The sequence below is a fragment of the Erpetoichthys calabaricus genome, chromosome 7, assembly GCF_900747795.2.
Source record: "Erpetoichthys calabaricus chromosome 7, fErpCal1.3, whole genome shotgun sequence".
Taxonomy (NCBI): Eukaryota; Metazoa; Chordata; class Cladistia; order Polypteriformes; family Polypteridae; genus Erpetoichthys; species Erpetoichthys calabaricus.
The window spans coordinates 174,825,424-174,969,602 of record NC_041400.2 but is presented as its reverse complement, the minus strand read 5'-3'; the positions used below and the strand labels follow the sequence as shown (position 1 = coordinate 174,969,602).

Below are 144,179 nucleotides of genomic sequence, written 5' to 3'. Positions count from 1 at the left end.
TTTCTCTATATATGAATAAATCTATGCAAAATGTAGCTTAATTTTTCTCTATATGTCATTTTAATTTTCTATTTAAATAGGTTAACATATTCAGGCATGTTGGAGGGCGGCAAGTTGAAGCACTGCCCCACTCCAAGCAGCACGAACTTGAGCTACGCCACTGCTTGTTCATACTGGGAAGTGGCAACTAGCAAACAGCACAGTTAACCCAACAACTAACACACAGCAATGTTATCTCAACCCCTCTCACAGCACAGCTCCCCCAGTTTCACTCCAGCTCTACCTTCAGCGCTACACACAGCAATGCCCATAACTTCCTTCCCTCCAGACCCTTTCCTTCTCTGAGCTTTATAGCTGTTACTGTTCCTTAGTGTTCAACAGCTTTGGCCACAAAACCACTGGAAGTTTCTCCTCGCCCACTCAGTCTGCTCATTTCTCAGACACCTTGCTCCTCCTGCTCTCCCATCTCCTCTCGAGGGCATGTTCTCTCTTCCCGATTTCTACTTGCCCGCACTAGTCTGCCTTCAAACCCCAGAGCTAATTAGCAATCACCCTGCCGTCAATGCAGCCAGCACATCGAGTTAGGCACTAATCAGCTCATTTATCTTGTTCAGTTGAGTGCCTTTCACTTTATCCATGGCACAAAGTACCACACAGAAGAGAGGATAACAGAAAACCTCTGGCTTAAAAGAACAAAGGCAAAACAATGTTCCTCAGATTCAAAGGATATATCATGTCATCAAAAAAAAAAGGAAGAGAAACAAGAAAAAGGCAAAAATAACTCAAAAAGGGTTTGCCTAAAAGGAAACCCAAGGCAAACACAGATAATCTGTAATTCAATTGATATAAATCTTAAAACAGAACCAAATCACAAAAAAACAAATCCAAAGATTTGGTCAAGAGCACCAAATTCCTTGGTGTGCACCTGGCAGCTGACCTTACTTAGTCAGTGAACACCACCTCCATAGCCAAGAAGGTGCAGCAGCAGCATCTCCACTTCCTTTGGTGGCTGAAGAAGGCAAGACTGCCTCCCCTCATTCTCACAAAATTCTGCAGGGGCACCATAGCTGTATCACTGTCTGGTTTGGGATCTGCAGTGTCCCTGGCCGTATGTTCCCACAATGGATAATTCACAATGCAGATTGTTGGGTCCTGTCTGCCCTCCATTGAAGACATCTTTGCAAAGCGGTTTATCTGAAAAGCTTACAGCATTGTGAAAGACCACTTCTACCCATCCCATAGTCTCTTTGTTCCATTTGGCAGAAGGTACTGTAGCATCCAAACCAGTTCTGCTACGTACTACAACAGCCTCGTCCCTTTGTCTGTGTGGACTCTGAACTCTGTGCTGCCCCCCAAAGCCCCCTACGCCCTAGTGGGGGATTTATACACAGTACATTTCTTACACTTGGCACTATGATAAATCGCCGTGAACATCTGGAAACCAAAGCCCTGACATGACTAGGCTAGAGTCACTAGACCAGGTCTAGTGCAATAGTGACCATCTGTGCAATTTTTCGACAAAACAATTTGACAATAAGAGTGGTCAGTTTGATGAGCGACAGCGAGAGGACGCGGCAAAAACAGGCGGCTCTCTCCAAGGAGGAAAAGGCTGCCACTTGAGAAAGGGATTGGGTGTGTATTATTATACCAGACCAAATGGACAACCCATCCATCCATTTTCCAACCCGCTGAATCCGAACACAGGGTCACGGGGGTCTGCTGGAGCCAATCCCAGCCAACACAGGGCACAAGGCAGGAACCAATCCTGGGCAGGGTGCCAACCCACCGCAGACAACCCATGTATATAATGAAAAAAAATATGAGGTCTAAGTTGATTACTTTGATTTCAACCCATCTTACACTAGTAAATGATTTGACAAAATGCTGTTAAAAATAATCAATGAACATAAACCTTAATAAAAAGGATAAGTGTCTGTGTTTCTGTCCAGTTGCTATGTTTCTGTTATTCCAAAAGATGGGGCATCACAAGCATTTTTAGTAACAAAATGCATTGCATTTTTCATTCCAACAGATGGCAGCTCACAAACATTAACACTGCTTTTACAAATCTCATTCCAAATGACATATAACAGAGACAGATGCATTGCATGGTGTGCTACTAAAGTTAACGCTGAGGTCTACATCAATTGCTTATATTTCAACCCATCTTAGATGGGAAGACAATGCATTGCATTTTTCATTTCAACAGATGGTGCATCACAAACATTAACACTGCTTTTACAAATCCCATGCCAAATGGCAAATAACAGAGACATGTGCTTTGTATGGTGTACTGCAAACGTGAATGTTGAGGTCTGTGATGATTGCTTAGATTTCATAATCTAACAGGGAAAAAATGAACAATGGCAAAACTTAGAAATGATGACTTTATCTGTTCCAGTGCATTCAGATATATACCAATAAAACTTTCTTAATCTGTCAATAGGAAGGAATTGTAGCTTTGTTCATTTGGAGTACAAAGAGACAGTGGATGTACAGTAGAAATGAATTCTTCGGAGATCTGAAGCAGAGGGCTTGCAATGAACATATTATTAAACTATGGAAGAAATCAGAAATAAATGAGGCTTGATCAGCTCGGTTAGCCATGGAAAGGAAATCCTGCACTGAACATTTCCTGTTTGCTTTGCTCTGTGCACCAGTTTCTGTTAATTTCAGCTGAATAAGCAGAAATCCTGTGGTTCAACACTCACTCAGAGTATGGAAACACTTGAAGACTAAGGTGCTGCAGTTAGTTGCAGCCAAACAAGTCCAACATACTGTATATTTCCACCATCCCTCAAGTAACATATGGAATACTAATTGTACTGGGATCTTTAGGGATTTAAATACTGAAAATATATTTGCTTTGTATGAACAGCAGTGTCTCAAACTTAAACTTTTGTCTAAACATTTTTTTACTACACGTGATGCTAGAGACTTTGTTAAAATAAATATAACTTTCTTAACTTCCCTAAGTATCCAGCTCATGAAAATACTCATTGTGGGAAGTTTATGTACAACCAACAGTACCATACGTGTCTGTGTGTGAAGGAGAGATGTGACGGGTGGGGAAGGCTATGACAACATAAATTTGGTAACAACAACTAAAGCAGATGACATTTTACATGACTTTTAGTTGCAAGGTATGTCACTACACTTTCTGACTACACTTGCCATGTCAATTTAAAAAACTGAAAATAGTGGGGTAATACAATATAATCTATATATATAAAAATGGAATGGGTGGGTCGTCGGGTGGGCCTTTTTTTCATTCCGTCGTTTTTTCGACGTTTTGAAAATGTAGAATGATTATTTGATTTTTTTGTTTTTATTTGATCGTGTCTATGTAGCCGCCGTCGTAATAAAGTATCACTAAAATCGTCATTTATCGTAATTTATTTTTGACGTATAACGTCGCCGTCGTCGAGGTCAGTGATACCAGTGCAAAAAATCTGCTTACGGTTGAAAGACACGCCCTACTCACTGGACAGTTAAAAACACCAATCAAACTAACGATGACATCAAGTATTACCCAATCAAAAGTAGGAAAGGAGGCATCTTCATAAAATGCGTGTGGGATGATTTGCATGAGACGCTGCTTTAAAAAAAAAATGATAAAAAAAATACGGGATAAATCCCGTCCAGTATTGATTCAAAACGGGACGCGCAATTTCATTCTCAAACGCGGCACGATTCCGTATTTTAAAGGACGGGTGGCAACCCTACAGTGCCAGGTAACCACCCATACAATCACATTGTGATTCAGACTAGGAATGCAATGAATGTAATTACCCCGATCTACATACAAGGCGAAAGTCTTGCAACATTCAAAGATGATGGTTTGGGATAAGTACACCATACAACATAAAAGAGCTTATGAAGCCTTGAACCGAAAAAAGCAAGATCTCAGAGATCGTAAAAAAATAAATAGGAGGTAATGTCGTTTTACTCGCTGTAGATTTTAGTCAAACATTACCAGTTATTTCACGAGGGAGACCAGCACATCAACTCAACGCGTGTTTAAAATCCATGCTTCTCCCACGGTCGGTTATATGTCGCGTGTTCTCGGGTAGGTGCACCAAAAAATGTATACATTTAAGCATGTAATGGGCAAACAAAAAATGAGGTATACCCGAAGGCACAGCAGTAGTACTTAATGTAACTTTACTTCTTAAATGTTAATGTTTTACTGTTTAATAATTTATACGCTTCTTATATGTTGTTCAAATTCTTTTATCAAAATACCACTGACAGCGCAATGCACGATAACATCGAGTGAATACACCATACGCATCCGCCCACGGCTGCCCTGCTGTGCGCAGATAGGACTTGATTGTACAATAAAATAAAATAAAGATAAAAAGACTAAAACAATCATCACCCATAAAGCGGATAGCAGACGTGACGTACTATATGTGTACCACATTTCAAGTGTATAGGTGCAACGGTTTGCGAGCTACAGGTCATTTAAAATCCTGGACAGACACACAAATTGCCACGGTAGCAAATTACAGAAGAAGATTTTACTGTTTAATAATTTATATTTATATGAAATGTGCTTCTTATATATTACTTCATATTCTCATATGATAATGATGTTAATGTTTATATTGATTTCTGTGTTATTAAAACTGCATGTATGTGTGTATATGTATATATATATATATATATATATATATACTAGCAAAATACCCGCGCTTCACAGCGGAGAAGTAGTGTGTTAAAGAGGTTATGAAAAAAAAAAGGAAACATTTTAAAAATAACGTAACATGATTGTCAATGAAAGCCCGTTTCACTCAGTAAGTCTTATGTGTGTGTTTATGTATGTGTGTGTATATATATGTACATGTGTATATGTAGATATGTATATATATGTATATGTATATAAATGTTTATGTGTGTGTGTATATTATATATATAATATATATATATATATATATATATATATATAAAAGACAGCAACAGTTATAACAATGACAACACAATTACATTGACAATCATGTTACGTTATTTTTAAAATGTTTCCTTTTTTTTTCATAACCTCTTTAACACACTACTTCTCCACTGCGAAGCGCGGGTATTTTGCTATATATATATACGAGCTGTATATACCCGGCGTTGCCCGGGGCAGAAGTAACCTAATCGGTCAAACACTTACATATATACCAAAGTAAACCTAATCGGTCAAACAGTTACATATATAAAAAAAGCGAACCTAATCGGATAAACAGCTTCATATATACAGAAGCGAACCTAATCGGACAAACAGCTAATCTATATACATAAGCAAACCTAATTGGTCAAACAGTTACATAAATACAAAAGCAAACCTAATCGATGAAACAGCTTCATATATACAGAAGCGAACCTAATTGGTCAAACAGTTATGCATGTGCAGAATAATTTTACAAAGATTATGCGTGTTAACAATCATTAAAAAGAAAAGATTGAGGAACTCTTCTTCTATATGTAATGAAGCTGGATGAAGCTGACTTGACGAAGACGTAGGTGGCATAGATTGGTTTTTCTAAAACAGAAGAAAAAAATGAGTATCTATTATTATTTTAAATTAGAATGAAAATGAGAACCTTGATTAGAGATAGATTATCCGTATTAAAATATGTGCATGAATAAACTTTTGCTAACTCTCTAGCAAAAGTTTATTCATACAAATTGGCATGGGATGGCTTTGTGAAAAAGTAAAAATTAGATAAAAATAAATTGAGAATGCGTACTTCGATTTGACTGAGATTATCTGTAATGATGAAAAAAAAGTTTAGTATGTTTTTTTTTCCATACGGGAAGGATGTAAAACCTTACATAGGCACCCTTCGGCCCGTACTGAAGGGTACTGTCAGATTCTTACTGACTAAAAAACACCCTTTTTATTCCACAGCTACCCCAAAAACCACTATTAGGCATTACTTTGGGGTGGCAGTAGTTTAGTTATGAAACAGCTGGGTCCTGAAAAAAATCTGTCTTATTAGTGGCTTCATCACATATAGAAGAACAGTTCCTCAATCTTTTCTTTTTAATGATTGTTAACACGCATAATGTTTGTAAAATCATTCTGCACATGCATAACTGTTTGACCAATTAGGTTCGCTTCTGTATATATGAAGCTGTTTGACCGATTAGGTTTACTTTGGTATATATGTAAGTGTTTGACCGATTAGGTTACTTCTGCCCCGGGCAACGCCGGGTATATACAGCTCGTATAATATAACATCATATAATATAATCTATATATCTCTCTATATATAAAATCCAACGTCTGTATGTCTGTCTGCTTTTCACGACAGAACTACTTAATGGATTTAGATCAGGTTTTTTTCTAGAATTTGCTTGAACATTCCGGTTGATTTTGCGACCTCTCTCATTGCATTAAGTATCATAGTTCGCTTGCGGTTCCGACTTATTTGCGTGAATCCGAGACAGAGGCTGTGGGCCGAAGGGAGGAGGGTGGTGCCCTCCTCAATCACACACCAGCCTCGGGCCGTATCTTACATCCGCTTAACTAGCACAAGACAACTGTCTATCAAGATGTTCTTCAGCCGCGCACCCAGACACCCACTGCCTACTCCTAGTACTCCTTCAGCGGAAGAAGACAACGACACACCTGCTGAAGATACTGCACCACCTTGTCACGCTTGGGTCACAGATTTGCACAGAGACACGGGAGGTTGTAGAAAAAAAAGAACTTTATTCAAAGCACTGCAAACAAACATTTGTCTCTTTTCAAAAGTTTAAATGCGCTCCATGACAAGTCAGAGATGACAGTTCCGCCAGGAGCAGAGAATGTCTGAGAGAGAGAGAGAGAGAAACAAAATAACCAATTCCAAAGCTGAGAGGTGCTGCACAATACTTTTAAGTAAGCGGAGTACCGCGTGAGAGGTTTATCGCGCGTTATAGAGCAAGTAAGAAGGGTAAGGAGCAATGTGAAGGTAGACTGTCAGCTGTTTCAGGGGTTTTCCCAGGGGCGTCTGTGTCCTCTGAGGGTGCGATCAGCGCTCCAGCTTACAACCTGAAGACTCTCCTACTGAGCTCGTGCCTTCATAGGTTAGTGGTTGTGTGTAAGAACTGTGTGTGTGTGTAATTAAATGTATAGTACAATAATAATAATATGATATTTGTAACGTCTAACTGCGGTGGGTTGGCACCCTGCCCGGGATTGGTTCCTGCCTTGTGCCCTGTGTTGGCTGGGATTGGCTCCAGCAGACCCCTGTGACGCTGTGTTCGGATTCAGCGGGTTGGAAAATGGATAGATGGATGTAACGTCTAATATGTCTTATTTTCTCTTATTTTGTCTAATATATTGGGTAATACGAGTGTAATGGTGACTAAAGGGTGTTATTTCATGTCTAGAGGGCTCTAATAATGTTAAAAAACGTATTTAGAAGGTCGTAAACAGGTTTTCTATACTCTAACTGCGAAAATATATTCGATTTATAAATAAAGAATCCTACTTAGCGAAAATTCATTTATCACGGTAGAGTGATAAACGAGGGTTCACTGTAATATAATATAATATAATATAATATAATATAATATAATATAATATAATATAATAGCTAACAGGCGGCACGGTGGCGCAGTGGTAGCACTACTGCCTCGCAGTAAGGAGACCCGGGTTTGCTTCCCGGGTCCTCCCTGCGTGGAGTTTGCATGTTCTCCCCGTGTCTGCGTGGGTTTCCTCCGGGCACTCCGGTTTCCTCCCACAGTCCAAAGACATGCAGGTTAGGTGGATTGGCGATTCTAAATTGGCCCTAGTGTGTGCTTGATGTGTGGGTGTGTTTGTGTGTGTCCCGCGGTGGGTTGGCACCCTGTCCAGGATTGGTTCCTGCCTTGTGCCCTGTGTTGGCTGGGATTGGCTCCAGCAGACCCCCGTGACCCTGTGTTTGGATTCAGCTGGGTTGGAAAATGGATGGATGGATAATAGCTAAGAAGAAAGCAAAGATGAAACTGTACCAATCAGCAAGAAGGAAGATAGAGAAATGTACAGGCAGACAAACAAGGAGGCAAAGAGGACAGTGGCAAAAATCAAGTCAGAAACTTATGAGCAGGTGTATGAAAAACTAGAGACACAAGAGGGAGAGAGAAGGATTTTTAGAATAGCGAAGGCTAGAAGCATTTTAGTCAGATAAAACTGATGTAATATGAGCAAGGTGTGGTCTTAAATGAGCATGACAGGATCAAGAACAGATGGAAGAGGCACATTGAAAAACTGTTGAATGAAGAAAATCCAAGGGTAGTATTTGAGGATGGAGTCTCCAACGAAAGGCTGGTACCAAGAATGAGGAAGGAGGAAATAAAGGATGCACTGAAAAGAATGAAAAATGGAAAGGCAACAGGATTAGATGAAATACTGGCAGAGGTGTGGAGGAGTTTAGGAGAAGATGGAGTAGATGTGTTGTGGGACCTAATGCAGATGGTCTATGAACAGGAGAGAATACCAGAGGAGTACAGGAACAGTGTGATTGTATCCATTTATAAGGAGGAGGAGGATATTTAGAATATATTATAGAGGGATAAAGTAAAAATTGTCACATGCAATGACAATTTGGGAAAGACTTATAGCGAGAAGGCTTAGGGAAGAAATCAGTCTGATTCTATACCAGGGAAAGGAACAACCATTGCATTGAGAAAGCCGATAGAGAAACATCGAGAAAAACAGAAAGGTTTGCATATGGTGTTTATTGATTTGGAGAAGGCTTATGATAGAGTGCCATGTCAAGAGGTCTGGTGGTGCATGAGAAATAAAGGTGCACCAGAGAAGTATGTGAGGGTTGTCCAGGATATGTATGAGGGAGTGAGGACTCGGGATAAAAGCAGTGTTGGGGTAACAGACAAGATCCCAGTTACAGGAGGTCTGCACCAGGGATCTTTTTAAGTGTGTACCTCTTCATTTTGATTATGGATGTGTTGAGTCAGGAGATGAAAGACCAATCCCCGTGGTGAAGGCTTTTTCCTGGTGATATTGTGTTCGGTAGCTCCTGAAAAGAGAAACTGGAGAGAAGGTTTGAAGAATGGAGAAGGACTTTGGAAAATAAAGGGTTGAAGATAAACAGGAAGAAGACAAAATATTTGAGGTTTAATGACAATCAGGATTTGGAGGTCAGCCTGCAGAGAGAGCTACTGAAAAGAGTGCTTAAATTTAAATATCTAGGATCAGTGGTAGTGCAAGATGGAAAACTACATGCAGAGATGACCCACAGAGTACAGTGTGGGTGGAACCATTGGAAGAACGTATCAGAACTATTGTGTGATTGAAGTATTAAGATGAAGGCTAAAGGTCAGGTTTTTAAGACAGTGGTAAGATTAGCAATGATGAATGGAGCTGAGACCTGGGCAGGAAAGGAAGAACATGAAAAGTAGTTGGGTGTGTCAGAAAGGAGAATGTTGAGATGGATGTCTGGAGTTACAAAAACGGATAGAATAAGAAATGAGACAAGCAGAGGTACTACAAAAGTGGAAGAGATATGTAAGAAAGAACAGGTAAGTAGGTTGAAGTGGTATAGACGTGATGAGGAGAGAACAATGAGTATGTGAGCAAAAGAGTGATGGGAATGGAAGTACTGGGGAAGAGAAAGTGAGGGAGTCCTAAGCGGTGGTGGATGGATAAAGAAGATATAAAGGAAAAGGGCTTGACTGCTGAGGAGGTGTGGGACCAAGCTGTTTTTAGAAGGCTGATCAAGCACATCAACCCCACATAGAAGAGGGAAAAATTAATAATAAGAAGAAAATAACTATCTATGTCAAATTAACAACAGTATTCCAACCTTCCAGTACAGTCATGCTCGTCCCCTTTTTGTGACAGCCAATAACGTGCCGCCTGACAGAGGTTTGACTTTTTTTTTGCGGTGGTTCATTTTGTTAGGAACTAAAGAGTTCCTAGGCATAAGAGTCCCAAATTAAATACTCAAAATACTGACTAAAGGGGGAAAACTATCAAATCCTGGTTAGTCACAAGGAAAAGCTGCTTCGCGGGTTTCTGCAGACAATGTGTCTTTTTACTTCTGGTACATGCTTCCTCAGTTGGTTTGCCCAGTTGATTTCATACAAGGGACGCTATTGGCGGATGACTGAGGAGCTGCATAACCAGAGCACACAGTTAAGTTCCTGTGTGCTGATTGGCTCAGCGACGGAGTGCTGCATTAACCAGGAACTCTCATCTCACTCGTTCAGCATTAACGTGCTTCTGCTACTGCTTCAGGTGCCGTGTCCAAGCGCCAATAGAAGATGCAAATGATTGCAGAAAAGGTAAAAGTTTTGGATATGTTGAAGGAAGGGAACAGCTACACCGCTGCAGGACACCATTACGGCATCAATGAGTCCACGATTCTTTTTATTTAAAAAGGAGGAAAAGCATATAAGATCTACGGCGGCAGTGTCCTTTAACCAGGGCGCAAAACGAGTTGCAAGTGGACGTGATAAGGCAGTAGTCTGGATGGAATCTGCTTTAGGGATTTGGATTGAAGAGTGCTGGAAGAAAAACAACGGCGGTACTACACAGTTGCCTGAAGAGGCTCCTTTAGAAGAGCTGTAATGCTGTCCTTTGTTGTGCAGTAAAATTAAACTCATCGTTATTGGACAAGTCGTCGTGTCATTGTTCGTGAGTAACTATAAATAATTATCTACGTACAGTACTTATTACATGTACATAGTTTAGTGTTACTGTACACACATTTTACTGTATACAATTTTTCTTGCATTGTACGTATTTATTGCTGGTGGCCTGTCTGTCGTAATGGCTGTAACATATGTGATATCGGAGACGCTCGATATCTTTAAAATAATATTTAGGTTTTGCTGTATATAAACTGTGTTTACATACATAATTGCAACGAATCTTACCTAATATCTAAGAGAATACAAAGGGTTTATGCTGTATAATTGTGCGGGAAATGTTTATAATAGTGTGGGAGAGTTTATAAGGGCTTAAAATATATAAAAAGAAACATATGAACATATGGTTTCTACTTCGCGGATTTTCACCTTTCGCGGGGGGTTCTGGAACGCAACCCCCGCAATGGAGGAGGGATTACTGTACAAAGAAACTCACCAGAACCACAATTCAATGAACCACAGGGAACTGTGGGTTTTTCTCAACCATTATAGGGCTGAAGTCAGACTCTTGTACTGATGGGCAAGTGGCTCTGCCTCTTGGGGGACCACCCACAAAATATATGGTACGTAAAAAAAGATGCATGAAACTAAAAGAACAACAATAATAACATTAAAAAATAAACATAAGAAACATAAAAGAGACATTTGAATCCCATCCTGCCTGAAACATAACATCCTGTTCATCTTATCTAGCGATCGTCTACAAATACTACTCATAAGAAAAACAAAATGGTGTTGTGGAAGAACACTACTTATTTTCAACATTATGCACCAAAACAGATGTGCTGACCGTGAGATTTCTTGACCTCTAAAATTCTTAAAATAAGGTCTAAATAATTTTTAGGGGTTTATAAAAATCAGAAACAAGACCCTGCTTATGACATTTATTGGTTAGTTGTTTTCAATTGTAGAAATAGGAGGATACAGCCCAGAGTAGAATCAGTACTACGGGGTGCTGCACCATTAGGACTGTAGTCACCAGAGAGGAATATAAAAGACTCCTATTTTCCAAAGAGATTTCACTGTAGCATTAATCTTCTTAAATAAACCATACTTTTCACAGGTCAAGGAGAATTTATAAAAACTCAAAAGCAAAAACACTGACCTTGACACAAACCAGTTTGAATAATGGTGTTGTGTAGTTTTATTACCTTCTGTTCATTTGTATTTAGCAAATTTTACAGAATTCAGTGTAACAAGAGTTTTATCCAAAGTCTGAAGGTCTTTTTTGTTATTTTTAATTTCCTATTGTTTTTCTTCTAGACTTGCCCAGCTCATAATATATTTTTTCTCATCTACAAGCTCCTTTTTAAAATGGTAAATTTCTTCACTTGCTCTTCTAGTGACAGAAATACATTCATTTATTTGACTGACACTTTTATGCAAGGTGACGTACAACATTTCAGGTAGAATTGGTTACTTTTCTGTTGTTGTTTTTCCAATTGGAGCCCAGGCAGGAGAAGTGACTTGCTTGTGGTCACAGTGTCAGTAGCAGGATTTGAACCCACAACCGCAGGGTCTGAAGGCCAAATCCTTAAGCACTTCACCACACATCTCAAAAATGTAATACTATTCCATTTCTAGTAGTAATAATTTCAATATACTTATCCAAAACCTTAAACATCTGTAGGGTGGTCCTGTTCATATTACAGGAAATGAGCATTTCAGATGATTCAGATGCGGAATCTGAGCTCCATAACTTGTAAATAGGCTAAGAAAAATCCAGGCTTGGCTGTTATCTCACAGGAGGTCCTTGGTAAAAATAAAGAACCACATCCTGCAGAAAACAAACAAAAAACTGCAACCATTGAATCTCTAAAGAGAAAAGCAAACAAAAAAGTTATTAAGTAATGAGCTTATTATATGCAAACGTGATATCTGTAGGTGATAGAGTGTTGATCTTTTTGCTTAGATAAACTGTACAGCGGCAGCACGGTGGCGCAGTGGGTAACGCTACTGCCTCGCAGTTAGGAGACCCGGGTTCCTAACGTGGAATTTGCATGTTCTCCCCGTGTCTGCGTGGGTTTCCTCCGGGTACTCCGGTTTCCTCCCACAGTCCAAAGACATGCAGACTAGGTGCATTGGCAATTCTAAATTGTCCCTAGTCTGTGCTTGGTGTGTGTGTGTGGGTGTGTGTATGTGCCCTGCGGTGGGCTGGCATCCTGCCTGGGGTTTGTTTCCTGCCTTGTGCCCTGTGTTGGCTGGGATTGGCTCCAGCAGACCCCCGTGACCCTGTTGTTAGGATATAGCGGGTTGGATAATGGATGGATAAACTGTACAGACATGTGAAGCAGTAGCTGGTTTGAAAAGGAGTGAGAATAATGGAAAATTATAACTTGGTAGCGCAATGTCATTTGTTAATATAAAGAAATGAAAAGGTTTTGGTCCAATGGTTTCTTAATTTGTAGGTGTGGCTGCAAAATATTATGGCCGATATACAGTACTATGAACTGTTAAACAAGTACTCTGGTACTCCAGTTGATGTATGTTGTGGAGACCCGCCCCGGCACAGACAGGCAGACACCGATGGTTCAAAACACCACACACGTTTATTATACATATTTGCTGTTTACAATGCCCCGCAGACAACCCAGTGCCCCTGCACCACACACCCTCAAGTCCAGACCTCTCACAGTGCCTCTCTTGCCTTCCTTCACCGCCTCCACTCCTCTCCTCCGAGCTCTGTCCTCTTCCACCTGACTCCAGCTCACGAATGGAGGGAGGCTGCCCCTTTTCAGTCCACCCGGACATGCTCCAGGTGGCTCCTGATGAGCTTCCGGCAGAACTTCCTGGTGTGGCAGAAGTGCTGCCCTTGCACCCGGAAGCACTCCGGGCATACACGGGTCCTGGAGTGGCAGCACTACCTGGTGTGGTGGAAGTGCTGACATCCAGGGCTTCCTAGGCATGTGGGCGCCCCCTGGCAGTGACCACAGGCCCCTATAGGGTTGAGCTTTCATGCTCTGTTCCCATGGTCTCCATACCAACCAGTCTCTCTTCCGGTGCTTTCAGGCTTCCCGGCTGGGTACAGCCCCCAGCCGCCCGCCACAATGTGTTGTACCCATATTGTGATGCAAAGTGAAAGCAAACTGCCTAGCAGTAGGGCTCTAATTACAGTCGGATAAGTTTGTTTTTTCCCTATAACCTGTGTTGTTTTATTTTGAGGCTGGTTGAAAAAAGAATAAATACAAAAGACGTGTTGTGGAAACAACAAGATCATATTTCCCAGCCTTGCCCAACAGTAATATTTCCTCATTCACCAAGTGTCATTATTTTTCACTGAGAAGAATGAAGTACTACAAGTCTTTGAAAAATAATCTCGACTCCTCTGTTTTGAACATTTTAGACCTATTTGTAACCTGCCATTCTTAAGTAAAATCCTCAAAAAGGCAGTCATTATGCAGCTAATTGACCACCTCAATAAACCTGTTATTCTTGATAAGTTTCAGTCGGGTTTCAGAACAAATCACAGTACAGAAACTGCACTCGTTAAAGTAGTAAATGACTTTTGGGTAAATGCAGACAGAGGCTGTTTATCTGTTCTCATCCTCTTAGATCTGAGTGCCGAATTTGATACCATTCATCACAATATTCTTAGAAATTGCCTTAGTCAATGGGTGGGCCTCTCTGGCAGTGTCTTAAATTGGTTTGAATCCTACCTGGCAGGAAGAACATTTTTTATTAGTTGTGGTAATTATACTTCAAAGACACATGATATTCTATATGGTGTTTCACAAGGCTCTATCCTGGGTCCTCTGCTCTTTTCAATTTACATGCTTCCATTAGGTCAGATTATCTCGGGGCATAACGTGAGCTACCACAGCTATGCTGATGACACACAACTGTATTTATCAATAGCGCCTGATGACATTGACTCTCTTGATTCATTGACACAATGTCTTATTTGTGTTTCTGAATGGATGAGTAGTAATTTTCTCAAACTAAATAAGGAGAAAACTGAAATTTTAGTGATTGGCAAAAGTGGATATAATGAGGGTATTAGAAATAAACTTGATGCATTAGGATTAAAAGTCAAAACGGAGGTAAAGATTTTAGGGATAACTATTGACTCTTACATGAATTTTAAATCACATATTAATCAGATTACTAGGACAGCATTTTTTCACTTAAGAAATATAGCAAAAGTTAAACCTCTTATAATATTCCAAGATGCTGAGAAATTAGTTCACACTTTTTTTTTTTAGTCAACTAGATTACTATGACTACCCAAAAAAGACATCAATCGATTGCAACTAGTGCAGAATACAGCTGCTAGAATCTTAACTAGGAAAAGAAAATCCAAGCACATCTCTCCATTTCTGATGTCACTACATTGGTTACCTGTGTCATTTAGAATTTACTTTAAAATACTGCTTATTGTTTACAAAGCCTTAAATCATCTCGCTCCATCCTATATCTTGGAATGTCTTTCATCTTACATTACAAATTGTAACCTTAAATCTTCAAATGAGGGTCTGCTTATAATTCCAAGAGCTAAACTTAAAAGGACTGGGGCCTCATGTATAAACGGTGCGTACACACAAAAATGTTGCGTACTCCCGTTTCCACACTCAAATCGCGATATATAAAACCTAAACTTGCCGTAAGCCACACGCATTTTCAGGCCAGCTAAATGCTTGGCGTACACAAGTTCTCTGCTCAGTTTTGCAAACTGGCAGCACCCAGCATCAAAGCAGTGCTTTTGTTCAAGTGTGGTTTCCTTTTTAGATCCACATCCCTGATGCGGCTTAATAAATACACTGAAATTAACCGCATATTGTTTATTAGTTTAAGGCATCTGATTGTAATTAACACTCAATAATATAATGGTCCATGGAATAGCCAAACTATTCCAAATACCATAGCTGCTTTAGCGTTGTTCATCTCAATGCACCACTCAGAGTATTTATCCCAGAGTATCTGAGTGTGGAGTGACAGCTCTACAGCAGCTGATCGGAAAGAGTATTATCGGTATACATCATCAAGCACACGCTGCCTCAGCCATACGCACTGTCTATTGAACTGCTTTCATACAGCAAACACTTCAGAGCCTTTCCTGTAGGGACATCGCGGTTCAGAAACAGTTTCATATCAAGAACTCTAAACTCACTCAATCAGTCCATCAAGTGCTCCTTGTAGAACTGTTTGTACCTATTAGTACAATTGCCTCACTGTAAACTTGCGATACAGTTATAATATTGCACAACCTGAGCCACTTTATAAAGTGTGTATTTACATATGATGACAATATCATTTTTAAGATGAAATGCAGCAAAATATGTTTATTACCTTATACAGATAAAATGTTAACATCATTTAAATAATCAATATTGTTAATAATTAAACATGTGAGGACACGGTGTAGCAGCGCTAGCTAGTTCAGGGATTGTTCCTGTCTCACGCTGTATTCTGGCTGGTGCTGGCGTGCCACTGGAAGGATAGATGGATGGAATAATTAAACATGTACTATGAAGATATTTCAATATTCCTTAAAAGTTTTGAAGAATCTGCGTTCTAAGCTTACAGATGGCTTAACATCTATTACAGAGCTGATTGTGTGGCAATTGGTTACTTGGAGAAAGGAAAGAAAGGACAGGAATAGGAGGTTAAGTACGTTTGAAAGAGACAGTACTGCTGCAGTAAATTATTTCATCCAAAGTCACACACGGCACAGCAAGCATCTTGCGGGAGGCAGGAACAATTTCTGGACTGGGTGCCAGCTTGTTACTATCACTGCGCCACCATGTTTCCATGTTTAATAACATGCTTTAACTCCTATCATCATGAAAATGATATCAAGTATGATGTCAAATGATGTTCTGTCGGAGGAAGAGAAAGCCCATTTAAGAAGCATGTAGTGATTCACACACATAGAGCACATAGAAGAACACATACAAAACAAAGCATTTAACGTGCTACTTTAGTTACGATGGTATTTGAGAAACTAGTAAATTAAATGATTTTTACGATGAAGTTTATGATGTTCTATTTTAATGACCAAATAAAGTACATTTCGAGAAATTTCGAGATTAAAGTTGACATTTCTAGCTTTTTTCTCACTGTGTCCCTATTTTTTTCTTTCTTTTCTCTGTACCCTAATAAGCTTTCATATGACACTCAGATGGTGGGCTACGTCTCGCCTTTTCACAGCGACTTTGATATCTGACAACTTCTTTTTTATTTCGGGCACTGTGCGACTTTGTGAATTTGAACTTTCGAGTTTCTCTGATACTCTATGTTACTCGATCAACTTCCTTTTGTTGTTTATACCACTGTTTAAACCAACAAATAGTTAGTTTTTCCTTGTCTCCACTTGGTATTCACTGAAATTCTTCTATTTTCCCCCGTGCTTTTGCCATTGCATTTTCACAGAATGCTGAGTTTAAGGGCTATTTATATTGATTTGCATATTCAAAGAGGCGTAATTCTGGGAGGAGTTTGGGAGTGGCAGCAGGCGCATGCACGTGCATTACTTTTCATGCTGACCGGGATTTATGGAGTGGAAGAATGTGGAAGTTGGCGTTCACACAGATTTATGTATCTGGATATTTTTGTGAGTACACACATTTCTGCTTTTGTCTGTATGCCATGTTATAGTGTGAGTTCTACACAAGGCGTTATGCATGAGGCCCATGGTGAGGCAGCGTTCTGCTGTTATGCACCTAAAATCTAGAATAGCTTACTGATAGAAATTTGCCAGGCTGATATGGTGGAGCACTTTAAAAAACTGCTCTTAACTCATTATTTTAACATGGCTTTCTCATATCTTAATTTTAGTTTAATCCTGAAATTCTGTATATGCATTTAATTATCATTATCATTCATGGTGGCTCCAAAATCCGTACTAACCCCTATTTTCTCTTCTGTTCTTTTTCTGTTTTTCTGTGGTGGAGATCTGCGCCACCACCACCCGATCAAAGCACCATGCAGTCCCCACATTTATGGATTAAAGGCCAGAGGTCTACATGACCATCATCATCAAGTTCTTCCATGTGAAGCCTGAAAACCATGAGGACTGATTGAGATCATTTATGTTAGGTAGAATGCCTAGAGGGTCTGGGTGGTCTTGTGGCCTCAGAGCCCCTGCAGATTTTTTTTTTTTTTTTTTGTATTTTCTGTCCTCTCAGGCCATCGGACCTTACTCTTATTCTATGTTAATTATTATTACCTAATTTTATTTTTTTAATTTTGTCTTTTTTCTCTTTCTTCATCCTGTAAAGCAATTTGAGCTATATCATTTGTATGAAAATGTGCTATATAAATAAATATTGTTGTTGTTGTTGGAGGCCTCTTGCCTGTGTCTTATTACGAAAAGTAGGAAACCTAAATATTGACAAAGCCCTTTTTTAATGGATAATAGACATTAGACCTTCTGCCTTTCTATAGCAGTCTACCTTGGAATCTCCTTGAGCATTGTGTTGACTGGAGCTCAGCCATTGTCTTTTGAGCTGTAGAATACCCAGTCCAGGATCTCAAACTTACTTAGCCTGTAAGAGTCCCATCATTACTAATGAACTCTAAAATAATCCAGGCCCACCACCTAACAGATATGGAAAGGCATTGCTGGTGCAGTACTGAGAAGGTGGTGGAGGTGTTCAGACTACACTCACTGAGACAGGCTAACCAGCTGCTGCAAATATGTATGCCACCCTTCCAGCTGAATCCAAATTTCTTAATGGGAATTTCTTTGCTAGCAGAGATTCACCTGAGACCGTGCTACTGGGTGGTTTGGGACCTGAGGATACTGAGGTCAAGTATGCAAGCCATCTACAGCATAGAACAGCTTCTTTAGACAGTGTTGTGGGGAAAGAGCTCTACAGTCTATATGTGCTGGCATGTCATCGGGAACTACTGAGCACAACACCAGAGACACCCTGGCGGAGCAAACTTGAGGGGGATGCAAAACTTATGTAGACCACCATTGAACAAAAGAACTGGCAATTTGCAATGGCATGTGTTGCATGACATCATTACTGTTAATTCCTATGTCTCACTGCTTGATCCTTCAGTCACGTACTAATGTCCTATCTGTAGCGAGAGAGAGACCATTTTCCACTGTTTTCTTTTCTTTTCTTTTCTAGATTTCTGCCTCTTTTATGTTCTTATCTCAGTTTTTAGTGTTCTTACTTTGCCTTTTAATGATTGTGTATTTATTTATGGTGTTAATGGAAATAAGAATAATCAAAATGAATGTTAGATTGGTAATTTCCTTTTTGGACAGGCTAAGCTGGCCATTTATAAATCCAGACCAGAGCAAGTGAAGTCAAATAAACGACATGACATGATAAGAATATTTCATGGACTTGTAAAAGCCAGGGTGTATTTGGAACTTAAATTCTACAGAATGATTACAAATGTGAATTCTTTTGAGGAAACATGGTGTGTTCATGAAGCAATTTGTAAACTTGAAGATAATGAGTTGATTTTTATTTGACATATGAATTAAGTATTGTTTTCTTTTTGTAGTGAGTTGGGGTTTTCTTTGTTTGCTTTACTTTCGGTATTTTACTGTAAATAATTAGTTGAGAATTAATTAAAAAGTTCAATTAAAATTTTTTTTAAATCTTTCTTTCTTTCTTTCTTTCTTTCTTTCTTTCTTTCTTTCTTTCTTTCTTTCTTTCTTTCTTTTCTCCTTTACTCCTCCCTAGGTGAGTATTATCCTTCTCCTTTCCCATTTCTGATTCACCTGGGAGAGGTGAAATGGCTTCTTTTAAGTAGGACCCAGGAGTACTTCCAATGTGACAGCATTACAACCAGGAAGCACTTCCTGGTCAGGTGGCTCCTCCTTAATTCAGGGAAGTTATTTCCCAGCAGTTCCCCCTAGTGGGACCCAGGTAACCCAGCAGGGCTGCTCATCAAGCCTCCAGCTCTCATGTTGTGCTCTGGGTGTACAAATGGGTGCTCCACCCCATGTATCAAGGGAATGTATGGCCTCGGGAGGTAGTTTCTCTCTGACGATGCATTATTAAGGCCTCTTGGTTGGGAAACGTACCTGCAACCAAGCTGGCTAGGAAGTCTGTCCATCCATGTCCCTCTATTATAAAGGCATCCAAGCGAGGTAAGAAATGTCAATGTCAATGTCAATTTATTTATATAGCACATTTAACACAACATAGGAATGCTGTGACCAAAGTGCTTTACAATAAAAGAAGAAAAAAACATAAAATTAACATAAAAAACATAAATAGAAATAAAATAAATGAACATAAATAAATAATAAATAGAAGTAAGATTACATAATCACAATGAGGAAACCATCAGTATTACTGAAGTTCACGGAAAGCAAGTGAATAGAAATGAGTCTTTAATCTTGTTTTGAACAGTTCAATTGTAGACGACTCCTTTATGAAATGAGGTAAAGAGTTCCACAGGCGAGGAGCAGCAGCTGCAAAAGCCCTGTCCCCCTTAGTTTTACACTTGGTACGAGGGACAACAAGAGACAACTGACCAGAAGATCTAAGCACTCTAGATGGCTGGAGTAAAGCATACAATTCAGATAAATAGGCAGGAGCAAGCCCACGTAAAGATTTAAAAACTAGCAACAAGATTTTAAAATCTATTCGAAAACTGACAAGCAGCCAGTGTAAAGAAGCTAATATTGGAGAAACAGAATCAGACTTTCTTGCCCCAACCAGAAAGCAAGCGGCAGCATTCTGGACCAACTGTAACCTGTGTATCAGGGATTTTCTAGGGAGTTGCAGTAATCAAGGCTAGAAAAGATAATAGCTTTCTCAAGATCCCTAGAAGATAAAAAAGGTTGATCTTACCTAAAAGACAAAGCTGAAAAAAGCAACTCTTGACTACAGAATTAATCTGTTTCTCAAAAGAGAGGTTACTGTCAAAGATAACACCAAGACATGCAGACTTGAGGTTTGCAAAAGACAGAGAAAGAGCCGAGAAGTCCAAGACCAATTTGGGCTTTAGCTGATGGACCCACTATAAGAACCTCCGTTTTTTTTTGATTCAGATCAAGAAAATTATTAGCCATCCAGGATCTTAGTTCAAAAAGACAGTTATGCAGTTGATTCATTGCAGAGTTGCAGATGGGAATATAAACCTGTGTATCATCAGCATAGCAGTGAAAAGAAATGTTAAATTTCATAAAAATACCTCCAATAGGGTGACGGTATATAGAGAATAAAATAGGACCCAAAATGGATCCCTGAGGAACACCACATTTAAGAGGAGAAATCATCAGTCCAGCCAAGCTGTGTCGTCCTTGACAGTCGTAAAACCTTTACCTTGTATCAGGTACTTCAGGTGGGTAACATACATGCAATGACATTCTCAGAAATATGTGTTCAACCAGCCATTGCTAATTGCAAGTCTTTATTGACGCTGACCCCTCCTTTAAGACAACATTTCACCTTTGTGTGATTTGAGAAAAGCTGACCTCTGACTGTTTTGCATGGTGAGCTATGTTTTTATTTTAGGACGAGTCAGTGATTAAAAATAGAACAAATACAGTAAAAGACAAAATGAGTGGGTTCAGCAGGAGTACATTTGTAAAGTATTGCTTTTAGAAGCTGAAATGCTAAATTGTTTTTTCATTGTACAGTTGAATTTTACAAACCTGGAAGAAAAGGATAACCAAATTTACTTTATGGTATACAGTTGACATATACAGTGCTTTGCAAATGAAATCAGACATTTGAAAGTGTTCATATTTTGCTAAATTAAAGACAATTTTAAGCTGGTGCTTGAACTCTTGAACACTGCATTGTACTAGACAGTTTGCAGGAAGGGAAGGCGCAGTTCAGAAGGTTTTGTCGGCTCCTCTGACTATGTCTTTGGTGTGTTCATTTTCACAACGTGGCTGTGTCACTGTTTCTTGCATCAGCACAATCAATGCTGGGCTAATTTGTTACAAATTCCTCCCCATCTAATATCAAACAATGGCCTCTCCTCATTGCATTTGTTTTTCCATTCTGATGGGCCGCATGATAACACAGTGGTTAGCACTGCTGCCTTCCACATTGTGGGTTCCACTTTCACACCCGGTTGCTGTCTATTTAGAGTGGGCACACTCTTCCTGTGTCTGTGTTTGTTTTCTTTTTAATTTATTTTGGTTTTCTTACAGAATTTCCAAAGACATGCAGGTAACTGATGATTCTAAATTGATCCTAAATGAGGGTGAGGTGGACATGTGTATGACGAGGCTCGGCCATGTTTTGGGGTTGCTTTGCTGAGTCTGCCATGGGATGCCTTGAGTCTGTGTAGGGAACAATGAAATCTCAAGACCATCAAGACATTCTGGAGCAAAACATACTGCCCAGTGTCAGAAAGCTCCATCTCGGTCACAGGTCATGGATCCTCCAAAAGGAAAATGACCCAAAACACACAGCTAAAAGCATCCAAGAATGGCTGAGAACAAAACATTAGACTATTCCGAAGTGGCCTCCTATGAGCCGTGATTTGAATCTTATCGAACATCTATGGAAAGAACTGAAACATGCAGTCTGGAGAAGACCCCCTTCAAACCTGACACAGCTGGAGTAGTTTGTTCAGGACAAGTGGGCTGAATAATCTGTTGATACTAGAGGAATTTTCATTGAGAACTACAGGAATCACTAATTTGCAGTGACTGTCCCTAAAGGTTATGCAGCAAAATGTTATTTTTTTCCATGTCATTTTCATTTGTGTCATTATATGAAATATTCTGTAGAATCAAAACTCTGAATCAGAGTCTGATTTTTATTAAAGATAGAATAAACAAGGATGGGCGCCAATTACTTTTGTCAGATTCTCAAATAATTTCAGAGACAAATGTGGGTACTTCTTTTTTTCATGGAGGAGTGCCAGCAAATTTGTCCCCATCTATAACATGCCAATTGTCCTAATACTTCATAAGCAGAATTAAAGATGACATTGTGTTCTTTCCTCAGGCCATCACTCTCATGAACACTTAAGTCAATCTCACAGCATCAGGGACAATACTAGGTAAAACCGTAGTCCAATTCCTTGTATGTGTACCTATACTTGGCCAATAAAGCTGATTCTGATTTTCTGTTCCAAGCATCTTCTAATTTTAAATCTAAATTACTTGCACATACAAACCACCTACACCTGAACACCAGCAAAACCAAAGAGCTGGTGGTGGATTTTAGGAGGCCCAGACCCCTCATAGACCCCGTGATCATCAAAGGTGACTGTGTGCAGATGGTGCAGACCTATAAATATCTGGGAGTGCAGCTGGATGATAAATTAGACTGGACTGCCAATACTGATGCGCTGTGCAAGAAAGGACAGAGCCGGTTATACTTCCTTAGAAGGCTGGCGTCCTTCAACATCAGCAATAAGATGCTGCAGATGTTCTATCAGACAGTTGTGGCGAGCGCCCTCTTCTACGCAGTGGTGTGCTGGGGAGGCAACATTAAGAGGAAAGACGCCTCACGTCTGGACAAACTGGTGAGGAAGGCAAGCTCTATTGTTGGCATGGAGCTGGACAGTTTAACATCTGTGGCAGAGCGAAGGGCGCTCAGCAGGCTCCTATCAATTATGGAGAATCCACTGCATCCACTTAATAGTATCATCTCCAGACAGAAGAGCAGCTTCAGCGACAGACTGCTGTCACTGTCCTGCTCCACTGACAGATTGAGGAGATCGTTCCTCCCCCAAACTATGCGACTCTTTAATTCCATCCGGGGGGTAAACGTTAACATTTAACATTATACATAGTTATTGTCTGTTTTTCACCTGCATTATTATCATTCTTTAATTTAATATTATTTATTGTATCAGTATGCTGCTGCTGAAGAATGTGAATTTCCCATTGGGATTAATAAAGTATCTATCTATCTATCTATCTATCTATCTATCTATCTATCTATCTATCTATCTATCTATCTATCTATCTAGAGCCACAAAAAGAAGCCTATCATTGAGTTGGTTCCCTGCATCAGGATTAAGCATGTTTGGAAAAGGTTATGGTATTGTATATTTGTAATATTTGTAACAGTTCAATAACCAGTTAGAATAACTTCCAAGTTCTGAATATATTTCAGACTTTATTGAAACAACAGGTGCTACTCATAGTATTCCTGTAATCTTGGGTCGACCCAAGCACCTTGCTACACCCCAACCAACAGGACCCTTGCTGCCTGGTCTGCCTGTTTAATAATCCAGCACTTCCCCCCTTAAACTGAGTTACCATCTGAGTAATGCTGAATTGGACAAAGAAGAAAACAATAACAAAAACAACAATAACAATAATCATAATTTATCAACCCCGTGACCCTGTGTTCGGATTCAGCGGGTTGGAAAATGGATGGATGGATGGATGGATAATTTATCAACTTTCTGTGCTCTATTAAGTGCCTTTGCTTTGCTAACACACTATAGATATAAAATAATTCTATTCATTTTCAGAAGTAGTCTTTCAAATAAGTGTTTTCCTCAGTCGAACAGGATATCTTTCAACTGCTGAAACTGTCTCTGCCCTATCTGTGTTCTTCAACTGTGGGCCATTGGGCCCTTCTAAAGGTTCTGGCATTGCAGAGGGATTAATGACTGACCAGTGTTCTGCTTGTTCTGTCCTCCAACTGTCATCTACCAAAGGGACCAAGAGATCATCTTGCTTCGCTGCCCGCTGAGCACATTCACTGGTGAGAGCAGGGATTTATATGGTCTTGCTGTCATTTAGCCATATGGCCATTTTCTGACTCCACTCTCCAAGAAATAGGACCAGTATGCTCAAATATTAAAGGTTTAACGGCCCATTTGTAGACTGTGCACTACGTTAAACCGACACTTAATAAAATCTATCTATCTATCTATCTATCTATCTATCTATCTATCTATCTATCTATCTATCTATCTATCTATCTATCTATCTATTTCATTATATAGTGCCTTTATTTTATAATGCCTATCTATCTATCTATCTATCTATCTATCTATCTATCTATCTATCTATCTATCTATCTATCTATCTATCTATCTATCTAATTCGTCCAAGAAGTCGTGGAGAGCGGACAGCTCCAGGGACCTCTGCAGCAATCTCTTAACCGCCACTCGGTAATCGTTTGCTTGTGTCTGAAACAGAGGGCGTCACATGGCCAACTCTTAGAAAGAAGAAGGAAATCTAGCAGAGCTGAGGTTTAGAGTGGTCGTTTACGGCAGACAGTTGCTTGTGGGTTGTTTGGAAAACTTCAAACGGGATATTATTTTTTTCGAGGCGTGGAAGCATTTTATTTCTTCATGCAAAAAGACACCAGTACTTCAGATGTATTTTTGCCGTCTCTAATGAGTGGTGAGCTTGGTACGGTGTTCCAAGCTTGGAAGAGCGGATGACTAGGGTGCTTCTGAATAGTTGAGATGTTTAGCCCAGAAGGAGGACGCATCTAAATGCGATTGCTTTTGGAGGACAGAGCTGTGCATTGAGTCAGCAAGCTTGGAAAAAAAATACATACACATTTATAAATCTCGCGCGGATTTAATTATCGCGCACAAACGAAAATACACAAGAAGAACCTCGCGTTAGGATGGAGTCGTTTCACACGGGTAAGTACTGCAATTTAACTTTCAGTTTCTGTTATTTATAAATGTGAAGATTTATTGCCGAACCCGGTAGTTATGGCATGTGCTTTTGGATGCGTTTGACTGTGGAGTGCACCGAAAGTAGAAACAAGCTTGCCTAGGGCCTAAATAAGGACAGGGTTGCGTCTGTGCTGTGGGAATTGCTGAGTTTAGACAAACTGCCATTTACAATACGACTACAATCTGGGCACATATTTCTAGTGGAAGGCAGGTTTTTTTCTCAGTTTTCTGATTCAAAATAAAATGAATGTGTTTCATTTTAAAAAGAGGCATACGATTATAATGTAATGTACATATTCAGATGTGCTCTGTGCCCTACCATGGATATATTCACGTGAAATACAAACAAGAGGTGATCAAATTAGTCTTCGAGAGAGACACGGTGGCCACAGGCTTTTGTTTTCTGCCACTGGTGGCACTTGTGTTTCGCATGATCATACTCCTCATTGGCCTGGATATAAATTTTAAAAGGAAACGTCGGGGAATGTTCAGTTCCCACACTGTTTTTAGATTTCACAAAACGATATTTGGTCTCGCAGTTTTCAGATCTCGGGGCCAATTTGGTGAGTTGTGTGCAATTTAACATTAACAGTCCTGATCATTCACCCTGGGGTCTCCCGATCCCTAAGAGTCAGATGCGATTCTTATGGGTGGTGGGAATGTGGCGTCCTTGGTTATTCTCTTTGGGATCAGCATAACAGGTTTTGTTGTTAAGCAGCAGAAAGTTTATAATAACATCGATGCTGTCTTGCAAACAACCGATCCTGGCATGTTGGGAGATTTAAACAACAAAAAAGTTACAATAAAGTAGGAATTATTATGTTGGATATATCGGACTTTATTTGTCCCCCGGGGAAATTGTGCTGTTTACAAAAGCTGAGCAGATAAACAGATAAGTAAATATTATTACTACAGCCCGAGTATCAAATATACACGTAATGAATAAAAGGGGAAAAACATTAATAAAAAGAGAGAAAATCTAATTTGATTAAAGATAAAAAGCGCAGTCAAGGTTATAGTAGAGGCATTATAAAAGCATATTGCTGGTGGTCTAAATGTATGGATGTATATTTTGGACAAAATTAATTAAATAATTACGCAAATAAATATAAATACCATGAGATGTGCCTGTAAGTAAACAACAACTTAAAATGTGAGTACTGTATAAATAATAAGTGCTGCAAAATATATTTTGTTGCTTTTTAAATATATTTTGTATTTATTTATTTCAGTGACACACAAACACACAACATGAAATAAGCCCTGAAATAAACCTTGCCATTCCTTAAAGTTGAGAGGGTGGGCTCTAGCAAGTGCTGTTTTTTGATTGGTGAATGGTAAATGAATCAAATTAATTTGATTGATAAATGAAGAAATAAATACTGTACTTAAAGAAATACTTAACAAAAAATATGTTGTGACACATTTACAGTAGTTATTTATTCTCACATTTTATTTATTGTCTCATTTCACAGTACTTTTATTTATCTGCTTTTGTCAGAAATATTCCTCCATATTAAAGAGCCCTAGTAACCCTTCTTGTCTCACTTCTGCTCAATAATTTGTTGTCTGAAAGTCCTCAGTGTTAGTGTGTCAGGAGAGGATGTGCTGCATTGTTCATAATGGCACTCAGTTTTGTTTTAATTCTTTCCTCCTCTACTGTCAACAGGAGATCAAGAGCTTGTCCTGTAACTGTGCTTGACTTTTTAATTAAGTCGCTGATTCAGTGGGCCTCTTTTGAAGTGATAATACTGGATCAACACACCACAATGTAGAAAATTGCACTGGCCATCACAGAGTTGTAGAACATATAAAGGAAGTCACTACCCACTTTAAAGAAATGCAGTCTCCTAAGGAGCATGTCTGCTCTGCACTTTCTTATATAGTTCCTCTTTGTCACAAAACCAATCCAGTTTGCCATTGATGTGGATCCCCGAGTATCTCCATATCTGCTTTTAGAGTGACCGGATGTAGAGGCTCTTTGGTGCATTGAAAGTACTTTGATTTGCAGATGTTAAGTTGCAGACAATTCTTTCTGCACCTCGAAACAAATCTTCACCAGACTCCCATATTCTGTCTCATCGTCCTTGTCAATACACCCAACAAGTGCAGAATCATCGGATAATTTCTGCAAGTAACATGACCTGGTGTAGTATTTATAGGCCAAGGTGTACAAAATGAAGAGAAAAAGAGACAGGATTCTTCCCTGTGGTGCTCCAGTGTTGCTCGCATCCGTATCAGAAAAACAGTCCTTAAATCTCACAAACTGCAGCCTGCCCATAAGATAGTCCATTAGCCAAGACATGTTAGGCTAATGCACCTGCAGATCCCAGGGCTTAACCCTTAACAGGGATGCCTGGAGGGTATTGAAATTTTAGCGTCAAATTGGTAGATGTGAGCGTATAATGACTCTTCAGAATAAAGGTTTCCTATCCTTAGATCAGGGATAAGCCATCTAGGTTCTGTTGTGCCAAAGCAGCTGCACGTTTTACAGACAAATTCAACGTAGACTAAAGACTGTTTTTTTTTTCCTCTAGCATAACTGGAGCTCAGGTACACCCAGGCTATAGGTTCTAATCAATCTTTTATGTAAATGCATGAATGGCAGCTTCTGCTGTTTTTGTTTCATTCACATAGGGTGCTATGCAAAAGTCTTAAGTCACCCCAGAAAATTATTTTTAAACCTAGTAGTGTGGATGTTAAATGTCCAATTGCTAGGTAAACCACTGTATAACAGTGAATTAATAAAATTGAACATGGTTAGCTTGTTGTTTTAAACTGTCTGATGTGAGTGTGTCTGTGTATGAATGGCCCTTGCAGTGGACTGCTGGCCTACCCAGGGCTGTTTCTTGCCTTAAACCCATTGTTGGTAGGATAGGCTTTTTCAATCCCGTGAACGCTGAAATGGATCAAGGATGTTTAAGATTTGCGGTGGGCTGGCGCCCTGCCCAGGGTTTGTTTCCTGCCTTGCACCCTGTGTTGGCTGGGATTGGCTCCAGCAGACCCCCGTGACCCTGTAGTTAGGATATAGCGGGTTGGATAATGGATGGATGGATGTTTAAGATTGTTATGCTGCAGTATGTCTGAACAAGTGAAGCCTGACAAATAGCAAAAAGACATTTAGTTGGATGCTGGCCACATAATAACAAGCTGAATAGACAGAATGAGACCTGCACTGTAACACAGTGGTTAGAAAAGAAAAACAGATAGCTGAACAGCTGTAATAAAATGAGTAATTTACGTCCTTGTCTTGTTGTAGCAAAGGTATTTAGTGTTTGGATTCATACCTTGTTTGTTGCAATTGTAAGCTGCTCAAGGACAAACTTGTTTTGAGAAATACTAAAAACGCCTGGGCAGAATGCCACCATACTACTTTTGAAGAAAAAAAAAAATACCAAACTTATATTTTAATTTTAAATTAGGCTTCAGGTTTCACCTTTCCTGTACTCCTGAAGTATAGAGATTACAGAATCTCATGCCAGCTCACTCATCCTTTTGAACCAGAGTATTGAACTGTAAACAGTTATGGGGTTCTGTAGAGCAGTTTGCATTTTAAAAGGAAAAGCCTTCATTTATTGCTGGAAAAAAACTGTCTATTTTATCAACCCATACTTGTCTTGTACCCACTTAGTTATTGATGGCAATAGTAGTTTTTCAGTCATGGAATGATGTGTGAGGAATACAAGGTAGAGATCTGAAAAATCCTCAGAATGTTAAGAAACCGACATGTAGAGTAACATAGTGCTGCTCATGGGAGAATCAGATTATTTAATTTAAATAGTCAAAACTTTTATACACATTTAAATTTATTTAAAGTTCAAATCTGAATTTGGCAACCTTACCTGCTAGTGCTTCACCTGTTGAAATATGTTGGCAGTTGTTTGTAAGTTACTTTTGGATTAAAGAATCGGGTAAAGTACTGTACATGTAATGTAAAAAAGGAGAACGTCATGAAATTGGCTCAGTGGGCAACTATAGGAGTGTTAACAAATAAGATGGCAAAGCAGGTCCATTGATTGTTTGGGTCCCTTTAACAAAGAAAGTGAAAAATGCTGTGTGTTTTGTTTTTTTTCTCCCATTTCCGTTTATACATGTCTGTCTCCAAAGTGATTTTGATGTGATACACATCTGTCTCCGAAGTGATTTTGATGTGATACACGTCTGTCTCCGAAGTGATTTTGATGTGACTTCAGTTACAAAGTTAAGGCAACTTCTCCCTTTTGGTTTCAGTGCTATCCACAGTATTTGTCTCAGGATGTTTTATATTGGTGATCCCATTGCAAAAGGCTCATTTGCAGTCTTCATTTATTGGTATCTCTTGTTTATTCACATCATATCTGAAATACGTATAATAAATGGATACTCAATGTGGAGCACTTGATTTCCAGTCACTAAATACAGTGTACAAAGGCTGGCTAACCTTTCTTTAACCTTGCCAATGAATTGATCCATTATTGAGCACAGCCAGTAGTATTCATTTTTTGTGTGTTCTGCTGCTTCCACTTTGTCAAGACTATACATCTCTTAACAATCACTGTCTGTGTAGTTAGGCATTGGTCAGCTTTAGTTCTACTTATGTGGTACCTCAAACCTGTTTGGGAACATGCCTCATTAATAGTGTTTCATTTCCTGTTTGAGATACAGTGGTAAAGATGAAGCTGGTATGGAAGCACAATTTCACATTTTTATTAAGAACTAGACATTAAGCCCGTTACAATAACAGGCGCTAGAACAGTAGTGGATTCTCTTTGAGAATTTTCTTTACGCTCACTTTCCTGTTCCTCTATAGATCTGTTTGCTCTTCTGAGTCTTTCTCTTTTAGCGTTTTTCAGACGCTCATTATCTTCTTCTTCTTTTTTGGGTGGCATGTTGTTAGTAGATAGTCACAGTAATATAGGCTTGTACGTTCGTAATATTTTCTCTCGCAGTAATACTGGTTTGTATTTCCGTAAAATGCCTGTAATTTTCTCTGACAGTAATACTGGCTTTGATGTCCGTAATATGCATTTAATTTTCTGTCACAACAGTGGGCAATCAGCAGATTCTTCCCAGCAGCTGATGTAATGTGTGACGTGTAGTTGATAATCGTGCTTGTGGCGTCTCTCCAGCAAGTACTGTGCAGTTCCCCAGCAAGTATTTTAATCTGTGCTGGCGTGCAGCTGATTATTGTATGTGTGGCTTCTCCCCAGCAACGGATTTTATGTGCGTGAAAATAAATCTACTTTTAAAAGTCATCCTATTATAATATCATGAAAATTCGTATATTTAGGAAAACCCCTTCAATGACTGACACTTTACAGGGCCAGACTTCTTAATCGCAAATCTGACATCCTCAGAGTGAACACTTGCACAACCATAAACACTAATCCCACCTCTTTGGGGAAGCTGGTCTCCGCGTCTCAGTACCCGATTGGATTTTTCGTGCCTTTTATTTAAAGTCTTACCTCATTTCCAGAAATCCGATTGGATCGACCTCGCGGTATTTTATAGGTCCCGCCCTCTCTGTCTTGTGTGACGCGTCAGGCGGCCTTTGAAGCATTGCACTGTGCCCCGCGCATGTGCACTTCACCAGAAGACACACACACGGACACCTGGACACACACAGGGGTTTTATTAAAGAGGATGTTTGGAATAATAATTCCATATTCCCACAGTAATTCACAGCTTGGAAGGATGATTTAAGCAAATGGCTTCAAGTGATATACGAGGAAAATCTGTTTACTTGTTTTACCTTTTGACGTTGATGGAGCTTCACTAAAAAAAAAAAAACACTAACACAGGGCTTGAAATTCTCTTTTGAAAGGGGTGGTGGGAAATCCCCTTTTAAATTTAATGTGGGGGGGCTGGGGGTTTCAGACTTGGTGGAGGTCATTTACCCACAGTTTAAAAGGTATGTTTGAGGCATTGTTTTAATGTCTTACCCCTTTTGATGTTTACGGTGTTTTTTTCTAAAAAACAAAGAACAAATATTTTTTTCATACAAGTTAGTACATTTTGCATCCCCTGTAGCCTTCTGAGCCCTGGCCTATAACCCAGGTTTGCTTGTGCAGAAGTCCAGCCATACTAATACTACTCAATTATTAATTCAACCAAAACAGCACACACTTTCCCACGTCCTTGTCCTTGAGCATTCTTTCTTACTTGTTTGTATGTGTCACAGAATTTACTTTTCAGATTAAAGTTTAAAGGAAATCAGTCCACCATAAATTTTGTTTTGATTTTACCATACAAATATACTTGAACCTGTTTTTAGCCTTCAATTTAGCAAAGTGTAGTCAAGTTTCTTTTTAAAGCTCAGTTTAAACAAAGGGCACTGCGCGTTGTCTTTGACTCCTGCTGCACAGTTGAGCGACTCCATAGAAGATTTGGATTCCACAGTTCCATGCTCCAGTCAAGAGCAACTGCAACTGGTAGCTAAAATCCTATGCATGGAAGCTTAATAAAAACATGCATTATGAAAAAATATAGTAATTCATAAGTTACAAATTAGGCAGAATTATAAAATAGTAATTCTAAAAAGACGTTAAATATTCTGGCAACAAATAAGAAAATTGCTTACCAGATGTATGGGGAATTAGTAGGAATTATTTAATTTGTGCAGGATACCTGCAATCTTGCACTGAATTTCAAGCCCTGTAGTGGCATAGCTGTATCTCCACAAAGGAAAAATGTGTTAAAAGTATGGATTTTGTGTTTCTGAAGGGGGTGGTACAGCCCAGGCAGACAGGCAAATGTGAGAGCTTTTTCTCCCTAGGTCTGTCTGTGTTAACTGGCTGGTGTTAAAAAGACTGCATGCTCCTACATTGCTCCTCAGAAAAAGTTATGTAGCTGTGAGTTTATGGAAGGTAAAGACATTTTTTTTAACTTAGATTTTTATCAACTCATGTCTACAAGATTTCTCTGCAAGCAGCAGTTGGCAGAACATTGTGCAAGCAGCAGTTGGCAGGACATTGCTCCCACAATACTAGCTTCGGTAAGAAAATTGACTTGCTTGGTTAGGTGTATTTTTGTGTCACTGCCAACTATATGCCTTTGCACTGAGTCACTTCATTTGTTGGTGTCTGTTGTGGCTGAATTAGCATCAGATCATTGTGTTTCCCTTTAGCTTCACCATCTGAGTGAATAAAATAGCACACATTTACTTTATTACATAAACTGTGAGCCTCCCAAGCTTCTGCTGCCAGAAAAATAAATAGACATTGAACTGCTTAAATTGAATGAGCCGTGAATTTTATTTTGAGTTGTGGGGCATTCAGGTGTGAAAGGACAGCTCATAATAACACAGAACGAACATATTAACTAAACACGCTGCATGATTTAATCAAAGTACTCTGGAGCTGTGCTGCAGCATTAACCCTTCTATGGCCATTTTTCATTTCTCTACATACCCTCTCTGTAGTAGAACATTGCACCTTTATAAAAGAACGATCATTATATCCATGATACCTTTCTGGGTTAGGGTGGTCCCCTGTTGGTCCTCTGTTCCATGAAGTGGAATTTTTTCAGGCAGTTGTGGCATCATTTAATGGAGCAAATAGTACTTGATTTTTTTTTATAGGTCTTCAATGGTATGTTGTAACTGGCCCAAGATTGAAATTTAAACAAGCATTTAACATAAAAATGGTGGAGCTCATTCTCTGCCAAGAGTAAAGTGGATAAACTACAGGCCACAGCAGAGACGCAGCACTTCTATTTTTATTTATATATATATATATATATACACTGTTCAGCCGCAACAATAAAAACGACCTTCTTGATAATGTATAGGTTCCCCTCGTGTTGCCAAAACAGCACTAACACATTTAAGCAAAGACTCCACAAGACCTCTTGAAGGTATCCTGTAGTATCTGGCACCAAGAAGTTAGCAGCAGATCCTTTAAGTCCTGTAGGTTGCGATATTCACTTTAACCTTGTAGTTTATTTTGTCATTAAAGTAGACCATTGTAAACGTCATTTTAAAACCGACCCAGTTGTTAAATTTCTCTGTGCTTCTTGGGCTTCCTCCTGAACTGAAAGCAGCAATCGCCACACAGAACACATTACATTTATGGTATTCCAGCTCTCTTCTCATTTAGAATCCTTAGATTTATACTTGATCTCACGTTCATGATGAAATGCATTGAAGTATGTATGTTACATTTTATAGATAAGTCATTAACTTCATTTAAATAATGAATACTGATAATAATTACACATGTGGGGGCGGCTTGGTGGCAGAACTGTATCGCTGCTGTCTTGCAGGGAGTCATGTCGTTTGTGTTTCCTGCTTGGAGTTTGCATGTTGTGCTGGTGGATTTCCACAGTGTGCTCCATTTTCCTCCCAAAGACATGAAGGTTAAGGTATTTGGTGATGCTAAAAATGACACTAGTGTATGTGAGTGCTTGTGTTCACCTTGCAATGAGCTGATGCCCCGTCCAGGGATTTTGTTTCTCTCTCGCACCTGATGCCTGCTGGAATGGGTGCGTCCCTGGATTGATGGCAGTAATCATTAAACACCCATCCTTTTTAGAGATATTGTGGCAAGATGTCCTCGGAATTTAATGGATGTTTCAGGCAATTCACAACACAGCAAAGCTGAATGTTTTCTCACCATGATGATATCTCGCACTGTCACCTAGTGGAATCTTCCAGATGTACATAAAATATACCCTGAAATATAAACAGTACAATGCTTGTGTAGCAGTAGTGTCCGTTGGAGCACACGTCGTGTTAAGTATAAACTCGGCCTAACTAGTTTGCTGCTACGCAGCCCCAAATGCAGCCAGCTGTGATGCAGTGTGTGTTTTCTGACACCAATATCCAGCATAAAATTTTTCAGTAATTTATGCTACATTATCTCTGCACCAGATGGGCTAGCCTTTGCGTGGCCACACACATCAGTGATTCTTGTGCACCCATAATCTGGTTGTTGGTTCACTGGTTGTCCTTCTTTGGATCACTTTTTGTAGGCTCTAACCACTGCATACTGGGAACACCCCACAAGACCTGCCATTTTAGAGATGCTGTGACCCAGTTGTCTTGCCATCACAATATGGTCCTCATCAAAGTCGCTTAGAAAATTACGCTTGCCTACTTTGCATTTCTTTTTTGTGCTTTGAACATGTCACATTTAAGAATTCACTGTTCACTTGCTGCCTAATATATCCAACCTTTTTACAGGTGCCATTGTAATGAGATAATTATGTTATTCATTTAATCTGTCAGTGGTTTTAATGTTGTGGCTGATCTCTGTGTGTGTGTGTGTGTGTGTGTGTGTGTGTGTGTGTGTGTGTGTGCGCAAATATATCATGTACGACTAAGTGTTCTGAAAAGAATCTTTCTTTTTTAATTTGCTGTTCAGGAGCATTTACTATGCACACCCAGCTTTACATTCTAAGCGATTCAAAGTTCTGACCGGAAAAAATAGATTTATAAAAAGGCTTCTACTGTGGTGTGGGTGTTTTTTTTTTTTTTTTTTTTTTTTTAAGCGGAAATAAATTTTTTACTAAAGTATAAGGCAGAATAACACCACCACATTAAGTAAGGCAAAGCTCTGCTTCCTACACTTCCTCGCAGGACATATATATTGTTATAAGTGGAGTGATGTTAGTGTAGAGACTGGTATTCATTGGTGCAATCTCAATAGGAAAAGAGTTATTTCTTGGAAGTTTTTCTGCTTTTCTCTAATTCTCCTGTGTCTGTTTTATTTTGAGGGTCGTGGCATTAAGACAGTTCTATTATTTACTTGCATTTATAAAAAAAAAAAAAAAAAAAAACTTTGTGTATGGCAAAACAGAATAAAAGTTTTGTTTCCTCCTTGTCTTTATACCACTTCACCCTATTTCATTAAAGAGCATTACCTATAAATAAAACACATTGTCCTGTCCTGATGCTTGATGGTAACCTGAGAACAGCTATATTCTGTACAGCTAAATTTACTTTCCAAGTAATCTTAACCTAAGTGTTTTTTTGGCATTGCATGTTCAGTTTCTAATGAAAATAACTAATCCAAATTAAAAAGGCTTCTTTCCATTTTCTCAAAGTAGGTTAACATTTTGTAGGTTATCATTGACCTACAATACATTTTATGCTTAACAGCCCACTCATACGAGGCAAGAGCCAGTCCTGAGTGACATATAAATATCAACATCTGTACTTGTGTGTTTGTGCTCATATCAGGTCAGTCAATAGTTGCTGATAGCACCTCTTCATACCATGGGAGGATAGTGGATGGAGGAAAAAAAAATTGTTGATGGTTTTGGATTATTGTCTTTTATTAATGTTTACTTCTAGAGCTTTATTTTTCTGTTATTGTAGTTTATATTCATACGGCTCTAGGACTAAATGATGATTTAAATGTTAGATTGCTGTTTTGTGATTTTTGGTTCTAGTGTTGTCTGTTTTTCTTTTGAACTCCCTTTTATAATAGTATTCTTAAACATTCTTAATCCAGTTCCGAGGGTGTGGTGGGGCTGGTGGTTTGGATACTTTCCCAAACAGTGCTAGGCTCAATGCAGGAACCCCACCCTGGACAGTATACCAGTCCCTTCCAGGGACACCTCTTGTACCCACTTGCACTTTCACAGAGAAAATTGGAATTGGTATTTAACCTAACATGCTCATTTTTGGAGGGGTAGAGAAAAACCCATATGGGCAAGGGATGAATTTGCAACTTTCATATAGACAGCAGGTATGGGATTTGAACCTAGGATACAGGATTAAGTAAGGCAGCAGTGCTTGTACAGGTGCTGGTCATAAAATTAGAATATCATGACAAAGTTGATTTATTTCAGTAATTCCATTCAAAAAGTGAAACGTGTATATTAGATTCATTCATTACACACAGACTGATGTATTTCAAATGTTTATTTCTTTTAATGTTGATGATTATAACTGACAACTAATGAAAGTCCCAAATTCAGTATCTCGGAAAATTAGAATATTGTGAAAAGGTTCAATATTGAAGACACCTGGTGCCACACTTTAATCAGCTAATTAACTCAAAACACCTGCAAAAGCCTTTAAATGGTCTCTCAGTCTAGTTCTGTAGGCTACACAATCATGGGGAAGACTGCTGACTTGACAGTTGTCCAAAAGACGACCATTGACACCTTGCACAAGGAGGGCAAGACACAAAAGGTCATTGCTAAAGAGGCCGGCTGTTCACAGAGCTCTGTGTCCAAGCACATTAATAGAGAGGCAAAGAGAAGGACAAGATGGGGTAGAAAAAAGTGTACAAGCAATAGGGATAACCGCACCCTGGAGAGGATTGTGAAACAAAACCCATTCAAAAATGTGGGGGAGATTCACAAAGAGTGGACTGCAGCTGGAGTCAGTGCTTCAAGAACCACCACGCACAGACGTATGCAAGACATGGGTTTCAGCTGTCGCATTTCTTGTGTCAAGCCACTCTTGAACAAGAGACAGTGTCAGAAGTGTCTCGCCTGGGCTAAAGACAAAAAGGACTAGACTGCTGCTGAGTGGTCCAAAGTTATGTTCTCTGATGAAAGTAAATTTTGCATTTCCTTTGGAAATCAAGGTCCCAGAGTCTGGAGGAAGAGAGGAGAGGCACAGAGTCCACGTTACGTGAGGTCCAGTGTAAAGTTTCCACAGTTAGTGATGGTTTGGGGTGCCATGTCATCTGCTGGTGTTGGTCCATTGTGTTTTCTGAGGTCCAAGGTCAACGCAGCCGTCTACCAGGAAGTTTTAGAGCACTTCATGCTTCCTGCTGCTGACGAACTTTATGGAGATGCAGATTTCATTTTCCAACAGGACCTGGCACCTGCACACAGTGCCAAAGCTGTTCTTGATTGGCCAGTAAACTTGCCTGACCTTAACCCTATAGAAAATCTATGGGGTATTGTGAAGAGGAAGATGCAATACGCCAGACCCAACAATTCAGAAGAGCAGAAGGCCACTATCAGAGCAACATGGGCTCTCATAACACCTGAGCAGTGCCACAGACTGATCGACTCCATGCCACGCCGCATTGCTGCAGTAATCCAGGCCAAAGGAGCCCCAACTAAATATTGAGTGTTGTACATGCTCATACTTTTCATGTTCATACCTTTTCAGTTGGCCAACATTTCTAAAAATCCTTTTTTTGCATTGGTCTTAATTGATATTCTAATTTTCCGAGATACTGAATTTGGGACTTTCATTAGTTGTCAGTTATAATCATCAACATTAAAAGAAATAAACATTTGCAATACATCAGTCTGTGTGTAATGAATGAATCTAATATACAAGTTTCACTTTTTGAATGGAATTACTGAAATAAATCAGGTTTGTCATGATATTCTAATTTTATGACCGGCACCTGTATGTATACCATGCCACTTTCTAGCTCAGATAAGCTTTTTTATTCATACTGATACATTTCAGTGACAGGACACTGTACTCTGCTTTGACTATGATATTTTCCTTGTGAATAATACATTAAAACAAGTAGTTGTAATGATTATACCAAGCTAAGCTCAATATTTTTATGTGAACAATCATGGAGATTTGTTTTCATTTCATGGTATACTTCGAAAACATTACGTAGAGACTCTTGAGCTGTGGTTTTAGCGTGATTTTATTGGACTGCTAAGAAGGAAAATGTTTTCTTTTTTTTCTTTCCTGTATTGCATTTGAAATTCAGCAATGCCTCCATTTGCACTATTGAAGCCAATGGTGGCTGCCTTGAAAACTTTTCAGAAATTGTCAAGTAAGGAGAAAAACTTTGCTGTTCTGCTGTTACATCTGTAATAATAATTTATTTTATTACAGATATAGTTGTTATGTTGAAAAGTACCTGTTGATGAATGTAAGATTACTGAACTGTAGAGAAAGAAAAAGCCTGGACATTGCAGCTTACCAGCTCTTTATTTAGAATAATTATTGTATCGTTCTCGGTCAATCTTAGACCAAATATATACTAATTTCTGCTGTGTAGGGAATAATTTAATGAAAAAATGTTCATTACAAGTATATGTTTAAGTCCCCACACCTACCTGTAGGTTCTCTCTCCCTAGAACTCAAAGAAATGAATTTGAAATACTGCTATGGTACAAACTAATTGAGCAGTTGAAATATTTTTAATAAGTAAAATAAATAAGAAACAAGAGTTTTTAAAGTTTGGTTTATTCCTATATAGAATAGTTTGGAAAGCTGTTACTATATTTTGAAAGTAAAAACATGCACCTTGAGATGAAAAATAAAAAAAGCAAACTTTTTCAACGCCTCTGTTCAGAATCCATTCAGTTTTATATACAGTATCCTTAATATAATTGCAATTGCATTTAGTAGTTTTTCACATTATTGTGTATGGAATGATTTGTGAAACAAAAAAAAACTGTCTAAGGTCTCTAGACAATGAGTGAGCAAAATGGGTTAAGTAAGCCAGAGGATGGACCCTATTTTCTTTTCAGTTGGGTTCAAAATGGAAAGCTATTCAGTCCTTCTTCCACTGGGTAAGGTGTAATGTTACAGTATGTTATATTCTGAAGTTAACATCTGATTATTGGCATCCTAATTTTCTGTGTTTTTATAGGTTGTCACAAACTTGACCACAAGTCATAGCAAGGTTTGGGGCAGTGCAGCGACCCATATAATTGGTATCCTGGCTGCAAAATTGTAAAAATGTTACATAGCACTGATGTGCACAAAACCAAGTCCATAACAGAACTGAGGGAATAGGGAAAAGGTGGAGGCTTTTAAAGGGGAAGACAGGAAGTGAGGTCAAAGGGGTCGGCTCATAAGGGTCTTCAACCATAGGCTCGAGCCCGGACATAACATCACAGGGGCCGGAGCCAGCAAGGTCTTCTTCTATAGGCTCGGACCCAGAAGTGACGTCAAGAGGGCCAGGTGGAATCTCCCGCGAATGGTCTGCAGGAAAGGAAGAAAAAGAGTCAGTGCACTCTGCCACATCCCGGTCTGATTCGGAAATTGCCCTTACTCAAACCCTTAAGCTGTCTCCCATGCGCACGTGTGTGACAAGGTATTATTATACAATACAGTTTATTTTTGTATAGCCCAAAATCACACAGGAAGTGCCACAATGGGGTTTAACAGGCCCTGCCTCTTGACAGCCCCCCAGCCTTAACTCTCTAAGAAGACAAGGAAAAACTCCCAAAAAAAACCTAGTAGGGAAAAAATGGAAGAAACCTTGGGAAAGGCAGTTCAAAGAGAGACCCCTTTCCAGGTAGGTTGGGCGTGCAGTGGGTGTCAAAATAAGGGGGTCAATACAATACAATACACAGAACAGAACAGAACAAATCCTCAATAAAAAAATAAAAAATTTTTTAGAAGTACGGAGCAGAATTTAACAGTAGATGATGTCACATAATAAGATTTAGATAATTTTAGACTCCTGGAGACCTCATCCATCAAGCTGCCTCCCCCATTTGGCCATTCCATGGCTGAAACAGTGTTGGGCCAGCCAATACGAAGAAAGGACCCCTCTTTCTCACGATTCCTGCGATCCTCCATCAGCGATGACTTTACCTTAGGCAGGCAAAACAACTTGGCAGGTGGGCCATGGCACCAAGTGCCACATTTGAGTACCGAGAAAAGAAACAAAATAGGTGAGGGTTAGTATCCAATTCTAACTATCATGTTACTTATATTTTAGTGCTAATGACTAACAACAGAGATGCAGTACGTACAGTTAATCAGCAGCTCTAGTCAGGATATGCTAAACTGAAGTAGTGAGTCTTCAGCTGGGATTTAAAAGCTGAGATCGAAGGGGCATCTCTTATAGTAGCAGGCAGACCATTCCACAGTTTAGGGGCCCTGTAACTAAAAGCTCGACCTCCCATTGTTATTTTATTAATCCTTGGAACCATAAGCAGACCAGCATCTTGAGATCTTAATGTGCGCTCTGGTTTGTAAGTCCTGATAAGTTCAGACAAGTAAGCTGGACCTCAGCCATTTAATGCTTTATATGTTAAAAGAAGGATTTTGAAATCTGCCCAAAACTTAACCGGGAGCCAGTGTAAGGATTTAAGAACTGGAGTTATGTGTTCGTATTTTCTTGTTCTTGTAATAATTCTTGCAGCCGCATTTTCTATTAACTGGAGGCTGTATAAAGAACAGTTTGAACATCCAGTGAACACTGCATTGCAGTAGTCAATCCTACTAGAGATAAATGCATGAATTAATTTCCCAGAATCCTGTTTATTTAGAAAGCGCCTTAATTTCCTAACATTTTTAAGATGGAAGAAACATGTTTTGGACAACTTTGTAATAGGCACTTTAAATGACATGCTAGAGTCAAAGATAACTCCTAGATTGCGGGCTGATTCAGTAAAATTAATTGGGATTCCAACTGAGTTAAATGATGACAAAATATTGTTATGATCAGCGTCATTCCCTCCAACAATTAACATCTCTGTTTTATCTGTATTTAAAGACAAGTAGTTCTCATTCATCCACTCCTTTAATTCTCTAACACAACTAATTAAAGACAACATCGGAGAAACTTCATCTAATTTAAATGAAAGGTATAACTGGGTGTCATCTGCATACGAGTGAAAATTAACATTATGTTTCCTAATGACAGATCCCAGTGGAAGCATGTAAAGTGAAAACAGTAAAGGTCCAAGTACTGAGCCCTGCGGGACACCATATTGAACTTCTGTGTATAATGATGGAGTACTGTCAGCACATTTCTGTACATATTGGAATTGATTTGATAAATAAGAACTAAAACAAGCGAGCATGGTGCCTGTAAGCCCAACATCATTTTCTAGCCTGTGTAGTAAAATAGAATGGTCGATGGTGTCAAATGCTGCACTTAAGTCCAACAACATAATTACAGTGGAGATTCCTTCATCGGAGGATATCAGAATGTCGTTTACAACCCGCGTTGGCGCCGTTTCTGTACTATGACCAGTGCGAAAACCACACTGGAATTTCTCAAATAAATTGTAATGCGTAAGGTGTGACTGAAGCTGATTGGCAACTACTTTTTCTAGTATTTTAGAGAGAAACGGTAGATTTGAAATAGGCCTATAATTATTTAGTATGTGTGGGTCTAGATCTGACTTTTTAAGTAATGGTTTAATAACTGACACTTTTAGTGTATCAGGTACTGTGCCATGCAATAATGAACTACTGATAATGTTTAGAATAGGCGCTGCAAGAACATTCATTGCACTTTTTACTAGTTTTGTTGGCACTGGATCTAGGGAACAAGTAGTGGGCTTCATTTTAGAAATTAAAGTTAAGACTTCCTGCTCAGTTACAGGATTAAAATTACTAAAGTGCTGAATGCAATGTGAGACAGGGTCTGCTAAGCCAGTATTTGGTTTGTAGTGCGATGCAGAGATCTGGGATCTTATATTTTTAATTTTCTCATTGAAGAAGTTCATAAAGTCTGTACTGCTAATATCTGTTGGTATTTTGCACTGTTGATCTGAATTTCCATTTGTTAATTTAGCCACTGTTCTACACCGCACCCAAGGATTTTTATTATTGTTATTTATTAATGTGGAATAGTATTCTGAGCAAGCTTTAAAGAGCGCTTTTTTATATTTATTAACACTCTCTGTCCATGCAATTTGAAAGACATGTAGCTTTGTTGTTCTCCATCTGCGCTCCAGTTTTCAACACTCTAATTTAAGAGCTCGAGTGTTTTCATTAAACCAGGGAGAGCTTCTATGTGCTTTGATCACTTTTGTTTTAAGGGGAGCCACTGTGTCCAGAGCATCTTTCAAGGTCACATTATAATGTGATGTTAGCTGATCTAAATTGTTTTCCACATTTACATTTGATATTAACTGATCTGAATGGTTTTCCGCAGTTACACTCGACTTACTCAAAGTATCTATAAATATTGAAGCAGAATTACAATCTAGATGTCGCACTGTCTTTGTTTTAATCTGGGAGTGTGTTGACAAGGGCAGGACTATATCAAATTAATTAAGTAGTGATTGGAAATAACTTCATTTAATGGAGTGATATTTAAATTTTGAATTTCAACTTTGTAAGTTATAATTAAATCTAATGTGTGGTTATGATTATGAGTTGGACCTTTGACAATCTGACAAAATCCTACTGAATTTAACAAATAAGTAAAACATTTGCTAAAAGTGTCAGTTTCCACATCAATGTGTAAATTAAAAACCCCCATCAGTACTACATGATCATAATTTATAGACAGCAGAAGGATGTGTGCAGGGTGCAGTACTCCGAGGTGAGAGTGGGTTAGGGTATAATATATAATATATAATATATAATATATATAATATTATAGCCAAATCAGATAGAAGGTGGTCTGTAGACTAGCACTATAATTGTGTTGGAATCTGTTTTAATATTTAAAATGAATGCCTCAAAGGATGTAAAGTTGCCTAAATTTTTAGAAGTGATTTGCATTTTGTTACAATGAATTATTCCAAGGCCTCCTCCTCGACCAAAATCTCCAGACTTATGAAGGAACGAGTAGCCATCTGGTGACGCTTCAGCTAGGGGAACAGTGTCACATTTACTAAGCCAGGTTTCAGTGAGAAGACATAGATCAGATTTTGTACTTAATATAATATAATTTACCAAAACAGCTTTAGTGCCAAGAGAGCGAATGTTCAGTAAGCAGCATTTAAAACTGCATGGTTCTTTCTGAACTGCTGATATATTTTTTGTTTTAATTTGAAGTAAATTTCTATTACAGATGCCCCTGGTGGAGGGTATGGTTTTATCCCTTGGTCTAATTATACACCTTATTTTTTGGTTATCAATTAATTTAAAGTTTGTATCAAGACTAAATTTACTGGATGCCCCATGACAAGGATTATGGGTAACAGCTTCAGGAAAGTAACAGGTGGGATAAACAACAACCTGTGATTTAAGGTCACATGACTGCAGCCTAGATGGTGCTCTAATCAGTCAACCAGGCAGTTTTGCTGCCATATTTTGGGATAATACATAAGATCCCCTCCAGTTAGGATGAAGACCATTTCTTCTGAAAAATCCAGGCCTTTCCCAAAAATCATCCCAATTGTTCACAAACGCTATGCTTTTGTTTGCACACCAGGTTTCTAGCCAGCAGTGAAGGGAATGCAATCTGCTATAAATCACATCCCCTCTATGTAATCTTGGTAAGGGGCCAGATACAACTAAATTCCAACATTTTCTTTTGGCTTTGATGCATAGAGAGATGAAGTTCCTCTTTAATACCTCAGATTGCTGTGAATAAATATCATTAGTGCCGACATGCAGCAAATAAGGTAGATACTTCATCGTCGGCGACACGGTCCAATGCGGCCTCTATGCCAGAAATCTTGGCCCCAGCGAGGCACTTAACATTAACTGCTGGTTTAACACAGTTTGGAATTCTAACATTCCGCACTATGGAATCGCCAATTATGAGCACTTTCTTATTCTCAATTTCCACAGGCACGCTGCGGAGTGCTGAGAATCTGTTCTGGGTCCGAATTGGTGACCTGGGTGCCGGGGAACTACATTTTGGATTCTTAGACCCCCGTCTTACTGTTACTTCCTAAACATTACATGAGAAAGTAGAATTTGGATGAGTTTGTAAGGCCTAAATAAAGGAAACGTTCCATGAAACTACACCTTGAAATTTTTTTAAGAGTAGTAGGACTTGTACTAAACAAATCATTTCCAGCTCAATAAACTAAGAACAAAGACCTCAACATACCAGACTGAGTGAGTGCAGCACTTGATCTATGCCAGCTCCACTTACTTCCTTGGAGACATGTCTTAACTTAGTTTTTTCATATTTGTTAACACCCTATAATTACACTTTTGTATTATGTCTGAAGTTTACCAGAGAGACCACCTGTTATGAAGAGTATGAACAAAGACATTTTAAGTGTTGAACTGGTACTTCCTTCAGGCAGTCTTACTGATAAATGGTTAGAACATTAGAACACTCTAGATGAGAACAGGCCATTCAGCCCAACAAAGCTCGCCAGTCCTAACATTCTTCCAAAAAAACATCAAGTCGACTTTTGAAAGTCCCTAACATCTTAATGTCTTCCACACTACTTTGTAGGTTATTCCAAGTGTCTATCGTTCTTTGTGTAAAGTTGTTTGTGCGAAATTTACCCTGAACAAGTTTCCAACTGTGTCCCCGTGTTCTTGATGGACTGATTTTAAAATAACAGTCTCGATCCACTGTACTAATTCCCTTCATAATTTTAAACACTCCAATCATGTCACCTCTTAATCTTCTTTTGCTTAAACTGTATAGGCTCAGCTCTTTTAATCTTTCCTCATACTGTAATTCATCCCCTGTAGCCCTGGAATCAGCCTAGTAGCTCTTCTCTGGACCTTTTCTAATGCTGCTATGTCCTTTTTGTAGCCTGGAGACCAAAACTGCACACAGTACTCAAGATGTGGCCTCACCAGTGCATTATAAAGGTTGAGCATAACCTCCTTAGACTTGTACTCCACACATTGTGCTATACAACCTAACATTCTGTTAGCCTTCTTAATGGCTTCTGGACACTGTCAGGAAGTCGAATGCTTAGAGTCCACTATGACTCCTAAATTCTTCTCATAAGGTGTACTGTCGATTTTCCGACCGCCCATTGTGTATTCAAACCTAATATTTTTACTTCCTATATGTAATACTTTACATTTACTGACATTAAATTTCATCTGCCACAAATGTGCCCAAGCCTGTATGCTATCCAAGTCCTTCTGTGATGATATAACGGATTCCAAATTATCTGCTAATCCTCCTATCTTGGTATCATCTGCAAACTTAACCAGCTTGTTACTTATATTCCTATCTAAATCATTTATTATATATCTTCCTGTTGTATTTATACTGAACAATTCCCTTTTATTTTTAATGCTCTTATCATCATACTTCATGTTTCATTCATATATAAGGTTAAAGATAGGTGAGAGAATTATGATATTTTAGCATTTTTCAGAACGTTGTACGTGTACAATATAGCATGGTTTGGTATGATGTATTAATGGAGGAAGCAGGTCCCGTTCAAGTTTAGAAGTTGCACTGTTTTTTCCTTTACCAGAGTAAGGTGACGTTAGGTTGGGGAGCATGCACTGGTACAGCACGTTGCCGCACCCACCACATGACGAAACCGCTCAGGATCCTGGTTGACAATCCCCCAGGCAGACACGCTGTCCAGTCCCATCCCCTGGAAATGACCATCTATCTGCCACAACCAGGTGTTACTTGGAAGTCCCCTTGGCCTGGTCCAGCTGCTCTGATCCTCAACAGTGAGAATCCTGTGAGCTGAATCATCCTTGGGGATTATGCCACATGGCCATAGTGCTGTAACTGATGCCCTCTCACAATGCAGGTAATGTTCCTCATTCAGGACTCCATGAGCAGCCGCTAATTTGACACAGTCAAACCAGCGATACCCAAGGATTCTCCAAAGAGACACAGTACTAAAGGAGTCCAGTCTTTGTCTCAGGTCTCTGTATAGCATACATGTCTCGCAATCATACACCAAAATAGCAAACAAAGTCGACACTCTGCTGATGGCTTTGCCTAAGATGTCATTAAAGGCCTGGATCTTGGTTTTTATTCAGGACACTCGCAAGCCCAGACCGACTCATCACTCTGCAAAGATCACAGCTTTGTTGGCAAAGTCGAGATCCATGAATCTTTTTTCACCAACAGATGCCCCACAGCCATTGGACCCTACAACTCTGCCCATCACCCAATCCATGCAAGCACTAAAGAGAGTAGGAGCAAGTACACCCCGTGAAGAACCCCCAAATGCCTCCACTCTGCACAGCACTCACAGTACAAGTTTACAGGCCAGCCATGATATCCAACAACTTTGGGTGGATCTTGCCAAGTCTAAGGATGCCCCACAGGGCAGTTTGATCAGCTGAGTCGAACATTTTATGAAAATCGACAAAAGCTGCAAAGAAACTTTGCCAATATTTGTGTTTGCACTCCAAGAGAAACCTCAGTGCCAGGATGTGGCTGACAGTAGACTTCTTAGGAATAAAATTAGATTGCTCTGGTAAATTTTGCCTAGAATAATGATAGTGTTTTAGTATCATGAATGCACTTCACTTGCATTTGTACCGTACATTGGCAAAATATCAGACAGTTATAATCTTGCATCCATCCACCTTCCAATCCCACTTTTCTTGAGTAGGGTTCCAGGGAAGCTGGAGCCTATGCCAGCAAACGTGGAGTGCAAAGCAGGAAAAATTCCTGGACAGGGCGCCAGTCCATAGCAAGATAATCACACTTACACACATTAGGGCCAATTTGGCAATGGCAGTTCACCATATCTACATGTCTGTGGACAACCATTGGAAACCCACACAGCCATGGGGAGAACTTGCAAACTTTGTGCAGGAAGCACCCAGGATGTGTACCCTGGCTTCTTCACTGCGGGGCTGCAGCATTACGACTACCCCACTATGCTGCTCTTTGGGCGACCATGCATTATTTATCAGAATTTTGAATTCAGGACAATCGGTGCAATTTTATTTATTGTAGTTTGTGTACCAATACAGATGTGCCCTAAAAAATCTTCTGCATGTTTTTTTGAATTTTTCAGATTAATTTTTAAACTTACTTTTAAAAAAGTAACATCTTGTCAAAGGAATTTCTTTGTATTTTAATTGTAATATTGGAATTTTAATTTAGTTTTTTTTTTTTTTTTTTTAGTTTATATTTTTTGCAGCATTCATTTTGAATAGAGACACAGGTTGTATATCAGTCAGTTAGTGGACCATATAGTTTATTGCAAGTTAGATAATAAAGAAAAAAGCAAAGATCTAAGGATCACTTTTAATGAGCCATCAGTTTTGACTTCGACTACACATCCATCACCTCCATGCCCCATTAGTTTAAGAATATTATTGATTTCAAATAATAAGCTTTAATAAACTTAATAACACTTTTTTTATATTTCTGTAATTAATATTACTGGTACAGCTCTTAATACAATCCTTCTCTAAAAGAACCCCATCCTCTCTAAAGAAACTGTTCCATTTCTCACGTACAATATTATTAGAGTAGCAAACATAGGATTTAATGGTTATTTATAGATAAGAATTGGCAGGCTTGTTCTTTGACCTCTGAAATACATAATCCACTTTCTATGCAAGTAGCAATCTATAAAAAGGAGCAGTTTACTGTGGTGGAAGGCTGTTAAACTAACAAGATTAATTTTAATTGTGAAATAACATTGGTTACATTGTTAGTTTTAAATAAGTTATATGAAATTGCATCTTGATAAATGTTACTAATATTGTAGAGAAAGAATAGCACAGTTCTGTCTTTATTCATAATGTAAGATTTTTATAAAGTCAATTTAGATAAACAAAGTTTCTACATTTTCAACTTCTGCATTATATTACTTCCGCTTGATTAGATCTGGAATTTGTTCATTTTTATATAATTTTTTTTGCAACAGTAAGGACATTTTTACAATTTTGAAGTTTACCGTAGTTGCAATGTGCTTATTAGTGGAACAGGTTTACGATGCAGTGTCAAGCTGAAAAATTTGTGATTAAAATCGAGGTTTATTAGGAGAAACAAGAATGCCATATTTACATTACTTTGGATGAGTTTGGGAGGGATTTACAGGCATCAAAAGCCGGGCACTGTGAAATATAAGACTAAACAGTCATAGAACTGGAAAGGATAACTCTTCAACCTTGATTTTAGTTTTAAGATTTTAGTTTTAAGACTGATGGTATTAGACCTAGGTGTGTTCAGTGACATAACCTGCTATCGATACCTAGAATTCTATTTAAAGACGAGCCAATAAAGAATGCCGATATGAGTACTTTTAAAGCAATGAAGCTAGATTTTCAACAACAGACCTATGTAAAGGATACAATTTGCAATTAATTTTTTTATTAAGTTACTGAAGAATTTTATTAACATAATTAACAGTAACGTGTAAGTCGGGGACTGAATTTCACTTTGACGAATGGATTCATCTCTCATGCAACACATTTATAGACTTCAGGGGAAATTTCAAAGCGAGTTTAAAATGAGACTACATCATTATCGTCATAATCACAGCCATGAGCACCACCATCTGTTTAATTATCATTTTCCTGGTTTACCCAGGTTAGTCGATTGTCCCCCACCAAATCTTTTTCTTTTCCTGTTTGCAGTCCTTGACATCCTTTTTGGGATGAGACCAATTCTTTTAAAATAGTCTGACATTACCCCTAATAAAGTCTTGATTGTCTTCCCTCTGGGCCTCACTGCTTCAATCTTATGTAACAAAAATTTGTCAAATATAGATCATTTGTTGTTTTGCGAGTTAAATATGCATTTGTACATTTAAAAAATTACCTGAATAATAATAATAATTCATGAAAAGTAACATTTCATGCAATTTGTTTCTTGCTCCCTCTACTTTCCCCTTTTGTATTACAGTGATACCTTGAGATACGAGTGGCCCAAAATACGAGTTTTTTGAGATACGAGCTGTCACTAGGTCGATTTTTTTGCCTTCAGCTATGAGCCAAAATTCAAGATATGAGCCAGCTTCGGTGACATCACAGCCAGTGTTGAGTTTTAATTTTGTTTTTTTGTTTTTTTTGGTACAGTTATTTAGCTAATTTTTTTTGTATAACCATGAGTCCTAAGATGGTAAGTGTAAAGAATAGTGGTGAGAAAAGGAAAAAGGTGATATCCATGGAATTAAAGCGTGAGATAACAGACAAACATGAGCATGGCGTAAGAGTAAGACTTGGCAACGCAGTATGATCGCACTACTTCTACGATATGTACTATTCTGAAGCAGAAGGACTCGATAAAGGCCATAACTCCAGCTAAGGGTGTTAAAATTATTTCAAAGCTACGCAACTCTGTCCATGAAAAGATGGTGAACCTACTGTATTTGTGGTTGACAGAGAAGCAGCTCGCAGGAGACACTGTGACAGAGACTATAATTTGCGAGAAGGCACGAGTCATCTACGCAGATTTGCTGCAGCAGACCCCAGGTATTTCAGAACAGGAGGCTTCACAAGAACATTTCAAAGCCAGTCGACGGTGGTTCAAAATTTCCAAAAAAGGACCACATTCTCTCCGTTGTTGGGCATGGTGAGGCAGCAAGTGAAAGTAAAATTAATACAATACGCTAATCAGCTCCGCCAACATCTGTTTATTTCTTTAGATTCTTTTTTATGTGTTAGGTTTTATTTTGTTTGTATACAATATTTGTTCATTATAAATACATTTTTCTTATGTTGAAAACATTTAACAAAAAATTGGGGTGGTTTTTTGGGGGCTGGCACAAATTAATCTCATTTCAATTAATTACAATAGGGTAAATTGATTCGAGATACGAGCATTTTGACTTACGAGCTCGGTCACGGAATGAATTAAACTCATATCTCAAGGTACCACTGTATTAATATATAGCCTTTGTCAGAATGCTGCAAATCTCATAGACGTACCACTGTTTATAAGGTATTGTACCATATAACTTCTCCCCACCTTCCCTTATACATCTATAACCTCAGGCAATTAGGTAAACATAATAGTAAAAGACAAGCAGGAGTTAATTTACAATTAATGTATTATTGATAATATTCATAAATAATAACAATATGCAAAGTACATTTCAATATTGGCAACCATACAACCTGATAAATGCTGATGTGTAGTTTCAGGTGGCACACAGACTTGTTAGTTACTTAAAATGCCTCTAGTTAAGTCATCATATTGTGGTCAGCTTTCTTCAGAACTGGCTGCATGCCTGTCTCAATGTGGCTGCCGAGCTGTGCTCTTCATTGTGTTGTCCTTTTCAGTTCATTGTGTCAGATGGTCTTTCATCATTGGGTAAGAGAGAAAGGGTGAGGTAAAGCAAGCAAACTTATAGGTTTTCTGTCCAACCCCTACAGCCCATATGGCGTCATAGTACTTAAAGGTTTCTGATACAAGCCAGTTCCAAACAGCCATACTTCAGAGCAATGGGGGGATAGAACATCTTCACACCTGCCCCCCCAAACCATATGTTAAGGTAAAGCTTGGCAGTTAGGCAGCATGGCTTTGTGTGGGGGTTGAGAGAGAGACTTTAGCAGAGAAACACTTGCCAAACTGGTTTGAGGCAACCCCAAAACCTATCGTAAAATTCAAAGAGACCCATTCCTAAAAGGGGGTGGGGGTAAACATGAATGCTTCTCACTAATGTAACACTAATATTACATTGCTTTGCCTAAGTTACAAATAAAGACTTACAAAATATTTATCAAGTTGTATGCAAAATTTCACATCACAACACTCCCCATCCATTATTTTTGTAAAATCAATGTGTGTGTGTGTGTGTGTGTGTGTGTTTTTTTTTTTTTTCTTTTGGTAACTGAATTTCACATACTGGTTATATTTTGGAGTTGCCCCTTCAAAAAGAATAACTGAATTAATTGGCATCCATCCATGTAGCTGATATTGCATACTTCATTTCATTTACTCCTGTGGATGTAGCTACACGTGCATTTCCTCTTTTCATTGCATTTGTGTTATTCTACTTTTGAACACTCAATTACCTTCAATACCACAATAAGCTGTAGAACATTTGCATTTGTTACTTTTTTGTTTTTGACAATGAAATAAGCTGTTTTTTGCAGCCCTATTAACTTCCCCCCCTATAAGGCTGAGCTGTCTCTGTTATCTTGTATGTTAAATTGCTAGACTGGTCTGCCTTATCATAAGCTGAGCCATACAGTTGTCTTGATAATAATGAATGATCTGTCTCTTGATCGTAGCTAGATGCTAAAGGTTATAGTGGCTACTACTCATAGCTGAATTGACTGGTCACATCATTACACTTTCACAACACATGGAACATGTATTTTCACTGTAACTGGATACAAATAACAATAGGCTTTTAATTAAACAAAAAAGCAGCAAGTTTTTACTTTTTATATAAAGTACTCTGTGTTAAAAGTAAAATGCTCCATTATTGTAGTGCGACACTGAAATTCACACCCTGTAAATACAGTAATATTTAGATTACACTGGATCTAAATTCTATTAACAAAATGTTTTAAAAAAAATCCTAATCATAATTCATACTGAAATAAACACATGGCGTATTAAATACGAGTCAGTGGCTTTTTTGTCAAGTCGGAAGTGGATTGTGTACAAGACCACCACATCATGCCAAAAAAGTGCATAGCAGCAAGTCTTCCTACTAAGTTCCAGCTTAACACTTTCAAGGTCCTGTCAACATAAAACAGTAGAAGGCTAGGCATCTTTTGTCAACACTTAACAATTATGTTAGAATGTATTGTTTGTTTCCTCTGCTAGAGCACAGCAAAGACTGCAATATTGTGCATTTCAAATTTGACTTTTTTTTCCTTACAGTATGAAATCACATACTGGCTGTCACTATGATCAACAGAAGTGACCTGCACAAGAGGCTTTCCATATTGTTCGAGTAGGATTCTACACTGTCAGATAAGAATTTTGAGCTGGAAGGTGAAACATCGAAAGTGATATTGAGAAAGTGGTAGTGAATTATTCCCAAGTGTAATACTAGGGTGTTGTACCATGTTAGCCATTATGAATGTAGTGAGAAGTCAAGCAAAATGACACCTTTTATCAGCTAACTAAAAAGATTACAATATGCAAGCTTTCAAGGCAACTCAGGCCCCTTCTTCAGGCAAGTGTAAGTAAGAAAGGGATACCATTACAGTAAACCCTCGTTTATCATGGTTAATCTGTTCCAGACTCGACCACGATAAATGAATTTCCGTGAAGTAGGATTCTTTATTTATAAATCAAATATTTTCGCAGTTTGAGCATAGAAATCCTGTTTACGGCCTTCTAAATACGTTTTTTAACATTATTAGAGCCTTCTAGACATGAAATAACACCCTTTAGTCAAAAGTTTAAACTGTGCTCCATGACAAGATAGAGATGACAGTTCCGTCTCACAATTAAAAGAATGCAAACATATCTTCCTCTTCAAAGGAGTGCGTATCAGGAGCAGAGAATGTCAGAGAGAGAGAGAAACAGAGAGAGAAAAGCAAATAATCAAAAATCAATAGGGCTGTTCGGGCTTTTAAGTATGCGAAGCACTGCCGGACAAAGCAGCTGCAAGGAAGGGAATAATGTGAAGGTAGTCTTTCAGCATTTTTTAGAGGAGCGTCGTATCCTCTAGGCCAGTGTGCGAACAGCCCCTCTGCTCACACCCCCTCCGTCAGGAGCAGAGAATGTCAGAGAGAGTGAGAGAGACAGAGAAAAGCAAACAATCAAAAATCAATACGTGCTGTTTAGGCTTTCAAGTATGCGAAGCACCGCGTAGGAAGCATATCGTATATCATTGAGGAGTTTTATTTAATACGTAATACGTGCTCTGGTTGGGTAGCTTCTCAGCCATCTGCCAATAGTGTCTCTTGTATGAAATCAACTGGGCAAACCAATTGAGGAAGCATGTACCATAAATTAAAAGACCCACTGTCCGCAGAAATCCGCGAACCAGCAAAAAGTCCGTGATATATATTTAGATATGCATACACTTAAAATCCGTGATGGAGTGAAGCCGCGAAAGTCGAAGTGCGATATAGCGAGGGATCACTGTACACCAATGTTTTATTTTCAGGTCATTCCTCATCATGGTTCTGTTCCCTTAATAATTGAGCTCAATATTAACAGATCTTGCAAGGGATGCAATTTGTTACTTGTTGAAAATATTCAATAAGTTTTTTCCTCTGCAACCCTCCACCGTATTTACATTCCCCTTCTCCTTCATATCTATAAATTTGCTTAACATTTCTTTTGGTTAAAAAAGTTACATAAGTAATATGTAACAAGGGAAGCAATCAATATCTGTTGGCAACTATTTTCAGCATTTATTATTATTACAGGTACTCCTCACTTTACGACCTATTTGTTTAACCCCTTAACCGCCCTCTGCCGGATATATCCGGCATCGTAGCTTTATTGCTGACGCCTTTCTGCCGGAATTATCCGGCACATTTGCCTGTGGTTATGTGAATGCCTGGCGCATAGTATAACTGACAGTTTGGCGTGGGTATTATTACTACGTTGTATTTCGACAACTCTGCGCTTGTATTGGCCGATCACGTGATGTGATTCGAAAGTGAAAGCTGTGAATATGGCGAAACGTAAACTGACTTCAAGTGAGGTTTTGCAGGCAATTTTGGACAATAATTTTGATCATGATTGTAGCAGTTCTGAAGAAGATTTTAGCGACAATGATGATCAGCAACGTGCGCTGCATGATACTGAATGAAGGCGCATCGGATGATGGTGATGAGTGGGTGTATCCCCAGCATCTCAACTGGACTGCTGCCTGAGGTGAACTACCTTTTCTGCATCCGTTTGAGGCAACGTGTGGCTTTATTGTTGATGTAAACAATTACACTGCTGAGCAGTTTTATGAGCTGTTTGTGTCACCTGATTTGATCAGACATTTTGTTCATCAGACAAATCTGTATGCAGCACAGTTTATTGAGAAAAATCCCAATTTACCTCCACATTCCCGTGTTCGTGCTTGGGTAGACGCTGATGAAAACGAAATGAAAAAATTCATTGGGATTTTGATGTTGATGGGAATAATCAGAAAACCAGATATTGAGATGTACTGGTCTACAGATCCTATGTATGCAACACCTATTTTTGCAGCTATCATGACACGTAACCGATTCTCTTTGCTGCTGAAATTCTTTCATTTGAATGACAACAGAAATGAGCCAGATAAGAAAGATCCAAACCGCTACGTCCTTTGATTGACCATTTATTTGAAGCATTTCAGTTGCCCTACATGCCAGGACCGTCAGTTGCAGTTGATGAAAGTTTATTGTTGTGGAAGCCTGAGAAAAGGTACATTTTGTGTTTTATTATGTGTTTGCCCATTTCTAGAACTTGCACAACATTTAGTGGTCAATACTGCTTGAATAAATGTAAAAAATGTAAAAAAAAATGTAAAAATGTAAAAAAACAAAAATTGTTCAGATTTCGCCTGGCGTGGGGAATATTTAGGGAGTTGGCGGTGAAAGGGTTAACAACCACTCGCACTTACGACCAATCGAGTTTCGACATGCAATTCAGGGAATCCCCTTTCTCAGCTTGAGTGTCGGTCAGTGGCGAATGGTGACATGCGCACTGAGTGTACTATAGGCTTGCTATGCACTTTTTCAGTCAGTTTCATTCTCACAAGCAATCACTGTGTAACCTCGTTTTTTTAGCATATTTGTAACCCCAAAATAGTACAGGTGTCGACGAAAAGAAAAAGTATGCCATTATCTGGAGAAATTGTTAAGAAACGAAGGAAAGCTATCGACCTTGAAATGAAAATAAAAATCATACAAGACTACGAAGCTGGTAAAACGGTTAAAGAAATAGCATGTGACTTGAAATTGGCACATTCAACAATTTCAATGATTTTAAAGGATAAAGTTAGAGTGAAAGAGGCGGTGAAATCATCGACAGGATTTAAAGCCATAATAACTAGGCAGCAAAAAGGTCTTATTAATGAGATGGAGAAATTATTGGCGATCTGGTTTGACAACCAGATGCAAAATAATATGCCGATAAGCCTTTTAATACTGCGTGCCTTAGCTTGAATTGTCTTTGAGACTTTGAAGGCACGTGAAGGCAAAAAATCGACAGAATCATTTACAGCAAGCCATGGATGGTTTCAGCGGTTTAGGCGGAGATTCAACCTGCATAATTGGAGAATCAGCGGTGAGGCGGCAAACGCAGATGTAGAAGCAGCAGAAAAATTTGTTGACGAATTGGATGGAATAATTAAAAAGGCAGCTACTACCCGTAACAGATATTTAATGTGGATGAAACCGGGCTTTGGTGGAAAAAAATGCCTGAAAGGTCCTATATGCACAAAGAAGCTAAGGCAATGCCCGGTCTCAAGGCTTTTAAAGACAGGATCACGTTGTTGTTGGAAGGGAATGCCACTGGGTTCAAGTTAAAGCCTTTCCTGGTCAATCGCTCCGAAAACCCACATGCATTAAAGAACGTTAGTAAAAACAAATGATAATATGTACATGTGCATGTCTTTTTATGAATAAATTTGAAGTTTGTTGCATAATTTTATATAATTTTATAATTTTACTACGATCCTATATTCCCAGTGCAAGCTCCTCGCTTATCGACCAATTCGCTTAACGACGTAGTCATCGGAATGGAACTCGGTCGTAAAGTGAGGAGTACCTGTATTATTATTATTATTATTATTATTATTAGATTAGTTTTTTCAGTGCTACTGTTCTGATGAAAGAAAGTAAAGTTCTTGCAGAATATAGGATATTCTAAAGAGCATAATGCCAGAGACATGCTTTAGCTTGTCTAGCCATTCTATGAGTAGTACAAGGGGACAGAGTACACTGATACTGCTGGAATAGGCATCTCGTTACCATTTAGGATAGGACTGACAAGCTTTGTGTGGATAAGGAGTGATGAGCTTTGTTGAGCTGCTTGGCTGTTTCTCGTTTAGATTGTTCTAATATTCTAGTAATCTTTATTTTACATTAAGTGGGTTCAGAAAGTAAAAGGATAAATGAATGTTTCTGTTTTAACTCTACATTCCTTCATTTGACCCACTCAAACACAGCCATAATTGAACACCCACTGGGGCTTCTTTAAAATATTTAGTAAGTCAAGCAACTTGGTTAAAATATTGACGTTAACAAACTTTTGCAGATTAATATATTTAATTTTTGGTGTGTTATATATACACTTGTATGTTGGCTACATAAACCTTTACTGAATTTGGTTTTTTTTTAAATTGTGTTCATTTTTGTTCTTTTAGATCATACTCCTTTGCCAAGGAACATGATTGAAAACAGCATGTTTGAAGAGGAGCCTGATGTTGTTGATCTAGCAAAAGAACCACCTCTCTATCCTCTAGAACCTGATGATGCTGTATATGAGCCAAGAAGTTCAAGGCTGCTGGTGCGAGGGTTGGGAGAGAATGAACTTGACGAAGAGGAAGAAGATTGTGAGTCTTCAGCACGCCTTCTAGGAATGTCTTTCATGAACCGGACTTCAAGTCTACGCAACAACTCCTCTTACATTCGACAGGAATCTAATGGTTCTTGTTCTTTTCCATCAGCTAGAACTTTATTTGTTGGAGCTTTTGTTCTTCTTGTGGTTGCAACTGTTGCTATGGTGATTTATTTTCTTCCAAAATGTAACTTTACTAAGGAAGGCTGTAACAAAACTGAACATTCAGTGGAACCCCTGTATCCCATTTCGACAAATGGTAAAATCTTCCCGTGGACCAATATAAGATTACCTCGGAATGTTATTCCAGTTCAGTATGACATTTCGCTTCATCCTAACTTAACCACTATGACATTCAATGGTTCAGTTTCAATCAAAATGAAAATCCTGGAAGAAACTAGGAATATTATACTTCATAGCTCTGGTCTGTCTCTCAATGTAAAATCTTCAAAGGTGGAGGAAACCCACAGAAAAATCTCTGAGATGCTTGAGTATAAACCCTGGAATCAGATTGCCCTTGTATTTCCAGAAGATCTGCAAAAAGGTCAAACTTGCATTGTGGAAATTGAATTTTCAGCCAATCTTTCAGATACCTACAGTGGTTTCTATAAAAGCTCATACAAAAACAAGAATGGGGAGATCAGGTAAAATTAACCAAGCTTGTTCTTGATAGTCTTTAGCATTCTCGTGGAAGTTCTAGATCACTTAGTTTTTAGTTTTATATATGAATTTTTATGTATTTTGGTAGTATTTAAATGAATAAAGCAGTACAGATTACTAAAATGTCTGTTTCCTTAATGTTAATCATGTATTCATTTAAGAATTGATTAGCTTTATAAATTTATTTATTTTCAGTCTTGTATTAATTTATTGTTTCTGTTAATATTGTAATTTACAGGACTTCAGTATATGTTTAGAATTGGTTGCATCACACTCTTATCTGAAATATTTCTTCTAGCAGATATGTTATAATAGCTTGGGTTGTTATAATAGTATGGGTTATTATTATTATTATTATTACTGGGATGAGCTGGCACTATGTTTGACAATGTACTGGAATTCAGAGTTTATGACCACAAGTCTGACACTTTCTGCATTCTATTCATTTTCTTTTTTTCATGTTTCCATCCATCAGCTTTGAAACCTGATTATCAAGTTTTGGATTATGGGGACTCAAGTGTTTATCACAACAGCACTAATCATAGTTTCCTAATGTGTTTTATGTGAATGGAGTAAGAAAGTGGGGAATCAAAAACGACACCAAGATTTATTGCATTAGAAGAAGGTCTAATGAGATCACCATCAAGAGTGACTGAAATGGAGCTCATTTTCTTAAGTTGTGCTATAGTGCCAATTTGCAGGAGTTCAGTTTTCATGCAGTTTAATTTAAAAGAGTTGTGCTCCATCCAGGTTTTACTTTTGCTCTTTTAACCTTGAAATAGAGTTGAGTATTATCTGCATAAAAATGATAATCCAGTCCAAAGCAACAAATAATATGGCCAAGGGGAAGCATATAGATAGAGAAAAAGTACATATTGTTCCTTTAACTTCAGTATTATTTTTTATTCTTCTGGTACCTATTCTCGATTATGTCCCACTGAAGAGTTGCAGTAGCAATTCTGACAAGAGAATAGAAAAGAAAGAATAGTGTGCCTTCAATTTTAAGTTTGTCCAGTTTATTTCATAGATATGATTGAACAGTTTAATGCAAAACAGATGTTTATAACATAATAACATTGATTGGGGTATTTAAAAAAATTTTTTTTTTTTTTTTAAATTGCAGTATTTTGGGTAGATGACCTCCTCTATTCATTGACTTTTGCTCCCCCTTTGAAAGTGTTGTAAACAAACCACTGCCTAACATTTTGTAGGAAAATGCTTGGCTCTTTGCAGTGGCTGACTAATATGCAGTTTTAACCCAGCAGTTTATAAACCTGAGAACACAAATTTGTACTTGATCATTAAAACAGCACTTTCATTATTTGCTAATGTATACTGAGTGGCTAGTTTATTGGATACACCTGCTGCACTCCTGTAAATGTCTGCTCGATAAGTGATAAAGATAATGTACAAACAATGTTATTTATACCCTGTAGGCAGGTACCAGTGGATCATTTGTATGTGTACATTTTAGAAAATGAATTATAAAGATTAAATTTGCTTTTAATACGTTAAGGTAAAGGGCAGCATAATGAATTAATCACAAAACCTAGGAATGACCAGTCAGCTGGGGGTATCAACCATGTCAGAAACATCACCCTCTCAAACATGTAGCAGTTATCATACGTTTTAAATTAATTTGTGATTATATTGAGGATTATGCCCTTTAGAGTGTATAATACTTTCATAATGAAAGAATTAAATATTCAGTATTTTCTGGGCTTTCAGTGCTAAATCAACAAGCACCCTTGTTGTCTGAGAGACTGAGGAGGGTGTCCAGCTGCTTGCATATTTATTTCTGTAAACATAATAAAATGATGGCAATCTTTAGGCTACATTGGATCAAAATGAGAGTTGCTGTCGATATTGTAAACATTAGTTACTTTACGTTTTTGAAAAGACCCTGATATCTCTATTGGAGAAAAGTAATGGTGATAAAAGGTACATTTTAGTAGAATTATACCTGAGGCATGACTGTTTCTCTGTAGCTGTTGGGAACGTGCACTGATACAGTGTGTTATCTCACCCACCACACAACAAACCACTTCTGCCTGTAACTCATTTCAGAATATTTGCATAATACAGAATAGTTGATACTTATCATTCATTATGAACCCAGCTTTTCCCAATAACCAAATTAATCTAATAGTCACCAAAGGATATAAAATATTTCATCAGTGGCTGGACAGTTTTGTAAAGTATATCTATACCTCCAAAACACTCTGAAGGAATGTAGAATGGAAGAAGCTGGCAGCATCTTTCAATCCACACTTTCTGGATTAGAAGCTAGGCAACACTGTGCACCTAAAAGTTCTGGAAAACAATGAAATTATTAGCCAAACAGGCAATTACAGGGCATCAGACAATGGCTATACAAGAAAAGTTGGAGCTAGTGGAGGTGCATCAGGTGCTATTGCTTCCAGATTTATCATTGCCTATCGACTTCCATTGGCAGTGATGTGGTTGCAGAATCCTTCACTAACTCAGCATCTGTATATTGAAGATTAAGGGTTAAATGTATGTTAATCTGTATTTTTTATATTTCCTATATTATGCCATATAAATATTTGTATGTATCACTTGTCTTTTTCTATGACATTGAGTTAAACATATTTCATTCAGTATCACACTATACAGTAATCCCTCCTCCATCGTGGGGGTTGTGTTCCCGAGCCACCCGCGAAGTAGAAACCATATGTTTTATATGGTTATTTTTATATATTTTAAGCCCTTAGAAACTCTCCCACACTATTATAAACATTTCACGCACAGTTATACAGCATAAACCCTTTGTATTCTCTTAGATATTAGGTAAGATTCGTTGAAATTATGTATGTAAACACAGTTTACATACAGTAAAACCTAAATATTATTTTAAAGATATCGAGCGTCTCCAATATTACATACGTTACAGCCATTACAACAGACAGGCCACCAGCAATAAATACGTACAATGCAAGAAAAATTGTATACAGTAAAATGTGTGTACAGCGACACTAAACTATGTACATGTAATAAGTACTGTACGTAAATAATTAATTATGGTTACTCACCAACAATGACACGACGACTTGTCCGATAACGATGAGTTTAATTTTACTGCACAACAAAGGATAGCGTGTTAGCTCTTCTAAAGGAGCCTCTTCAGGCGACTGTTTAGCACTGCTGCTGTTCTTCTTCCAGCACTCTTCAATCCAAATCCCTAAAGCAGATTCCATCCAGACTTCTGCCTTATCATGTCCACTTGCAACTCGTTTTGCGCCCTGATTAAAGGACACTGCGGCTGTAGATCTTATATGCTTTTCCTCCTTTTTAAATAAAAAGAATCGTGGACTCATTGATGCTGTAATTGTGTCCTGCAGCGATGTAGCTGTTTCCTTACTTCAACATATCCAAAACGTTTACCTTTTCTGCAATCCTGAAGCATTAGCAGTAACGTGCATTAATGCTGAATGAGTGAGATGAGACTTCCTGGTTAATGCAGCACTCCGTTGCTGAGCCAATCAGCAGCACACAGGAACTTAACTGCGTGCTCTGATTGGGTAGCTTCTCAGCCATCCGCCAATAGCGTCCCTTGTTTGAATTCAAATGCGTCCCTTGTTTGAATTCAAATGGGCAAATCAACTGAGGAAGCACACGTACTGTAGACCGCAGACATCCGCGAAGCAGTGAAAAATCCGCGATATATATTCACATATGCTTACATTTAAAATCCGCGATTGAGTGAAGCCGCGAAAGACGAAGCGCGATATAGCGAGGGATCACTGTACTTCAGTCTGAATATAAATATAAAATACTAGCGAACCCGCGGCATAACACACGCCGCATAATTATTTATTGATGACTGAACACTTCCGGAAAGACACAGTTGTCTAAAAGGGGTGGGTCTGAGGATACAAGTAAGTGAATAAGTGAATGAAAAGATGGAACTCTGGAGAGAGCAACATACAATTGTCCGTGACAGAAAACTGGTTTTAGCAGATAATGGCAACAGCAGGCATTCTACCGATCACTTTTGTGCCTCCTCCGATTCTCTTATTCCATTTTACAGAGGATTTTTGAAATGTGTAATGTTGGGGAACATCCGTGTAATGTAACTCCATAGCTTCAGGATCTGTTCTGTTGAGTTCAAACCATGCTAACAGCATAGTGTTTTTGTTGGCTTGTCTTTGTAGCGCTTGTTCCTCGTGACTGTCATGAAAGAAGATGATTTGTTGTTTCGACAAATGAACTGGTAATCATGTAATCACGTGAGATTTTTCTGAAAGACTGTACTCGTTCAAACGCCACATAGCCTCAGGAGCACTAACATACCTGCCGTCAAGGAAAGTCTGTATTTCATCATGTTGCAGTGACAGCACCCATAAGTCCCCTGTATTGCTCTACACGCAAATCTTGTTGATGGGACTGTAGGTAATGTAAACGCGCGCCTTCTGTTCTGACATATGCGTCGACAATGTATTGCTGGAAAAGCTTGCCACTGGAATGCAAGACGCTAAATGAAGATCTCATGGCAAGCCTGAAAGCATAAAATTGGAGCTGTGTGACTCGTGTTCTTTTTGCGGTTCGCTTTTTCTCAGCATGGGTCAATTGTATGTGCTAGCCTGGATTTCCATAAGGGAACAGCAGTGGATAAACCATGGGGTCACAGTTCATATTGAGAACAGAGATACGCTTGCAAGCATCTCCCCTTGGGTATATGCAAATGTCGCGTTGTGCAGAAAGTTCCCCGTCTTCACCTACAAAGATAGCAGCAATATCAGTTTGACAGGACGGGGTATTATGCCTTCTCATATCCAGAGTTGGATTTTCTATGAATACCATTCGTACAGCAGCAACAGGGTTACTATGAGCGATAATGTCATGCATGTGCATGTAAGACTTTGCGAAGGGATTAACCTGTTGTATCATCTTGTCTAGTTGCAGAAACAAAATGTCACTGCAAGCGCTATTACATTCCTTTTGCAAACGTTGAGTGGTAGCCTCAGCAGAATCGAAGATTTATAGCTGATGGTATCGTGGTGACGTGTCAGGATTGGTATATAAAGGAGAGACCTGGTGATAAATTTGACCGTGGATTCTGAAAGCATACGGTTCATGTCCAGATGGTTGACTGATGTGTGCGCCCATTGACGCACAAGCTAAAGCAGAGTTGTATTCCCTGATATTATCACAGTAATTTCAGGACAGCGGTTTCTTGCCAGTCAACAGGTCTTCTAAAAAAAAGAGGAGGTTTGGGTAGCAGTGGCAAAGACACCTTCCCGGCATGACAACACTTAGTGTAATGTCCGGATGTGTTGACCTTCTGGTCAAGAAGCACATAGTGTGGTAGGTAGGCCAATGTTGTGTTCTTGGACGTGAATGGCGGTATCTTCTTGAAAAGCTGCTGAAAACTGAATGCGATGTTTGTGCATGAACGATTTAGTGCTGTGTTGACACTGAAGGGAGTTGGAATGAGTTGTTTCGAAGCATCGCTGGCAATGTTCACATTGCATAATTCGTTCAGTGGAGTGTGTTTTTAAATGCATGTTGAGATATTTCTGCACTCAGAACGTTTTGGAACAAATGGTGCATTGAAAGATCTGTTTGGAATGCGTTTGTTCAGTGGAGTGTGTGTTTAAATGTGCTTTGAGATATTTCTGGCGTATGAAGGTTTTGGAGCAGTGTTGACACTGAAAAGAATTCATCAGGGAATGTGTTTTGAGATGGTTAGTGCCATGGAAGGCAAATGAACAGTCAACGTGGCTCACAGCTGGATGTGGACTGTAGCACAGACCAAAGCGAGTATGTGTTTGGTGAGCTGTTGGGGGTGGGCACATAAGTAAGCCGTGCCTCGAGAGCGAGGGTGGACGTGGGAGGAGGGTTAGAGTTGGTGGGCTGGGCTCTGAGGTGCGTTCCCTATCACGTGGGAGGAGGGTTAGAGTTGGTGGGCGGGGCTCCGTCGTTCACTTCCCATGGTTTGCGATGGTGGACGCAGTCGTGCGTTGTAACTGAAATGAATAATTAAAAGTCAGCATGGCTCAGAGGTGCATGTGGACTGTAGCACAGACGAAAGCGACTTACGCGGTGGTTGGTGAGTTGTTGTGTCCGGACACATGAGCAGGCAGTGTGAATGCCTGGAGAGCGAGGGTTGACGTGGGCCAGGGAATAAGGAGTATGGTATGAAATTGTGAAAACGTTTTCCGTGTTCCTGTAGGACCATCTAAGAAGAAGAAGCATGTTTGTCGCGGATGCAAATCGCTGTATGTAACGTGTAAAACAGTTTGCGATGGTGGACGCAGTCGTGCGTCCTAACCAAAAGGAATAATGAAAAGTCAATGTGGCTCAGAGGTGCATGTGGACTGTAGTAGAAACGAACACGAATGACGCAGTGTTTTGTGAGTTGTCGCGTCCGTGTTGATGGGCGTGGCTCTGTGAGTTGTCGTCGTATCTCATGGTCTTAGAGTTGGTGAGTGTGGCTCTGTCTTGCGTGCTTCATGGTGTCTTGCGTGCCTTAGTGAATTATATATATATAGATTGGTTCTATTGTTTTTAATGGCATATAAATGATTTTTCATGTCCATAACTGTCAGTCTGATGCGTGTTGAATTCGATTTGTAACATTACCCACCATACTAAGTCCCTTCAGACTGGTCACAAGGTAGTCTAAGTTAGTGCTCTACTTATTTGCCCTTCTGTGACTCCAGAAAGCACACTGCCACTACAGTTTGTCTTACCTTGGTCCACTGATAGACTGCAGCAGCACTAACCCCAAATGTTAGTCTTGTTACCATAAATACGTACTAAAACCAGATCAGTATGGGATCATCCCATGCTAATAGCACAGTGCAGTTGACCCTGTATATCCACATACATATCACCAGTTATTCTACAGAAATGCCTGTTGATTCATGTAAGGAACATTACAATTTAAATAGGCATGGTTCCCTATCTGTTTTCCAGAATCTCTTGTTAATTATTACAATAGTTGAACAGTTTGCTTTGTTTCATTTTACTAACTTTTTAGCAGTGAATATTCATTTTGGCAGTCTTGTAACAGTGTAAACAGTGCATTTTTTATCCCTTCCCAGAATTGACAAAATTGGAATAAAAACACCACATGCAATTAATCTGATAATTCTATGACCTTACAGTAATAGATTATTTCTTTTGAAGGGCAAGCATGTAAAAAGGTAGGTCAGTCGCTTTTAATTACAGAGAAGTAAAAACGGGAAGGATCTGCAGTAGGAAGGTGTAGTATGTCTTTAGCTAGCAAAAGAATTCTAGAAAGGCAGGGTGTATTAGAGACAGTGTGGCCTTCTTCAAGTTAAGACCGCAGGTACAGAAAAGTAAAGCAGGAATATGTTATTGTCTTGTACATCTGATAATGTAAAGAGGGTCACTCATAGTTGAAACTTTGTGCATACCTATGAGCCACAGGATTCCCAAGGCAAGCAACATGCATGCACTAGGTTGTGATGTTGTACAGCTGTGGCTGACACAATTGCAAGGAAAAGCTAGCCAGAATCACTGCATGAAGTATCTACTTAAATTCAAGAAACCCTGAATTTATCATCCTCTCAAGAGTTTGTATCTGAAGTATGGTGTCTAGCCATCAAGTACCAGATTTATGTGTGTTGTACCGACAGTTCTTCAGTCACAAAACTGTACACGCTAGAGCCCATCCTCTCACAGCATTGATAGGTGAAAATGATAGTTTTCCTTTCGAACCGTATTTTATGTTGCATGTATTGTCACTAAAATAAATAAATAAAGAAGTAAGCAAATATAAAAAATAAAAAAAAACTTTAATACAATTATTTATGGTCACATATCATTGTGTTTTTATGTATTGTCATTTTTCACAACAAATTTTTTTGGAACAAAATTAATATCTCGATATTTTTTAGCTGAATGGCGATATACGATATACATCTCGATATTTTTTCTTCCCACAAAGTAATAACAAAAAGACAGTTCTGAGTCAAAGCCACATGTCTCAAATGTCACACAGGTACTTTTATTAACATACAGCTGTCGATGTATATAAGAAATAGCTCAAAAATAAACTATCTGCATATAGTAAATAATAATGCTCCTTGAGTAAAATAAAATGTTCTTTTCCTGTGTATTAAAAGACTCATGGCTGTGCAATTAAGAAAATGTAAACTGAAAAGATACAGAGCAAAAATAACAAAAGACAGACTTGCTCTTTAAAAAGTGAGTTTTCACTCAAGTAGAAAGTTCTTTCTTTACCAAAGTGCTTCCTCCTGTGTATAGTCTTGTACAAACATCTACGACTTTGTGCAAATAACTAAACATGTAACAACTGACAAAACAAGACAAGTGACAACTTTCTTACACAGAGAAATGGCCCAGGTGATGAGGCATCATCCATACCATGTCCTGTAACACACAAAAAAACTTTTAAAATCACTTTCATTTTTATGTAAAAAGGCAGATCACTCAAAGGCAAATTAACATCCATCTGTGTTTAGTAGGGATGTATAAGATTTAAGTACTTGTGTACACTGTGTTGTGTAATGTGCAACCTACAAATGGTTTTAGTTAAACCATTCTGGTAAAATCACCAGCAAATGATCGAAGCAGATGTATATTTTTAGACCTTTTCAATCTCAAACACTTCTGAATTTAAAATGCATCCCTGTATCTTCTTAAGCGGAGTGGTGGCTGTGGTGGTAAGGATTTGCTGGCGGTTGCAGGTTTAGATCCCGCAACCACTGGAACAATTCTTTGGGTACTTGAGCAAGACACTTAACCGCAATTGCTTTGTCCTGGTATGATGTTAACCTGCATCTGGCCCTGCAAGTGGCCCTTCAACTTGCAAGGAAAACTTGGGGTTTGGTGGCAGAATTGGCACTCCAGCCGCTGTTAAAACTTTTGTGGTGCCGTACACAGTGCATGCTACCCTTTCCTTTCCTGTCTCTTCTCAGCTGGGGCTCTCATTCAGTGTCACAATCCTCAGTCTAACACACGCATGCACATACTCCAATAGGGCTGATATTTTATGTAACAAAGTTTCAGTTTCATCAGTGGTAGCTGTATAAGCTTAAACATTTCAAATAGATTACCTTGTGGTCAATAGGCATATTTATTTCTCCAAGTGGTTCTATAAAACATTTTACTTAACTGTTCTAGGGCAGGCAGAGAGCAAAAAAAAGCTACAAATGTTGATAAAACAACGTTACGTTATAGGTAGACCCTCTTTGCTTGGAGGACTGTTAGACTCGTTGACTTGAATTCAAATCCCTGCATGTGTGAGTAGCATAGAGTAAATAACATCTAGAATGGCATCGACATTGATTGAGAGAATGAAGCGAATGTACAAAGCAAATTGGACTATGATTTGGTGCAAGTGATCTGGAGATCGAGATCTGAAATGAAAGTGAGGTACTGGCACCAGCTAATCAATCCCCAGCTGATGTGCCCAGCCGCTGCATCTGCCGCTGCCAGATCTCTAACACGCAGTGACAGCACATTGCATGCAGCAACAAACGTTTTATGTTAATTTATGTGAGAAACTATTGCTTTGTGTGCTTGGGAGAAAAGGGGGGAGGGGAAATCTGCGATATGATAAGCCACTGCTTTAGTATTGTTGCCCCACTTCTCACTTTTTCTATGATAAAGCACAGCACGGGTATATGAGTTTTGCAATGTGGTTTGTTTTGGGGCAGGATGCTGGGAAGGCTTCACGGTCTGGGCTGCATCACGCATTTTCACACTCTTTGTACTGTACTTTATGACGATGTTGTAAATGGTGAAAAAGAGTAGCACTTGAAGCTTTTGCTCTGACTTGTTTTCTGCATTCTGTACAGAATACATTATTCTGCTGCTCATCTGACACTTTGAACATGAACCATCTCCAAATAATTGAGCCATTGTTTTTCTTTATACCAACCAGGTCTTCTTCGATAGCTTCCTTCTTGTCTTTATCCTTCTCCATCCTGACACTGCCTGCAGGACTTACCAAGTGAAGCGGTTGGGGAGGGTTGAGTTGCATTTAGAGAGGTATAGAGGTGGGTAGGGTGAAGTTCTGAGAGAGGCAAGCAGGGAGAAGAGAAAGACAGGACTGGAGGCTGTACAAGAATAATTTTAATCCAACATAGGCTCGATATAAATGATATTGTCTCATCCTATATCTTGTATGAAAATATGTCGATATTTTTTAAAAACTCGATATCGTCCAGCCTTACCAAGAAGTAAGACTAAAAGTTAAGTTGTCCAGATCAAGGACTCTGTATTTATTGATAATTTAGAAGAGAATACAATTAAGTCTGCATGAAAAAATATATATATTTTGTGTGTTCATTTTCTTGATTTATACATACTGACATAGGTGCAGGGGAGTAAGAGGAAGGGGTGGACAGAGGGGTTTTATGACAGCCCTGGCCCAATAGAGAAAAGTTGCAAAGGTAAAAGTTATGCTGTCTTTTTTTTCATTTCATGTTTCTGTAAGAAGATCGAATCAATGTCATGTCACATAAGTGCTAAATAGGTTATCTTTGAGTTGCACTAAAACCAAAATAATTCTCTATTACCTCTGTATTTAACTTGCTGATCTAACAGGTAGCTTACAATGCTGACTGCCCTAATATAATAACAAAATTCTATGAAATAGACATGTAGTGATTATTCGCACCCATTATTCCAGTTTGCAGTATATTGCCTAATTTATGCAAAGAATGCAACATAACCATCCACGTATTATCAATTTTTAAGCGAGAAAGCAGCTACGGAGATCTTTTTTTAGCTTGCCAGGAGAAAAGGTGTAGGTAGAGCAGTGTTTTCCAATCTTTTTTCTGTTGTGGCACATTTTTTTTTGTAACCCAAAAAAATCCCAAGGCACACCATGATTCTACCATCCACAAAAAAATTAAATCTATACATGTGCTAGACTGTCTAAAGGGCCAGGACAGGGGCGGCAAAAAAAGCAGCTAGGAGATTGCCAATTGCAGACACAGCACTTAATGAGCACTTTGGATGCATTTCCCAGCAGCTTTGTCCCCTTGCCTACTCATACAGGTGGTCCTCTCTCTCTCTCTCTCTGCCTCACTCCACTGACCCAGAGTCAGAGGCAACTGGTATGCCAACTGGCTCTCAGCTCTGCGAGAGTTGCTGGCTAACACGCACCCTTCAAAGTCAACATTTGTTTTGATCGTTTTTTACTTCGACACATCTGTGTTTCATATGCTATGCCAATTTGAGAATTAATACTTTGGCCTCATTTTCATGTTGCCTTCTTTTCAACTTGACTTTTAGGAAGGCATTCAGATTCAGGTTGTACTTGCTCAACTAGTATTTTATTAAAAGTTCAGGTTTAAGGTCATTGTTTAAGTTTAAACTATGCCATTAATTTTTCTTTAATTCCTTTGTGTTGATTTTACATTAATTTTGTGATTCAATGTGTATTTATTTATTGATTGTGTATTAATTTTATAATTGTATATTTTAATGTTAGATGTAATTAATCATGATCAATAACATAGTTATGCAATTAATTACAGTGGTGTGAAAAACTATTTGCCCCCTTCCTGATTTCTTATTCTTTTGCATGTTTGTCACACAAAATGTTTCTGATCATCAAAATCATTTAACCATTAGTCAAATATAACACAAGTAAACACAAAATGCAGTTTTTAAATGATGGTTTTTATTATTTAGGGAGAAAAAAAATCCAAACCTACATGGCCCTGTGTGAAAAAGTAATTGCCCCCTTGTTAAAACATAACCTAACTGTGGTGTATCACACCTGAGTTCAATTTCCGTAGCCACCCCCAGGCCTGATTACTGCCACACCTGTTTCAATCAAGAAATCACTTAAATAGGAGCTGCCTGACACAGAGAAGTAGACCAAAAGCACCTCAAAAGCTAGACATCATGCCAAGATCCAAAGAAATTCAGGAACAAATGAGAACAGAAGTAATTGAGATCTATCAGTCTGGTAAAGGTTATAAAGCCATTTCTAAAGCTTTGGGACTCCAGCGAACCACAGTGAGAGCCATTATCCACAAATGGCAAAAACATGGAACAGTGGTGAACCTTCCCAGGAGTGGCCGGCCGACCAAAATTACCCCAAGAGCGCAGAGACGACTCATCTGAGAGGTCACAAAAGACCCCAGGACAACGTCTAAAGAACTGCAGGCCTCACTTGCCTCAATTAAGGTCAGTGTTCACGACTCCACCATAAGAAAGAGACTGGGCAAAAACGGCCTGCATGGCAGATTTCCAAGACGCAAACCACTGTTAAGCAAAAAGAACATTAGGGCTTGTCTCAATTTTGCTAAGAAACATCTCCGTGATTGCCAAGACTTTTGGGAAAATATCTTGTGGACTGATGAGTCAAAGGTTGAACTTTTTGGAAGGCAAATGTCCCGTTACATCTGGCGTAAAAGGAACACAGCATTTCAGAAAAAGAACATCATACCAACAGTAAAATATGGTGGTGGTAGTGTGATGGTCTGGGGTTGTTTTGCTGCTTCAGGACCTGGAAGGCTTGCTGTGATAGATGGAACCATGAATTCTACTGTCTACCAAAAAATCCTGAAGGAGAATGTCCGGCCATCTGTTCGTCAACTCAAGCTGAAGCGATCTTGGGTGCTGCAACAGGACAATGACCCAAAACACACCAGCAAATCCACCTCTGAATGGCTGAAGAAAAACAAAATGAAGACTTTGGAGTGGCCTAGTCAAAGTCCTGACCTGAATCCAATTGAGATGCTATGGCATGACCTTAAAAAGGTGGTTCATGCTAGAAAACCCTCAAATAAAGCTGAATTACAACAATTTTGCAAAGATGAGTGGGCCAAAATTCCTCCAGAGCGCTGTAAAAGACTCATTGCAAGTTATCGCAAACACTTGATTGCAGTTATTGCTGCTAAGGGTGGCCCAACCAGTTATTAGGTTCAGGGGGCAATTACTTTTTCACACAGGGCCATGTAGGTTTGGATTTTTTTTTCTCCCTAAATAATAAAAACCACCATTTACAAACTGCATTTTGTGTTTACTTGTGTAATATTTGACTAATGGTTAAATGTGTTTGATGATCAGAAACATTTTGTGTGACAAACATGCAAAAGAATAAGAAATCAGGAAGGGGGCAAATAGTTTTTCACACCACTGTAGTTCATTTTGTTAAACAGATTCCCAGCCCATATATAAATATAAAAATGCATGTACAGTCAATCCACATTATCCAAGGGGGTTACATTCCTGAAAAACCCCATAGACACAGAAACTGCAGTTACTGAGGCATGAATCCAAAAGGAAAAATGGGCTTAGGTTCCAGTGGGACACCGGCTTGGGGGGAGGACGTGCCAGCCTTCCGCTCTCACTTCTTGATGCTCAGTAATGATCCTTCCACAGGTTAATCTCCAGAAACTTTGCAACAACTTTTACTTCCTGTATAATAGGGTCGATCTGAGAACCATCCAGTCCGTAGTAGCAACAAGCCTGGCATGAAATTGTGCATATCCTTTGCAAAGTTAGTACTAGTTTTGGCTAACTGAAAAGATTACAATATGCAAAGTTTCGAGGCAACTCAGTCCCCTTCTTCAGGCAAGATGTAATACAGAAACTGGAGTTCGCTGTGTTTATATAGACACCAGGACAGGTACAACATTGGAAAAACTTTAAGTGAGACATCTTAAATGTAAAAACTTAATAGACCTCTCCAGGCTAAGATTCATTAAGCAAGAGAGGAGAACAATGTATAGATCTTTGGATAAGATAACTGTCCAACAACGTCTTTTGAAGTTTCTGATGGAAACTGATGAAATTTTACAGGGTGTCTCTTGGATAACATGGGTACACTTGGTATTTTTTTTCAGAATTTGAGACTGAATGTGGGATTTCTGGAAAATGGGTTGATAAGACATGGAATGACCCAAAGGGAAAAAATATGCCCTAAAATGCATGGCGTTGAAGTGTGTTTTAGAAAGAGAAGACTGTCATCTTTACTAGCTATTCAATTTTACAAAAGGCTAACCCATTGAAGTGATGTACAAAAACAGATATGTAAAATACAGCAATAATGTATAGCCTTTCTGAAGTAACATGGAGATAGTGTGAGGTTAAACTAACAACATTTACATGATATTTTAAAAATACATACAAATTATTTTCAAATAGTGACACTTCATCTGATGGCCCGATTCTTGACAATGGTTTTATAAGTCTGTCATATCAGATGACTGTGTAAAGAAAGCTTTTCTTTGTCACTGAACATTTTTTATCTTTAAATTCAACTACATGAGATTTTATTATATATTTTATTTGGGATTCGTGTGAAGAATGTATTGATTATTGTGTGTGTTAATTTTTAAATAACTGAATTCTTTTTGTTTGAATGAAAGTATACGTGAGAATGATGTTCCACTCCAGAACTGGTTCCTTATTTGCACAGACGAAATGCATCCAGGATCAGCCTCACTTGCCAGTAGCACAAACCTAAGCAAATTTGATAATGAATGAATGGATGGATGATATTTGTGTAATATGGCATGAAAATAGAGTAGTTGGCACTGCTTCTGTAAGTTTGGTGCGCATTAGTGACCCTGAGTGCACCCTGTTTTGGTTGTTATGCTTTACTCTCAGTGATGCTGTGAATAGCTGTAAATTTCCCACAGTCATAAAACAGATATAAATTGTAAAAATTTATAGATGCTATTTTTTCACAAACAATACTGTAGCTATGATTGTGATTCATGTTATCTTAAACTATATTGGTCACTAGTCAGATTTGCCTCCAATTTGTTTGTTTTTACTATTCATTATCAAAGAACCTCATGATTATACTATATGTTTATTAATATTTTTTTTCTTTTGCAGGTGGCTTGCTGCCACACAATTTGAACCATTAGCCGCAAGGACTGCATTCCCTTGTTTTGATGAACCTGATTTTAAGGCTACTTTTTTAATTAAAATTAAGCGAGATGCAAACTATATCAGCCTTTCAAACATGCCAAAGGTACTGGTACTTTTAAAATTAAAACTGTCTGCTCATTTAAGGCTTTAACCTGAACACTAGTTTAGCTTAGACTCCAAAGGCTTTACCAGAAGAAATTAAACATGTTATATAGTACACATTGTTTTCTGTAAATGTGTAAAGGACTAAAAATAAACTGCTTCAAAATGACGTCAGACATCGAGAATAACAAAATCACACTTTTTGATTTCTTTATATTGCAGTTTTTGTGCAACTGATTGATTGTTTTCATATTACAGATGCACTTCAACGAGTTACATGATGGTATTGTTGAAGATGAATTTGAAAACAGTGTGAAAATGAGCACCTACTTAGTTGCTTTCATAGTTGCTGACTTCAAGTATGTTAGCAAGGAATTGAATGGAACCAAGGTATGTATTCTGTTTAATAAAATAATCATTTAATTAGATACCCGAGTATTATAAAGCAGTTGATTAGGAGGACAACATTTTAGCAAGTGATCGGTAAGCCGAAGTTCTGTGGCTGCCTTTTTTTTTTTTTTTTGGCCAACTCCATATTGCATATGTAGTAAACATATTGTAGTCTGTTACATTGTTTTACATTATGTTTCACGTTGCTAATATCACCATATTCGGCTATAGGAACTTTTTCACATATTTAAATATTCAGTCATTTGAATATGAAGAATTTGTACTTTTCTTTTGGCGTGAGAATGCTATCCTTAGTTATCTGAACTTTTCTATTTTTTGATCTATTTTCATACTGTGTAATATTGCTTCATGCCCCAAGCCTATCAACTATACACTCATTTGAACTTTCAGTTACTGTATTTTTTGCACCATAAGACACACCTGACCATTAGACGCACCTAGGTTTAGAGGATGAAAACAAGAAAAAAAATATTCTGAACCAAATGGTGCACTAATATGTTTAATAAAATATAGCAGAATAATATTTCAACCATGTAAATTCAACAGCGCTATTAAGAAACATCATCACTGTCATTAACAAATAAGGAGAGACTTTAAGGTTCAAGCACTCTTCTAGTTTTACGGAAACCCCAAGAACTCCTCATCGCTAGTGTCAGAATTTATTAAGCTCAGTTGCTCACAATCACTTTGTAGCATCATGTACCTATCATCACGCGACATAACCTGTCCAAAGCCACCAGGGGACAAAGCACGTTTGGACCAATGCTTCCTGAAGTTATATCGCCAGTCTAGTCCATCTATATTTGTAATGCCACAAAGCCCTTCATCTCGTGTTTTGTTGTAGGTTTCCAGTTTGAAAAATGAGAATGCGGTGCAAGCACAGCCCTCGATTAAAAAAATTGCTCTGCATACCTGTTTGTCTCGTCTGACAGTAGCTGAAAGGCAGCTTCAGGAAAGAACAGCCTGAAGTAGTCCAGCGGCTGCTAATCTGTAGAGTCCAGAGTCCGACTCAGTGATAATGCGCAAAACATCGTCAGCTTTTTTTTGTTTTCTGTACTCCCTTTGCTCCCTCATGAGATGTAGATGCCATCTTGCCTTTGTTTACATTTCGCAACTCACGCACACACAAGGATTAGATGCCGAGTCAATGAGTCTAACATTCCTCCAAGCACAGAGGGAATGCCTGTAACGTAACAGTGAGTTTTGTCGCCCTCTACCCTTGGATGTCGACTTTTGTCAGGTAATACACATCATGGTCTGTGACGCAATATTCGCTCCATAAGACGCATAGACATTTCCAGCCTTCTTCTGGGGAAAACAAAGTGCATCTTATGGTGCGAAAAATACGGTAATCACTTTTATTTATATTGGGAGTTTTGTTTTAAAGAATGACCATAGAAAGGTTAGAATGGGGTTCTTTAAGGTGAATTTTAAGTAAGCTTGAGTTTCGTTAGAATTAATATTTCGCATAAATAATAATGGTAACTTTTTCTTATATAGAACCAAACATTGCCAATAGATTCCCACTAAGTAATTAGGTCTGTAAATTGGTTTATGAGTGTGATTAGTAAGTCTGGGTATTAGCACTTTTGTCCTGATTTGATTTTGATTTGATATTGACCTTATCTTGATTGAATTGACATGCACTGATATATTTATATGTAGTGCTAGCGTTTTTAACCTAGACATTATTTAACCTTACATAGAGAACATTAATATAATGTAACACATTTCAGCAGCACTTTATTTGAAGGATGTGTACTTAGTGACTTAATAACATATGCATAAGGATAAATTGACATTTAAGAAGAAATATTTGGATTAGTAATGAAGGATTAATAGTATTTGCAAGATGTTGAATTAAATATCTGTTTAGCTCTAAAAAAAAAAAAAAAAACTTTTCCACAACACTGTACTCATTCAAAATTCACCATAATTTAACTAACCTATTGTGAAGTCCAGGGTGTGTACAGTCCCCCTAACTCCGACACAGGCAGGCTGGACACAAGTTTGCCAGTTTATTTACATGTGGCGGCGCTTCATTCGCTCCCCACAGCACAGTACCAAATGGCACACAATGCTCAGTTCTTTCTTTCTCTCTCTCTTCTCGACAAGCTTTGTCCTCCACCTCCCGACTCTGACTTCCTGATTAGTGGCTGCTGGCTCCTTTTATAAGGCAACTGGAAGTGCTCCAGATGCTCGTTGACTTGCTTCCGGGTGTAACAGAAGAGCTGCATCCAAGGGCTCAGCAGCAGCTGCAGTGTCCATGGAATCCAACAGGGCTGCATCAAACTCCAGATCCCATGGAGCCCTGCAGGAGTCTGAGGCACCACTGCAACCCAGGGGGGCTGCCACCTAGCACTCTAGGGGAGTTAATGCTCTGGATAGGCTCCCTCCGCCGGTCCTTGCAGCATGGAGGCATCCTGGCTGGGCATGGGCTCCGGCCGTGCGTCACACTACCCCTTTCTCTGCTAAGCCTTGAGGGGTGAAGCAGCCTGTCCCGCTTGGACTGGTTGTTTCCAGGCTGGGAAGTCGACATGGTCAGGTCAACAGCTCCACTCTGAAATGATAAGATAAGAAAGGGATGGGAAGGCGCTCTTCTGACGCCGTCTCCTGGCATCTACCAGTCTTCTCAACGGATAGTCTCTCCAGCCATGGCCCAGATGGTGGCAGTCATAGAATTGTCTTTCCCCACTTTTCCCATGTGCCCTGCAGTCATGAAAACATGATGGAAAACTCCACTCCACTCATGTCTTTCTTTAATTCTACAAGTTACACATATCTTCATGTTCCACTCGTGTCAATCCATCTTGAAAATGTGTTCTCAAAGTTCCTCCTGAGACAAAAAAGGAAACATTTTAAAATGAGAATTTAAAGCTGATGCTTGTTGACATTGGTACTGGATGAATGTATCATTAAACACAAATAAGCAGCAATTGTGACTGACAGCAGTGCTGTACAACTTATGGGGCTATTTCATGTCGGTTGCTTTTCACACACACTCACTTGGTATCGCAGACTGCTCTGAAAATTCCAACAATTGCCCACTTACTTGGCTGGGTGAGGCACATTGAAAACTTCTCCCACGGGCTTAAATACAACACAATGTTTATTGGACTTGGCACAACACAAACTTGTGAATGATGCCATCATATGATGGAACAGCACATTGGAGATGCTAGAAAGTGTTTCTAGAACAACAGCCATTACAGAAGCTCTGTATATAGTCAGCGAGGTTTTCCCCCAGTGTGACTGGCATGCGGCACTGATTGTCATGTAGGAATTTGCTGCCTTTGATGTCCAGTTGTCGCATGTTAGGGTTACTCTCTCCACTGACCTGAGAGATGTGGTGATGCTTTGCTTAAGAATTTCATAAATCCTAGGTGTAAAATGACTTTACTCATTTACTTTCTGGTTGGTATAGCATACTGCAGTCCCAAAACATGTATTATTTGTCGAAAGCCCTCGTTTTCAACAGCGTTGTAAGGTCTCTTATCTTTACAGATAAAAACTGTTGGTTTTTTTTTTGGGGAGTGATGTGAATTAAATTAAAGCTTGGAGCTTAATGCAGTCTCCAGTGTAGGTTTAGGCTCTACTTGTTTGGATGTCAATTGAGATTGTTTATGAGTGATAATATTTATCTTCTGAGTTGCACAGCTTATATATAGCTTTGCTTTCATCCAGTTGTTCCTTACCTATGCAGTGCTTTCATTTTTAGTAAGTCCACATAACTGATTTAAGTGTTGAAGGCACTGATTTGAGTTGAGGACTCACCATTTTATGTGAAGTAGTAAAGGATGGATGAATTAACATATTTTTCCATAGAAGGTCTTAACAGGCGCATTAGTGACAGCTACTGGATCGGACCCCAAAAAATGAAGATTAGCAGAAATCTACATATAGTAACTGAGCAGGATAGGTATTCACAAGATCAGTCGTGAGAATTTATGAATCAGTATCGAATCCTTTAAATCATGTTAGTGATTAGGAAGTTTTGATTCTTAAGGGCCATAGTGGCCAATGTGTCAATCAGGAGCCTTGGCTTGAGCTGGGAGAACTTTTTGCCCAAGTTGTGCTCTGTCAAGATGGAGGATGGGACAGCAGGCTGCTTGCTGCTTGTGCTGATTGACACATATACAAAACAAAAGGTGCTGATGGAGAAGTGCGAAGGGATTTAAGATGGGCCAGGATTAAGAGTTTTTTCGTAGGCTTCAGGGATTCTAGTGTTAAAAGTAGTAGCTTTTATGGACTTTTATTACTTTTTAAAAGTAGCAAGTAATGTAAAGCAGTGTACTAATTTTCTTGAAGTAAAAATATCTGTGTTTAAAAAAAAAAAAAAAAGTAAATTAAACAGATACTGTACATGTTGTGGAAGATTATTCTCACCACTCTAAAAAATGTGTGTGTATGCTCCGTGTAACTGGTGACAGCTAGGAAAGAAGAGGTTAGGTCTGTGCATAGCGTGAAATCAAATGAAAAAGAATTAAACAAAAGGCATGGGTATGGGGATTTGTTTTTTTTTTGGTTTTTTTTGGTAAAGCTATAATTGCCAGAAAAAGTACTTAAAGTGATTATATTGCTATTCCACCAAGATCAAATAACAGAAACTGAATAATAGATTCATAAAGTAATAATGTTGTTGTAATTGTAAACACTTCTGTGTATTTGTCAGTTTAAAATTTTAAATATGTTAATTCATCTGTTTATTTAATTCAGTTTCATTTTGTGTAGAGGCCTAGATTAGAGAGATTAAGCTGTAAATTTGCATTTGTAGTGCAGTAATGGCAAATTATTAAATTACACAAAAATTACATTAAGTTCACAGTAAAACAGGAGTAATCCCAATGACTAACAAACAAAGACTTCACTGTAAAGCCCATTCATTATATCTAAGTTAAGGCCACTTGGCAGAGAAGGAATGGAAAACAAAAATACCAGTCAGCATCTTCCCTGGAGAAAGTACACGTTAGGGTCCACCAACCATTACACCTATCCTGTCACTTCTGGGCTTTCCACAGTGTCATTAACAATGTCCTTGATGTGCAGTCCATTAAGATGTAGATTAAATCTTTTAACTGCTGAATCCTGAGGATTCCGGTATTTCTGGTGTCACTTTCAGTGGGCTTTAATAGCAATGAGAGAAAGTAGGGTGAAATGACACCTTTTATTGGCTAACTAAATATATTACAATTGCAAGCTTTCGGGCAGCTAAGACCCCTTCATCAGGCAAGGTGTAACAAAGAAACTGAAAAATACTGATTTTTTTTCTTTCATCTTAACAACCTTTTTGTTCAAATGTTAGCAAAATAAATACACCTGAGATGAATTAACCCTGAAGGAAGAGAACAATGAACTAATAAAATGTAGAGATAACATAACCATCACTAGAGAAAGTCCTGTAAGGTTTTTTTGAAGCGCATTGTCTGTAAGATAGGCCACTGATGTAGTCAGCTGGTCAATTAGTCTTGTTAGTCCACATATCTGGTCATAAAACTCTTGTCTCATTTCAGACCATTTTGTAGAGTGTTGAATTTAAGCATAAGTTTGTATTCCCATTCTTTCCGCTCCTGTTGGGTCTTGAAATTACCCACAAGAACAGTGACCCTCAGATCCTTTATGCTGTGGCCATTACTGTTAAAGTGTGCTGCCACCGGAAGATCAATACTGTTCTGATTAATATGAAATCTATGTGAGTTCATTCGCTGGCACAGTGTCTGACCAGTTTCCCCTACATACAGTCCAATGTTGGGGCACCTTATGCACATGATTAGGTAGGCCACATTAGCAGATTTGCATGTGAACGGACACTTTATTTTATGCTCCTGCTGACAATGTGGTTTAATTACCTGATCTGTTGTGTAGATATGTGCACAGGTGCCACACCTGTTCTGTAGGCTGGGAGATGTGCCACTTGCTGCCGAGCCACACATAGAGTTTCGGGCCATCAGTTGTTTGAGGTTTGGTGGTTGTCTGTATGCAAGGAGGAGAGGTTTTGGGAATATATCCTTCAGTTTATTGTCTTTCTGTACCATGGGTTGAAGCTCTTTCATAATTTTGCGAAGTGTTTCCAGATGTGGATGATAAGTTATCAACTAGTGGGACCCGGTGCACTTTTGCATTCCAGAAGGTTTTCTCTGGGTATAACCGTAGCTCTCCTGATTTGTAGGTCTGTTGATTTGGAATGGGCATTAATATTCACTTTACAGTGTCTTAATCCTGAATTTAAATGCTGAAACTGACGAGGCATCCCTTACACGATTAATTGAATACCTTATTTGTTTTGTGGTTTATTTGTTTTTGTTTTGCTTTATTATTAATTACTTGTCTAGTGTTTGTTATTTGTAAAACTAATTTTCTATTTTGACACAAGCTATACCGTCTAGTGTTGAGTTCTACTAAAATCAGGTTACTTTTATCTAAATGTCCACATTTGGACTATCCTCTTTTTTTTTTTTTTTAATACATTTACTTTTCTTTCTTGTCTCCTTGAAAATAATACATTCCAATGTAACTGATAGTCCACAAAGTTGTTTGTGCCTTTATTATGGGATCAATTCACTGCAGTTTTTTAGGTCAGTATTGATTATCCCTGCTTGTGGACGTCTGTAGTGGCTGCAGACCTTACATTTCATTAAACCCTTTGCCTAATAAAACAATCAATCAGCAGTTCTAAAAAAGTGAAGGACAGAAGTGTGTTCACCTAGTTATATTATACTCTTAAATAGGGGTGTGCAACATTGGCAAAACATTATATCTCAATATTTTCTGGGACTTGATGATAACAATAATTGGACAATATTTTGCATCCTTTTAAAAATGTGTTTTGTAAATCTCTTATTGAATTAGCTTGGTCATGATAATAGGCTATTAATTGTTGCTTACTAATGAAATTAATGGAAACAACAGTTAAAGAAAACAGGTCTTATTTATTTACTTAAAACTAAAGTAAAATAACACAAACACATTAAAATTGCCAGTCAAAGTATTACTGAGATCAAACAGTGCAAATATGAGTAAACCACTTCAAAGTGGCCTACAGGATTTACCCAAAAAATTCCACTAAGTCCAACAAAACTATTATAATAAGAGCATTTTAAAGAGACACTTACACTTAATGTAAACAAGATATGAATCCAAAGGGAATAAAATGCTAATCATAATTGAAACACAGGGCATGAACATTACAGACTGGATAAACATAAACTGCTTTGCTGTAAGATGAATTGTGCAGCAATTCTAACATACTGTACTATAATGTAAAAATCCAAAGTTCTGTCAAATACTGTACAGGAAAAATTACTAACCTTCAAGTTTTTTCCAATTTTGCACAAAGATAACAAAAAAACTAAAACAATTGTAAAATTCTACCGAGGGAGGAAACAGCAGTCTTTTAACAGCATCTGGCTTCAGAGCAGCACTGTTAAATGTTAGAACGTTGCCTCCAGTGTTGAAAGTCCTCTCAGAAAGGCTGCTTGAAGTAGGAATGCACAGTTACTTTCCTGCAAGTTTCCCCAATTTGGAGAAATGTCCTACTTGGGTTCTCCACCACTCAAGTGGATTTACATCACTGTCCATCTTAGGTATCATCAAGTAGCTCTTGAGATATTTCGGGCAATTCACAACACAGCAAAGCCGAATGTTGTTTTCTCACCATGATGATATCTCGCAGTGCCATCTGGTGGAATCTTCCAGATTTATGTAAAGTACACACACAGGTATAAACAGTACACCGCTTGCGTAGCAGTAACATTCGCCGGCGAAAGGCTTAGCTTTGCGTCAAGTATAAACCTGGCCTTCAAGTTAAATGAGACAGTGAATGCAAAGACTTTCAAGGTGTGTTTTTGATTGTTTTTTTGCAAACTGAGTGACATACTCGATAATTGCAGCTCACACATTGTTAAAACAACAATTAAGATATTATTGTAGATTATACATATTGCACACTCCTACTCTAGAATGTATGTTTTGATGGTCTTTTAAAGGCTGGTAGTTTTTCAACATTTGCCATATAATGTTGATTAATTAGGTGCAAATTTTCAGAATGTATTCTTAATTGCACCCGTGCACATCAGTTATTCTGTGTTTTAGGTTTACAGTAGACCCCCGCGAAGTCGCGGTTCAGAGTTCGCAGCCTTAGTCATTCGCAGATTTTTCCTTAGAACCTATCTAATAATTGTTAGTGGAAACCGCAAATATCCACCACAATTTTTGTGGGTTTTTTCGTGGAAGTACTGTACTGTAGAGAGAACAGGAAGCAACTGTAGTGGAGAATGCAGCTTGGGATGGTGAAAGTAGCAAATAGAATTTGAAACTGCAACTCCCTGCAGTGGCTCTGATTGGTCTTCTGCTGAGGCTGCTGGGGCTGTTGGGGTCAAAGGATGTCAGCGCAGCTTTTAAAATGGGGGCCGGTGCAGTTTGGCGTAGCTAGGGATGGGCGGAGGGGGCGGTCCGCCCCGGACGGCACATTTTTGGGGCGGCATTATTGGCCAAAAGGCTCAGTACAATTAGTGTGTAAGCAGCAGGCTTCGGAAAAATATCACTCATGAATGAAAAAGTCAAATTCTTTGATTTTTATCCACAAATGCTTCAAAAATCATTTTCAGACTGTCCTTCTGTGGCGGCATCAAACACAGCAGTTAAAATTTCTGAGGCAATAACAAAAATAATCAGAAACATTACAGCGATAATAATTTCTAGGATGATAAACAGCTATTTTACAATTTAGAATTTCGTTTTTCTATCAATCCAAACGCATTCTTGCTCTGCACAGAAAACATGCCCACCTATCACTTGTACACTACACTGGCTCTGGTTTTCGCAGCCTAATTATATTAAACTAATAATTAGAACACGGCTTATCAGTGCGTCTAAACTATATTCTTGTCTAGTTTATGCTTATAAATAATTATATGTGCGCACACTATTGCTGTTTCTCTATACAGTATATGAATAAATCTATGCCAAATTTATCCTAATTTTTCTGTATACGTCATTTTAATTTTCTATTTCATATTCAGATATGTTGGAGGGTGGCAAATTGAAGCACCACCCCGCCCTGAGTGGCACGAACACTAGCTACGCCACTGGGCCGGTAAACAAAAAAAAAAAAAAAAATTTTTGTAATTTGTGTTTCAAGTTCCTGTCTGTCTGCCTTCTGTTGGGTTACCTGTACTTATTCGTTTTGTCCTGGATCATTTCGTGATTGGCGTCTGAATTGTCTGCCTATGTACATGAGGACTGTAAGTAGATTCATGGCCATCCTGCAAAGAAAGGAGTGCTGCTGAACCCGTCTACCTGTCTTCACCATTTCAGGAACTAGCGGTAGGACTATCTTTACATTCCCATTCAACATGCGGATCTTTGGACTATCAAGTTTCATCATTACATTTCATCCATTGCTGTTTTTCCATGAACGTTTTTCATGATTTACTGTGTGTTTTCTTTTGTGCTTTGTTGTATTTAATGCGTAATCGCTGTAAGGGGAACAGGGGTGGTATCGCTGTTTTCATTTGTTTTCATTACATTCTTTATTTGCTGTTTGATTACCGGTTTGTTTTCTGTTTGTGAGTGCGTGCAGGTCGGGCCAAGGCTGGGTGCCTCTCTGGAATCTCCACCATAAAAATAAATCGCCATCTTCTCAACGGTATGAATCTTAGCGGCACCTGACCGCTACAGCACTACTCATTTCTCCTTGCTGCTGATTGACCGTGATGCATCTCCAGCTGAGTGTTCTTGTATTTTCCGTTTTGTTCCTCTGAACCCTTAAACTGCCACAACTGGCTATAGTCATTTCCTAGTGCCATTCGCGAGCACGCAGGATCAGTCGGTGCAGTACATTCGTTGAGCAGCCAGCTCATGACCACAGCCAGCCCCTTGTGAGCAGGGGGGCTGAACGCACCCCTAGAAGACAGACACTCCTCATAAAAACCCTCGTAAAAAAACGCTGATAGACTACCTTCACATTGCTCCCTTACTTGCTGGGCGGCTGCTTTGTCGCGTGATATGCTTCTTGCGTGATGCTGCGCTTACTTAAAAGCCTGAATGGGCACATGTCCTTTTTGCCTTATTGCTTTGTTTCTCTCTCCTCCCCCAGACATCCTCTGCTCCTGTTGCGGGTCCCGCTCCCCTATGATTTTTGCTTATTCTTTTAAACGAGAACTAACTGCATACTGAGCTCATTTTACTTCTGAAAGAGACATGTTTGCTTGAAGTGTTTGAATAAAGTTCCTGTCTCTACAATCTCCTGTGTTTCTGTGCAATTCTGTGACCCAAGCGTGACATCCTGCAGCACTGCAGCCTCACTGTCCCTGTGATTGAGCCGCTGCACTATAGTCTGCCAGCCTCAGAGCTTACCTCTGTGTGCTTGCGTGCAGTAATTATGATGCTCTTTGCATGAAAAAAAAAAAAAAATGTGTTCCATTAAAAATTCACTTTTTCTTTGTAAATTGTGACGTTTACTTAAAGTGCAGCAAAACAGTATTTGGCGTCCAGGGATGCATTAACCGCCAAGTATGTGGCAGTTTAAGGCTTAAAGCCCCAAGATGCCATCAAAACGCCCTGCACCTCCTAAGGCTTCTGGCAATGAAAACGCACTTGCATGAATTACAGTACATATAGCGGTAACATCAGTATTTTACATTCTAGCACTGCGGGAGACATAGCAGTACAGTACTGTGCAGTATATGGGAAATTAAATGAAATTGAAGTGTTTTTGGGGCATATTTATGATTTAAACTATAAAAATAGGCATTTTTTTAACCACATCCAAAATTTGAGGTTTTTCACAATTTGCGGATGCTCTAGGAACATAACCCCCACAAAATTTGGGGGTGTACTGTAATTTTAACCAGTTTGAATGTAAATTACAATATGGTGCTATAAACTAAAATTTCTTTAATGATATTTATATTTACTATATTACAAATTCATTGAATTTTTTTTTATTCAGGAGATGCTTGAAGTGAGAAACTATAAAAATTGGGTAAATAATTACAAGATTGCGGTTTATTAAATTTGTAAAATTATTGGTGTTGATTATATGCCATATCTGCTGCTGTCTGGATTCAAAGTTTGAACACCCATTATGTACATGGGGTATGTGTGTGTGTGTGTGTATAGATATATATATAGATATATATATATAGATACAGTGGTGTGAAAAACTATTTGCCCCCTTCCTGATTTCTTATTCTTTTGCATGTTTGTCACACAAAATGTTTCTGATCATCAAACACATTTAACCATTAGTCAAATATAACAGAAGTAAACACAAAATGCAGTTTTTAAATGATGGTTTTTATTATTTAGGGAGAAAAAAAATCCAAACCTACATGGCCCTGTGTGAAAAAGTAATTGCCCCCTTGTTAAAAAATAACCTAACTGTGCTGTATCACACCTGAGTTCAATTTCCGTAGCCACCCCCAGGCCTGATTACTGCCACACCTGTTTCAATCAAGAAATCACTTAAATAGGAGCTGCCTGACACAGAGAAGTAGACCAAAAGCACCTCAAAAGCTAGACATCATGCCAAGATCCAAAGAAATTCAGGAACAAATGAGAACAGAAGTAATTGAGATCTATCAGTCTGGTAAAGGTTATAAAGCCATTTCTAAAGCTTTGGGACTCCAGCGAACCACAGTGAGAGCCATTACCCACAAATGGCAAAAACATGGAACAGTGGTGAACCTTCCCAGGAGTGGCCGGCCGACCAAAATTACCCCAAGAGCACAGAGACGACTCATCCGAGAGGTCACAAAAGACCCCAGGACAACGTCTAAAGAACTGCAGGCCTCACTTGCCTCAATTAAGGTCAGTGTTCACGACTCCACCATAAGAAAGAGACTGGGCAAAAACGGCCTGCATGGCAGATGTCCAAGACGCAAACCACTGTTAAGCAAAAACAACATTAGGGCTCATCTCAATTTTGCTAAGAAACATCTCAATGATTGCCAAGACTTTTGGGAAAATACCTTGTGGACTGATGAGACAAAAGTTGAACTTTTTGGAAGGCAAATGTCCCGTTACATCTGGCGTAAAAGGAACACAGCATTTCAGAAAAAGAACATCATACCAACAGTAAAATATGGTGGTGGTAGTGTGATGGTCTGGGGTTGTTTTGCTGCTTCAGGACCTGGAAGGCTTGCTGTGATAGATGGAACCATGAATTCTACTGTCTACCAAAAAATCCTGAAGGAGAATGTCCGGCCATCTGTTCGTCAACTCAAGCTGAAACGATCTTGGGTGCTGCAACAGGACAATGACCCAAAACACACCAGCAAATCCACCTCTGAATGGCTGAAGAAAAACAAAATGAAGACTTTGGAGTGGCCTAGTCAAAGTCCTGACCTGAATCCAATTGAGATGCTATGGCATGACCTTAAAAAGGCGGTTCATGCTAGAAAACCCTCAAATAAAGCTGAATTACAACAATTTTGCAAAGATGAGTGGGCCAGAATTCCTCCAGAGCGCTGTAAGAGACTCATTGCAAGTTATCGTAAACGCTTGATTGCAGTTATTGCTGCTAAGGGTGGCCCAACCAGTTATTAGGTTCAGGGGGCAATTACTTTTTCACACAGGGCCATGTAGGTTTGGATTTTTTTTTCTCCCTAAATAATAAAAACCACCATTTACAAACTGCATTTTGTGTTTACTTGTGTTATATTTGACTAATGGTTAAATGTGTTTGATGATCAGAAACATTTTGTGTGACAAACATGCAAAAGAATAAGAAATCAGGAAGGGGGCAAATAGTTTTTCACACCACTGTAGATAGATAGATATAGATATATATACACACACATACACAGTGGGGCAAAAAAGTATTTAGTCAGCCACCAATTGTGCAAGTTCTCCCACTTAAAAAGATGAGAGAGGCCTATAATTTTCATCATAGGTATACCTCAACTATGAGAGACAAAAATGAGAAAAAAAAATCCAGAAAATCACATTGTCTGATTTTTGAAGAATTTATTTGCAAATTATGGTGGAAAAAAAGTATTTGGTCAATAACAAAAGTTCATCTCAATACTTTGTTGTTGGCAATGACAGAGGTCAAACATTTTCTGTAAGTCTTCACAAGGTTTTCACACACTGTTGCTGGTATTTTGGCTCATTCCTCCATGCAGATCTCCTCTAGAGCAGTGATGTTTTGGGGCTGTCGCTGGGCAACACTGACTTTCAACTCCCTCCAAAGATTTTCTATGGGGTTGAGATCTGGAGACTGGCTTGGCCACCCCAGGACCTTGAAATGCTTCTTACGAAGCCACTCCTTCGTTACCCAGGCAGTGTTTTAGGGATCATTGTCATGCTGAAAGACCCAGCCACGTTTCATCTTCAATGCCCTTGCTGATGGAAGGAGGTTTTCACTCAAAATCTGACGATACATGGCCCCAGACATTCTTTCCTTTACACAGATCAGTCGTCCTGGTCCCTTTGCAGAAAAACAGCCCCAAAGCATGATGTTTCCACCCCCATGCTTTACAGTAGGTATGGTGTTCTTTGGATGCAACTGAGCATTCTTTCTCCTCCAAACACGACGAGTAGAGTTTTTACCAAAAAGTTCTATTTTGGTTTCATCTGACCATATGACGTTCTCCCAGTCCTCTTCTGGATTATCCAAATGCTCTCTAGCAAACTTCAGACGGGCCTGCACATGTACTGGCTTAAGCAGGGGGACACATCTGGCACTGCAGGATTTGAGTCCCTGGCGGCGTAGTGTGTTACTGATTAATAAAGTATCTATCTATCGATCTATCGATCTATCTATCGATCTATCGATCTATCTGATGGTAGCCTTTGTTACTTTGGTCCCAGCTCTCTGCAGGTCATTCACTAGGTCCCCCCGTGTGGTTCTGGGATTTTTGCTCATCATTCTTGTGATCATTTTGACTCCATGGGGTGAGATCTTGCGTGGAACCCAAGATCAAGGGAGATTATCAATGGTCTTGTATGTCTTCCATTTTCTAATAATTGCTCCCACAGTTGATTTCTTCACACCAAGCTGCTTACCTATTGCAGATTCAGTCTTCCCAGCCTGGTGCAGGTCTACAATTTTGTTTCTGGTGTCCTTTGACAGCTCTTTGGTCTTGGCCATAGTGGAGTTTGGAGTGTGACTGTTTGAGGTTGTGGAAAGGTGCCTTTTATATTAATAACGAGTTCAAACGGATGCCATTAATACAGGTAACGAGTGGAGGACAGAGAAGCCTCTTACAGAAGAAGTTACAGGTCTGTGAGAGCCAGAAATCTTGCTTGTTTGTAGGTGACCAAATACTGATTTTCCACCATAATTTGCAAATAAATTCTTTAAAATCAGACAATGTGATTTTTTGGATTTTTTTTTCTCGTTTTGTCTCTCATAGTTGAGGTATACCTATGATGAAAATTACAGGCCTCTCTCATCTTTTTAAGTGGGAGAACTTGCACAATTGGTGGCTGACTAAATACTTTTTTGCCCCACTGTGCATGTGTGTGTGTGTGTGTGTGTGTGTGTGTGTATATATATATATATATATATATATATGGTTGAAATAGTTTACTGTCAAATAATGCAAAGAGTACGCGACACGTGTTTCGACTTGCTGGCCAACCACAAGCGTTACCTGGTAGGTAACCACCCATACAATCAGATTGTGACACAGACTACGAATGCCGTGAATGTAATTACCCTGATCTACATGGCGCAACGTTAGGGGCTTAGCCTCTGGCGCTGATGTCCGAGGTTCGATTCCTGAGAGGGAGTGCAGTAGAGTGTGTACGCCTGATGAGCCCAGAGTTAGGGCGAAACACGTGTCGCGTACTCTTTGCATTATTTGACAGTAAACTATTTCAACCGTTCTATGATCTGCTTCTCACAACTGAGGGCACCGTGGCAGATGTTAGCAGACTTGCTGGCCAACCACAAGCAGCAACAACAACATTTATTTATATAGCACATTTTCATACAAAAAGTAGCTCAAAGTGCTTTACATAATGAAGAAAAGAAGAATAAAAGACAAATAAGAAATTAAAATAAGACAACCTTAGTTAACATAAAAAGGAGTAAGGTCCGATGGCCAGTGTGGACAGAAAAAACAAAAAAAAACTCCAGAAGGCTGAAGAAAAAAATTAAATCTGTAGGGGTTCCAGGCCACGAGACCGCCCAGTCCCCTTTGGGCATTCTACCTAACATAAATGAAATAGTCCTCTTTGTAGTTAGGGTTCTCACGGAGTCACTTGATGCTGATGGTTATACAGACTTCTGGCTTTTAATCCATCCATCATTGTTGGAACATCATGGTGCTTTGGGTAGATGGTGGTGGCACAAGCCACCACCAATAGGACACCGGAAAAGGAAACAGAAGAGAGAGTAGGGGTTAGTACAAATTTTGAATGAATAGTTATTATAATGAATTGGATATACAGAGTGTCAGGATTAAATTACAGTGAAGTTATGAGAAGGCCATGTTAAAGTAATGTGTTTTCAGTAGTTTTTTAAAGTGCTCCACTGTATTAGCCTGGCGAATTCCTACTGGCAGGCTATTCCAGATTTTAGGTGCATAACAGCAGAAGGCCGCCTCACCACTTCTTTTAAGTTTTGCTCTTGGAATTCTAAGGAGACACTCAGTTGAGGATCTGAGGTTGCAATTTGGAATATAAGGTGTCAGACATTCCGATATATAAGACGGGGCGAGATTATTTAAAGCTTTATAAACCATAAGCAGAATTTTAAAGTCAATTCTGAATGACACAGGTAACCAGTGTAGTGACATCAAAACTGGAGAAATGTGTTCGGATTTTCTTTTCCTGGTAAGGATTCTAGCAGCTGCATTCTGCACTAATTGCAAACGATTGATGTCTTTTTTGGGTAGTCCTGAGAGGAGTGCATTACAGTAATCTAGCCGACTAAAGACAAACGCATGAACTAATTTCTCTGCATCTTTCGATGATATAAGAGGTCTAACTTTTGCTATGTTCCTTAGGTGAAAAAATGCTGTCCTAGTGATCTTATTAATATGCGATTTAAAATTCAGATTACAATCAACGGTTACCCCTAAGCTTTTTACCTCCGATTTGACTTTTAATCCTAATGCATCCAGTTTATTTCTAATAGCCTCATTGTATCCATTATTGCCAATCACTAAGATTTCGGTTTTTTCTTTATTTAATTTGAGAAAGTTACTATTCATCCATTCTGAGATACAGGTTAGACATTGTGTTAGCAAATCAAGAGATTTGGGGTCATCAGGTGCTATTGATAAATACAGCTGTGTGTCATCAGCATAGCTGTGGTAGCTCACGTTATGTCCCGAGATAATCTGACCTAATGGAAGCATGTAGATTGAGAAGAGCAGCGGACCCAGGATAGAGCCTTGTGGAACACCATATAGAATATCATGTGTCTTTGAGTTATAATTACCACAACTAACAAAGAATTTTCTCCCTGCCAGGTAGGATTCAAACCAATTTAAGACACTGCCAGAGAGGCCCACCCATTGACTAAGGCGATTCTTAAGAATATTATGATCAATGGTGTCAAATGCGGCACTCAAATCTAAGAGGATGAGAACAGATAAATGGCCTCTGTCTGCATTTACCCGCAAGTCATTTACTACTTTAACGAGTGCAGTTTCTGTGCTGTGATTTGTTCTAAAACCTGACTGAAATTTATCAAGAATAGCATGTTTATTGAGGTGCTCATTTAACTGCATAATGACTGCCTTCTCTAGAATTTTACTTAAGAAAGGCAGGTTAGAGATGGGTCTATAATTTTCAAGAGCAGAGGGGTCGAGATTATTTTTCTTAAGTAGGGGTTTAACTACCGCAGTCTTAAGACAGTCTGGGAAGACCCCCGTATCTAATGACGAATTTACTATGTCAAGAACATTATCAATAAGCACACCCGATACTTCTTTGAAAAAATTTGTTGGTATTGGGTCAAGGGCACAGGTGGATGGTTTCATTTGAGAAATTATTTTATGTAAATCAGGTAAATCTATCCTAGTGAAAGACTCTAATTTATTTATTATGGAGTACTGGGGTTTCGGAGGATCCTTAGTGTTGGGGAGATATACTATGTTATTTCTAATATCATTAATTTTTTGATTGAAAAATACAGCGATAGCCTCACAGGTTTTACTGGAAGTACTTAGGAGGCATTCCTTTGAGTTACCTGGGTTTAACAGATGATCAATTGTCGAAAATAAGACTCTGGGATTACTAGCATTGTTATTTATAATCTTAGAGAAATAGCAGCGCCTCTCAAGACGGACTGTGTTATTGTATTCTGTTATTTTAACTTTTAATATCTCATAGTCAATAGTTAGTTTAGTCTTCCTCCTCCAAGCGTTACCTGGTAGGTAACCACCCATACAATCAGATTGTGACACAGACTACGAATGCCATATCTAAATATATATATCTATATATATATATATATATATATATATATATATATATCTATATATATCTATATCTATATATATCTATATATATATATATATATATATATATATATATATATATATATATATATATATATATATATATCTATATATATATATATATATATATATATATATATCTTTTTTTTTTAACAATATAAATTTCATTGTCTTTCAGGTTTCTGTGTATGCTATTCCTGACAAAATTGACCAAGTGGAGTATGCATTAAAAGCTTCAGTTAAACTCCTGGAATTTTACAATGGTTATTTTCAAATAAAATACCCTCTTCAGAAATTAGGTAATTTTCTTTATTTCTGACTGTTAAATTGTCAAATGCTTTAAGTAATGGAGCCTTACATTTTTTTTTTTTTTTTTTTTCATTTATGTAATTATGTACAATTTTAAAAAACTAAGTACTTTTTTTTTTTTAACCTTAAAAACTATTAAGTATAAACTTTTAACCTCCACTGTTTTTGCATTGCAGGAGCTGATGTAATTTCTTTATAAAGCAGGGTTTGCCTATTATACTGCAATTAAAGCTGTGGTTCTTAGAGAGTTTGCCTCTTTTTCTGTTTTAGGAACATATTCTCCTTCTAACCACATGTTGTGTTGTTTAGTAGAAATTAACTGGAAATAATTTTAAAATGAACAACAATGCTTAGTGATGAACATGAGTGCTCAGTGAAATGTTGTGGGCTTTTTGGATCAAATTTGCATTAACTTGAACAAAGAATAAATAGCAGCAATAAAAAACATTAGTAACAAAAAACTCATACACAGACAACAACAACAACAACATTTATTTATATAGCACATTTTCATACAAAAAGTAGCTCAAAGTGCTTTACATAATGAAGAAAAGAAGAATAAAAGACCTCATCACCCACCCCTTACAGCACTTTTTGACAAGTCTATAAGACTAGTACATGGAGCAATTATGAATGAGGTCAGATTGATTCACTGTCATTATTATGAATGTTACGTATGAAACTTAACATGGATTTTCCATGCTAGGGGATGACACTGGTCGAATATGCATTAAGTTTCTTTTAATTTAACATAGAATTGATTTTCATTTTTAGTATTCAGAAACCTTTGAGGATGCAGGCATTCCTGCACTGACAAGTCACTTAGGAATGTCCAAAGTAAAGTAATGAATTATCCTAACCTAAGAGTATCTCAGAGTATTGGTGAAAACCTACATAAACACAGAGAATGTGCAAACTCTAAACACGCAAGAAACTGTAACTGTATGGCAGCTGTCCTAATCTCTATACTGCTGTATTATCTTTAAGTGATTCAGCTGAATTCAGTTTATTCTACTGTATGTCATTTTTGGTGCACGGGCACTAAGCATTGCACAGGTTTTGTTATGTTTCACTGGATTATACCAATTTCATGGTAATATTAAGAAAGCATGTATATTACAAAAAAATTCTAATAAATGTAGAAGTATTACCACTATAATATATTACTAAAAAGGTATAAATTGATATTTGGAATATATAAAACTGTAAAGATTATCTTAGAGTGCTCCTTTTTCTGAAATATAAATTTCAAAACAATCAAAATTTACAAAAACAGTGCAAGAAAAACACATTGCAAAATAGTGAAAAAGTAGTCTGTTCCGTCCAGTGTAATCTAGTGTTAGATGTTTTAAGTAGTCTGTTTTGGTAAATGGCAACCTCTTTTCTTTTACGTTTATTCTTTAACTGTTTTCCCTCTCACTTCTTTCCCTCACTTTCCTTATGCCTGCCTTCTTCCTCCCATAAGTTTACTTTGACTCTGATAATGAGAAATTTGTAAACCCTGACTTTAGATTAGTTTTGTGGTTATCCCAGGAATAACGCTTGGGGTCAGGAATACACCTACAAAATCCCTTAGCTGCCAGGTCACTCTGCCATCTATCAGTTCCCAGATGAATTGTTTCCCTTATCCCGCCTTCTATTATTTGTACTTTTATTCTCCCCATAAGCTGTATGTAACTGTCTCTTATTCTAGTGTTCTTACAGCAGTTACTTCCAGATAACCTTCTAAAACTACAGGAATTACTGCCAGCTTGTGCCCTCTGTATGCCCAGTTACATGCAGAAAGGCTCTTCCTTGCCAATCTAGTTCTTTTCATTTGAAATAACCTCTTTTTTGTTCTGTACCAGATATGTAAAGATTAATTTACTTTACTAGGTGAAATATATTATTCTTCATTTTCTTTTATTCTCATTTGTCCATAGCCTTCTTCCATTAGAAAATACATGTTACTTGGAAGTATGTGTATTTATTATGCAGGTTAATTTGTATTTGCATTTGCTTGTTAAATAAGTGGATGGATGGCATTCTTTGTAATGAGATTTTGGTTTTATTATGGTAGGTGAGGAATAATGGATTATACAAAGATTAGTATTCAGAAATGACAGCTTGTGTTTAGCTTATGTTCAGCTACTGGAAACTTTCAGTTGAGTTGATTTGTGCTTGGGTTTCTAAAGAAAAGTGTAAGTACACAAACACCCTATGTGCCTTCACAAGGATGTGTAAGCAATCACATACCGTATTATAGGAATTGCTTTATATAACTAATAATCAAGTTTCTTAATATATTTCAATTAGTCATTACTACAATAGATTGGAGATGCTTTAGTTGTTAGTTATAGTTACATAGGAAATCTTGCATCATCTGTCCAGTCAGATAAATGAAACACAGTACAGGTCACTCATATGCAATACACAACAAAACAAGTGTAGACAATACAAATACAATGCAGAGACACATAAGACTAAACGGTCCATGCATGTTATATTTTTTTTTATAAAAATTACAACTACATAATGCTGCATAAGTGTCCAGTGCAATGTAATATACTATGCATTTTTTTGTTATTATACAAGTATAAGTGATCATAATTAAAAACAGTTTTAATATCAATGCTGAGTGGAGAAATAAGACAGTTTGTAGATGGTTGAATGAAAGGTTTTATGTACAGTTTGCTTATTAAGAAGGACTGCAGAGGGTTAAAAACTGCCCTTGAGTTGAGAGGTCATAGCATTGATACTATCCTTCCTAGTCTGACCTTAGTTTGGGAAACAGATTGTGCGCAGGATGAGTAGAGTCACACAGAATTGCCTCAGTCTCATTTCTGCAGCAGTTGGTATATATGGACTCTATTGTGGGTAGAATATAGCCAGTGATGCTCTCTTTCTGCTTCACAGCACTTTGTAGTGATGTCTTCTCTGAGGCTATGGGGTTCTCATACCAAATTGTGATCTCTACTGTCAGTACATTTTAAACTAGAAGTTCACCAGTTTATGGTTCCACATTCCCTTAAACACCTTAGGATATACTGTCTATAAAGACACTGCTGTGTTTTTGATGATGGCAGTGGTATTTTGTGATCAATTTAGTTTCTTTGAGATGTGCAGACTGAGAAATTTAAAACCGCCCATTTTTCTCCACTACTGCCCCATCAATTCAAAATGCTGAAGTCCAGAATCATTCCTTTAGTTTTGTTTTTGTTCAAGACATGCACTAAGTCAGACAGACTGTTAACCTGGCAGGCATAAGACAAAGTTTCACTGTGGCAAATTACATAATTTTTTTTATCGGCAGTGCTTTATATCTTAAGTGTTATATTGTATATTATGGAACAAAAGGGAAACAAAAACACCTTTCTTAGCAAGTGGAGAATTTAAAAAAGGAGGAATTATACAATAGTGGATCTTGTGCTGCTCTTAACAGCAGTGTTCCAGCATGGTGGAGGGAGAAAACCACAAAATTCTCATATACATCTGTCCAAGCTATGGCTGTACCAGATGAGTGTTTCAACTGCACAACTGTCCCAGTGTAAAGGTCTCCGCTTTATGTAGAGTGTTGACGTTCTGATTTTTTCTTAAAAATGAATATCACATTAAAAGCTCTTCATAGAACTAGTCCTGACCTGCGGCTAACAAAACATGTTCAAGCAGAACAGTCTTTGTTACAGATATGTTTGATGTTAGCTTACTTTTTTATTTTATAAAATTAAGTTTGGATGGCAGCAACTTTATTTTATAGTTTAATATGTTATTATTGTGACAAGTGCAGCAAAATTCTTACTAGCATGTGTTATTCAACATGCAACAGGAATAATGTTACTATAGTACAAATATTTTATTCTAGTAATGTAGTAATCCGCTGATTACCTTTAAGATGGACAGGACAGGATACATAATTGACAGTGACCTGTCATGCAGGTATGCTGTGCTCTGCATTCCATAAACCCTAGGATTATTTACCATAAACTTTACAATCAAGGGAAAAATCGAGAATCCAGGCAGCTTTGGAGCATTGGATAAATAAAAGCCCTCACAGAAGATAAGTGGTCTTCACTGGATTGTGAGGAGAGACCGTGCGTGACAATGGAAGAGGACTTGGGGCAAGGATAGCCATGGCTAGTTGGTGTCTGCTGTTATATGGGGTGTTTCTCATGGCCATAACAGAGGGGAGGTTCTACTTCTCAAACTATGATCTTTGATTGTCAGATACACATACCAGTTCTTGGGTTAAACTGTCATTTGGTGTGTGCCTTTCCATCTTGATGTTCATTACTATATTAAGATTATTTTAATACAAAAGAAAAGGCTTACAAAAACATGTACAGTACTAAAACGTGTATTTGCATACTCGTTTGAATTTATTCAGTGACACTAAACATACAGTACATTTTTTATGAAGATTTCATATTGTGGGACTATTGTATCATGAAGCCTTAATCACAATATGAATAGTATCATGGGAAAAGCATAATATCCCATGACTACATGATAGTATGTAGTCTCGGCACTGGTCTCATTGAGACTAATGACTGTTGTGTCATTTGCAGATTTAATTAAATGATTAGTATCATATCTGGCTGTACAGTCTTAAGTAAGTAGTGATTATAGCTTTGGTCTCAGACATCTGCAGTGGTAATGATGTTTTGTTACCAATCCTACCTATCCAATTTCCACCTTGTTAACAAGTCCAGTATTCTGTTACACGTGGAGTTGGGCACAGTGATGATGGTATTCAAAGCTGACCTGTAGTATAAACAAATATCATCCAAATGTATATGGTGCGACGCCCAAGATGATGAAAAGCAGAGTGGAGGGGTTTTGATGCGGCATTGTCCACATTCTGGTTTGGCTGATAAGCATACTGCAGAGGTCCTGAAAGATGGGAGTAATGATGTTGATGTGTGACAGAACAAACATATTTTACTGTTGGTATGATGTTCTTTTTCTGAAATGCTGTGTTCCTTTTACGCCAGATGTAACGGGACATTTGCCTTCCAAAAAGTTCAACTTTTGTCTCATCAGTCCACAAGGTATTTTCCCAAAAGTCTTGGCAATCATTGAGATGTTTCTTAGCAAAATTGAGACGAGCCCTAATGTTCTTTTTGTTTAACAGTGGTTTGCGTCTTGGAAATCTGCCATGCAGGCCGTTTTTGCCCAGTCTCTTTCTTATGGTGGAGTCGTGAACACTGACCTTAATTGAGGCAAGTGAGGCCTGCAGTTCTTTAGACGTTGTCCTGGGGTCTTTTGTGACCTCTCGGATGAGTCGTCTCTGCGCTCTTGGGGTAATTTTGGTCGGCCGGCCACTCCTGGGAAGGTTCACCACTGTTCCATGTTTTTGCCATTTGTGGATAATGGCTCTCACTGTGGTTCGCTGGAGTCCCAAAGCTTTAGAAATGGCTTTATAACCTTTACCAGACTGATAGATCTCAATTACTTCTGTTCTCATCTGTTCCTGAATTTGTTTGGATCTTGGCATGATGTCTAGCTTTTGAGGTGCTTTTGGTCTACTTCTCTGTGTCAGGCAGCTCCTATTTAAGTGATTTCTTGATTGAAACAGGTGTGGCAGTAATCAGGCCTGGGGGTGGCTACGGAAATTGAACTCAGGTGTGATACACCACAGTTAGGTTATTTTTTAACAAGGGGGCAATTACTTTTTCACACAGGGCCATGTAGGTTTGGATTTTTTTTCTCCCTAAATAATAAAAACCATCATTTAAAAACTGCATTTTGTGTTTACTTGTGTTATATTTGACTAATGGTTAAATGTGTTTGATGATCAGAAACATTTTGTGTGACAAACATGCAAAAGAATAAGAAATCAGGAAGGGGGCAAATAGTTTTTCACACCACTGTATGTAGTGATGCAGTAGCTGTGCCTACTGTATTAAGCATAAACGTATTGGATGTTTTAAATATATAAAATTAGGGATGCACAATAATATCGGATTTATATCTGTATCGGCAGATAATAGGTTAAAGTAATTTTATCGGCATCGGACCGATATTGATGACGCATCGGACTAAATTGGACCGATAATTCAAACATATATTGATGACGCATTCACTGTGTTCCGGATGTGACGCTGGGCTACTGTGCGAAAATGTCTGCGGTGTGGAGGTTTTTCAAAGTGAGTGAGAGTGACATAAAATGTGCCATTTGCAACACTTGTTCGACTAATGTTTTGCGCGGAGGGACCAAAGTGCGAAATTTCAATACCACCAACTTAATTTCACACTTGAAGACACACCATCCTGATAAATATACAGAATTCCTCAGAGCAAAAGAGGAGAATCCTGCACCACCGCGCACAAAATCAAAAACTGCAGTTGCTCAACGTGTTGATCAGTTACATGAAAAATCAAAAAATTTGATAAAGATAACCCTAAAGCTCAAACAATTACTGCAAAGGTGATGGAATTTATTGCTTTTGATGATCAGCCATTTTCTGTTGTAGGATACAGGATTTCGAAGGCTGCTTTAGCATCTCGAGCCCCGTTACCAGATACCCAGTCGCCATTATTTTTCTGACATAGCACTTCCAGAGTTACATAAGATTGTGGAAAATCATGTGCACAAACTCCTTGCTGAAGATGTCACAGCCATAAGCTTTACCACTGACATATGGACATCTGATATGAGTGCTATTAGTATGCTTAGTTTAACTGCTCAGTGGGTCGACCGCAAGTTTGAATTGCAGAAAGCAATCTTGCACGCCCAAGAATGCTCTGGATCACACACGGGTGCTGCACTCTTTGTGGCATTTAAAAGAATGTTTGAAACATGGAAAATACCCAAAGAGAATGTTCATGTAGAACAAGACAATGCACGCAACGTTGCAAAAGCTATGGAGGAATGCGGGATCCCAAGTTTGCCATTTAAGGCTCATACTTTACAGCTTGCCGTGAACGATGGCGTACTATCCCAGCGCAGCATCTCGGATACAATAGCGATCGGCAGAAAAATAGTCGGTCACTTTAAGCAATCACAATTAGCCAACTCGCATCTCAAAACTATACAAACTGAACTTGGTATGCAGCCGAAAATGCTTCAGCAAGATGTTTCGACTAGATGGAACAGCACATTCTATATGCTGCAAAGCTTGCTGGAGCAGAAAAGAGCCCTTGGGGCTTATGCCTCCGATTTTGAGTTACCTGCAACTCTAATGCCTAATCAGTGGGGTTTGATCGAGAACATAATCACACTCCTTGCTCCATTTGAACAACTGACAAAAGAAATTTGCCAGTCTGAAGCCTTGGCTTCTAACGTTATTCCCTCAGTTAATGCTTTAAAATGACTGTTGACTAAAAGCGCTCATACTGACTTCGGAGTCAAAACCAGTAAAAGCGCTCTCTTAGAGGCTGTAAACAATCGTTTCATTGAGATTTACACAGAATCCATGTACTGTGTTGCCACTATTGTAGACCCGAGATACAAAAACCGCTATTTCGATGTAAATGTAAAATCACTGGCACTTACAATGTTGCAAGCTCAGATGGAACTTGCATCGAACGAAATGCAAACGACTGAATCACAGATAGATGGTCCACAACAGAAAAGGGCCAAGATAAATGACGAGGTGGCATGCACGCTCTTCGAAATGTACAATGAAATTCTTGAAGAGAACACATTGATGCCTCAGGAAAACAGCCAGATGACAACAGATGTGTTTTTTTTTTTTAATAAAAAAAAAAAAAAGCTCTGTGGAGATCTTTACAACATTGTTTTAAGTAAATAACATGGGCTGTCGGATCAAATATCACTATTCTAACATAATTCGAATGTATAAAACATCTTGGAAGGCAAGAAAGAAAAACGGCAATCGAATGTAAAAGAGTGGTTGTTGGTTTTACCTTGCACTAACTTTGGCTTCATGTTACTTAAGACGTGCTGGACACTATTGTGAGATTTTACAGATCTGTTTTTGCACTTCACTTTTTAGGATCCGTCTATACGTATTTCTAAATTGTTAACCCATATTGTTTATTAGTCATTAGTTAAACGGTCGGCATCTTCTGTATTAAACACACCCATTTTAAAGATCGCTAGTTTTCATCAAACGACTGAGCCAAATATACCCTATGCTTCTTTGCTTCATATTTTTGTTCGGTGAATGTTAACTAAATAGTTTCATAAATAAACACAAACTCGTTTTACATTTTTTTGTTACTTTGAAAAATGCTGTCTGCTAATAATTTATTATAATTCACAAAATACTTAAAAAGACCTCAACAAAATAACATTTAATACACTTGTTTCATTTGTAAAACACTTAAAGGGTCACAATGCTTCAGTTTATTTACTGTAAAAAATAAACACAGGGATATAAGGTCCTCTGGCCTCTTGAGCAATCACTGACAATTTTGTTTGTTTTTGTTTTGAACATTGTCTTTAGAAAGTGCCAGTGTGATTCGTGTCTTATTTCTCTTTGCGTTGCTTTTTGTGGGAGAGCCAATCACATTCATGGAAGCCACTGTTTTCACCTAAGTCTCTGAAGCAATAATGAGCAACTTGTAAGCAGATCATGATTTACAGTAGGGGTGCCCAATGCGTCGATCGTGATCGACCGGTAGATCGCATTGCATTCAAAAAAAATTTTTTTTTAAGATTAGTCTATCACATCATTTCTCAACCTTTAAGTATTTATTAAGTATCGTGCCCCCCTAACGTTTTTTGAAAGGAGCCCACTAATACCAATTTGTTCTTTAATTAATGATATATCATGGATGCATATTTTCTTATACCTACTTAACTTTTATCGACAATTATCTAACTCTATATTTATTTTTCTAGTATCAGAATGTAGTTTAAGTTAATTTGTTTTGGTTTCAATAGATGTATTTTTCATATTTTCGATTCTTTTTTTCACATCTTCGTGCCCCCCATTTTGTTACTTCGCGCCCCCATAGGAGTCCCGCCCCACAGTTTGAGAACCACTGGTCTATCATATATCCTCCCTATGGCATTTGCCACTTGATTGACATACAGGGCGGCCAGTCTGAGATCTCTTTTTTCCTAACACACTGGTCATCCCGCACGCACGATCAAACGCGCGAGCTACTGCAAAACTCCGGCTGTGATCTAGTTAGCCTTCCAATTTATATTGACTAAAGAAGGGATTTAAAAAAAAAAAAAAAAAATTGTTTGGGGAGGGTATGGGCTGGATGTGGAATTGACAGAGGATTTTTTTCTCACAATGTCACAGTCGAAGTGTGTTTGTCTGATCTGTCAATCTATCATTGCTATTCCAAAGAAGGAAAATGTGGAAAGACACTTTCGAACAGTTCATAAAAACTACGAAACTGACTTCCTTCCGAAAAGCGATCCGAGAAAGAGAAAGGAAAGGGAACTAAAATCGCAGTTAATCGGACAGCCGTCATTTTTCACATTCAGCCGAAGTCTGGGGCTCATGGACAGTTTTGGAACTTACAGAGAAAAAGTACCCAAACATGAGGAAATGTGCTACCTCCTTGACTGCATTATTCGGCTCTACTTATTTATGCGAGTCAGCCTTTTCCCACATGAAGATTATTAAATCCAAATACTGTAGTAACCATAAATGTATTGAATTATTATTGTGCCATAAGGGTTATGCAAGGTACAACAACATATATTTTATGTATAAAGTATGCTCAGTGTATATATAAATAAAATGCATGCAGAGGTGGGTAGAGTAGCCAAGTAAGAGTAGTGTTCAAAGTAATATTACTCAAGTAGAAGTAAAAAAGTATTTTGTGAAAAGACTACTCAAGTACAGAGTAACTGTTTGATCATAATAAATGATTTATGTTTTTTAGAAATGTAATAAGACAGACAAAAATATAAAATAATACAATACAGACTACAGTACTTGAGTAATCTTTTCACAAAATACTTTTTACTCTTACTTGAGTAATTTTTTGGATGACTACTTTTTACTTCTACTTGAGTAATATTACTTTGAATACTATTCTTACTTGAGTACAATTTTTGGCTACTCTACCCACCTCTGTGTATATACAGTGCATCCGGAAAGTATTCACAGCCATGCTTTTCTGTTTTTTAAAATTATAGATTGGTTAGATTTATTCCATCAAAAGAAAGAAAAAAAGTTATGTGGTATTTAATACTGCAGACTATAAAACAAAGGATCAGATAGCCAGCCAAATATGGTTGAGCAGAAGCCATTTTAATGATTGTAAATAATATGCAAAAGTTATTATTCTTAAGTGGTATTGCTTATTTCATTGTCATTGTACATTTTACCATTTTTTTCAGTTTTCATTTTTTCGATTATTGTTGAATTTGTTGTATTTGTTCCATCAAAAAGAAAGAGAAAAGTGTTGTTTAAAGAAAAAACCTGCAAAACTGTTTCCCATATAATCAACAAGTAGCCAGCCAAATGTGGCAGATATCATTTGTTTTTAATGACTGAATGTGGTGTGCAAAATTGTTATACAAATAAATGTTCACTTTGTCTGGAGTTCTTGTCCAGACAGATCAAGTCTTATTTTTCTCTGTATCTTATAAATAAGTATATCGGCATCAGCAGATAAGTACATAGACATTATCGGATATCGGCATCGGCCCAAAATTCCCATATTGGTGCATCCCTATATAAAATGCTTAATTATACAGTTGACAGAAGATTTTAAATTGCATTTAGGTTGTTTGTGTTGTTCATTTATTTATTTTCTCCTCAGATTTGGTTGCAATTCCTGATTTCCAAGCCGGCGCTATGGAGAATTGGGGCTTGATAACTTTCAGAGAAGCAGCACTTCTCTATGATAACACATCTACAGTTCTAGATAAACAGAGGGTTACTGTAGTAATTGCACATGAACTGGCTCATCAGGTACCAATATCTCCATTTACTATTAAGTAAATAAAAGGGAAAAAGAATGCATAGAAATACAAACAAACAAAGATGCTAGGCAACTAGGTAGTAATGTGCATGAGGAGATAATTCACTCTTAATGAAGATAAAATTCTGCATTCATCACATTCATTTAAATGCATTGTTAAAATTATAGATCTTGTAGATGATTAAGCCATTTTATATTAGTCTGTCTTGCTTGCTTGTTGTCTTCCTCATTTGAGACTAAGTCAGGATTTTTTTTATTATAGAAACAAATGAAATGCAGTGTAATGTAAAAAAATTGCCTTAGTTTTATACTTTATTGAGAATTTTATGTGTTATCTGAAATTATTTTTTTTTTTAAGTTTTTATACTTTGCATCTGAAATTTGGTCCATATCTGAATGTTGAGGTGGACTACTTTAAATGACATTAGTGCTTTGAGTATTTTTGTATATGTATATATGCATACTTTATACTGTGGTGTGTAAAAAGTATTCAGTCCCATTGAAAGTCATCATAATTTTCAAAAGATTTGTACTCATATTCATCCTTTCAGTATTTTGAATGTGAACTCTTATGCTGTAACAGTGCTTTTCCAAAGTCAAAATAAATAATTTTCTGTAGATATTTAACTGAAGAAGAAGAAAAACTCAAAAGTTAGTGTTTGCATAAGTATTTAAACCTCTGTGCCTTGCAAGCTCCAGCTCTACACAAATGTGACAGTAATTTTACCATAATCAAACATAATTAGGTACTACTTTTGAGTCTCGGATATCTCTCTGTATATAAAAAGCACCCTTTGTAAGGGTCATAGTCTTTGTTGAACAATCAGTGTAAAAATGAAGACAAAGGAGCATCCTGCTGATGTGAGAAGCAAAATCATTGAAATGCACCAAATGGCTACAAAAAATACTGAAGAGTTTGAATGTCCCATTAATCACTGTTGGATCCATCATCAGAAAGTAGAAGATTCGTCGCAGCACCAAGACTCTTACTGGAACCCCTCAAAACTAAACATCAGAGCAAGATGTTGACTGATGAGAGAGGCTACTAAAACCAACACACACTCTCAGAACTCTGCAGTTCTCTGCTGAAACTGGAGTGAAAGTGCATGGGTCCACATTTTCAGAGCTCTCCATAAAACAGGCCTATGTGAGGGTGTAGGAAGAAAGAAGCCATTCCATAAGAAGGTCCACATAAAATCACATATGGCAATTTCTACAAAGCATGAGAAAGACCCAGTTAAGATGTGGGAGATGTTTTTATGGTGAGATAAGACCAAAATAGAACTTTTTGTATAGACTTCAAAGAGGTATGTGTGGCGTAAAACTAACACTGCCCATACCTCAAGAAACACTATACCTAAGCTGAAATATGATGGGCTAACATGTTATTGGGATGCATTTCATGTGCTGGGATTGGGAATCATGTCAAAGTTGTAGAGACAACGGATGGACATAAATACCACACAGTATTGTAGGAGAACTTGTTCCAGTCTGCTATGAACCTGTGGCTCGGGAGGAAATTCATCCTTCATTACAACGATCCTAAGCATAAGGCTAAAGCGACACTGAAATGACTCAGAAACAGAAAAGTGAATGTTTCGGAATGACCAAGTTAAAAATCCCTGATCTTAACCCTATTGAAAATCTGTGGCACTATTTAAAAAGTCCTGTCTAGAGATGCCATCCCACCAGCCTAGATGATCTGTATAAACTCTGCCAAGACGAATGGGGAAGAATCACTCCTGAAAAATTTGCAAAACTGGTATATACTTGCCTCAAAAAAATTAAGGTTGTTGAGCACCTTAAGCATGGGAAAGGTTCTATTTAAATAAAATGTAGTATTATTACTGTCTTGTTATAATTATTAATACAGCAAAAGGGTTGTCGACAACGGTAGGGTTGAATACATATGCGAACACTAACTTTTGAGTTTTTATGATGACTTTGAACGGGATTGAATACTTTTGCACACCACTGCGTGCGTGCCTGTGTGTGTGTGTGTGTGTATATGTATATTATATTTATATATCTTGTACTGTATTCTTTTCCAGATGCCAAAGTTCATTTTTCCTGCATGTGTGGTATTTATTCATGTATCCACTTCTATCTTGCATTCCTTACAGCGCAACTTTTAAATGCAGACAATTTGCAAGTACATTCTCAAGTATTATAAACTAGAATAAGCATCTCCCAATGGTAATAAACATAAATATATTGTGACTGTTCTGGGTTTGCTAGAGTATCTTTGGGAGGACTTTCTTACATTGTCAAAGTTTGGTCATAAATCATTGCTGTCTGTTGCTATATTTATTAACATCATTTTTATTTTTTTTTAGTGGTTTGGCAATTTGGTCACTATGGAATGGTGGAGTGATCTTTGGCTAAATGAAGGTTTCGCTACATTTATGGAGTTCATGTCTGTGCAGTCTACTTTCCCTGAGCTTGAAGTTGTAAGTCTCATAAATTCTCCTGAGATTTATCTTGTGAACATTATTATACACATCAGTTGTAATACTTCTGTACACTGGAAGTGGGCAGAAAGAAAAGACATAAAACCTGAAGTCATTATAGGGGAGTAATTGGAAAAGTAAAGTCTACAACCTTAGATTTAACATTGACCTAATTGTTGAAAAACTATGATGTTCCTGTTAATTTAGAGTTCAGTAAACTTTTAGATATTTTTTTTAATTATAACAATACACTTTTACAGAAACTAATCCCTTGTATGTAATGTGTATATATGTAATGATTCTGATTCAATCATAAAGAAACAGATTATCATTATATAGGGATGCTTTTTTTATATTTGTGATTATTTGGTCGATTAGTATTAGTAAATGATCATAGGCTTCACTGCAGTGATTAAAAGAACTGAGGATGATCTTCGTGGGATACCACATACTAGAGAAAATTTATGTTGTTGCTGAGAGTTGACACTTTAGACCTAAAGAATATAATCCTGTGTTCAAAGGTATGCAATTTGGAAAGTAAGCATTCTTACTCAAGTTTATGAAATTCCTTTTTATCAGTTAGAGAGAACATAACCATGGAATTCCAATAAACATATGATATACTTTATATTCCATTATACAAATAAGATGGTAGTTTCACTTGTACAATTTGGGTTTGTCAAAAGCAAACAACAATGCACATTTTCAATGTAATTTTTATGGACCTTGACCCTATCAGAATATCAGCAACTAAAAGAGAGGTTAAACTTTAATTTCTCACTTCAGTAGCTGTTTATTTGTCACAAGAAAAACTAATAGAGGTGAATGAAATATGAATAGTAATCCTCTATTTAAATATCAATCACTTTAAAAAAAAAATAGGATTTTGTTGGTGCTTAAAAATGAACATATAAGATAAACAATAATTACAGTTTATGTATTAAAATATATTTATCCTTTATATATACTCTGTGGCAACAAAGTTGTACTTGGAAACAGTAGATCAATTTGCATATTTAATGGGTGACTTATAAGTAAAAAATTATTTCAATACCAGAATAGAGTAGAGTATATACATATAGAGATGTATATGTGCTGAATGGAATTCTGTGAATGTCTAACCATATTCATTTCTACACCAAAATACAGTCAGTTTTATTACCAGCTATGGAGTTTTTACAGTACATGAGGATAATGATAACTCACACTGATTCAGTGTGGTGCTGAGGTGTCACCTGATGCACTTGGGTCCCAGTCCAGGTTGTTAGTTGTGTGGTGAGTGTGGCAACACACTATCCGCACATGCTCTCAATAATGATAACCACAAATGTCATGATACCAGAATTTTTGGATTTTAAACCAATTCCAATGAAATTTCATAATACTCTGTACCTAATCAATACCTCGGCATAGACAGAAATCCCTTTCACTGGCTTTTAAATTTAAAAGTAGCTTAATTATGCAAATGGACAATATTGTGCTTTCTTCTGTAGTAGAATATAAAATATATAAATATTAATGCAAACCTCACATTTAAAATTTATGGTATATCATTCAAGTAGTTGCCCAGCTGTCATTTAAGTAAACTGGAATTGTCAGTAGTTGAATTTAATGTGTTTTAGATATGGGAACTCCCACAGTATAGCAGCTTGTGACAGGGATATTATCATAGGGGGATTTCAGCATTGTATTTGTAAAGAATTATGATGATTTTATCTTACCAAGTGCACATTCGAATGTTAATTTCTAATATTTTCTCAAACATAACTGAAAAATACTGCTTAAAGTCAATACTAAAATAAAAATCCAAGCCTTATTATATCTTTACTGTTGAATTTATGAATTCCAGAATAATTCAGAATATTTTCATTTAAACAAGCTCTTTAAAGGTGATTTTGTAACAACATGTTTTTGAAATATGGTTTGTCAGAATCCTGCTGTTACTGTACCTTTCTAACATTTGCTATCATAAGATTTATATTTGCATCATTAGGTTAAAAAAAAAAAATTTAGACTGCAGAATAATATGTAATGGAGAAGTCTAATTAGTTCAACTGTCACAAAACTTGGTGCTTTACTAGGACTCTTTTTTTTTTTTACATTTGTTCCAACTTCAAGGCTCCCTGTGTGAAATCAGCTTAATGTAAAATTGATGAGTCTTATTATTCAAGAATTCTGGTAAAAACAGCCTTTTGTTGTCCTGTTTTCAGAGCAGTTTACTTGATTGATTAAACTTTTGTTATTGCTTAGCCTGTACAAATCCAGAATTAGAAAGTTTAATGGACTGGCTTTACTTGTATTCACGATAGGAGTTACTCTAATGAACATTAGTTTGCCTTTAAAAAGCTAAATGCCATTTTGTCCCAATTGATATAACTGCATGTCCCCATGATGTGTTAAGTAAACACAGCACATCATATTACTAGTGATGTGCTTTGAAGCATTGAACCACTGAATAAATTTTATTTTGGTTTTAACAAATGGAGCAGCTCTTTTCATCACTGGTGTAGACAAGCCAGATAGTCACATCATTTGAAACTTGTTCCTTTATCAAGATTGTACATGATATGATATTATAAAGCGATTAATATCTCCATGCACTTGTTAAAGAATTACAATTTGCATCTAATTGGTGTTGCCCTGCTGCTGTAAAGCATGCACAAATGTTTTTTCTAAACTAATTATTAAACTATTTTCTCATCATTTTTCATATTGATTGTTGTAGTAGTAAATAAAAATATTAAGGAAAAAAATGTTTCTGAACTAACACCATTTTTTAAGCATTATTCCAGCAATTGTCCACTACAATTTTCTTTTCCAGATGTGTTAATATGTTGCTGTAGCACGTGAGACGTTTTGTGTGTAGTTTTTACTCACTTTTATCAAGTATTATTGTGCCTTCCGAAGTAGTAGTAATAATAATTCTTTACATTTATATAGCGCTTTTCTCACAACTCAAAGCGCTCTCCACACAGAGAGGACCCAGGAGGCGAACCCACAATCTTCTTATTGCAAAGCAGCAGCACTACCACTGCGCCATCTGCGTGGATAATAAGTCTAGTTTCAGTCACACATAGTGTGGTACTAACTTTCACTTTTGTATTGATACTGTAAAAAAGCCACTACCATTACATTCGCACCGTTTTTGTATCAACTCAGTACAGAACTCTGTTTTTGTTTTGGGTTTTTTTTTTATACCATCTGTGTTTAACTTGGTTCTAGACCAATATGTCAGGAATTATTTTTTTCTTCTCATGTCAGCCTATTTAAAGATGAGTTTTTTATACAAATTGTAACACTGTTTCTGGTATATCAGTTACTGATGCATTTAATTAAATGCCCTTATATGCCAAGGATATTTTGTTTCTTGAGAATGTTTGTGACGATTTATCTTCTATCTTAAGCCTGTTTCATAAATATGAGAGGTTTTCCAGCTGTAAAGTAAATTGGAGTACATCTGCATTTCTCTCTTTAAACGTCTTCAATTCATTTTAACCATGTGAACGCTGTGCAACCCTTGCCACACAAAACACATCTGAATACTGCACCACCACCCATCCTCATTTTTGTTGCAAAGTTCACTCGTAGCTATCCTCCTTTTTGTGAAAATACACACCAGCTAAAAATTAAACATTCAGTCCTCACTCTAGCCAGGGCAGATTGGAGCATGTCTCTTCCTGATTTTGATCCTTATCATTGGTCCTTTGTCTTAGGTCCTGGTTCTTTCTGGTTTTTCCCTCCTTCTCTTTTTTTCCCCACCTGGCTTTCCATTGAATCTAATCTAGTCTTGCCTCTTCACCTTCTGGATAGTTTTAGTACAAAACAAATTCTGTTCCATGACCTGTAAATTAGATTTTATCATCTCCTATATGTGTTGTGTATTTCAGAAAGTCGAGGTATGTCTGGACTTTTTGCAGAAATGGTGTATGCAGACCATTATCTTTTATATTAATGCTCTCAACTTTGCTGGGCATCCCATTTCCTTTCAATGCTGGTCTACATTAGGAATTTGTTCACTGGACAAGCTGTCAGAGGAGTCCAGGCTTCTTTCATTCCAAGACATCTGCTCAAAACTCTTTTTCCTCCATGTATCGTTTTACTTGCAGTTAGGTTACGTCCTCAAAGCATGCAAAATCTCTTGCCCTCTCCTATCCCTTCTCATTTCTACTGCTCAGTTAAAATCAGAACCAGTTTCTGTCTTGTATGCATATTTTCATGACCGATGCATGAAACAACTTTCTGCCCCACTAAAGTGGGATTCAAATCTGGCACCTTTCTTCCCCCTTGAGCTTGGGTTAAATCTTTAAATGTGGTTGTTACTTTCTCCGAAAATCGCAATCACTAATTTATTCAACCTAAAATCTTAATGAAACAATATTTAATGGGTTTAGCCCCTGACCCTAAAGTTCCAGGTTCTTTTTTTTTTTTTTTTTTCTTTTTCTTTTTCTTATATATTAGTCCTGCCCAAATCATTGTGGTTTTCTATTTCCACCTCTGTTTCATTCACTGAGAATATTACTATAACCTGTTCTCCTCCACTTTTTCTGCATCTGGAATTTTCTTTGTACTCATTCTCACCTCCTAATAAAAAGTTAATTGCATTAAGTCCTGTAGCTGCTAAGATCCTCCTGGCAACATGTTTGACAAATCAGCAGTATTCAGTACATGCCTGAGCGAATTTATTTTTTGATTTATTCTTTTAGAGGCATTAATATTACTTGTCCGTTCACTATATTGTATCTTGAAAATTGAGTTGAGCTCACTAAGTATCGTATATTCAACTTTAACCGTGAAGTGTAGGCCTTTTTCTTCCTTATTTATTTTTGTCAGCATATTTTTTTTTCTTTTAGATATATCTAGATGGGATGGGGTGTTTTTTCCTTCACTTTGTCATTTTGGTGTTTGTTACGTTTTTCATTTGCCTGTTCACATTTATTTTTAAATCAATAAGTATGTGGTAGTGCTGAAGCTCATACTCTGTTCTGTAAACATTAGTTTCACATTGAAATAATGTCTATGAAATAAAAAATTTATGAGATGATATGACACCCTCTTGGCAGAGTTTTACAACTGTATAGATTGACTTAACCACAGCAGCAGCTGTGAAACACCATATTCTTATCACATGGTCATAAACTTTTCTGAGTCTACAGAGCGCAAATGGACAAGATGTTTAAACTGTGACTCATTTGAATCTATGCAAAGTCAAAAAGTTAATTTTTTCTGCATTCAATCCACATTAATCTCCTGATCCCAGGTTTGATTATTGCCTAGAGCCTTTCAGCCTTAGCTTTTTGAGCAGGCTGAGGAGTATGCTGCTTTGGTAGTTAGAACAATCGTTTTATTCCCTTTTTAAATATAGCCAGTGACCAGAATTTGTCAATCTCAAGGTACCATTGTGTGTTTGATACAGAAATGGGTGTAACCAAACTTCACCTGTAAAATAATCAGTTTTTAAGGTCTGACTTCATCTGTCCTTGCAGGTTCACAGTTCTAAAAGGTTCTACCAGTATTGCCAACTCCATGGTGGAAATGCCTGTTTTGGTTAGTAGTGTGTTGCAGAGTGTGTTCAACCTCTCAGTGATATACCACAGCTAACATTTTCTCAGAAAGCCTGGATATCATTTTACCTACATTTACCAAATTGTCATACACTTTGGTAGAAAATCTTTGAGGTAGCAGCGGAATTCTAAAATATGGTTTTGTCAGAATCTTCCTTCGCAAAAGCCTCTTTGTCCATTACTTCAATAAATCACACTTTTTTTTAGCGTCCTGCTTACTTTTTAGTCAAATCAAAAGGCCTGTATGTTATCATTGCATTTAATAGCTGTTTCTTAAGTAGCATGAGTGCTGTCACTCACTGTCTTGAGCATGAACATTTCAGACTCCGCATCCCTGAAACTCCATGACTTCTGGAGGTAAGAGTTAAGTTCATCCTAAAGAATAATATATACTAAATATTTACTGGACCCCTAACTACCATTTTTGAGCTTTCAGATTTGTCGAAGAAATACTATGTTAATCTGAGTCACCTCAACACCAGGGGCCTCATGTATAAACAGTGCGTACGCAGAGAAATGTTGCGTACAAACATTTAAACGCTTAAATCGCGATGTATAAAACCTAAACTTGGCGTAAAGCCACGCACATTTCCACGGTACCTCATACCCTGGCGTACACAATTTCTCCGCTCGGTTTTGCAGACTGGCGGCACCCAGCATCAAAGCAGTGCTACTGTTCCTGTGTGGTTACCCTTTTTCTTGGAGCCACATTCCTGACATGGCTTTATAAATACACTGAAACTAACTGCATATTGTTTATTAGTGTAATGCATCTGATTGTAATTAACCTGCAGCAATATAATGGTCCAGAGAATAGCCATAGTATTCCAAATACCATAACTGCTTTAGCGTTGTTACTCTCACTGCATCTTCTTCTTCTTTTTTCATCTGCTCCCGTTAAGGTTTGCCTCAGCGGATCATCTTTTTCCATATTACACTCACTGCACCACTCGGAGTATTTATATCACTGTATCTGAGTGGGGAATCACAGCAGCAGCTGATCAGAAAGAGAATTTTCGGTATACAGCATCAAGCAGATGCTGCCTCAGCCACGGCAAAACACTTCAAAGCCTTTCCTGTACGGACCTCGCGGTTCAGAAAAACGCACTCAATCACTCCATCAAGTGCTCCTTGTAGAACTGTTTGTACTTATAAGTACAATCACCTCACTGTAAACTTGCACTACAATTATAATATTGCACAACCTGCGCCACTTTATAAAGCGCGTATTTATATATGATGACAATATCATTTTTAAGATGAAATGCAGCAAAATATGTTGATTATATTATACAGATAAAACTTTAACTTCATTTAAATAATCTGTATTGTTAATAATTAAACGTGTGAGGACACGGTGCCGCAGCGCTAGCTAGTTCAGGGATTGTTCCTGCCTTGCACTGTATTCTTGCTGGTGCTGACGCGACACTGGAACGATAGATGGATAGAATAATTAAACATGTACTGCGAAGATATTTCATTGTTCCTTAAAAGTTTTGAAGAATCGGCGTTCTAAGCTTACAGTTGGCTTCACGTCTATTACAGAGCTGATTGTGTGGCGATTGGGTATTTGGAGAAAGAAAAGTAAGGACAGGAATTGGAGGTTAGTATGTTTGAAAGAGACTGTACTTCTGTAATAAATTATTTCATCGAAGGTCGCGCATGGCGCAGCAAGCCTCTTGCGTGAGACATGAACAAGCACTGCGCCACCGTGTTCCCATGTTTAATAACATGCTTTCAGTCCTATCATCATGAAAAAGATATCACGTATACATCTCAGTATTTTAATTATTCAGAGAGCTGTAATGTCACGAATTTAATGGATTATGTGAACTGTCGGAGAAAGAGAAAGCCCGTTTAAGAAGCAGGTAGTGATTCATACACATAGAGCACATAGAAGAACACATACAGAACAAAGCATTTAACGTGCTACTTTAGTTACGATGGGATTGGAGAAACTAGTAAATTAAACAATTTTAAGATGAAGTTTATGATGTTCTACTTTAATGGCAAAATAAACGTGATTAAAGTGGAAATTTCGAGATTAAAGTTGACATTTCATGTATTTTTCCCACTGTGCCTATTTTTTTTGTCTGTACCCTAATAAGCTTTCATATGACACTCAGACGGTGGGCTACGACTCGCCTTTTCACAGCGACTTTGATATGCGACTTCTTTTTTATTTCGGGCACTGTGCGACTGTGTGAACTTGAGCTTTCGAGTTTCTCCGACACTCTGTCACTTGATCAACTTCCTTTTGTTGTTTATATCACTGTTTAAACCAACAAATAGTATGTTTTTCTTTGCCTCCACTTGGTATTCGCTGAAATTCTTATATTTTCCCTCGTGCTTTTCCCATTGTCTTTTCACAGAAGGCTGAGCTTAAGGGCTATTTATATTGATTTGCATATTCAAAGAGGCGTAATTCTGGGAGGAGTTGGGGCGGAACAGAAGGCGTGTGCACGTGTGTTACTTTTCACGTTGCTCGGGATTTATGTAGCGGAAGAACGTGGAAGTTTACGTACGCACAGATTCCTGCATCTGGATTTTTCTGTGCGTACGCACATTCCCGCTTTTGTGCTTACGCCATGTTATAGTGCGAGTTCTACACACTGCGTTATACATGAGGCCGCAGGTGTTTATAAGATGGACAGCTTAGCTCCTCACTTTACCCAAGTATGAAGATCAAGACCATATGACACAGCTGGTGTTGATCTTTGGTCCAGGGTTCTGTGTGTTAAGGCAGTGTCTCATTACAGAACTTCTAGTTGTTGGGCATGGCTGACTTGTCAGTTACAGTTGCTGATCTTGTCACTGGACCATGTCAGCCTGAACGGCTGAAAATTGCTTGGCATGTCTACTTTATTGATTGAGTGCCAACCTTCCAGTGTATTCATGTCCCTTTTTGGGACAGCCAGTAGCATGCTGCCTGATGGACCTAGTGCTATATGACACAGGTACAGCAAGTTCAGCCACAATCTTGGCCCATTATTATAAGCCTTATTCTTCGTTTCTGCATTATATGCATTGTAGTTCCAGATGAACATTCATTGGTTGTTGACTCTTGTGCACACAAATCCCACCCCTACAATTAAAGGCAAAGTCAAACCCTTTTTATTTTGTCAGAATGAGTTGCAGACTAGTTGGACTGAGTCGCTCGGCATGTCACAATATGCACCTAGCTTCATGGGAGTATACCATTTACTGCTTTTGACTCTTAAGATTATGTAAATGAAGGCTTATGACTGAAAATTGTTTGAAAAGTTAAGTAATGTTACATGGCCTTTAGGTACACTTTTGAGTAACCTAGGTTTCATATTTAATTTGTCAAGGAAGTTTAGTTCAGAACCCATATAAAATTAACTGCCTTTTTTCAGATTATGGTGGCTTTATTACCTATTCTTACTTGTTTTAGTGATCGCCATTATGTCTCACACACTGAGGCCAACCTCTCATCCATCACTACAAACTGTTTCTAGGCATTCCCTAGGAAGCCTTACCTTCAGGACAGTTTCCATGTCTCTCTTCAGTTATTTCTGTAAAAATATTATTTCCTGTCAAAAATATTGTCTCTTTCATATGAATCATTATAGAGGTCTGTTTTTACAATGCTCTTTATCAGAGTCAAGGGATTCACTGGATGGATGTCATTTTCTGTTTCATACCAAAGCAATGATTCTAGGGAGGTATAGATTTTTAGAAATCTCCAAAATTTACAGCTGGATATGAAGGAACAAACATTTTTGTGCTAGTATTTTTATAGTAACATAGTTCTTGTACATTATCTGCAATCTTTTTTATAAACAAGGAATAGTTCTCATAAATTCAGGACTAGTTTAATAAGTGAAATTTTGGAAGTAAAAAAAATGATCTAATGTTTAATCCAGACAAGTTCTTTTTTTGTTTAAAATTAAAGAATATAACACAGATTTTGTGAAAATGAATTACTGCTTTATTTTTATTTTAATCATGTAGTGAATGAAATAAACATGATTGCATTACATGTTACCTACACCACTAAAACAGATGATATATGCAGGTAATGCGTCCCTATTAATTAGATTCTTCCTCCTTTTATCTCACAGAATGATGATTTCTTGATGGCTCGCTTCAAGGCGATGGCTAAGGATTCATTAAACTCCTCTCATCCCATCTCATCTTCTGTAAGCACTCCTGAAGAGATTGAGGAAATTTTTGATTCAGTATCCTATGAAAAGGTATATTTCATTGCTGAAATGATATGTTCTGTGATAATCTGTAAGTAATAAAAGTATATATTAATTACAGCGTGATAATTGATCATTTCTCATCAATAAACACTTCCTCCTTTTTATGACCCCACTAAGATAAATGTACAAATCATTGAGCTGTAAATAATGAAACCACCAGCAGTACTTGCCATCATCCTAAGCCTCACACACTGCTTCTTGGTTATGAAAGCATCTCCTTGGCTGTTGAGATGCTGCAAATTCAGGATTGCTTCTGCTAAGTTTATATTCTCAATGAATATATTACTAATGATGGCATGGAGGCATACTAGTTTGAATTCAAGACCATTATACGTTTGCATATTCTTCCTGTGTTTTTGCTAGTATTTTTCTGTAGATACTCTGGTTTTCCTTCCACCTCACCAAAGATTGATAGCAGCCTTAGCTTAATTTTGAATTCACCCAATATTAGTCTGAATTTGGGTGTTAGATGGGTCTTGTAAAGGCACACCATCTAGGACCAGTTCTTGCCTTGCTCCCAGTGGTGCTATGCTCCTTGTGACTCTGAAATGAGTTTTGTAGGGTCGAGATGGTCATGTTATTTTATAAAGGACAATTTTATCTTCTCTGCTGAAAATGGCTTTTAATCGAGTCACTTCTAAAACATCACTTTAGCTTTCTGAACATTTAGATTTTTTTTAGCATAAGTTGTAAAATATGTAAATACCTTTTTGACAGAGAAAGTTGATCCAGAATCATTTTGTGGATAAAATAAAACTAAATGAGAATGACCAGGACTGTATTTGAAATCTAAATATTTGTTACCCATTACCCAGGGAATTTTCATTTTCACACACAAGTAATAACTGCAAGCAAAAACAAATCTCTATCCCACAGAATGCTGCATCAACCTACTTAAGTTTTCTTACAAGAAAGGAATTCTGTATATTTTTTTAATCAGAGAGTGAGTTTTCTGAAAAATGTTCAAGTGTTAAAGGCATTAAAATATCAGAGTGTCATTAAATGCAACATAACTTTCTTTCACATGGACAATGCTAAGATTAGGTTAGAGAACATAATATCAGCATGTAGAAAAGAAATTGAAATTATTCCTTTCCAGCAATAAGCCCTAAGGGTCACTAGATCTGACTTCATTATTTAATATTATAAGTACCTTCCTCACATTCCATAATAAAAATGTTTTGACAAGTATGAACTAAATCACTTAAGAATTCTTGATAACTCAACATTGTTCTTAAGCCTGTACTATATGATTGTTTGATCAATAATTTCAAAAACTGCTTACATCCAACAACATAGTAATTGTAGCATTTCATCTATCAAAGGGTATTAAGTCATTAGTAATATAGCTTGTTGCTGTTTTTAGGGGACAAAGCCTATCTGAAACAGAACAGGGCCAGTAAAAAGGGCCCTATTGAATCACTGCAGCAAGTATGCTAGCCGAGTCTTTAATAATTTAGTTGAAACTAGTTGTAAGAGACAGGTTTTTTATTTTCATTATAGAAATTATTGGATTGAATTTCCAGCCTTGTGAAGTTACATTTGCTAAATCAGCATATACAAAGAGTGATTCTTCTTACCAATATATTTCTAGGGTGCTTCTATTTTGTTAATGCTGAAGTCATGTATGTCTGAAGATGATTTCCAAAATGGCATAATTAAATATTTAAAAAAGTATGAAAATGGAAATACAAAGAATGAAGATTTGTGGGAGAGCATGTCCAAGGTAATACAACAATGCTATTTTTAAATGAAGCTGGAAATGTTAGAAAATGTACTTTTTTAGTGTGGCATATTTGCATGAATTTTATTCACATTCCATCCATATAAAATTTTTGTTTTTGACCTAGAATTTTCAAAGGTTATCCAATTACATGCAGATCATATTCTATTTTAAAGCAAACTACTTCTTTGTTTTTGTGTGCTGATTTCATTCTTTTAGTTCTATCCCTATTCTTATTGACTTTGTTTAAAAGTACTCAGGAACTGTTAAAATTAAGAAAATGGGACAAATCGAGTATTCATTGCATATAAATTTCCATAGCTTTTGAAAGTAGTTCCTGTAGCTTATTCAGTTAAATTGTGACAAGTGGAATGTTATGGAATTATTCAATAGGAGATTTTCTCACTAATGCCTTATAAACCCTATTTAGAAAAGAAAGGTGGGTAGATGTCTTAGTGTGTTTTTAAAAAGCTTTTTCTTTAATTTTTATTTGCTAAAGTCACTAGATTAATATCTTTATGTATGTGAATAATTAAATCAGTGTTTTTTTTTATCCTGGTTACTTTGTGAGAGAGCATTTTACATAAGTGATATTTTAAGTACAAGTAACTACACATTTTTATATGAAAATGGACACACACAGTACCCTGTGACGATGCGGGTTCGGCTCCATGCTCCCATCTGCTGTTCAGGAGCCCTTGAACCCGTCACTGTCGGTAATGTTACCGATGAGCTAGACAGTGAGGCAATAACAATGGAGCAAGGGGATGGTGCAAAAGTGTTTTTATTAAAAACAATCAACAAAACAAAAAGAAACAAGTGTTCAAAGTAAAGTGTTCCAATAAATAAGTGCAGTGTTACTAAATGTCTTCATTAAATAAATAATCCATTAAAAGATGATGAGGTTAAAATGTTGCTGAAAGCAGTCCTTTAAAATACAATTAAGAGCCTGGTGCTACTTTTACACTAGCGTCTATTTATTTATCTAAAACGGGCCTTTGTTGAGAGCTGTGGACCCGCTATACCACATACCCCTGCATCTTAGATTTTCAGATTTACAGTATTCAGTATTTTCAGTTCAAGCATACAGTGACAGTAAACTGAAGAAAATATACATGTCCACGTTCTAAAAGAGAAGTAACTATTATAGAAATACTGTCTTACCTCATCTTGTTTCATTTATGGTTATGATGGTAGTGTGCAGCTTTGCATGATGAATGTGAAACCTTATAGGGTAAAAAGAGAGACCTTCATTGCTCCAAAAATGAATCTGAGTGCTAAGTATAAATACCAAAAAGCATTCACAGTTGAAAATAAATGAAGAACTACTTTATATTTGTAGTGATTATCTGAATAAATTACAAATTTGACAGGTCACAGATAAAACATCAAGCATCTCCAGGATGATGAAAACGTGGACTGTACAGAAAGGATTTCCTCTTGTGACTGTTACGAGAAATGGCAAAAATGTATCTTTTCAGCAGGAATACTTCCAGCTGAGTGTAGACCCAAAGAATTCCACCATCAGGTATAGTAGACTTAAAGTATGTAATTTGAGAATATGTATAAATAAATCTAGGTAGATTTATTAGTCTGCTTAATTGTGAATATTTTTAAGAAAAAAGTATTATTTAAGAAGAATACATGGCAAGCATAAACAGTGTTGATTTATAGCAGGGGTCCCGAACTCCGGTCCTGGAGGGCCCCATTGGCTGTAGGTTTTCATTCTAACCTTTTTCTTAATTAGTGGCCTGTTTTTTCTCCTAATTAACTTATTTTGAATTAATTTTATTTAGCTTGCTCTTAAAGATTCAGACCCCTTGTTTCTTTTTCCTTAATTAGCAGTGAAACAATAATGAGATACAAAATGAACTGAAACATGACCAGCAAACTATGTCCATCATACAATTCTGAAAATCTCTCTATTATAATAAAGAAATCTTGGGAAGAGAGACAAGACGTGACTTTCTCAGAAAGACACTTTCACGCCCCGTGAGACAAGACTTTGTAACAAGAGATTTAACCACTGCCGGGGCTGGAAATAAAAGACAGAGTAGATGACAAAGTAGAACATTGTAAAGAATTCAAAAATGTTAGCGCAATACACATGCAGAGCAGGTTAGAGATAATGGAAGTACGAAAATTCGAAAGTCTCAAGAAATGATAGAAAAGATCGCATTAGCGCAAACAAATGGAAGTTATTACTGAGACTTGAAGATCGTCTAATTCGTGTTGCCATCATGGAAAAGCAGTGTTTCTTCCCAATGAACAGGCATATCTGTGAGACTTAAAAGATATGTTGTTTGGTGAAAGTTAAATCCCGCGAGAAAAAATTTCAAGCCCCATGAGACAAGACTTTATGCAAAGAGATTTGGAAAATTCCTGCCCACATCTAACAAAATTAAAACCATGCACAGGGTTCAATCATTTCTCATTTGTGTGAATGCTATTGTCAGACACAGATCGTGTAGAGAGAGAAACGATATTCACTCACAGGCAGTTATATGTTGTGTTGTCACGATGTAATTCCAAACACGGAATCAAAATTCAGTGCGGTATTGCCGAAAAGGTAAAAGCGAAAGGAGATTGAACATATGGACATAGGTGATACGACAGAAGTATTTTGATATTATTTGGCTTTAAACTTTAAGTCAGAGACTTGTAGATCATCTAATTCGTGTTGTCATCAGGGAATGACTCATTTAAAAAGTTAAATAAACTTGAATTTCTAACTGTACATTTCATGTAGTTAACTGATATAATAATGTGGAGTAAACAAAATATTTTAACAGTGCTCTTAGAAAAGAGAAAATCAACAATTTCAGAAATGTATGCTATTGCTCAGTGAGTGCAGCAACAAGAATGGGTTTAATTAACAACAAGAATCAGGGCCTAATTAAGCAATTGGTTGGAGTTTGAGGTCCTGACTTGTTTGGTCTTCTGTTGGCTCACTCACTTCACATTTCATTTCTGTTTGGGTGCCATTTAAAGAAAGAAACGAAGCAATTCAGAGGAACAATGGAGAAATTCAGGAGAACAAATCTTAAAAAAACAAGTCAATTAAAATTAATTCAAAAGAACTTCAATTAGAAGCAAAAACAGTGCACTAATTAAGAAAGGGTTAGAATGAAAACCTGCAGCCACTGGGGCCCTCCAGGACCAGAGTTGGGGACCCCTGATTAATAGTTTAACTTAAATTTTTAACAACGGGTAAGCAAAATTCTTTGGTTATTTTTGTATATGTCTGTTCCTTTGTATAATATCTGCCATGGAAGTTAACTCTGTCAGAATATTTAGGTGCTAGTGTTTGCAGTTAACTCTGTCAGAATATTTAGGTGCTAGTGTGTCTTTTTGATGATGAATTAAATTAGCATTGTTGTGTTCTTTACTTTTCTTAGAACACATTCTATACCTGATCAGGGTGACATTTGTAAATTACAACTCCATAAAAAGAATAGCAGATAAGCAAAGAAAAAATAAATAAGTAACAAGATGACCTGGTGGAACATTAGTAAAAGTGGAAACATAGGAATTCCACACTGAACAGTGTATATTTTAATGTGATAATTTTAACTTTCTCTTTGTTAAGTTCTGTAGCTCAACTGTTGTTTTTCAACTTTGCCACCATATTTTTCATCATGGAGTTAACTTAGAAGATATATACAGTGGTGTGAAAAACTATTTGCCCCCTTCCTGATTTCTTATTCTTTTGCATGTTTGTCACACAAAATGTTTCTGATCATCAAACACATTTAACCATTAGTCAAATATAACATAAGTAAACACAAAATGCAGTTTTTAAATGATGGTTTTTATTATTTAGGGAGAAAAAAAATCCAAACCTACATGGCCCTGTGTGAAAAAGTAATTGCCCCCTTGTTAAAAAATAACCTAACTGTGGTGTATCACACCTGAGTTCAATTTCCGTAGCCACCCCCAGGCCTGATTACTGCCACACCTGTTTCAATCAAGAAATCACTTAAATAGGAGCTGCCTGACACAGAGAAGTAGACCAAAAGCACCTCAAAAGCTAGACATCATGCCAAGATCCAAAGAAATTCAGGAACAAATGAGAACAGAAGTAATTGAGATCTATCAGTCTGGTAAAGGTTATAAAGCCATTTCTAAAGCTTTGGGACTCCAGTGAACCACAGTGAGAGCCATTATCCACAAATGGCAAAAACATGGAACAGTGGTGAACCTTCCCAGGAGTGGCCGGCCGACCAAAATTACCCCAAGAGCGCAGAGACGACTCATGCGAGAGGTCACAAAAGACCCCAGGACAACGTCTAAAGAACTGCAGGCCTCACTTGCCTCAATTAAGGTCAGTGTTCACGACTCCACCATAAGAAAGAGACTGGGCAAAAACGGCCTGCATGGCAGATTTCCAAGACGCAAACCACTGTTAAGCAAAAAGAACATTAGGGCTCGTCTCAATTTTGCTAAGAAACATCTCAATGATTGCCAAGACTTTTGGGAAAATACCTTGTGGACTGATGAGTCAAAAGTTGAACTTTTTGGAAGGCAAATGTCCCGTTACATCTGGCGTAAAAGGAACACAGCATTTCAGAAAAAGAACATCATACCAACAGTAAAATATGGTGGTGGTAGTGTGATGGTCTGGGGTTGTTTTGCTGCTTCAGGACCTGGAAGGCTTGCTGTGATAGATGGAACCATGAATTCTACTGTCTACCAAAAAATCCTGAAGGAGAATGTCCGGCCATCTGTTCGTCAACTCAAGCTGAAGCGATCTTGGGTGCTGCAACAGGACAATGACCCAAAACACACCAGCAAATCCACCTCTGAATGGCTGAAGAAAAACAAAATGAAGACTTTGGAGTGGCCTAGTCAAAGTCCTGACCTGAATCCAATTGAGATGCTATGGCATGACCTTAAAAAGGCGGTTCATGCTAGAAAACCCTCAAATAAAGCTGAATTACAACAATTTTGTAAAGATGAGTGGGCCAAAATTCCTCCAGAGCGCTGTAAAAGACTCATTGCAAGTTATCGCAAACGCTTGATTGCAGTTATTGCTGCTAAGGGTGGCCCAACCAGTTATTAGGTTCAGGGGGCAATTACTTTTTCACACAGGGCCATGTAGGTTTGGATTTTTTTTTCTCCCTAAATAATAAAAACCACCATTTACAAACTGCATTTTGTGTTTACTTGTGTTATATTTGACTAATGGTTAAATGTGTTTGATGATCAGAAACATTTTGTGTGACAAACATGCAAAAGAATAAGAAACCAGGAAGGGGGCAAATAGTTTTTCACACCACTGTACAGTGTTCTTTATTGTGTTAAGTTTATAAATTTTATAAGATAATATTTTAACATTTCATTTTTCTCTATCAATCTCAAATCCAAAAAAGTTGTTATCCATATTTTCAATTGCAACAGAGGCAAAAATGTTAACTTTGCTGCATGCTGATATTGAAAGACTTAATGTGCAGTACAATAACATGGTTTATTTTATATTGCAACTTTTATAGTGAATGACTCATTTAAAAAGTTAAATAAACTTGAATTTATAACTAAACTTTTCATGTAGTTAACTGATATAATAATGTGGAGTAAACAATCTATGAGCAAGTTCCTGAAAAGGCACAGGTAAAAAGTAGATTTTTCATTTACAAAGAAAATATTCTTAATGTATCATATTCCATGTAATTTATGCAAGTTATTTGTTCATCAGTGTGATATTGTCTACCTGTTGAATATTGGAAGCATACCTCTTGAGTATTTATATATTTTTGTAAATACAGAAATTGTTCAATGATTGTTCCCAAATCCAACAAGCACCACTTATATCAGTCATCTGATTTATTTTCCTCAGACAAAATACCATCTATTTTTCCATTTGAATCATCATTTTTTTATTTTTTACCACAGGTTTATTAGGTTATTAAGAAAATACTGTTAAAGCCACATTTTACTTAAGAATTCCATTTTGTAACATTTAATATGTCTAAGAATTTTATATGCAATTTTTTCAGCAATTCTCTGTGGCAAATTCCTTTGACGTCCATCAACAGCACCTGTTCAAATTATTCAACCTGCAAAAATGTGTACATGCTAAGATACAAAACAGGTATGAGACAGTATTCATATTAGTATGTGTTAGATGTTACATATTTCCTGTTAAATATCTTTTACATGTTCCCACTGTGAAACCTTATTCCCCCATGGTTTGATAATGTAATGTCTGTTAGCCAGAATAAATGAGTGGTGGTGTCAGACGCTTTCATTTAAGTAAGATTAGTCAAAGAGCAAGTAATGTCATAAATTCTATCTGGAATTATCCCAGGAAGAGAAAATTAATGAATTTGAATTTTGATAGGCTTCCTAAAACATGGCCAAAATAAGTCTGATTTTAGGATTTTTTTTTTCATTTTATAATTGTAAAAAGAAGATGAGAAAGGGGAGATCCTTGTACCATATCTCAGAGCAAAAAGAAAAACAACCTGTGTAATTGTCTGAATTTATGTATTGGGACTTAATTCCCACAGTCTTAGGTAGTCAAAAAAATAATCCCATTCACATTTCTCCAAACTGTTTTATCCACCCAGTTCTTATGGTGTCACCCTTTGGTTCTCTGTTACAGGTATACTACATAGTATCGTACTTCAAATAGACAGCAAAAATTGGTTCACTCTTAGGAAAAGCTTAAACACCACTAAGCTGTGTTACGCATGTTATGAATAAGACAGGCCATGCACCCTGCTTTCAGCAAACTTTAGAGAGAATTAGTTTTCTAAGAGATGGGAAAGAAATCTTGGTTGAGCACTATTTGCAGCCTTATCAAGTATCCATGTATTAGATCATTTTGTGGTTTCTTTTATGTAATTCTCTTAAATTGATTCTTGTTTTATAACTTTGTGTTTATTGGATATGCAATATGAAAGAATTTATACCAGCCCTTGTTAACTATAATCAGTTCAGGTTATATGGAGAAAATGCTGTGACAAAAAAAAAATGGTGGTTGTACAAGCAAGTCATTTTAATAAGGAGGAATAAATGTGGAATGTATTGAAATGTTTCAAAGATGTAAAAAAAATATTAAGATTTTGCAGATTACCTGCTTGCAAACACTACTTATTTCAGTAAGATTTTAAGATGCTGGATGTGTTCTTACAACTTGAAAAGGCAATTGATTAGTGTATTACACATTAGTAGTCATTGGGTGGAGGTCTTACTTTGACAGGCTTCTGGTGCCATATATTAATGCATTTACCTAATGAGGGGGTACAGGTACAGATACAGGTACTGTGTAAAGCATAGTGGCATGACCTAGTACTTGCCTCATTACAGTACTGTAGGTTAATTTAAATAGGGTTTAAATAGAGATTATATAAGTTTATATATAGTTACATTTTTACTAAGTGTTAGCTGCCATTGGGTAACTTGTTCGTTAGATGAAGTAACTATGCATACATACAGTGCATCCGGAAAGTATTCACAGCGTATCACTTTGTCCACATTTTGTTATGTTACAGCCTTATTCCAAAATGGATTAAATTCATTTTTTTCCTCAGAATTTTACACACAACACCCCATAATGACAACGTGAAAAAAGTTTACTTGCGGTTCTTGCAAATTTATTAAAAATAAAAAAAAGCTGAGAAATCACATGTACATAAGTATTCACAGCCTTTGCTCAATACTTTGTCGATGCACCTTTGGCAGCAATTACAGCCTCAAGTCTTTTTGAATATGATGCCACAAGCTTGGCACACCTATCCTTGGCCAGTTTCGCCCATTCCTCTTTGCGGCACCTCCATCAGGTTGGATGTGAAACGTCGGTGCACAGCCATTTTAAGATCTCTCCAGAGATGTTCAATCGGATTCAAGTCTGGGCTCTGGCTGGGCCACTCAAGGACATTCACAGAGTTGTCCTGAAGCCACTCCTTTGATATCTTGGCTGTGTGCTTAGGGTCGTTGTCCTGCTGAAAGATGAACCGTCGCCCCAGTCTGAGGTCAAGAGTGCTCTGGAGCAGGTTTTCATCCAGGATGTGTCTGTACATTACTGCAGTCATCTTTCCCTTTATCCTGACTAGTCTCCCAGTTCCTGCTGCTGAAAAACATCCCCACAGCATGATGCTGCCACCACCATGCTTCACTGTAGGGATGGTATTGGCCTGGTGATGAGCGGTGCCTGGTTTCCTCAACGTGACGCCTGGCATTCACACCATAAAGTTCAATCTTTGTCTCATCAGACCAGAGAATTTTCTTTCTCATGGTCTGAGAGTCCTTCAGGTGCCTTTTGGCAAACTCCAGGCGGGCTGCCATGTGCCTTTTACTAAGGAGTGGCTTCCGTCTGGCCACTCTACCATACAGGCCTGATTGGTGTATTGCTGCAGAGATGGTTGTCCTTCTGGAAGGTTCTTCTCTCTCCACAGAGGAGCTCTGACAGAGTGACCATCGAGTTCTTGGTCACCTCCCTGACTAAGGCCCTTCTCCCCCGATCGCTAAGTTTAGAAGGCCAGCCAGCTCTAGAAAGAGTCCTGGTGGTTTCGAACTTCTTCCACTTACGGATGATGGAGGCCACTGTGCTCATTGGGATCTTCAAAGCAGGAGAAATTTTTCTGTAACCTTCCCCAGATTTGTGCCTCGAGACAATCCTGTCTCGGAGGTCTACAGACAATTCCTTTGACTTCATGCTTGGTTTGTGCTCTGAAATGAACTGTCAACTGTGGGACCAAATATAGACAGGTGTGTGCCTTTCCAAATCATGTCCAGTCAACAGAATTTACCACAGGTGGACTCCAATGAAGCTGCAGAAACATCTCAAGGATAATCAGGGGAAACAGGATGCACCTGAGCTCAATTTTTAGCTTCATGGCAAAGGCTGTGAATACTTATGTACATGTGCTTTCTCGAGTTTTTTATTTTTAATAAATTTGCAAAAATCTCAAGTAAACTTTTTTCACATTGTCATTATGGGGTGTTGTGTGTAGAATTCTGAGGGAAAAAATGAATTTAATCCATTTTGGAATAAGGCTGTAACATAACAAAATGTGGAAAAAGTGATGCGCTGTGAATACTTTCTGGATGCACTGTACGTTCAAGCATACAGTGAATTCAGAATGTATTCGGGCCCCATCAGAGAAATCAGCTTATATTATTTCTATATCTCTATTCTGTTTATACTCTGTATACTGCATTTTTTTCTCTCTTTTCTTACAGAAACAGTGACAGTTCCCAGTGAAGTGGAATGGGTTAAATACAACATTAACAAAGATGGATTCTACTTGGTTGATTATGGCAACAGTGGTTGGAGTGAATTAATCAATTTATTAAATAAAAACCATTCTCTTCTCAGTTATCAGGACAGAGCTTGTCTAATCAGTGACATTTTTGCGCTTTCAAGGTAGTATCTATTATAAACTTTCTTTGTCCAATTATACTTAAGACTGTGCTTTTAGAGAGCTTCCTTAGTAATTTTGAACAGTTTATGCTGCAACATCTGTAAACTTCAATATAATGAGACATCTAGTGCAGCTTATAATTACAAGTGACAATAATTGTTAGTGAAATATGTTAGCTCTCAGCCTCGTGCTTTAAATGTAGTGTACCTATAATAGTTGCTTCATTATTGCTTATTGTTGAATTTCTCAACCTTGGTTTGTTTACTAAAGCCTGGCATCCAGTTCTTTGAAAGAGACGCTGTTTTTCTTAACCTATTTGAGTATCATTTTATTCAGTATCATAAATATGAACCAAAGCTGACATTGGGGTGCACTTGGTTCTTTTTTATTTATTTTAATGTGTTTAAATAAAATTAGAAATGCTTTGTTTTTATTTGGTACAATAGATATTCTATCCTTAAATGTCTTTATCCTGTCATTTTCATTTAAGACTTGGAAGAGTGTCCATTCAACAGGCTTTAGAACTTACCAATTACCTTACTGTAGAGACCAACGCCCCTCCAGTACTGGAGGCCATTTTTCACTTTAATCGCATTTATAGACTTGTGGAGAAACGGGGACTGTGGATGTTAGCAGGAAGAATGAAGGTATGGATTTTTGAGAAATGTAAGCCTTTTGTGTTTGTGATTAGACATATAGTCAATTTATCGATAGTTGGCCTTGTTAAATTGTATTGCACAACATATGTATACTTTACAGATTATATTAATCTAATAGATTTTGTGATTTCACAGTGACTGTTTTTGTGATGCCAAATATTCTTCTAATCAGTTATTTTTATACTAAAACTGAATGATGTGAATTTTGATCAGTACTAAGTACTCAGGTTAAGTACATCAGAAATTAAATTTAATTACAAGGAAAATGGTGGTTTCATTCATTCAACAATTGTCGAACTTTTTAAAAATAAGTGAATAGTCAAGTCACTTCTACAGTCTAGTATAGCTGTGGAGGTTATGACTGAATGAGAGTTGTTCTAAATGATTTAAAATTTCTTTATAATTTACTTAGTTGCACAGTCCAGGGGCCTCATGTATAACAGCATGCGTAGAATTTACATGGTGTATGGACAAAAGTGGGAATGAGCGTACGCCATGTTCCACGCACTTTCCCTTTATATATCCCAATGAACGTGAAATTTAAGGCACAAGCAAGTGCCTACAGCCCCACCCTGACTCCTCCCAGAATTTTGCATATTTTTAATATGCAAATCAGTATAACTAGCCCCATTTCTTCTTTTCTTTGTTAAGACAATGGCAGAAGCACATGGGGGGAAAAAAAGAATTTCAGTGAATGAATGAAAAGTGGAGGCATGGAAAAACGTACTATTTGTTGGCTTAAGCAGTGGTATAAACAACAAAAGAAAACTGATGGAGTGATACAGCATGGCAGAGACCCTCAAAAGTTCAAGTTCAGAAAAGTTGCACAGTGCCCGAAATGAAAAAGAAGTGGTCAGATATCAGAGTATTCACCCCCTTTAATATGACACATATACTGTAAATCATCACTGCTGCAGACAGTTGGTTTTAGAAGTCATACTGTAGTTTAAAGGAGATTACCTGTCTCTAGTCAAGGGGTTTCAATTGATTATACTATAAACACACCTGTACCTGGAAGGTACATCTTTAAATTAGTATCATAGCCAAACCCACATAGTGGAGACAAAAAGAACACTCCAAGCAACTCTGTGAAAAGTTGATTGAAATGCATATGTCAGGGAATTGAGAGAAGAAAATACCACTTAAAGTACAGACAACTCAAGTCCTGGAAGGCTTATTAAGAGAAGGGTAAAATGAAAGCCTGAAAATATACAAAAATCCTGACTTGAAGTGGGTGAATACTTAAGTGAGCAATTCTTTTGCATTCTTATTTATGTTTAATTTTGACCAGCTTGCAGAGATCTGTTTTCACTTTGTAATTAAAGAGCCTTTTTCTGTTGATCAGTCTCAACCAAGCCAAATTAAATCCTCTGTGGTTCAGTAGATAGATAGATAGATATAAAATACAATGTCTGTATGTTCTCTGTTTAATCCTATACTCTTTGTTTGATCTGGACTTGATTTTTCTTAGTTGCTCCCTATGACCATATGGACAATATAGACTACTTTGGAACCCAATATTTTGACCCTTTGAGTCCCACTGGATTTTTTTTTTCCTGCATGCTACAGTTTGCACACCAGTGCCACCTGCTGGCTCAGAGCAAGATAAACATCCTAAATAGAATGAAGCCAGACTTGTAGACAAAAATGGCCAGTGTTTAACATTACTTACCTGGATAAAGCCATGTGCTGCTCCCATATACTGTAATATAATGAGTATTGTGCACTTTTTTTAGGGGGTTATTGGGTAGGGCTTGATTGAGAGTAGAAGTGCTGTGTAACACAAAGGAGAAGCAAAAAGTGTTGTTGCTTACCTCCTACTTTGTCAGCTTTTATTCATAATTTAAGCACAATGAACTGTCCTCCTTGAATTTGGAAGATATGTTAGACAAGGCAGCATTCATTGTTACAACCCTGCAATTGTAGAATGTTGTCAGAACCGAAAAAAAAAATTCTCAACTTACTAGAGCATAGACATTGATAGAGAGGCTGTATGAATGACAAATGGGACAGCTAGCAATAACAATAGGGTCAAAGTATAACAAAACACATAAACCTTGGCTTTCTTTCCTTAACCCACTCTACAAATATACTAGCTGAAGTACCCAGCGATGCCCAAGTATAATAATAAAGTGAGGAAACATTCAAGGAGTTGAATACTTTTTATAAGCACATTATAGTGTTGTTTACAGCCTTATGTGAATGTGCCTGCTTTTAAGCACACTGTGCAAGAAGGAACAGTATACAGTGCATTTAGCAGATATTATACTGCATATTTTCTACTTTGCACAACAGTCCCTTAATGGTTCTTCAATGCTGTCTTGTAGATTTGCTTTTGTTGGTAGTTTTCTTTTTTTCTTTCTAGTTTCCTTCAGTAGAAGTGTCGCATATTTTTTTTTATTTCTGATATTAAATATCTCTTTATTGAATATTTTGTTATTGTTGACATATTGTTTCATTCATGTTAGTGTGTGTTTTTGCAAATTCAAGTTAGTTTTTAAAATTAAATGATGCTATCAGGTACATTGCTTAATTACACATTTGCTGTTTTATTTTTTCCTATACATGTACTATAGTCCTATACAGTACATTGATTGTACAGTTTATGCAATGTAGCTGCAGTTTATGTATGTGCTTTGGATGGACTTTATTCTTGAAGAGATTTTTTTTTACTTTTACACTGGTCAGTAATGTTATGAGGTTAACAAGCCCAGCAAGATGTGAATGTGTCATGGGAAACACATCCTTACTTATAATATAAGATTAGTTAGAACAAAATTGGATTAATTTTACCTAGATGTGCTTGGGAGTGGTACTAAATGCTGTTACGGTTTATTATTTCAAAAACATCAAGTTGTTTACATTCTGTTTGGCAATATTTTTAAATAGTGATTAGCTGTGTTTCTATTAGTTGTGTTTCTTCCCAGCTCCAAGGGCCAGGATTTTCACCTTTTACTACAAGTCACTAGGCAGAATGAGAGATACTTGAGTATGGGAAAGGTGCTATATAAATGTATTATTATTATTATTACTACAGCCACTAGTATTTTGTACATGTTTTGTATCTATTAGGTATTTAATTTAAGCAGACTACTATATATAAACCAAAATAAATTTCATCCAAAAAGTCTTGTGATTTTTAGGCAGCCATTTTGCTTTTTCACATGGAATTTTGACATTTCAGACCTATGTGTACTCTCTAACAGTGCAGTTACTAGTTTATAAAAGATCAAAAAAGAAAATGAATTTATAATACCATATCCTTCCACACAAGACAATGTTCTTTTAAATGTAAAATACATATAACGTTTTCAAACACATTTAATCAGGTTCAAGGACAATTTGCCTTAACTGTATATTGTCTTTGACAATCTTGTTAATAAGGTTCTGTGCACCATAGACAGGAACTACAAATAGTTAATTTCCATTCCCTTCACATACAACAGTAACAACATTTATTTAAATAGCATATTTTTGTACAACAATGTAGTTTAAAGTGCTTTACAAGATGGCAAAGAGAAAGTTACAAGAAAAGAACAACCAATTGAAGTACGACAATAATAGTACAGAATAAGTAACAACAACACAAGGTAAGGTCAAATTGCCGGGAGGACAGGAAAAACCAAACAAGCAACTCCATTAGGCTGGAGGCAAAAACAAAATCTGTAGGGCAGGGGCGCCCAATACGTCGATCGCGATCGACCGGTAGATCAGAAAGATAGTGCAAGTAGATCACGTTGTATTCGAAAAATAATTTTTTTAGATGTTAGTCTATCATATATCCTCCCTATGGCATTTGCTACTTGATTAACATACAGGGCGGCCAGTCTGAGATCTCTTTTCTTCTAACACACAGGTCATCCTGCACGCACGATCAAACGTGCAAGTTACTGCAAAACTACGGCTATCTAAGTAATCTAGCCTTCCAATTTCTATCAACTAAAGAAAGGATATGAAAAAAAAAAATTGTTAGGGGGGGCTGGACCTGTGGAATTGGAAGAGGAATTTTTTTTCTCACAGTGTCACAATCGAAGTGCGTTTGTCTAATCTGTCAATCTATCATTGGTATTCCAAAGAAGGAAAATGTGGAAAGCCACTTTCGAACTGTTCATAAAAACTACGAAACTGACTTCCTTTCGAAAAGCGATCTGAGAAAGAAAAAGGTGAGGGAACTAAAATCGCAGTTAATCGGACAGCCAACAGTTTTCACTCGGCTGAATTCAAAAGCAAAGGCAGACACCGAAGCATCGTTCCTGGTGAGTCACTCAATCATTAAGCATAAGAAGTCCTTCCAAGATGGAGAGATGATATAAGAGGCCTTCATTGAGGCAGATGGCTAGGGAGAAATTCCTGTTGAGATTTCGAGACCCTTGGCCGGAGATAAAGGAGTTTCTTCTTGTCATTAAACATACAGAATACAATTAATGGCTGCTGACCAGCATGTTGAATGAGCTTAACTTACAGCTGCAAGGAAAAGACAAAACCATGGTCAATATGATTAGCTCAGTTAATGCTTTCAAATTAAAAATGCAACATCTGTCCTCAAAGCTGCAGCGCCATGATTTTGGGAGCATCACAAATCTCACGTCAGAGCTGGAGACGCAATGGAAGGCGTGTGCGCAACTTGACAGCATAAGCTACACAGAGCAGATTGAAAATTGTCTGTCAGACGGTTTCAAGACTTTGCTTTACTTGAGCCAATCGCTACATTTATGTGCTATCCGTTTAGGGAAGATGTTGAGGGTGATTCACTTGCATCAAAAATTGCAACACTGTTTCACCTAAAACTCCTCTACAGTGGAGGATGAGATCTTGACACTACAGGATGACATTCAGCTGAAGTCTGGGGCTCATAGACAGTTTTGGAACTTAATCACAGGGGAAAAGTACCCAAACATGAGGAAATGTGCTACCTCCTTGACTGCATTATTTGGCTCTACTTATTTATGCGAATCAGCCTTTTCCCACATGAAGATTATTAAGTCCAAATACCGTAGTGACCATAAATGTATTGAATTGTTATTGTGCTATAAGGGTTATTCAGTTATGCAAGGTACGCCAGCATATATTTTATATATAAAGTATACTCGTATATATCTGTAAGAAAGGCACTATATTGCACCCGACCCGGCACTGACTTGACACAGGAGGCACGTATAAAACAAAAGACTTTTATTTTTCTTCAGCTGGATGGCACGTCTTCCCCATAATCCCTCCAGCTACAACACAATCCCAAGCACTGAGTCACCACACTCCCCTCTCCTTCACTACCACTCCTCCACAGCTTTGTCCTCCTTCCACCTGACTCTGGCCCCTGAGTGGTGGTTGCTGGTTCCTTTTATGACCCACCCAGAAGTGCTCCAGGTGCTTGATCACCTGTTTCCAATTGCACTCCCTGGTGGGGTTGATGATTAATCCAGGTGGGCTCAGGGACCCCTGCCGCACCCCCTGGTTACCCAACAGGGCTATGGAGAACTCCATTTCCCATGAAGCCCTGTGAGAGACTGAGGCACCGCTTCAGCTCAGGGGGGCGGCCATCCAGCGTCCGGGGGAGATACTGCAGCGTCCAGGGCTGCTCCCCCTGAATCCACATCGAAGGGGCGTCCCGGCTGGGCCTAGGACCCGGCCGTCCATCACAAATCATTTTTAATGTAGGTAGATCATTTTGACCTGGTCATTTTAAAAGTAGCTCGCAAGCCAAAAAATAATGTTATATCATTTTACCATATACAACTCAAGGCACTTCACACCCAGGTAAACAGACTTGAGCTCACTTCAGCTGCGTCTTTGGGGGGGATGGGATAGCAGGCTGCTTGCTGCTTGTGCTGATTGACAGACACATTTGCAAAATAAAGACACTGATAGAGAGGTGCAAAGGAATTTAAGGTGGCTCGGGATTACGACTTTTTTTGTAGGCTTCAGGGATTCTAGTGTTAATGTTTATGAGGAACTTGCTCTGCTGTTTTTTTTTTTCCACATTTTAATAAAAAAAATTAGATATTTAATTTTGGATGTTTCCCTCAAACCCACCACCCCATCAGCAATATTGAAAATGGTATTGAATATTGATACTTTCCAAAGTATTGTATCAAAGCTGGGAATTTCAGTTTAGTAACAACCATACTTCACAGGCACTCTTTACAAAATAAATAGACAATACATTACTATTATAATTTTACCATTATTATATTTTTTGTTATAGTTGAAAATTTTGAGTCTTTTTGGAAATCTTACTGATAAACAAACATGGAATAATGATGGCTCCCTGGCAGATCACAGGCTGAGGTCCTCTCTTCTGAAGATTGCGTGTACTTATCAGCATCAGACATGTTTGGAAAAAGCAAGACACTTATTTTCTACCTGGAAAACATCAAGAAATAATATGAGGTAAATTCTGTCATTATTTCTCACATACTTTGTACTCTAACAATACTACAGTCTCGCAAATTGACTATTTACTACTTGCTACTTAATTTTGCACTGAGGTTATTTTCCATTCAGCTGTAGTATTTAATTCAACTTGCTTTGGTGAACTGAATTTTCAGAGGTCTATTAATTTTTTACATTTAAGATGTCTCACTTAAAGGTTTTCCAATGTTATTTGTCCTAGTGTTGTATATAAACTCAAGGAACCCCAGTTTCTGTATTACATCTTGCCTGAAGAAAGGGCCTGAGTTGCCTTGAAGGCTTGCATATTGTAATCTTTTTAGTTAGCCAATGAAAGGTGTCATTTTGCTTGATGTCTCACAGAGATGTACAGTATTAGATATAAAAGCTCTTAATCACTTGGCAGGATACACATGGAGCCTGAAAAGAAAATGGTTATTTTTTATGTATGTAATAGTTTTTCTGTCTACGCATCTATTCGCTTGCATTTGGAAACTACTAAAATTTACTCAACAAGATTCGGATGCAGATGTTTTTCAGAATTTTAGATTGCTTTGTTGTGTAAGTTGAAGTATTCAAAATTTTCTTACATCCCATTGTTATAGAAAATTCTCTTTAAATAAAGAAGAGTTTTGAGTCATCGTTACAAGTGCAACTTTCAATGAACATCCTTTACTTACACTACACTACAGTAGTGGTGGAGCCTTGCCATGGGTTCTCCATGATAAGACTGGAATGACTGACAGAATAGCTTCCTTTAATAAGCTAAGATCATTTAGGCATAACCGATAGAAAGCATGTCAATTACATCAATCACCACACACATTCCTTAATCATCCCCATGCCATTAAGTACCATCCAGAGGTCCCAAAAGAGTTAATTATTCAAAGTCTTGGGTAAATATCTGTTCATAGAATAAAACTTCTTATATGTAGAGAAGAAAATAAGAAGTTAAAATGTTATATAATCTAATCTGTAATTTAAAAGTGCTGGTACAAATTGTCAGGATGTCCCAATTTAATAGGCAGGCAGTTTCAAGCGCATTCTCACTTATAGCCCTTTTTTATCATTATGAAAATACAGTAAACTTTCCAGTTAAGACCTACAATGCTCATTTAATAACTCATTAATATTTTCAATAAGTTTAGGTTCCACTTTTGTCCATTTTTTTTCAAACATCAAATCATAGTAAACCCTGTTTCATAATTAATGGTCAACACCATTCTGTCCATTTTCAAACTTCACTTTTGCACATTTGGAATTAACTGCATCAACAGAGCCTCATAAGTACCACCCTTGAACTACTTTTAAAATGGTAAAATTGGTATGGCTTGCAAATTATGTAACCATATACCAGAAGTATATCACCTAGTGTGTTTTTAATATGTAGTTAGCTAATAACGGCTAAATTGTCCTGAATAGATTTGACAATGCTGTTTTCCTCTTCTGTATATGGTCATCATTAAAACCCAACACAAGCTAATGGCCCTGCATTTTTCAGAAAACAAGGTTTAGCCCTTTTATCATAAATTCTCTTATTTGGTGTTAATTCATCAAATTAAAATCAAGCCTGGAAAATCATGCTAAATTTTAATCTAGTTTTTAAAACCAATTCTTCGGTATTTTACTGTGCTTTTCTGGATATTAGATCATTTTTACTGGCTGATAAGCATCTGAACCATCATTTCCTGTTGCAATTTAATTGCTAATCTAAAATGCTTTTTGCATTTTGAAGGTTCACTGAGTGATTATTAATTGTGTAACAGTAAATCTGACCATGTTCAAGTTCTGTTTTATTAATTCAATAGTGAAATACACAAACCGACGATCCTTAAAAAAAAAAAAAAAAATTACATTTTAACTTCCAGATCATGCTGTATTTTTTCAGCTTTCAATGAAGACCAAGATCAAGTTTTTAGCCACATTAGTTTGCAGATAATCGCGTGACAGACGTACCTACATTAGTATTTTATATATGTAGACTAATAAAATAAACATTTTATTATCTAAAATTTTTTGAATATCCAGGACTTATCAGGTTGTAAGTTTTTGATTAAGATGAAGATCAAGGCTTTAGCCTAACTTGTTTGCAAGTAATCACGTGACCAATGGAGACACATTAGAAATTTTTATATATAAAATCTTCAATACAGTCTTATTTTATTACAATCCACCCATTTAAATGTGCTTTAACAACCCAGTTATTCACAGAAACCTTGTTTCAGAAATGCCATGTAAACCCTTATTCTGCTTAGATAAACTGGGTTATTGGTCTCTGAGAAACTTTGTTTGAAGACGTAGATTTTTTTTTGTGAGTATCTCGGTTATTTGATCATGTAAACCCTTAACCAAGTTACAGTTAAGGATACTGTGATCTGCACATGTCCGTTGCACTGCATGCGTTAGCTTCGCACACACCACCCGCAGCCACTGATAGAAAATAGTGGAAACATCCATAAAGGCAGTTTTTTTAATATTTGATTATTTTTTTCCCCCCAATAGCTTGCCTGCTGATGTCAAGAGTACAGTATTCTTTGTTGGTGCCATGTCTGAAGAAGGGTGGGATATCTTGCTGCAGGAGTATTCAGAATCAATGTCTGATGCAGAAAAACATAAAATATTGGAAGCTCTTGCAAGCACTCCAAACACTACAAAGCTAGTATGGTAGGTAATGAGCTAATCCATTTATGTTATTTGGAGCTTTCATATTTATCTCACCTTGTTCCTTTCATGTCTGTTTTTGATAGCATCAAATTTATTATTTTTTTTTTTTACCAGAGGTTACATACTGAGATCAGGTTACATTATTTGTGTACTCTGAAATGCAGATGGAAGAGAGGTGTGAAAAAGAAAAGATGCAGTGTGCCTTTGAAAGCCGAAACAAGAAGGGCATTGCCTTGTTGATGCAACACCTTATTCATAACAAAATACTTAATAGAATACTTGCACTTTACATATGTAGTCTTGTATTTTAAACTGTCTTTTTTTCCTATGCATTTCTCTGTAAGGTCATTAAAATTATAACTCGTAAGTGTTGAAAGAAAGAAAAGTTTTCATTGTTGTTGACATGTACTATGCAGTTAGGCTAAGAAGGTTGCGTCTATATAGATCATGTACAGACACTTTTTCTTGTCATTATTCCCTAAACAATACATTATAACAGCTATTTAAATAGCATGTGTATTATTTATTATAAGGAATGTTGAGATTATTTAAAGTATACAGGAGGATATGAATAGGTCATATGCAAATAGTACTCCATTTTATGTAAGGGACTTGAGCATCCATGGATTTTGGTATCCACTGGGGGATGGGGTATACCAAGGGAAGACTGTAGTTCTGGATAGTAAATCAAGGAAAAATATGTCTGCACCTTCTTGTAATTTTTTTTTTTTTTTTTTTTACTCCCACTCCTAAATAAATAAGGGTACCAATCTCATCATGTATTCATGTACTGATTTTTGTTTCAGTTTTTATTTTCTCTCTGTTTTATTGTACACAATACAGCATTATAACTTGATATATTCATGTTCTTGGAATGAATTTGACATTACATCTCTTTTTACAGGATGATGCAGGATACCTTAAATGGTGGAATATTTCGGCCACTTGATCTTCCTACAATTCTCAGTGCAGCCTCAAAAACCCTTTCTGGATATTTGTATGCATGGGACTTTGTGAAAGAAAACTGGGATTTGATAATTGAAAAGTAAGCAGTTTAATATCATTAGCTTTGTAAAACCATGCAAGTGTGTTCACTCTGAAAATGGCTGGTGCCCTGTCCAGGGATTTTCTTTGCTTAGTGGCCTGTGCTTGCTGGGATAGGCTTCAGCTTCCTGCGATCCTGCTCAGAATTAAGCAGGCTTAGAAAATTGCATGGTATATGTAAAAAACACAATGTTGGCCATGTTTGTCATTAACCAATATCTAATCTTCATATAAGTCAGTAATTGATACAGTAATAGTTATGTTTTAAGGTTTGTTTTTAAGGCCTCTTTACACAAAATAATTTGCCTTCACTGTGGCAAATAGACAACAACAATCAACAACAAAATGAAAGTTAAAAAAAAAAAAAAGTGTTCAAAGAAAATATTACTGAAAATATGCAGTAAGTAATGAGTGAATGAAATAAATCTCCTGTATGTTTTTTAAAGAAGAAATAAATTTCATGCTCTGAGTTTAAAGATTTTAAAATAGAAGTCAAATTTTAGGTTTGGTAGTTTGAACATATTTATACTTGCAGTACTGTGCCAAAGTCGTAGAGGTGGTAGTATCTGAATGCTGAATGACACAGGCAAAGCATGCACTTTTTTGTGTTGTTTATAATGAATTAATTTGCCTTAGACACTATTGCAATTTCCTGATGTTGCATTTGTAAGCTGCACTCAGATGATAGTATGTAAGGAGTAAAAAAATAGTTCCTTAGAAAACAAATTTTCATCTTTTTGATTTTACAAAATAAGATTTTAATTTGCAGTAGATAGTATTCATAATAGATATGATACATGACAATACGTTGAATGAAATATTGTTGATGTTAACTTCTACTTAGTGTAAATTTTGTCCCTGTGTTATCAAGTCTTGTTTAATGTGCCTTGATATTTATGCATCTCAGGGCATCTGGAGCCTATAACGTTTCTATAATTACTTTTATTGATTAGCTGTATTTCTCTTATTTGTGTTTGCTTTTGACTTTTAGTATTTGTAAGAGTTCCGTTGAGTTATTTGATAAGGAAGTTGGAATGGAAGCCAGTTGTTTTATTGAGCAACTCCATGGATTAATTGAGAAAGGCTTATGTAAAATCTAGAAAAAAAAATGTTTTGCTTTATTTTTGTTTTCAGCAGATCTGTTAAATTTGTAGTAATTCTATAGTTGATTAATGGGGATTATTTTCTGAATTCATTAAATCTGTAATAACTCTGCTTAACTCTTGTTAAGTAGGGGATCAGTTAATCTGTTACTTTATTAATACATTAATAAAAGTAGCAGATACTACATTTACTTGATTCCAGCCTTGCAGCAGCAGGTTAGATTAATTGGCAACTCTTAAGTTGATCATTGTAGAAGTGAGTGAGGGTGTGAACAGAAATGGGAGCTGTGATGAACTGGCGCCCCATTTAGGACTGGTTTCTACCTTGCCTATCACAGAGTGCTACCTGACAGGCTGTGGCCAATACCTCCTTGAAACAGTTATAAAAATGTAAAATTTGAAGGAAAAAATAGTCAGGGTACGTCGAATCTTGTTAGAATTGTTAAAAAAAAAAAAAGATTGTCTGATTATGTTATATTTATTGTATGTTTTATACAGCATGTAACTTAAAAATAGACTATATCTTTTATGCCGAACACAACCATCTTAAAAAAAACCAATTAATTATAATCTAAAGAGTGATATTATTGTAAGTTAACACTTCACTTTTTTCCAAAATATTGTTTTAACTCGATATGGAGTTTGTTGGTAAACATTTATGTTATAATATGTATTGCACTATCACACTGAAATTTGTTTCATATAATAATGCTTTGCGTGAAGGTAATAATATTAATAAAAGTAAACATGAGATACCAACACAAATCCTCTCTTGTTTCTAGATTTCATCTTGGCTCCTTTACTGTACAAGATATTGTGACACAAACAACATGTGAGTTTTCAACAAAAGCCCACCTGCTTGAGGTAAGTGGATGTAGGGTGTATATATCGACAAATAAAACCTGTCCATTTGTAAATGTCCATTCTGTATTATAAATGCCAGTTCAACATATAATATGTGGCCCCTTTGTCCAGCTTTCCATTGCATTGTTTACCCCAGACAACAATGCATGTGTAAAGTAAAATACTACCAGGAGTCTGTTAAGCAGGATTATACATTTTGCCAGAACTTTTTAAAGTAGTAGATCTTTTTAAACATGGTAAGGGGGCTTTTTGTATTATTAAACAACATTATTTATGAGTGCAAAATTGAATTCCATCTTAACCCAAGTTCTACTGGAGATCTGCTTTCCTTCAGAATTAAGCATACAAATTCTGCTGCAGTTCATTATGTTTGAGTATGATCTTTGTATATGGTTTTTTAATCTCTCTCTAAAATATTGTCAGTATTTTTGATCAGGATGGTAATTCACATTTTTTGCCAATATAATCGCTATTAGAACATGCTTAGGTGATTGTACAGTAATTTCCAGTTCAGATGCATGTTGCACTAATGCTGTTTGGTTAGTAATGATGTGATTCAATTAACACATAATACTTAAAATTGTGCGCCCTTCCTTTAAGCTATTAAACTGAAAGAAAATAATAGATGCAAAAGTGTATACCCAAACATGTATAAACCAATGCAAAATATAAAGTATTCATGCTTTCTTACTTTTTTTTTCACCTTTTGATTGTTGCAGGTTGAAACATTTTTTGCATCTCAAAAAGATAAGGGCTCCCAGTTAAGGAGTGTCCAAGAAGCAATTGAAACAATAAAACTCAACATTCAGTGGATGGATACGAATCTGAAAGCTCTGTCTGGCTGGCTTTAGCTCTCAATGTTGTGTTAGCGGTTTATCTTGCTCATATTGTAACACCCTAATATTTATGTTCTGGTTCCAAAATCCATTCACTGCAAAGATGTTTTTTTGCACTAATAGGAGCTAGCTCAGGGCCACTCTATTGTGTCATTTGTTTAGAACTTTTATTTTAATTGTTAATTGGGTGTACTTTATGCTGTAGACCAAAACTGAAATAAAAAAGTATATATTAGATATATTAAGGAAGAGCTGATTTAAAAAAAATATATAAAAAAACTGCAGTCTTGCTTGCATGTCATGTATAATTTTGAAAATTCAGACTTTACAAGTAAGATTAAGAGATCATTCACTCTGATGCATCAACGTGTGTCAATGTACTTGTATTTATTAAGCTTGGCTATATGCGCTTGGGGGTGGGGGGTATTTACATTCATATAGACATTTAGATAATATATCTAAATTCTAGACAACTGAACATGTTTATGGTAAAAAAAAATGTTAGCTTAAAACATTTTTGTTTGCTTATTTTATGTTATTTTTATGTATAGAGGACCTTACTTTTTTGAGGTTGATTTAAAAATATCTACAAAAGGGAAAAAATCTTTTTGATAAACAGATAATTTGTTTATTATTCAACAAAACACACATTGTTTAGTTTCAGTAATTTGGAACCACTACACTTACTAAACAATATATTCTGTAGTTTCAGAAATTGCTTACTGTAAATTCTGATTGAATTAATGTTTATTCATCAATACAGGATAAATTATGAATGCAAACACAAATTTCATGACCATTTATGAGTGTTCAATTTACATAATATGTAACAGCCTCTTGTTTTCTTAAGCCAAAGATTTTATAAGTTACTGCATTTATAAACTGTACAGTTCTGCTTTCTGTCATAAGGAATCAACATCAGAGTGGGATTTATTTATTTAGAGAGAACAGTGTTCAGTGAAAATTTAATGGCAGAGTTTGTGTATAATACATTTTTTTTTCTTTTCTTTTTTTTGGCTTATCCTAGAGAATGTTTCTGTAACATTAATGATTATTTTATACACTCTGATTTATTTTTTGTTCTAAGAAATATTTTTAGCTGTCAGAATAACAGTTAAATATTTAGAATTTCTTTTTATATTACACATCATCAGTTTGCAATTAAATTTTTCATAAAACTTTATATTAATCAAAAGTGAATTTTTAGAATTATGAATGTTGTGTTTCTTAAAAAAATTTACAGCAAACTCGTTGATTGTATTTATCAACACTTTTGCCAAGTGAAAATGAGTTATTTTTTTGACAAAAGTGATTGTTTAGACACATAAACATTAAAATTGAGATTGTTACCAGTAGGGGGAGTACTGATGCTGTATTATGGGTGCTTAATAAAAAGTGAACCTGCCTATAAGTTTTCTCATTTTTAGTAGTGTGCCTGAGACAGTTTTTAAATTCTCTTATGCAAATATTATATTTTAGAAGTAAGCTTGGCTTTCAAATTTTTTTATTAGGTCTTTTACTCCCATTTTTATTGTGCAATACTTTGAATGTTCTAATTTTAGCACACAGGTCATTATTCTTTTACTACTCAAAACAGTTTTTTTGCTAAATTTTGCATCTGGTCAAGCCTGTAATAGTAATTTGAACTGTATATTTAGTTGTTTAGGTTTTTATTTTAAAGTTCATGTTTTTTATTCTTCCAAGCATTAAGTGTTTATATCATTTATGGTTACTCCCATTTTTTAATTCATTGAAGTCATTACCAAATCTCAAAAAGAAAAAAATTGTGTACTTATTATTTTTTTTTTTTTTGATAGCCTCATATTTACAATAGAAGCAGTAGTAACACTTAAGTAAATCATATGTGTACTGTATATCCATAACATTTTCTCAACATGCTTAATCTAGTTCTGGATTGAGGGGAGCTGGAGCTTATCATGGTAGAAATTGGCACCAGAAAGGAAACAAACTGGACAGTGCATTGGTTAGTTGTAAAGTGTGCTTATGAGACACCAGTACTGACTTTTTTTTTTTTTTTTTTTTTTACAAAACCGAAAGGAGTCCTCTAATAAAGCTAAATTTTAACTGTACTATAGCAGTGCTAAGGATACATTTGGCATTTTTCAAATCAAGGCTGTTTCTTCGCAATCAAGTTATTTATTAATTTGACACATGAAATTTTGTTCTAAAGTGATTTTTGTTTTGTTTAAATAATTTTTTAAAAGATACATAGCCTGATCTTGAGCTTAGAGGTGAATGGTATCAGGGTAAAACTGAAGTTTCAGATTTTCATTTGGCAAATTAATATATACCATGACTGTGAAGATATACCTTTGACTTGAAATGTACCGAACTTATTCTTTAGAGTGTTGTAAATGTTCAGATTAAGTATAGTAATAGTAAGTGTTTCCATTGTTGACAGAAAGAGAGTACCAAAAAGTATATTTATCTTCTTGTATAAAACCATTCTGTTCAGAAAGATTTTTCATGTGACAAATATTTAAATATTATGTGAATGGCCTTATTATGTATTCTTTTAGTTACAGACCTTTAGGTATCTAACTTTGTTAGTTTGCAGACAATCTTAATAGTTTAAGTTAGCAGCTAAAGAAACAATTTGCAGGCACCACATTAAAGAACAAACCTGTTTTATTACATAATGACCTGCAATGCTGTGAAAATCTGGGCATGTTTTTTGCCTTAAATCTAATCTTCCTGAAGTTTTCTCAGATCTTTATTTAACTAAGAACATGAAAGGATTGAGTAGTTGGGTGGTAATTATTAATAATATTAATTTATCAATATGAGAAGATGTAGTAGTAGCTACTTGTAAAACCTTTTGATTGTAATTGGCAATGCGCGGTACAGTTTTTTTCCAGTTAATAATCTGTTTTAAATAAGCAAGGTATATTGCATTTTAGCAGCCCTTTACTAGCTGTATTACCAAGTGAACCATCAAAGAAGCAAAACAAAGGATATTCATCTGTGACAGCTGCCAATAGTGTAATGGGTTCTGAAAAAAAAACTATAACAAATTAGATTTATGATGGTGTCCATTTATTTTATTTAGGATAAAAGATAAGTGAGTTGTATGTTAATGTTTGTGTTTTATCTTTTTCTTTGGGTTGGTTATAATGTTTGTTTCTTTTTTAACACTGTAGATAAGAGTTGTGCAAAATATTATTCTTCAATTATTTTTGTGGGTATGCTTTTGCCCTCCCACTTATATCTCAGGTTTTAAATAAGATTTGTTTTATGTCTGCATAACATTTGCAGTGTAAACGTAGTGGTAAGCAAAAATCACTAAAGTGTGTGTGTATATATGTATATGTTTATAAATATATATAGACACACATTATATAATGTTAATATATGCATGTACAATTTTATATTGTATTTATATGTTTTATAATGTTGTTAGCTTAGCAGGAATTTGCCATCCTAGAGACAGAAAGACACGGTTTATTGAGAACTCATCATTTAGAGGCTGTGTATCTGTCTGACAGAAGAATAAAAAGTTTAAATCAGGACATTTTACTTATTATTGAAACATTACCTTGGCCTGGATGATAATTTGGAATGTCAGTTTCTGGTCAGGTTAATTATATATTTGTAAAAGCAAACTTAGTAAATGCCTTATTTTTGTCATTTAAGACAGACTGAAAAAGTCAGATTAGTTAGCTATGGTTTTAAATTGGCTTCCATCATAACATAATGCATGGTTTAAGCCCTAATTTAAAAGTGTATCTGCTTTATATAGGGCCATTGCTTTATATTTTTGTTGTGTTTTTATTTCATTTTATATTTTAATCAATTCTGGGGTTTTTTTTCTTGTGGGTTTTGGTATTGTTACATAGCATTTTGAAGCCCAAACTGGCAATCATGGCATAGTAAGCACAAAAAATTCATGAGTTGTATTTATATATACATAAATATATTTTTATTTGTTGAAATGTAAAATTTGAAGCTTTTTGAAATGTTAATGGAAAATAATTTGAATGATAATGATAATTGTATGAAAGGTGAATTGCAATATGTGGAAAATGATATGGCTTGTATTTGCTCAGGCTTGCAGTTCTGAGGTTTGAAATGATTTACTTCCAGGAGAAGGTTGCTTGTTTATTAGTTTGTTTCTTATAAACTCTTCTATGTCCTAAGCTTACAATAGCACTGAAATGCAGGCATGCAATGCAGAAACACTGTGCAATTTTGTGATAGCAAATAAATATTTCCCTAGAATTTCTAGTCTTATGAGTGATTTGTCCCTCTTTCATTTGGAGAACTGGTTGGGCTGGTTGTTGTTTTTGGTTTTCCCAGTGTGCCACTGTGTGTACTTTCATGTGTACTGATGTCATATCTGAGGATTCATACTTACAGAAGAGGTTTGCTATGACCTTGACTGGAACAACTGTACTCCAAAAATGGATGGATAATAATGAATTGCTGGTGGGTAATTTTTTCATTGCTAAGTTCATGTTAATTCATAACTAACTGCAATTGTATTATTAAAAATCTGAACTCTTCTGTGGTACCATTTTGATTTGCTTATGTAGTCAATATGTCAATTTCTAATTAAATTTAATCAAGGTTGATTTAATATCTTTACAAGAAGATCACTCAGGGGTTCTGTTATTTGCTTTTAGTCATGTAGTCAATAGTTGTGGTTTAATAGGCCAACATCTGCAGTAAAATGATTGTAAATGATAATTCTTTTTATTGGAGGTCCTGGAAATTAACAAAACATTACAGCTACTTTCTGCAGTTGAGTGACTATGAGCCATGCTAGTTTACTGTAGCTCTAAAAGTAATCGTTTTTCAAGTAATTAGAATGTGTTGCATACAATTCAGTTTTACTGGCAGTTTTAGAAACCAGTTTCTCCGTGTAGTCAGTAGGTTGCAGCAGCTGCCATATTAACAGTAAGTATGGTGCTCTGACTTGACCTAGGAGAAGCACCAAAGATTTTTGAGATTAAAAAGATTTTACATTTTTTGCCAGCATGTTGATGTTCACAGATAAACAACCAAAATGTTCCGTCACGAAGGAGTCAGGCTGGGACATGGTATAGGAAGTGGTTTGTGTAATTTAACAAAATACCATTTTAAAATTACCATGAAGGACCAAGTGACTTTTTGGCCTGGCATACAAAAGGTTTATTTTTTGGGGGATCTGTGTGATAAAAGCCCGGAGACTGCCAGAAATCCAAAACACACACACTTTTGTTTTCTTCTTTTCCTAACAGCGTCGCACAATGCTATAAACAGCTATAATTAGCTCACAATTCCTTCTTTTCTTCTCTTTTCCTTCTCCTCTGCCGCCCTCACTCCTCCACTCGCAAGCTACGTCTGCTGCCTCCCTTCTCCGGCTCCCCAAATGGAGTGAGGTGGCCCCTTTTATGTTGCACCCAGATGTGCTCCAGGTGTGCCCTGATGAACTTCCTGCAGCACTTCCTGGTGCTGCCATCCAGGGCTCTGGGATCATCCTGGTGGTGATGTAATTCTGGGGTCTGCCCTCTTGTGCCCTGGGGAAGATATTGCTCCTGTCCCAGTCCTTCCCTTCTTCAGGCGTCCCAGTTGGTCAAGGTCCCGGTTGTCTGCCACAACTGGAAATGTGTATTAGTATCCTCTGTTGCCTGCAGCTTTTTCTGAGCTTACCTTCATTTTCTTTACTTGCTCTATTACAAACTTATAGTGGCAAGAAAGTATGTGAATCTTTTGTGATTACCTAATACATTAATTAGTCAAAAATGTGTTTATGGTAATACGCAAACAATTAAAATCTGTCATGGCTTTATTGAGCACAGCAATCAAACATTCACTGTGTGCTGTGGCAAAAGTAAGTGAACCCCGAATTTAATAACTGGTCGAGCGCAATAGGCTCGAACAGGTGTTTCCGGTAGCTGCAGATCAGACCTGCACAATGTTCAGGAGGAATTTTGGGCCATCCTTTGTTACAGGACTCCTTTATATCAGCCATATTCTTAAGATGTCTGGTGTGAACAGATCTCTTGAGGTTATTCCACAGCATCTCTGTTGGGTTAGTGTCTGCGCTTTAACTGGGCCACTCCAAAAATTGGATTTTCTTATTTTGGAAGTCATTCTGTAGTAGATTTACTTCAATGTTTAAGTTCATTGTCCTGTTGTATCACCCAGCTTCCACTGATCTTCAGCTGGTGGATAGCCACTCTGACGTTATCTTGCAGGATATTTCGATAAACTTAGATATTCATTTGGTGTCCAGGCTCTGAGTCAGCATAACAGCCCCAACACATGATGCTCCTTCCACACTGGGATGATGTTTTCATGTTGGTATAAGGTGCCCTTTATATGCCATCCATACTTTTGCACATTCGTTTGGAAAAAAATCAACCAGTTTTTTTCATTCACAACACCTTTTTCTTAGTGGTGTGGAGTATCAAGATGTTCTTTGGCAAACTTCAGACATGCAGTGATGTTTTTTCTGTTTGGAGAAAAGTGGCCCCCTCCTTGGTGTTCTGCTATGGACACATTGCCTGTTCAATATTTTGCGTATGGTAGATTCTTGAATTGAGATGTTAACCATCCATCCATCCATCCATTTTCCAACCCGCTGAATCCGAACACAGGGTCACGGGGGTCTGCTGGAGCCAATCCCAGCCAACACAGG

The 144,179-nt window shown here is 37.4% G+C and overlaps 1 protein-coding gene across 1 annotated transcript; it reads left to right on the top strand.

The window, feature by feature from the left end:
• Nucleotides 1-24,657: 24,657 nt before the first annotated feature.
• lnpep (leucyl/cystinyl aminopeptidase) lies at nucleotides 24,658-141,775 on the top strand. The gene is made up of 18 exons (XM_028805735.2): nucleotides 24,658-25,125; nucleotides 55,855-56,692; nucleotides 71,535-71,673; nucleotides 71,931-72,062; nucleotides 89,679-89,799; nucleotides 100,487-100,638; nucleotides 102,985-103,098; nucleotides 112,745-112,876; nucleotides 114,483-114,614; nucleotides 115,985-116,139; nucleotides 120,608-120,702; nucleotides 123,798-123,981; nucleotides 124,470-124,626; nucleotides 130,841-131,025; nucleotides 133,528-133,689; nucleotides 134,594-134,734; nucleotides 136,619-136,700; nucleotides 137,420-141,775. Exons 1-18 carry the CDS (start codon nucleotides 25,107-25,109, stop codon nucleotides 137,549-137,551), a joined length of 3,072 nt encoding a protein of 1,023 aa, XP_028661568.1. The 5' UTR covers nucleotides 24,658-25,106; the 3' UTR covers nucleotides 137,552-141,775.
• Nucleotides 141,776-144,179: the final 2,404 nt, after the last annotated feature.

What these genes read in the sequence shown, in the direction of transcription:
- lnpep (XM_028805735.2), top strand. An exon ending in AGGAATTGAATGGAACCAAG is followed by an intron (nt 72,063 to 89,678) that starts GTATGTATTCTG and finishes ATTGTCTTTCAG; the next exon opens with GTTTCTGTGTATGCTATTCC. An exon ending in TGTGGGAGAGCATGTCCAAG is followed by an intron (nt 114,615 to 115,984) that starts GTAATACAACAA and finishes CAAATTTGACAG; the next exon opens with GTCACAGATAAAACATCAAG.